The sequence below is a fragment of the Panthera leo genome, chromosome F2 (assembly GCF_018350215.1).
Source record: "Panthera leo isolate Ple1 chromosome F2, P.leo_Ple1_pat1.1, whole genome shotgun sequence".
In the NCBI taxonomy this organism is placed as follows: Eukaryota; Metazoa; Chordata; class Mammalia; order Carnivora; family Felidae; genus Panthera; species Panthera leo.
This window is the reverse complement of record NC_056695.1, coordinates 48,947,278-49,091,456: the sequence shown is the minus strand read 5'-3', so window position 1 is coordinate 49,091,456 and position 144,179 is coordinate 48,947,278. Positions and strand designations below refer to the sequence as shown.

The window sequence follows — 144,179 nt, the reverse complement described above, 5'->3', positions numbered from 1 at the left end:
ACCCTTGCCATCTCTCAAGTCTCCTCTGCCGACTCACTTCCAATAAGCCTTATGCTCCAGACATTGTAAACCACTTCAAATCAGTTTCTTGACTATGCCCTGCCTCTCTTTTACAAATGAGAGTTAAAGTCTGGGATAGAAAGACTTGGGAGTTTTCGTATTTTTGCTTGGAACATCTTCCTCTGCCCAATGAACATCTACTCATCCTTTGAGTCTCAGCCTAGGTGTCATCTCCCCCAAACTGGAGAAGATGCTCCTGTTCAATGAATATATCCATGATACACTGTGCACGTGGTCTCCCAGCACTTATCATGCAATATTGTAACTGTGGTTTATCATGTTCCTTATAGTGACTTCCTAAAGGGTTAGCTGAGAAGGGTTAAGAGTGTTTTAACACCCAGAAATAGATATCTGCATTTCATCAGGTGACTAGAGAATACGACAGTATCTGTAGTCTCTAGAATCTTTAACATCTAGGAGTAAAATTTCTACATAATTAAAAAGGATAAAATGTGTTACACCCTCAAAACAATACCAAAGAGACAGCAAACTACTCATTTGATTACTCTGACATATTTTTTACTATGGTCATGATGTTCCAAAAACACTTTTACTGTGTTTTTTCATGACACTTCACATTTCAGTGTGCTCATGTGATTATGGTTGGCCTTCAGTTGTCTGCCTCTGAAAGGAATGAATTATAGAAATTTCTATCCAAAATATTCTGTACATCACTTATCATTCAGCTCTGTTAAACACACTGGAAATATACAAACACTTTCAAACTAAAGTCGTAATTTTTAAAGCAAAATATTCTTTATATTAAAAAATAATTACAATTTCAAGACGACATATTACAATATTCTTCTGGTTTCTAATCAAAACAGATGTGCTCTTAGTCTAAAAGAAAGATGAGTCAAGGGGCGCCTGGGTGGCTCAGTTGGTTAAGCGACTGACTTCAGCTCAGGTCATGATCTCGCAGTTTGTGAGTTCAAGCCCCATGTTGAGAGTCCCTCTCTGTCTCTGCCTGCCTCTCCCCTGCTCATGTTCTGTCTCTTTCTCTTTCTCTCTCTCAAAAATAAATTAACATTAAAAAAATGTTTTTAATAAACAAATAAAAGATGAGTTGCAATCATACGCAAATACTGTAAGTTTTCTCCTAGTAAAAAATAAATAAATAAATAAATAAATAAATAAATAAATAAGCAAGCAAAATTGCACATATGTTTAAAAATTACAATTGATTTTGAAAATAAGGGCACTACTACCTAAACAAACTTTTTTCTTCTAGATCTTCAAATTTCACCTTGAAAGCAAGCACTACCTAACTGAACACAGTATTTTATTCCCCAACATTTCATTCAGTCACCCAACTAATATTTTTAAGTACTACTATGTATAAAACATTGTGTTGGGTTAGAAGCTAAGGCTGATATGGTGAACAAGACAGACATGGTGTCTGCTCTCTGGGAGTTTATAATCTAGCAGGGCAGACAGACCATAAACAAATAAAGAAATTATAAATTTTAATAAGCATAACTGGAAAATATTAAAGATGATATGAAAAAGAAGAAAGAAAAGAACCTACTTAAGAACATGGGGCAAGAAAGAGCTCTCTAAGGAGGCAAATTTGAAGCTAAGAGGCAAAGTGGAAGTCATACAAAGAGTGTGTGCATTTGAAAAGCAATGGAAAGCAGAGGAGCACTCTAAATTGATACTTCAAAATGAGATTAACCTGATAAGATTCGCTGAGTTCTCAGATATAATATGAATAAGACAAATAAATAAATACATATTTTGATTTATTAATAGAGCAAAAAATTGATCCCAGACAACTGTAAGGACAATCACAGAGTAATTTGCACAAATTAGTTCCCTCGCATTCACCCATGATAATCAGTATCTTGCCAATAACCAATAATTTGGTGTCTTATTTCTGCTGCTACACCTTAGTTTCAGACTCTCTAAAAATGTTTTTTGCTGAGGAAATTGCTGCCGATTCATCACCTTCCCTCTCCATCCCTGGGCTTCTAGATAAATAATGAAGGCACTTAAAAGTCCTTTGGGCATTTTTTTGACTTCCCAGTAGACAAGGAAGAGAATGTCTCAATTGGAAAAAAAAAAAAAAAAAAAGTTAAGATTTCATCCAAGAATGCTATGATAATATTAAGGTTCAGAAACTATTGTCTAGGGGCGCCTGCATGGAGGTTAAACGACTGACTTCGGCTCAGGTCATGATGTCACAGTTCGTGGGTTTGAGCCTCACATTGGGCTCTGTGCTAACAGTTCAGAGCCTGGAGCCTGCTCTCTGGATTCTGTGTCTCCCTCTCTGTCTGCCCCTCCCCCGCTCATGCTCTGTGCCTCTCTGTCTCTCAAAAATAAATAAATGTTAAAAAATAATAATAAACTATTGTCTATAATCAGTTAATAACGACTTTCTTTGGCACACTTATTTATGCCAGGACATTTAATCTACATTGATCATAACAATCCTTCAAGGTAGGTGTTATTATTTTGATAATACAGATGAGGAAACATGGGCTCAGAGAGTTTAACAACATAAGCAAGACCTTACAGTTATTAATTAGTAAAATAAGGTTTCAAGTCAAAATCCAGCTGGCCCCTCACACTTGCCTCCATTACCTCTGTCTTCGTCACACAGTATAATCAGTTCTTTATAAATATATACTCAATAACAATATAGTCAACAAGAAGATATTATTTAATTATCCTAGTTGCTTTAAAATACAGATTATATATAAAGAATTTATTAGGTACTTTCTCATAAATGCCAATCAATTTTTTAGAATGCATTTGCAATTCTTAAAACTGATAGATTTTTCATTCTTGACAATGGTCATGGTTATTTACATAATCATAATAATGATTTTTGTTTAAAAGTCTTCATGATTAAATTGCATTTTTATTTCACATGCCATGTTCTTAAATTTTCATTTAGCTATAAGAAGAAAATATGGTAGTCTTTTAAATATTAGAATGAGAAAGATCATTCTAAGCATATCACAAACTCAAAAGACATAAAACAAAAAGTGAAAAATTAAAATGCATTTTTTAAAAATCCTGACCAGTAAAAAAAAAAGGCATAAAAAAGGTCATAAAACAAATGACAGTAAAAAGAGCTTCTACAATTCACTAAAAATGACCAAAAGACAAACAAAAAACTAAACAAATGCAAAACGCCCTCAGCCTCACTGATAATAAGAAAATTTCAATTAAATCTACGATGGCATATCTTTCACCAAAGTATTGGCTAAGAGTATCACACGCTGAATTGGAAAGGATATGGGAGCCTCCCTAGTTTAGGTCACTTATGCATACTTATTGTATGAAAATAAATTTGGCAATATTTATTAAAATTTAAAATATACTGACCTTTTGACCCAACAATGCATTTCTAGGAATTTATTCCAGAGATATATTCAAATGTGTAAGAAATGATATATGCACAAAGATATTTATTGCAGTGTTGTTTCTAATGGCAAAATTAGAATCAACCTAAATACCCATAAATATGGTTCTAGATAAAGAAATTACAGAACATTCATAAAATGAGATATTACACAGCCATTAAAATGAATGAGGAAGCTATATATTAATGGGTGTGGAACTGATCTCCTAAAAAGTAAACTGCAGGGCACATTTATGTTTTTTATGTTTACACATATACATCCATACATCTGTGTGCACACACACACATTATAGGTGCACACAATATGTGATATATACACATATCTACTTTTACACAGAGTATTTCTGGAATAGTATACAATACAGTGGCAAAAGCAGTTGCCTCTGGCTTGGAGAAAAAGTAGCTAAGAAATTTTGTACCATAGGTATATATTATCTATTCATAAAAAAGCTTATAAATTGGCTTTGAAAAATACTCTTAAAATTGAATTATTAAAAAAATTTAGAACTGCTCATCTATGTTTTAAAAAAAGCTAAATTATTACCCTGATCTATCATGAAATCTTTACTCACTGTCTTCTTTTATTTGGGAAGCAAATAAAAGACATTCAACATTAATAAAAAATCCAAACTGAGAATACAAAGATAATTTACACAGCAAAAAACATTATTTCTAATTTGTTATAAAAAAAAAATCCTTATCTGAAAGACTATGATATGCACATAGTAGAAACTCAATAAATATTTACTGAATGAATACTTACTTTTCTATTGATTTCAGTGGTTTTGCTTATCTCATACATTTTTTTTTCTTAATACCACATCAAAAAAAAAAAAAAATCACTCGAAAATATAAACCTAATAGATTATGCCTTTCTTTCAAAAAAATTATTCTTCATTTTCCCAACAAAATTTATAAACTGCCTCATTAACATTACGAGTCATATCAACATTACTTATTAGTTACCTAATATGCGCAGGTGTTAAGTATGCTGCAAAACACAAACTCCAAAGAAGGGTACATTATTATTCTTGCCCTCAAGAAGTTTACAATCTTGAAAGACGAGGCTTAAAAACATTAATAAGTAAAAGAACACTATAGATTTTACCTATAGATTGAGTTATCAAAACTAAAACTGTATGTGGATTTCTGGTAAGGATAAAAAAAAGCAATTACTGATCTGTTGAGGGATCTACTGAGATACAGATGCTTCAAAATTTTAGTATCTCAATCAGACATAAAATAAAAGTACTTGATGGTGACAGAAGACTTCCGAAAATATGGATATTCAGCAAGGCTTTGAAGAAATTGCTAATATATATAAATAGTCCTTAATTAACCTCTTCATAAAGAGAGATTACTATAGTGGTCTCAATGTCTTTTGATCACTCACCTCTCCCATTAAAAATATCTCAGGCGTGAACTTCTAAATACCTGCATATGTATTTACAAATTATATGGGTCTTAACATTGTCAATCTATATATTAAATATCAGTAATACTTAATTTCTTTTTCAAAGAAAGAAAGAACTTGAAATATAAGTTTTAATATTCTCTTCCTGTACTCCAACATATCATCCTGTGATGTACTTCGTATGCACATCCCCCTTGGTATGAATTCTTAATAAGAAAATATTTTCATCCAATGGTTTCAATTTTGCACACATCAAACTTTAACGTAATTGTTACAAGGCAGCAGACATCAACTTGATTTTCAGTTTATTTCTCTCTGTCCATGACCTTCTCTCAAAATAAATGTTAACATGCAATTAAATGGACATCTCTAATTAAATGGACATCACTAAAGAGAAACAAAGGACAGTGTAGTCTTGACCAGATAAATGACCCCTAAAACTTAATGAGAAATAGTAATCATTGAAGAATACTAATATCACTTTTTCTTATATATAGTATTTGTAACTTAATACCCAATATTGATAATATATTACTTAATACATTATAAACTTATTTAAAACAATTTTTCTTTCATTATAATTCTATTATAAAATCTAATGTTTTCCTCATTTTCCTTGCCTAGTCTTAACTTATTTAAAAAGCCAAAAACATTTTTATAGAACATTTAAAATTAAATTTGTAATTATATTATGCTTTAACTCCAAAAAACTTCTTGTTAAAATGAATATAAAAATAATTCTGAAGCCATGTAGGCCATTTTGAGGTATAACTCCTTCCAAGACTAAGTTAAGCAGAAATGCAAATAGATATTTAAAATAAATATGAAGATTTTTCATCAATGTAATCTCTCTGACTGTATGAATGTATGTTTAGAGAATGTTTCTACCTAAACTGTGTGAATATGAATGCATGAACATTCTATGTATTTGCATAGCATACAGGCTTACACAGAAAGGTAATGTATGTAATGTAATGTACCTACCTGAAAAAGCCTTTTGCAACATTTTCCTAATGTAACCTATTGTTCAATCTGAGTAATTCTTAATTCAGTATTGAAAAATTCATTTACATCTCTATATACTAGAACAATAAGTGGATTTGGAACTACAGTGAACTAGCCAGTATATACTATGATTTAGCTTACTACAAAGAAATAAAAACACATTGTACATTTAAATATATGGGTCAAAGAAATAAAACTATGTTTTATTTGACATCACTTTGGCAACACTAATTTTATCACAATTATAGTAGAAAATATAGATTCATATACTTAAATATCAAATTCTAAGTCATCAAAAAGCTAGGCATTGTTAGTATATATAGTAAAGCAAAGTGAGTATTATGCTCAAAAAGCTTTCAAAAATAATGCTTTATTCTAGCATTAGTTAAAATAAGCTACTTAAATCTCATAACCATTTTTCATTTACCAAGCCTACTAATAAATCATATTCCCAAACAAGTCTCCAAACCCACAAATTAGCTTTGAAGAAGCAATTTTTCTTTATTCCAGTTAGTATGTCAGAAATATTTGTTCTTAGTCCTTCAATTTTTCTCAAACGTGTACAGATATTTGATATATTTTTACCATAATTTACAGTATTTTCATTAAAATATGAAAATATATATGTATAGACAGAATTATCTCTGTATAAGTCTATTAAAGAATACTGAATTCAACAACCTGTTTTTAAAATTTACATGATTAGAGGTCAGTGTATTGCATCCTTCATGGAGGAACTCTACTCTTTCAATTTTGTGTTTCTGTGGAGAATATGGGAAAAATATATTTGATAACATGCAAAAAGAACAGTCCCACCGCTGGCATATAAACTGTCCAAGTTAATCTCTTAGTGAATAATTCATTTCAAGTAAAAAGAAAAAAGTTGAGTTGGAAGAACATAAAAAGGTTAAGCATCTTCTGCACAGTCTCTTTCACACAGTATCTGAGAAATCAAATAACCATAAAACATTTAACAGCTAACCTGTAGAAACAAATCTCTTTGCTAGACTGACAAAAGGCGTCTCAAAGCTGTATCTCTGTCTGGACAGTTCCCTGGTGCTGAAGTTACACAGCGCTAAACCGCCGCCTGGGTGCTGCTTTTACTCTCTCACCCTCGGCAAAATCCCGGCTGCCTACACTATGAACACGAGTAGTAGAACTTCCCAAGGTAGGAAGCATCCCAAACTGCAGTAATGGTAGGAACTGGAGCCTCTTCAGAGTCTCTTCAGGATTAAACAGATTTACTAGTGGCAAACAGGAAGAGCAGCAGAGTGCAGGGTGTTAGAACCCGCCGAGGGGGAGGGGCTGGAAGATGGCGGCGGCCGCACACCCACCCGAGACTTGCCAGAGTTTAGGCCCCTCGCCTGCACAGCCGCCCCCCTGCCCGCAGCGACCGCGGGCAGCTCTGCTCGTCTCCGCGTCGGAGGCAGGGCCGCCCTGCGGAAGCGCGGGACGAGGGGCCCCTGCTGCGCCCGCATCCCCGGCGGCGCGCCTTCGCCCGGGTCCCGGCCAGGGAGCACCTGTGCACGGCCATATTGGATTCATTGCCCCAGTCACTGCCACCGCGCGGGGGCGGCTGGAAAGGAGAGGGGACGCGCGGAGCCTGGGTTCAGCTTCAGCCCCGTGGGGACCCTGAAGCCCAACCGGCCCGCGGGGGAAGCCGTAAGGACGCCCGGGAAAATTACAACGCCTAAAGGCTCGCCACCCTCATCTCGGCCGGCCTCGGCACCTTCCCTTCCCGACACACACCCCCGCGCTCTGACACCCAGAAAGCAGCCCCGGCGGCCGGCGCCGGCCGCAGCCCTCGTGGCCCAGGCGCCGCCGGCTGGAGGGAGGGCGGCGATCCGGGGCGCGCAGGCGGCCGCAGGGCAGCGGCCGTGGGGGCGGAGGGGAGGGAGGGAGGCGGGAAGATGGAGCCGGGTCCTTACTTGAGCACCGACTGCTCCTTCTCCTCTTCTTTCTTCTGCCGATCCATGACGGCCAGGATGATTTTCCTCTCCTCCTCCGTGAGGTGGCTGAGGTCGGGCATCTCGGGCTGCAGGGGCGGCTGAGAGGCCGCCGGGGTGGGAGCCGGGCGGCCCCGCGGCCCGACAGGAGCCGACATGTTTGGTGGAGCCTAACCACCCTAGGGAAGCAGGGAGGCAACTCCACCGGCGGCGGCGGCGGCACCCGCGCGGGCGGCTGGGGCAGCCTCCGGCGCTGGGACAAATACATACAAATCAACGGCCTTCAATCCGAGGCGACAGCCCCCCTCCCCCAAGAAAGAAAGAGCGGAGGGGGAGGGGAGGGCGAGCGCGGCGGGGAGTGAGGGCTGAGGAGTGCGCTCCGGGGAATGTTTCTTCTTCCCGGGGGCGAAGGGCTGGCAAGTGAGCGGTTTGGCAGAGAGGAGCGGGAGGCCGGGCCGGGACGCGGAGTGCGCGGAGCGGCGGGGGAGGGTGGTGGAGTAAGGTGGCGGGGACGGCTAAGGGTGGGGTGACTGGAGGGAGCGGGCGGGAGGGCGGCGCGCCGGCCGGGGCGCGAGTGTGTCCGGCGGGGGCGGGGGCGCGCGCCGCCGCCGAGGGGAAGGGGTCAGCCGCGAACCAGCCCCCTGGGGGAGTCCCGGGAACTCGCTTCGAGCGCGGGGAGGCAGCGTCCCGCCAGTCGGAGGGACGCCGGGGCGGGAGCCGAGAGGGGAGTGAGGACGCAGGGGCTAATTTCCCAGAGAAGCAGCTCAGCTGTCCCGCCGGCTGACGCGTCACTGGGCTTCCAGACGCCGCGGAGGGAGGACCCCTCCAGAAACGACCGGGGAAGGGCCGCGGGGCCGAGGGCGGCCGCCGGAGACAGCTCCGGGCTAAAGCGGAGAAGCGAAAGCTAGGAAGGGATGACTAGGGCTAGCGGCGGAGATTCCCGGGGCCACGGCCCACCGGCTGCCAACGCCCGGATCCGAGCGAGCTTCGACGCGTAGCAGGGTCGGGCGCTGGTGCTTCCTCATCACGCGCCCGCCCGCAGACCCTCAGCGGCCGCCGCCCCTTGGGTCGGTGGAGTCGGCGCCGGGGGCCCGCTCCCTACGCCGCTGCTGCCGCCGCCGCCGCTCGGTGCCGCCGCTCGGTGCCGCCGCCCGCGCCTCCTCCGCCCCTCCACCTCCCGGGCTCCTCCCGCGGGGGCCGCGTCACCTCCTGGCCGCCCAGGCCCGGGCCAGGCGAGCACCCCTCCCGAGCGCGACCTGTGGGCTGGGGACGGGCGGGAAGAGGAGGAGTAGAGAGCTAGTTTTCAAGGGGGGAGGGGGGTATAGAACGCTGGCCTGGCGGGGGGCGGGGGGGGGGGGTGCGCCCAAGGAGTCGAGAGTAGGGGACAAGAGCGTGAGCTGTGCTGGATGGGGGCGCCCTGTGGGTCAGGTCTGGAGGTAAAGGAGTGGGAGCCTGGGGGCAGGGAGGAGTGTGGGAGGAGTGTCAGGTCCGGAGATGGGCTGTGACCGGGAAGTGGGGGCGCCTAAGGTTTTGGAAAGGAAGGAACAGTGTGGAAGGAGGAGGATGCCCAGGTGTCGGGCTCAGAGGTGAAAGAGTGCGTGGAGGGGCTCCCCAGGTGTCGTGGGTGGGGTCCTTCAAGGAGGGAGAGCGTTGAGTTGGAGAGGTTCCCCAGGGTGCAAGGTGTGGGAACCCCCCGCCCCTGGCCTGGGTTACTTGAGGGGAGTGAGAGGGAGCTATGAGTGAGTGGGCAGTGCAGGTGATTTAGAGGACCTGGGACCCTATGCTGGAGGTGGAGGTTGGGGGGAGGATGAGGAAGTTCTGGAAAACTGAGGGCTGATGGCAAAGAATGCGTGGAGAGGCCCTGAGGGGACAATGTGGGAGAGCGCAGAGAGGTAGGGAGGTGAGACTGGGGGAATAAGGGTTTATCTGGGAAAGGTGTGAGGATGAAGAGGCGCCGGGAAGCTGTGAGGGTGCTAGGATCATCAGGAGAGATTCTAGGTGAGATGATCCCAGGTGAGAATGAGCTTGGGCTAAGGGCTTAGGCGGGAGCTTGGCCCTTTCCGGGGGAGCCTGGTCTAGAGAGAAGAGGCCGAGAAGTGAGGGGATCGGGTTAGCGTCTGAGTCTGGGTTTAGAGGCACACAGACGGATTCGGTACTGAAAACCAGCTGCAGGAGAATGGCTGGGGCTGCCACCGCCTTCTGTGGACCAAGCTGAGCTCGGCCCGGAGGACTGTCCGGGTGGGGGCAGAGCAGGGAGCGGGCTGGGAGGCGTAAGGGGGAGGCCAGAGTGGTCCTGGCTGGGGAGCGCCTTCTGGGCGCTCTCCGCTAGAGCGGTGGATGACCGAGTTGGGGAGTGTGTGTGAGCGCGTGTACATGTATATGTACACACCCCTGCCTCGCCTCCCACACTCATAGTGTTTGGTACCAGGCCGGATTATGGTAAGATGAGTAGTGTAAAGCCTTTGGGGTTTGTATTATATTTACCTTCTTGGTGTGTAGTAAGCTCTCTCCCCCCTCCCTCTGTTCCCCAGGTACCATATGACTAACTCCCAATTTAAGAGAGCTAGGGACAGACAAAGCAGCCCTAGAAGTCTCTTGTGATTTCTAAGCTTAAATATCTGTTTCTTTTCTCCCATGCTTTGTAATTGGGAAGAGGGACTAAGGAAAAGTTTACTTAAGTGCTGTTTGTTTGTTTTTTTAACTCACTTGCTTCAAACAAAGCTAGCATACTCCAGATAATTCCATTTTCATCTTTTTAGAGCTGAGCAAACTAGAAGAGATCATATGCATCCCAATTTATTTAATTTTGTTTTAGAGCTAGAGAATTTTTATAAATCTCTAAGCTAACCTCATCATCCTATGGGAAACTAAGGACTTAAAAATCAGCCAGCTAGTAAATGGCAGCACTACAACTAGAACCTAGATATTTTTACTCCAATTTGAAATCGTGGTGGTTTCAACCCTGGCTGCCCATTAAAAATATCTGGGTCACTTTTTAAAAATACCACCTGGGTCCAACCCTAGATCAAATGAATCAATCTCTGGGGTTAGGACCCTGGTCATGGGTACATCTTGAAAACTCCCTAATGACGAATGTACAACAAAGATTGAGAATTATACCACGAGCATTGCAAAATAGAAAATGGGAGAACTTGGGAAGGGGAAGATGAGAAGAACACTTCTTTTAATTATTTTACTTATTTTGAGTACATAATTGTGGGTGTCCAAATTAGACAATTTCCGGTACTTCCTTTACAGTAGAGCCACATTGTGGACCCTGCACTGTTTTCTACCAGTAAACATAGCATGCTGGGTGCCTGTGACTGTGTTCCCCTGCACCCCCACTGCCTGGCACCTGCCTAGAGGTAGTGCCTGTGTGTGAAACACAATGCAGATAAACTGGTATCTTTGAGACAGCTGACTTCTTACAGGATTGAAGCAGAAGTGAGGGATCTTACTGTTACTGTGTTTCATTTTTCATTCCTTTACTACAACTACACCTGTTTTTCCTATTAAAGGGAACCCTCAGGAAGTACCTTACAATCATCTTCTACCTCGATTCATACGTCTTTTCAAAATAAAAATGTGTCAGACTGTATATCATATTGATAAAATATATAGAGAATTTTAAATGGGCTAGTTTTCAAAGTAATAGACTCAATTTAATGTAAGATTGCTCTGCTCAGAACTATAGAAAGTAAAATAACCTTCAAAAGATCTCTATCTTTTGATCTTACTACAGTCTGGATCTTAGAGGCATTTTGTTTGTTCTGGTTTAGTATTTTACTTAAAATATTTATCACAGGGGTGCCTGGGTGGCTCAGTTGGTTAAGCTTCTGACTACAGCTCAGGTCATGACCCCATGGCTTGTGAGGATCAGGTAATGATCTCAAGGCTCATGAGTTCAAGTCCTGCATCAGGCTCTGTGCTGACAGCTAGGATCCTGGAACCTGCTTCAGATTCTGTGTCTCCCTCTCTCTGTGCCCCTCCCCACTTGCTCTCTGTCTGTCTCTCCTCAAAAATAAATAATAAATGTTAAAAAATTTTGAGGGGGGGGGCCTGGGTGGCTCAGTCAGTTAAGGCATCCCACTCTTGATTTCGGCTCAGGTCCTGATCTCATGGTCTGTGAGTTTGAGCCCCACATGGGGCTCTGCCCTGGCAGTGCGGAGCCTGCTTGGGATTCTCTCTTTCTCACCTTCTCTCTCTGCCCCTTCCCTGCTCTCTCTCTTTCTAAAAATAAATGAACTTAAAAAAAAATTTTTTTTAAGTTTATCCCATCTCACTGTGTCCTATCTGGCATAGGTTTTACTTGGATGTGTCCCTCAAATACATGAATTTGAGGTTAGGTTGAAACTGCATTGTTCTTCTTAACTTTAGAAGTAACTGGGCATCTTCATCATTGAATTCTCAAGGTCCTATTGATAGGCTACACACTAATTCCAAAATGCAAGTCCTTTCTTCAATTCTTATAGGGACGTGAGTTTGTAAAGCCTGTAAGTCTGTGGACTTTCATTTTTACATGTAAGAGCTACTTGTAATCTACGAAATAAGGCATAGAGGCATATCTAAACTAAAGTCATAAACTAATCACACCACTAGAATTTACGGAGCACTCAGTACTCCAGTAAGATATCTGGCTGCCTCAGATGTTTGGAGTCATTGCTGCTTTTCTTCTGCACAGAAATATACTTAGATGGTTGGCATTTCTATAGTTTCTCCTAACAGATCTCCCTACTTGCATCTTTGCATCTCTAGAGTCTTTTCCCAACACAGCACGAAGAGCAAGCCTCCTAAAACAATCAGATCGTATCATTCTCCTGGTCAAAACTTTGTGGTGACTCTCCATTTTCACTAAGTCAAAGTGAAACTCTTTAATTGGCCTACGAGTCCCACATGATCTATCTGACCTCATCCACTCCTTTCTTTCAGGCTTTCCTCTAGCTGTTCCTCTGCCTAGAACACTCTTCACTGAGATAGTCACTTGCTGACTCCCTCTGCTCCTTCAAATTTTGCTCAGTTATCCATCCTATTTAATACTCCAGCCTGCTCCCAGGTCACTCCAGTCTTCTTTACTGTACCCTATTTTTTTCTTTTTTCCATAGCACTGTCAGCTCTCTGACTACTTTTACTCCACATTCACTAATATCCCAACTTATTATTTTTATCATTAGTCACCAACTTCTACTAGGACATGCACAGAGCAGAATTTTTACTCCTGTAGCCCAAACACCTAGAGCAGTACTTAGCACATAGTAGGTGTTCCAACAAACACTCGTTGAGTGAATTTCTGGACAGGGAATCTGTCATCGTTGGTTTAAGCGGGCAGGAGAAATGGAAAAGCATTCTCCAAACAGGGAAACACGGGTGCAGAGAAGTAAAATCTAAACTTTGTCGAGGTATATAGGTTCCTTTGGGGTTCATCTCCTGCCTTTTCCCCAATCTAGTCTACCAACACATTCCCCTCTTCAGCCAAGACAACCTTCTTGCACTCCGCTGAATGTGTAGTCTCTCATTTCTGTGACTTTCTACTCCCTCTCCCATAACCTTCCTCTCAGTTGGTTTCTTCTTTGTCTTCACCATATGCTCATCCCTCCCTTTCTCCTCTTTCCAACTTTTTACCCCAGGCTCTCTTAGCACCATACAGACCTTGCTCACAGATAGCGCTTGTCACATGGCACGGTAGGCATTTATTTCCTTGCCTGTAGCCTCAACTAGACCAGGAATTCTGCAAGAGCCAGGAATATGCCTTTCACTCCAACTTCCCCACAGCCTACTAGACTGCCATATAGTGCAGGGACTCAATAAATATGTGCTCCACAATTAATGAGTGGTCACAAAGTCATGAGAAAAATCACTGTTATTGGAGTACGAAGGGAGAGAGGCAGGGAATTAGAGCAAGAGATAAAGCCGGAGAAATAAGTTGTGGGAAGATGATGCTACAACCTTATATGTTGTGAAAAATTTGAACTTGTCCTATAGTCATTAGCCAGGCAGTGAAGGTTTTGTTTAAGCACAGAACTGACATGATCAGCTTTAATTATCAGGAGAATATCCTGTCTTCAGTTCCTCATCCATATCCAAAACAGCTGCTAATAGAATTATAGAAAGGACACAGATGTGGAGTAGACACTGTAGCTTGGAAACACAGTAGAATTTTTACTCCCTGTCTTCAGAATTCATTTTTCTAGCTATTTTGCTCAGTAGCTTATAACATCATGATAATGAGGCCAAGGTCATGGTTTAAATCCCTGGGTGAGTCAGTCAGTGCGGTGGCCACAGCTGACTGTTAATGTTGCCAGTTGTCAAATGACAACATGGTATTTCTTGACCAGGAACTGTGTGGAAGAATATGACTGGTTCACCAAAAGTTAATCAGCATTATTGGGAAAGCCACACAAAGTGCTTAGCTATGGTTATGGGGCCATACAGTCATTTTAAATTAAAATAACAGTATTATATTAGTGATAACAAAAGAGCACAGCATCAGAGAAAGAATACACTGTTTGTTCCTAGAAACGAAGCTAGAGATTAGTACAGTTTAATTATTGGGATTTGAGGCCAAGAAGTAATGAAAAATTTAGTGGATGTTAGTGTAGATAAGCTTTATTAATTACTTTTTGTGTATTTAGCCATGTAGGAGGTTATTTCTTAATTATTATGTCATAAAACCCATAGAGCCATTCATATTAAAAGGATCTGGGAAAATCATATTCTAATCATCTTTCATTTATAGTATTATAAAGTTATTTCTATTTTTGTTCCCTGCTAGCAGTCAGTGAGCACATCTCTAAAGTGAAACAGGACAATGTTAGAGGTTAGGACATAGAAGCACAACTGATGTTACTGTTTCCTTAAATTATATCTTCACCTTAGTTACAACTCTGACCACTTATGGAAGTAAAAAAAAAAAAAAAAGTGAATTTTATGAGATCAGAAATAAATTAAAAACTCCTAATGAACAAATGGATATAGGCATTAAATAGCAATTAAATAGCAACAGCTGGTAACATCATAAAAGATAATCAGCCAGACATTATGTGCTTCCTGATGAAAGAACACAACACAACCTATGGAGTTTTCTTGAAAAAAAAAAAAAAAAAAAAAAAAGCCTGAATTTGAGCATCTTCTAGGTCCATCTATCAATTTGCAGGAAGCACTGAGAACAAAGAAACATATTAAACTACACCAGGGGGTTACAATATATGGAACGAAAATTCAGGTGTTTCAGCAAATATACTACAAGGGAAAAATAAAGGGCTGGAGGGAGGATCTATACTTTAATTGAAACCTGAAAGACATCATCCAAGTACAGGGATTCATGGACCTCGTTTGGACCTTGATTTTTTAAAACGACTGGAAAAAACTTTTGAGAGAACTGGAAATTTGGATAGTAACAAAGTATTTCATAATAAGAGGTAATTTTTTTAAGTTAACGGTATTGTGATGATGTTAAAAAATAAAGAATCCTTAGTGATACATACTAAAACACCTATGGATGAAATTATGTGCTATCTGAGATTTGGTTCAAAATAATATGGATGGGGGTATGAACGGAGTAAAACTGGCCGTGAAAGACAGTGAAAACCTCTTCATAATAAAAGTTTTTAGTGAGAGAATAAGAGCCTCTAACTTCCACTCTGACTGCCCTGCATTAAACTACAAAATCAACAAACTCAGTTAACCTTTTATCAAGCATTTATTATTTGATACATACTATGTTAGCTGCTTTCACATTTTTTGCCACCTTCTCATACAACCCTCTGAAGAATTGTATCATTCCATTTTACAGGTTAGAACACAACCTGAGAGATTAAGTGATTTGACCAAAGGAAGAGACTGAATTTCAAGGCAAATTTTCAAACCAGGGTCTCCTGGCTCCCTGTCCAGGATTCACGCCACTATACACAACTGCTTAATATGGTTATATGCATATTTTCTGTTTCCCTGACTAAAATATGAGTACACTTTTACTGCAATGTCTGACATATAATAAGCATCATAAAATAGTTACATTTAACCCAAACTGATCCTAAACTGCCATACTTAAAATGCAAAAAACAATTACAACAGAAACTAATGTTTACTTAAGGTGGCCATATGTTCCAGTTTCCTTGACACTAACCCAGCTTGCCCAGGACAGCCCTTGTTTAATCTGCTGATCAGGTGTGGGGCATCTGGGTGGCTCAGGTGGTTAAGCGTCCAACTTCAGCTCAGGTTATGATCTCGTGGTTCATGGGTTCGAGCCCTGTGTTGGGCTCAGTGCTGACACCTCAGAGCCTGGAGCCTGCTTCACATTTGTGTCCCCCTTTCTCTTTGCCCCTCCCCGCTCATGCTCTGTCGAAAATGAATACACATTAAAAAAATTTTTTTTAATCTGCTGATCAGGTGTAATTATTAATTGCAACTCTTTTCACTCTCAAAAGTACCTGTTTGCACATCAGATTTTATGGTCGTGCTCTATTTGGTGCAATATGTATTAGGCTCAGATGGACAATATGAAATGGGTATAGAAAAATCTATAAAATTCAAACAGTGTGTTCCAAGAATAAAGATTTATGTCAGAACCGTCCTCTACCATACTACATGCTAGACATTTAATAAATCTGATTGAAATAGTTAATGAATTCTCCATTAGAAAAGAGTAAATCCCTCTGATTAGATTATATTCTCCCTTAGGACAAGATTGTGGCCCCATCTGGAATCCAGAAATAACGAATAGGAATACCGAGAAAACTGAGCCCATCTTCTAATAAAGATTCATGGCAAAAATGGATTAAACGGCCTAGGATTTGTAAGACAAGCATAATAATGGATATAGAAGACATCAACATAGGCTAAAATACAGTGCAAGAAGATAAAACCATAACAATCTTCCCAACTGGAAGAAAAGATAATAGTTGTTTATTTGAAAACGTGTAGGAAGTGATTGCAGAAGTCTTGGCCAAAATCTAATCACTTAGGAATAGCTTGCAATCTAAGATATCCAACAAAATTGTGGCTTTCGGAGACAAAGGGTGGGTTTATCTTCTGCAACATGAACTGGCTGCTCTATACTTCAGATGTCTCCCTCTGCCTATGAGGATTGCTTTAGCCTTATCTAGATGGTGTCTGATCCAAATGCTTTCGTCCACGTCCTTTACTCTGCCAGACACTGTGAAATTCAAGAAACTGCATCCTAGATCTGATCAAAGGAGAGGCAAAGCTTACTATCAGCTGTGTACTGATGGTACAGCATCCCTAATTGCTTCGCTATCTTTCTGATTAGCGTCATATAACACGGAACTGAAAGGGAGATAAAACAGAGTCCTGTCATTTCCCACAAGGGAAAGGTGAAGAAAAGATTAGTAGAAGAGATCAAGAATAATTCAAGTTTATTAGAGTCTTTACCTTAGTCAATGATAATTTGGTTCACCCAAATACCAGAGAGAGAATAATAAATTCGTCATAATCATTGGCTGGATATTTTATGGGGTGCCTCATGTATACAGAGAGAAAATGTCACCGTGCCAATAATTTGGAGAAGTTACTCAACTTCTGGGGCTTTTGGTTTTCCTCTTATAAAATTCCTCTAATGGGTGATCAGTAAGATTCTTTCTACCTTTCAAATGTAATGATTCTATAAAATACTACCATTACCTAACACTTCTGAAATATATCACCCAAACAGCAAGAATGTATCAGGAACTACTGAGAACAACATAACTGGAGAAGAAATAACGTCTACCTCAAAACCCTCATGGTCTAGTATGAGACATAAATACCTATAACCCACTGAGGTACATGCTAAAAGGTATGTACTCTGTGGGAGTACAAAGAGGATATACTTAACTTTTATGAGAAACCATAGAAAGAAAATTTTCAAATGGGTTTTGAAAGAAAGGTTATTTAGGCAGAAAAACAAAGATGAATACCCAGCCAATTACCAGCTGAATACCAGAAAATATCCAGCCAATAATTATGACAAATTTATTATTCTCTCTCTGGTATTTGGGTGAACCAAATTATCATTGACTAAGGAATTGCGAATTATTTTGTATGACTTGGAAGTGTGGGTTTTAAGAGGTTGGGAAGGGGCAGCTGCTGAAATGAGGCTGGAAACAGAACCTGTAGGATACGGTAAGGAGTTTGGACTTCAAACTGCAGCAGTGCTCAAACTTGAACGTACATAAAAATCACCTTTGTAGGTTTCCTTAAAATGCTCATCCTGACTCAGTTAGTTTCAGGTAGAGCCTGAGATTGTGCACTTCTAGAGAGCTCCAAGTAATGCTTCTATACTGCTGATCCATGTGCCACATTTTGAGGGTGAAGTGTATCCTAAAGGAGGAAAGTGATATGGTGAGATTGTTTTTAGGAAAAGTTACTCTGTGAACAGGTAGGAAGTGAAATGGAGAGAAGCAGAGTGGTGGTAAAGAGAAAAATTAGGAAGCTATTGAAATAATAAAGGTCACATAGAACCTGAACAATGGTAATGGAGATGGAAAGGAGGGGATGTCTTTCAGATATTTTTAAGATGTAGGATGAAGAGGACTTGGTGACCAATGAGCTGGGACAGTTGAGGGAAAGAGAGGGGTCCACGCAAGAATCCAGTAGTCTCACTCACTTTGATTTAAATGTATAATATCTCATTAAATCAGTGTTGAACTACATCCCCAAAATAAGAAATGACAACAAAAGCACACTTGTTTGGCTACAGCCATCTTTTGCCACTGTTCTATTTAACCCTGTAACAGTCTCAGGTTTATCTAGAGCTGTGTTGCCCAACATGATAGCCCCTACATCTAGCCACGTGTGGCTATTTAAATTTACGTTTATATCAATTTATTGTTATATTCATTAAAATTAAATAACATTAGAAATTCAGGTTTTCAGTCACAGTAGTCACATTTTAAGTGCTCAAAAGCTGTATGCGACTGGTGGCTACATTTTGCGTAGTACTAATATAGAACATTTCCACCTTTGAAGAACTTTCTACTGCACAGCATGATAAAGCATCAGTTAGTTATCTGTATTGCAGGGAACCAATATAAAAAGCATCTCACTGTCTTTATTTTCTTATTTTTTTAAATACACATTTTGCAAGATAATTTAATATATATGTATTTTTTACCCAACAGTCAAGGAATTAAGAAATGAGAACATTTGAAAACCACACCGAAGGTAAGGAAATCTTGGCAGGCTCAACAACATCATTTTCCTTTGAGAAACAGCACCAGGGACTGGAAATCCCAGAAGACGTCTCAAGATCATAACACCCTTGAGAAAATGAGCTCGTTTGTAAGTTAAGTCCGTGAGAATGGTAACAGACACATTCCCCATATGTAAGCAATGGATAAATAAGGCTCCATTTTAAAACCGTGTGCAATTGCCATGAGTAGTTTCGTCAAGAAAGAAAAACTGAGTACAGAAGTTTAAAGATAGAGTCTATTTCAGGACTTTTCCCCATAACAACAGACAGCTTACCAAGAGAGAGAGAATGCTTTACCTCTCAGGATGCTTTCAGTTACGTATAAAGGAAAGTTCAAAACAAACTGACAAATAATAAGGACATTTTTTGGCTCACTTAACTAGAAAATTCAGAAGTAGATAAGGTTTCAGAATTGGGTAAACCAGCAATCTAGTTATGTTTTATCAGGGACTCCATTTCATTCTGAATATGTACTCCACTATCCATGGTGTTGACTTCATTTTAACAATGATTCCTTTCACTGACATATTATGGCTAATAAAAACAGGGCCTTTCCATATCTGAGTTAGTCTGCTCCCATATCCATTCAACAGAAGTTTTAAACTGTGTACTGATTGGAGCACTTCGCATTCATCCCTGTGGCCAGGGCAGGCCATGCTCTGATGACTTAGGTCTGACTACCTGAACCCATCGCTGCAGCAAGAGAATTGAATTACCTGATAGACTTGGCCCACCCAAACCACATGGTTAACACATAATGGGGGAAGAGTGAAATAGGTATTAGAGAAGCAATTTACTATGTAAGCAGAAAAAGAATGTTGATTGTTCTTTAGTTTTCATTTATATCAACTCAGTTTTTAGGTCTTTACATTTCAAGTGATTTTTGATATAGGAAAATGCACTGAAACTGAGCAAATGATGTTATTTCAGATTCAAAGATGAAAATCACATTAGAGAACGTAAGCAAGAAAATGGTGCCTTGAAGGTGGTGAATTTTACTTTCTTAGTGCAGCCACAAAAAGTAGAGGTAGACTCAAAAAGAATTGATGTTATAATTGGATTGGAATTTACCCTAAATTTTACCCTAAACTATAGGGTAAAACAGATTTTACCCTAAAACTATAGATGAGAATCTTTGATAAAATGGAAGCCATACCAAAAGTGAAAAAGAAGGACTTCGGCCACCTCACTGTTAAAATATATACACACAGGAATTAATTACCTTATAAATAGGGTTTTTAATATACACGTGTAATGAGTTGATGACCATGATAAAGTACAGCCATAAGCGTGTTATTGCTTATCATCTCTCTACCACTGATTGTAGGATTTTTATCCAAATCCAGAAGAAGAATTACAAAAGTTTTTTTTCAAAGTAGCAGAAAGTTTATTCCCCAAAAGTTTTTTCAAACAACTGAAATGATCCCAGATGAATGCAGGAGATTTAAAAAATAATAATAATGCCCTCACTTTGCTTTACTCTAACTTTATGTTTAAGGAGAAAATTATGGTTTCAACTACTATCTCAATGAAACTAATGACTAAAATTGTATCTCCAGGGGTGCCTGGCTGGCTTAATTGGTAGAGCATACGACTCTTGATCTCCAGGTGGTAAGTTCGAGCACCACGTTGGGTGTAGAGATTACTTTTTAAAAACAAGGAAAGGAGCACTTGGGTGGCTCAGACAGTTGAGCGTCAAACTTTGGTTCAGGTCATGATCTCGCTGCTTGTGGGTTCGAGCCCCGGGTCGGGCTCAGTGCTGACAGATCAGAGCCTGAGGCCTGCTTCACATGCTGCGTCACCCTTTCTCTGCCCCTCCCCCACTTGGGCTTGCGTGCGCTCTCTCTCTCTCTCAAAAATAAACATTAAAAAAATAATAAATAAATAAATAAATAAATAGAATTGTATCTCCAGTTTCAGCCCTTCACACTCAGCTGTCTGCATAGCATTTATACTTCAGGGTTCCACTACCACCTCAAACTTCATATATCTAAAAACAGAATTTATCCACCAACCCCTTCCTTAACAAAAAATAAAGTATCTTTTCTGACCTCCATTTTTCTGTCACTGGAACCATCATTTCCCCCCAAATCTTCTGGAGCAGAAATGTCAAAAATATCTGTGGTTATTCCTTATGTTTTTCTTACACCTAATCAGACCCTACACGCTATCAATTATTTCTTTTTTTTAATGAAATTCATTGTCAAATTGGTTTCCATACAACACCCAGTGCTCATATTATTTCTTTTTAATATCTCAGGAGATCCCTTAAATTCTTCTCACTGCCACCACTCTGACTTAGGTTATCATCACATCTCACTCAAATAATTACAGCATCCTAGGAATGTTGTAGAAGAAAAATCCCTGGGCTTGGAGTCTCTATACCACTAATTAGTCGTGTCATCATAGGTGTCACAATCTTTGAGTCCTAAATTCCTCTATAAAATGAGTAGAACTGGACAAGATAATCACTGTGTTCTCTTCAGTTCTAAAACTTTGTGCCAGAACTATTTTCCCTTGCTTCAGTCCATTCTACTCTTTGCTCCAAATCATTCCACACACTGCTACCAGAAAACCTTTTATTTTATTTTATTTTTTATTTTTTAAGTAGGCTTCGTGCCCAGAATGGAACCCAATATGGGGCTTACACTCATGCCCCTGAGCTCAAGACCCTCAGATTAAGGCCTGAGCTGAAATCAAGAGTCAGACATTTAATCAACTGAGCCACCCAGGTGTCCCCAGATTAACCTTTTGAAAATATCACTTTTATTATGACATGTAGCAGGCACACTAAAGCAATAGTTAAGAGTATCAGCACTAAGGTCAGAATGCAAGTATTCTAATCCTAGCTCTGCCAATTACCGCGTTACTAAGCATTTTCCTCATCTGTCAAACAAGAAAAGAGAGAGCACCTCATTAAAGATTTCAATAATTAAGTGAGGTGGGGCCCCTGGGTGGCTCAGTCGATTGAGCGTCCAACTTCAGCTCAGGTCATGATCTCACGGTTGACAAGTTCGGGCCCCGAGTCAAGCTCTGTGCTAACAGCTCAGAGCCTAGAGCCTGCTTTGGATCTGTGTCTTCCTCTCTCTCTGCCCCTCCCCGCTCATGCTCTGTCTCTCAAAAATAAACATTAAAAAAAATAATAATAATTAAAAACAAATAAGTAAGTGAGGTAATACATGTATAATACCTGGCACATTCTAAGTGCTCAATAAATGTTTGTTATTCTGACATTTCCCAATCAAACACATTAATTGACCCTGCCTACAAAACAAGTCCAAAAGCTATAGCTTGAGTGTTAAATTTTTCTACATCTGCCTCCAAACCACTTTTTTTTTTAACACTTGCCCTTACGATGACATTCTGTAGACCCTCCACCCCAAACATATTAGTCTGTTCTCTGTCTTCAAGGGGTTCCTGACTTATTTGTATCTCTTTAATATTACTTAGGCTCAGAACACCCGAGTCTCTTTACTTATCTGCAATGTAGTCCTCTAAATCAGAAGGCTTTCAGCTACATGAGACAAAAGACCAACTCAGACTAGCCTAACTAATAAGGAAGTATATTCGTCTAGTGGTAAAACAGGTTTCAGATTGGCTGGATCAAGTGGCTCTACCTTTATTTCTTTGGCAGTTCTTCCTGGCAGTGCTTTCCTCCATATATTCCCTTGGTCCTCAAGCTGACTTACAACTGGGGGGGGAAAAAATGGCTTTAGTGGTTCCAGTCTTTACATCTATGTACCTTATTGTTGGAGGAAGAGAGAGATTCTTCCAGGGATTCCAAACGAGATTCCTGAAATTCACCTTGATTGGGTCATATACTCCTCTTCCCATCCCCTACTCACAGCCCCAACTGAACAATAATGTGACCAGTGGAAATGGAATGTGCTGATGATTGGATTAAATCAACCACAACTCTTAAGGCTTGAGGTTGGATAAGCTTCCTTCAAAGTACATGAGCTTAAAGCAGAGGATATTGTCTAAGTTAAAGTCTGGTTGCTGTTTATAATGGGAAAGCAGGTAATGAATATTGATTACAGAACCAAGAATGTCCATTCCACCATCCCTGAAGTTCAATTAAAGACCATCTCTTTGATAATATCAGTTTCTATAAATACTGCCTGACTTGCCCTATAATGTATCTTTTATGCATATATGTCTTGCCTCCTTAAGTTGATTACAAATTCCTTGAAGTCGGGGAGATTATATTCCTATTCAGCACTGAGCTGCACACAGAGAGTACTCCATGAAGGATAAAACAGTTTTATGGTGGATTCTGTGATCTATACTCGGAAAAGGGAACTAGGTGGTTAAAAGAAGTGGGGTGGGTGGAAAAGAGTATCACAGCTCTCAGCACTGCCCTTGGGGGAGAGAAATAAATTAAGCACTGGATCTCTGGGTCAAAAACAAAAACGAAAACAAAACAAAGGCCGATTTCACTCCCTAAAACGGGAGCCCACAGAATGTCTGCTTTCCGAGTGAGTTTGAGGCCAACATGATTTTACAATAGCTGTGTTTGATGATTATATTTATGCCTCCACAAGTGGCTTTCTTAGTCCTGGCAATCTCAATTTAGTTTCTTATTTCCTTTGTATCTTCCAAAGTGTTCTCCCTCAAGTGGCATCTGGGAAAACATATTCATTTATTTCAGAACTGCTCTTTTGACCTCGTTATTACTTCCCTAACTATTAGAACCCAAGACGCACTTGCAAACAGGTCTTGTTGACAGTTTTCATCCTTTGCAAATGGACGTGATAACAGACCCACTACTTTGAATAAAAATATTTTGCTATTTCGATACTAAATATTTTATTAATGGAAACTACACATTATGTATTTTAAGGAAATGTTATGACTTGAAATTTCGGTAGCTAATATGTCTCTAATAATAAAGGCTTCTTAGTGCAACTGTTGCTCATAGATTTGCAGCTGGCTGGCATTTTAATTTTTAATTCACATTTTTAATTCAAACATGACTGATAGGAAATACTAAGAAAAGTTCTCCTTGAATCATTGCACTTCAAAAGAAGAAAGCAAATCCAGCTGTCTAATTATGATGCAATCTTTTATTTATATATTGAGATCGTTAGCATTCACTCAGCATTTTTTCTCTCCATTAAATGTACTCCTAATAATGGCAAATGAAGTGAAGACTCTGTAAAGTTCAACTCACCACAGCAACATAGTAAAGTATAGAGGGGAGGGTTTTTAAAGAATAAACTCATTTCTACAAACAGATTTCATAAATAATAAGTATGCAAATGACTACAGGTTCTCATTCTCAAGCCTTAAACACTGCATTCCTAGGTAACGGTTCTAATAACTGTTCTGTCTTCCCCCACTGGCCTGTGAACCCCTGAAGGTTTGTGAAATGCCTTGTTCTCACTATTATTCACCTACCCTCTAGCATAGTGCCTATTATTCCATTGATAGGCAACGTTTGACTCTAAAATCTTGACACTTGAAAGAAAAACATGTAAGCAGAGCAATATGGTTTTCTTCATATAAAATGAGGAAATCTGGGAGGCACCTGGGTGGCTCAGTTGGTTAAGCATCAGACTCTCGATTTCGGCTCAGGTCATGAATTCATGGTTCATGAGTTCAAGCCCCACCTCAGTCTCTGCACTGACAGTGCGGAGCCTGCTTGAGATTCTCTCTCTCTGTCCCTCCCCCACTTGCACTCTCTTTCTAAGTAAGTAAATAAATAAATAAATCACATGACGAAATTTTTTCCTTTTGGTTTTAGCTTTTATTGTTTACATAAATATTGGAAAATATTTTAATATATCTGGTTAGGTGAACTGATGAAACATTACTTCACACTTACAAATTCTAGCTCACCTTCATTTTAGTTTTAATTTATCTTTCAACTTAATTTTCCTTTTTTTTTTTTAGGAAAAAAGGAAAATGACTAAACTCTTTTCTAACAGAGTGTAGGAGGTCATAATTTTTTCTTCCGGGATTGCCGACACTTTTTCCTTCTTTATTCCCTCTGTGTTTCTATGAACTGCATGAGAAGACCTCGGTTTGTCTTAGACATTTAAATCAGGCTCCTAAATCTTGGTCCAAGAATGAGTCAGCATGGGGGCACCTGGGTGGCTCAGATGGTTAAGCACCAGACTTCGGCTCAGGTCATGACCTCACAATTCCTGAGTTTAAGCCCTGTGTCAGGCTCTATGCTGACAGCTCAGGGCCTGGAGCCTGCTTCAGATTCTGTGTCTCCCTCTCTCTCTCTGCTCCTCCCCCCATTGTGCTCTGTTTCTCTCTCAAAAATAAATTTAAAGAAACACTAAAAAAAAAAAAAAAAAAAAGAATGAGTCAGTATGTCAGGAAAACAGCTCTTTTGTGATGGTAAATGAGATGCCCTATCACTCAGAGGCAGGAAGATGAAAGGGAAGAAAACCATGCTTGCAAAGTAGATCTAATCTTTTAAGGTTGCTGTATGGTTATAATTTATATCTTTTATGCCTTTTTTTTTGGCTAGGTTCTTTAAATTTTTACTTATTTATTTATTTATTTTTTTAATATATGAAATTTATTGTCAAATTGGTTTCCATACAACACCCAGTGCTCATCCCAAAAGGTGCCCTCCTCAATACCCATCACCCACCCTGCCCTCCCTCCCACCCCCCATCAACCCTCAGTTTGTTCTCAGTTTTTAACAGTCTCTTATGCTTTGGCTCTCTCCCACTCTAACCTCTTTTTTTTTTTTTTTTTTTTTTTTTTTTTTTTTCCTTCCCCTCCCCCATGGGCTTCTGTTACGTTTCTCAGGATCCACATAAGAGTGAAACCATGGTTCTTTAAATTTTTAATCTTTCTTACTATTTAGTGAAGTTTGCAAAAGTGACCACCTATTTCTTCTGTCCTACGGAGAAGCAAGGAAGAATGTGTTGTTCACATTTAGACCAGAGTTTGGTACCCAGCATAATTCAAAGTAGGACAGCACAAATCTTCCCAAGGGAAGATGAAAATGGAGGTGAAAAAATTAAGGTCATTTGCTTGGCTTCTCCTTCTAGAGATTTTCCTTCCAGTATTTTCACTGAATGAACTTCAGAAGATTTTGTGTTTTAGCATTGCAGGTCACATAGCATATGATGCTTTTACAAAGTTTATAAGATCATTCTTTTTAAAAAAATCTTTTTTGAACTCCACTAAACCAGTTTTATTTCTTGACTGACTTTATTACACAGTTAAATTGATCTAATTTTCTGCCATTTACATTTTGTTTTTACTGAAAATTTTAACAAAATTAACAAAAAATTAGCATTCCCCTTAAATAGTGTCAACCGTGTCATATTTTATGATAGCTACTGCCTTCTGAATTGCCCTTGGTTGCTATTATTTCTGCCATACCTAATTCTCCTGTGTCAAATTTTGCAGATCTAAATTTCATCAAAGGTTTTCTATCACTTCTGGGTCAATAACAAATTTTGTGTGCTATTTTAGCCTCTGTCAGTTTTCAGTCTGATATTTCTACTAGTAATAGGCATCATAGGCTGGACAAAAGCCAGATTTATTTACAAGTGTGCACAGGTTTGTCAGCATGAATAAAGCATCCAGGTTTATTGTCTATCACTTCTTTCTTGCTACCTTTATCCCTATTCCAAATACCTGAAAAGGACAGTGCTTCTTCCGATGTCTCACCAAAAACATCAGAAAATACAGATCACATAATATTTTAATACTCTGATTCTACACCACAAAAGAATGAGGAACGTGTGAAGGCAGGGCTTTTATTCTATCTCTAGTGCTTAGCACAGCCCCTAGTAAATTAGAGGCTTCAAAAAGACCTCAAAATTCACATGCACAGACAAAGTAGTTACCTTAAGATGCCAGGCAAACGAGGTGCTACCAAAAACAACAGAAGATTGCCCCCACAGAGCATTCTTGGATACACTTGGAAACTTGGATAAAGTTCGCTCTCCTCTCCCCATAAAATATGGCTGTGTGTGGAAAGAAATGACTGATCCTTAAAACCCTGACCTTGTAAGTTTATGGCAGTGGTTTTGGCTTCGGCCTCTTTCTCTGCCGTGCTCAGTGACAGCACATTTCTTGTACCAAATGAACAGCAAACGAGGGATGCGCCCCGCATGCTGTCAGCGGCGGGCTGAGCTAATTTTTTTTTTATTATTATTATTTTAGAGAGAGAGAGAGAGAGAGTTAGTGAGAGAGGGGCAGATGGAGAGAGAGTGAGAGAAGGACGGAGAATCTTAAGCAGGCTCCATGCTCAACACGGAGCCCAATGCAGGGCTCAATCCCAGAAAATCAACAGTCAGATGGCTCAACCAACTGAGCCACCCAGCTGCCCCTACAAAGTCTCTAAGATCATTCATTCTTAAGTATGTCAACTCACAGTTTTTCTAAGAGAAGGAGGTAGCAAAAATAGGAAAATCTCAGCAAAAACAAAACTGAAGATGTGGGGACATCTTTAACTATTACCATCATCATCAATTTAATTATACATCCTCACAGTACCTGATGGTTACCTTGTAGTCCACATGCTGTGTTGGGCTGGTGCAAAGGTGACTCCCTAATGGCTTCAAGTATTTAGATAATAGGGAGCATGAGATTTAATGAAGTTGAAATAATACTAAGAAATAAGAAAAAAAGAGGATATAAAGATTAAGTTAGAGGAAAGCTTACCAGGAAATAGCACTGAGTTCAAGGGGAATTGCGGAAGAAATGGTTGGGGGAAACATCTTAATGTATATAGAATGTTCCTGAATTTGAAGGGAAGAGATGAAATGCAAGATGTATATAAAGAGTCGAGAATCCTGAGAAACTTAACAGGAACCCATGGGGGAGGGGAAGGAAAAAAAGAAGAAAAGAGGTTAGAGTGGGAGAGAGCCAAAGCATAAGAGACTGTTAAAAACTGAGAACAAACTGAGGGTTGATGGGGGGTGGGAGGGAGGGGAGGGTGGGTGATGGGTATTGAGGAGGGCACCTTTTGGGATGAGCACTGGGTGTTGTATGGAAACCAATTTGACAATAAATTTCATATATTGAAAAAAAAAAAAAAAGAGTCGAGAAACTTGGTTCTCATTAGTTTCCATCACCCATTAACAGTGTTGCCTAGAGCATTTTTACCAGTTCTAGGCTTGTAGGCTAGAGAAAATGAGAGCTACTTGTGACTCTCCCATAGGGCATCCCCTATATCTATACCATTACCAAATCCTTCCATTTTCATCATGGTCTCTACTTTCACCTTTTGTCTTCTCCACTGCCATTGTCCCAGTACAGTTCACCCTACTTGAGTCTATCTCATATATGGCTATCAGATTAACATGTGTAATAATTATTTTCATCACATCACTACTCATCCTCTCAGGAATCTACATGGCTTAGAGTAGTAAGGCCAAGCTTCTCATTGTGAGGAAAAGTTTCTCATTCCTGAAAAATGAGAGTCCTCCACAACCCAACTTCACCCTACTTGTATAAAATTTTTATTTCCTAACACATACTCTTATTTCAGACAGGGACATCTATCTGAGCATTTCCCCACAATGCCAGACACATTCTTGCTTCAGTGCCTGTTCAAGTGCCAGTATGCTGAAACGACCTTCCTGCTTCCCTTTCCTCTAAATTGTCTCATTTCCAAAGTTCAGTTCAAGTCCTACTGCCAGATCGAGGCCTTTTCTAGTTACTCTAGCTCCTACAACATGGATGTCCCCTATTTCTGAAATCATTCTGTCCTTAGATGTAGGGCAGAGAAGAACTTTTTTTTTTTTTAATGCTTTACTAAGAAAATTTTAAGCTACTTGAGGACATGGACCATGTTTTTAACTCCTTTTTCCCTCAAATAGTGTATAAAATAAGCTGAGCCTTCGTTTATTCTTAGTGGTTTGACTCACAGAAAAAGTGAAATTTAAATGTGAGGATAATGATTTAGGAAAAATCTTTAGGAATTTGTGCAAATTTAGAAAATTACATAGTATTTATGTGGTATAAGTTTTTGCAATTTATATTAAACAGCTTTTTAAAAATAAACTATGCTCATAGCAAAAGAAAAAAAACACTTTATTTTTTTCAAAAGTTTTCCTCTTTTTTTCAGCAGCTAACCAGGTTGAGATTTATCAGTACTAAAAACAAAATGTAACAAGTTAGGCTTAAAGTTTGCAGACTTATCTGTAGCAACACCAGAAGAGGAGCCATGTTGTTATTTTGGAATATTTACACTAAAAAGAACACATTAGTTATACCTCAGTGGTGTTAACAGTTAATGGAGGTGGGAATTAAGAAGCGTTCATGCTCACTTTGGCAGAATATATACTAAAAAAAAAGAAGTGTTCGCATTAGTGTTGGAGTGTACATAATAATCAGTTGTACAGTCAAACAAAAAAATTTAGCACCATGAAAAAAATATATATGTAAATATAAAATTATATTCATAATCTCTAAAAATATGAAAAAATAAAAGGCCAGCCACTCTATCCCTAGGTCCACTCTATGGAGGTTAGCATTATTAACAGTTTCTTCCAACATCATGCATAAATTTGCTATACATACACAGCATGTAATTAAGGCAAATGAGATAATACAATACTGTTCTGCCAATCTGCATTTTTATTTTAAAATATATCTAGGAACCCTTTCCATATGAGTATTGCAGATTTACATCTTATGTTTTGCATAGTTTTCCATTTATATCAGAGCATCATAGTTTATTTGACCAAGCCCCAATTGATACTCAATGAAGCTATTTCCAGTGTTCTTGCTATTACAAACAATGCTGCAATGAACATCTTTTTTACACTTTCTTGTGTATTCATGCAAGCATATCCTAGAAGAGAAATGTCTAGGTCAAATGGTAGATGCATGTTACATTTTTTAGTGATTGCCAAATTCTGTCCTCTAACAAAGGTTGCACAAACTCCCACTCCCACCATCTATTCAAGAGTGTTTCTTGTTTCCCTATGCCCTTACCAGTACTGGGTATTACAACTATTTTAAATCTTTGCCATTCTAATAGATGAAAAGTAATATCTTCTTACCGTTTTAATGTTAATTTATTTAATTATGAATAACAAATGTTTATTGGCCATTTATGGAGAGTGAATGAAAAATGTCTGTTCCTCTCCTTTTTTGTCTTTCTGGCACCAGTTTAGAACAATTCTTTGCATATGATGGAAACGTCTTTTGTCTGTCACATATGATGAGAATATATTTTCTAGTTCGCTTTTTTTCTTTTAAATATTTTTATGTTATATCTTTCTCATATAAATGTTTCAATGTTTCATGTTGTCAACGTTATCATCATTCTTTTGTTCTATAAAGTATGCACTTGTACCATAAGAAAGGTCTTCTGATCTCCAAAAGTATTTTTGAAAGTTTATTCATTTTCCCATTGGCATTTTCATGGTTTCATTTCTTTTTTTCAACTAAATATTTTATCTCTCTGAATTGGGTAGGGGGACACTGTAAGAAATGTAGTAGAAAGAAAGAAAGAAAGAAAGAAAGAAAGAAACAAAGAAAGAAAGAAAGAAAGAAATGGAGTACAGATACAGATTTTTTCTAAACAGCCAGTTGCCCCAAAATGATTAATTGAATAATCCATCTTTTTCTGATGTACTTAAGACACCCACGTGCATGCACATATATAAACAAACTTTGTTACTAGCTATATTACTATTGTCATGCACAAGGTAAGGTCTGACTAACAGATTTGGCAGGAAAATAAACAACAAGCCGTTTTTTAGACTCAGTTTACTACCTACATTCACAGCAAAAAGAAGAGAATCCAAAGGTACGAGCTCCCTGGGGCCACGGGGCATGGCAATACCAAAACATAAGAGGCCTGACCACCACCACACAAATAATGGGACACCCTGTTGCTGAGAAGCCAATGTCATGTTGCAGCTAAGTAGTTTTATAAGCTGCAGCTGTGCCCTAAGCAGGGACTGAGGCAAGTCCGAAAGCCTCATACCTCATCAGAACCTAGGAGGTGATGAGAAACAGCTCATGACATCCTACCTTACAGATATAGGGGCAAATGGGAATGACCATGTAGCCACAATTTATAAGCCTCCCATGCTCCCGTGTTCTGGAAAAAAATCAAGCATTCTGCCAAATCAGCCGCGGTTCAGTCTTGCTTGCTTAACATGACCTATGTGGATACATGCAAGGTCATCAAGGGCCAGCATGAAGCTGTTCCTCTACAACTGTTGAAATATATTCTTGCTGCTCTCATGTGAAACCTGAAGCCTCAATATATAGGATTAATGAACCCATAATAGTCAGCTCGAATATTTCTGAGAGAAATTTATATCATGTGGTTGAATAAGAGTATTATCTGGCCCACACAGAGGGAAGGAGTAAAAACCAAATGAATTATACTTGAAAAGTGAAATATTTCTCCAAAACTTTTTTAAAGAAAGATTGTAAATAGAAATGTTAAAACCAAATGTATAAAAGAGAAAGAGAAGTGTCTAAATGGCTTATGTTTTTCTAAAGACCAAATTGATTTATAATTTATATGAAGCAATTTTTTCATTAATAACATACCAATACATTATTATCAGTGAAGCTGAGAGTTTAATGAAAAGATTTCAAATGACTACACTAATTGTTATTGGTATGTTTCTTTCTTAGACAATATCTTCTCAGAGTAACTAATCCATTTTAAAATAATTTTTACATTAAAATGTTATTATATCCAAAACATTAGCACATTCTATATAACCATATTCATTGGAAATATAAATGTGTTGATTCCTTAGGAATCTTAAATATACTGAACTTTTTAATGCTATATTTGCATACAAAAATTTCCGGCAATATGTTTCTAAACCATTATATTTATCAAACGTCACATTAAAAATAAGCATTGGGGTGCCTGGCTGGCTCAGTTGGTAAAGTGTGTGACTCTTGATCTTGGGGCTGTGAGTTTGAGCCCCATGTTGAATGTAGAAATTATTTAAAAATAAATCTCTTTTAAAAATCTTAAAAATAAGCATTTATCCTATGAATAAATTTAACCAAGGAGGTGAAAGACATGTACTCTGAAAACTATCAAACACTGATGAAAGAAATTGAAGATAACACAAATGGAAAGATATTATATGCTTATGGATTGGGAAAACCAATATTGTCAAAATGTCCATACTACACAAAGCAACCTACAGATTTAAAGCAATCCCTAGCAAAATACCAACAGAATTTTTCAGAAAACTAGAACAAACAATCCTAAAATTTGTAGGGAACCACAAAAGATACCAAATAGTCAAAGCAATCTTGAGAAAGAAGAACAAAGGTGGTGGTATTGGAAGATTTCAAGATATACTACAAAGTTGTAGTAATCAAAACATTATGGTACTGGCATAAAAATAGACACATAGATCAATAGAACACAACAGAGAGCCCAGAAATCAACCCACATTTATATGGTCAATTAATCTACGGCAAAAGGAGGCAAGAATATGCAATAAGGAAGACAGTTTCTTCAACAAATGGTGTTGGGAAAATGGGACAGCTACATACAAAAGCATGAAACTGGACCACTTTTTTACACCATACACAAAAATAAACTTAAAATAGATTAAAGACCAAAATGTGAAATCTAAAACCACAAAACTCCTAGAAGAAAACATAGGAAGTAATTTCTTTGACATTGGCCATAGGAACATTTTTTCTAGATATGTCTAATGAGGCAAGGGAAAGAGAAGCAAAAAACTACTATTGGTACTACATCAAAATAAAAAGCTTCTGCACAGCAAAGGAAACAATCAACAAAACTGAAAGACAACCTACTGAATGGGAGAAGATATTGGCAAATGGTATATCCAATAAGAGGTTAGTATCCAAAATACATAAAAACCTTATACAACACAACACCAAAAAACCCCCCAAATAATCCAATTAAAAAATGGGCGGAATACATGAACAGATATTTCTCCAAAGAAGACAAACAGATGGCCAACAGACACATGAAAAGATGCTCCACATCACTCATCATCAGGGAAATGCAAATCAAAACCACAGTGAGGGGAGGCCTGGCTAGTTCAGTCTGAGAAGCATGCAACTCTTGATCTTGGGATCATGAGTTCAAGCCGCACATGGGGTATAAAGATTACTTAAATAAATAAAACTTCACAAACAAACAAACAAAACAAAACACAATGAGATCTCACCTCACACCTGCCAGCATGGCTAAACTCAAAAACACTAGAAACAAGTGTTGGCAAAGATGTGGAGAAAAAGGAAACCTCATGCGCTGTTGATGGGAGTGCAAACTGGTGCAGCCACTGTGGAAGACAGAATGGAGGTTTCTCAAAAAATTAAAAATGTATATACCATATGATCCAGTAATTCCATTACTGGGTATTTACCCAAAGAACACAAAAAAACACTAGTTTGAAAAGATATATGCACCTCTGTGCTTACTGTAGCATTATTTACAATAGCCAAGATAAGGAAGCAACCCAAGTGTCCATTGACAGATAAATGGATAAAGAAGAAGTGATATATTTATTACATATATATAATATGTATATAATAGAATATATATAATGGAATATTACTCAGCCATAAAAAGAATGAGATCTTGCCCTTTGCATCAACATGGATGGAGCTGGAGGGTATAATGCTAGGTGAATTAAGTCAGACAGAGAAAGAAAATGCCATACGATTTCGTTCATTTGTTGAATTAAAAAAACAAATGAGCATATTAAGAAAAAACAAACAAACAAACAACAAACCAGACTCTTAAACACAGGGAACAAACTGGTTGTCACCAGAGGGGAAGTTGGTAGGGAAATGGATGAAATAGATAAAGGAGATTAAGAATACACTTACTGTTAGGAGCACTGAGTAATATATAGAATTGTGGAATCATTATATTGTACATATGAAATTAATATAACTGTTCATTAAATTTCAATTAAAAACATGTATGTATTTTTTAAAAACAAGCATTTTTTGAAAACAAATTTATATTGTAAAATTTATTTGACCCTGTTATTCAAAAATGAAGATTCTTTAAAACATATTAAAACATCTTTTTTTCATAAGAGGATATTTCTAAGTGAAACAGGGGGATTTTTTTTAAGTTTATTTTTGAGAGAGAGTGAGTGGGGGAGGAACAAAGAGAGAGGGGGACAGAGAATCTGAAGCAGGCTCCCACTGTCAGCACAGTGAGATCATGACCCAAGCTGAAGTCAGACTCTTAACCGACTAAGCCACCCAGGCGCCCCAAAGAGGAGCATTTTTTAAATATTAGCCTGCTTGTTGCCAATTCAACATGTGAACATCTAGATTTACAGAAAAATTAGGATAATTTGTTCTGTAAAAGAAATGCCTTTCATAATAAATTCAGATTCAAGTAATATCTTTCAAATTCTTACTATACAACAATTACCTAGTATGCCTAGTATGCTTCCAGACACAATATCTCATGTGATTCTCATGAGCCTATATGAAACTGAACTTTTCTCCTATTCTTTGACATCTGTGTCTAACCATAGTGAAGTGTGGGGAAGTGGCAACAGATTTAGCAGAGTGGATTAGGTCAAAACACTAGGTGCTTGCTAGGGGTGAAGTTGGGGGTGGGGTGGGGTGGGCAGGGAGAGAGGATATTAAAGAGCATGAAGTGGAATGAACCCTAAAACCATAGAAAGGCTTCAACCTGAAGGCCCAAGATGAAGCAACTAACAGAGGTGAGGTTTGGGGCTGAAAGAATTGGTTGAAACATCTGGACAGGAAATGATTAGACTCCCTAGGTCCCTTATCACCCTCATAAAATTTGTGACTGCACATCCGCTCACACCATCCTCCACCCAACCATGTACCCAAACCCTGTCATTGAGATGCATAGATATATGGGGGCCCCAAACCAAAGAGGCTCTGGACTAAAGTTCCCAGCCTTGGGGGGGGTAGGTAAGAAGACAAAGGGCTAACATAAGAAATTAAGAAGATCTAATGGACCCTCTCTCCTACCCTGGTTCCAGGACACAGGCACCAATACCTGTTATAGTTGATTAAAAAGTGTCCTCCAAAAATTCACGTCCACCCAGAACCTTAGAATGTGACCTTATTTGAAAATAGGATCCCTGTAGATGTAATTAAAGTAAGAAGACATCATACTGGATTAGAGTGGGCTCTACATCCAATTATCAGTGTCCTTAGAAGAGGAGAGGGCACACAGAGACACACAGAGAGAAGGTCATGTGAAGACAGAGGCAGGGACTGGAGTGATGTAGCTACAAGTCAAGGATTGCTGGGAACCATCTGAAACGATCAAGGATTTCTGGGGCTGTCATATACAATAGCTAATACTTGAGCCAGTGTATTTGGGGATATCTTTGTCACAATACCTTAGCCTCTCTCCTACTAGTTCAGTACTATTTTGCTTTTTAAAATTACTCTGATAGAAATAAAAGTTTATTTTAAAAGCAAAAAGAGTCTAGGAATAGAATGAATATACGTGTGTGTGTGTGTGTGTGTGTGTATAGATATATAGATATATATAGATATAGATATAGATATAGATATAGATATAGATATAGATAGTATCTCTCTCTATATATATAGTATCTCAAAATACCAGGCAAGCAGGATTTGTAAACAGATGAGATTTAGGGGATTTATAGGTCTTACATATTCTTCCTTGGTGCATATACAGCTTATTCTTTGTTTGGAAGGGGCACAGAAAAATGTAATGTACCTTGCTAAATAACAGTAGACCATAATCATGGTTTTCTAATCCCATCTGCTTCTCAGGAGAACAAAGGTCTAGGAGGTTTCTGCCTTCTTCCTGTAAGAGACTGTCCTGAGGGCTCTACATCATCATCACAGTTTGCTTGTTTGCTACTTGGTGGAACTGGATTGAACAAACTATGCTGCTATGTAATATATTGATTAAAGCATTTCCCAAACTCATGGGCAGCAAACACTCTCTTCCTAAGGGAAAGAGAACAAAAGACAAGGGTGTCATGGTTCAGGTATTGTCCTATACCTTCCTGCTGTTCCCACCTCACTGCAACTGTTACTGAGGAAGCCACATGCCATCAGAGATTGATAGCTTGTACAACTAGCAAGAGTAACAGTAGCAGTAACAGCAGCAGCAGTAGTAACAACTGTAGTAGAGGATAATGCCATCTGAGTGTGTGTGCCAGGCACTGGGCTAAGTACTTCAAATACAGTATCCTCCTTAATTCCCACAAGAACCTCAGTGTAGGTACTATGCCTGAAGGAGGATAAAATAAAATGATTATGACTGTGGCTTTAGAGCCAGACTTGCCTGGGATTGCATCCGGCTCGACCCTTAGCTGGCCATGTAATCTCAGAATTACCTAACCTCTGCCACCTGTAGAAAGAGGATAATAGTAGTCCTTATCTCCTAGGGTGTTTTGGTGAGCAATTTATGAGTTAATACGTATGTATAAAGTTCTCAGAATAGGACTGGTCTAGAACGTGCACTGTGAAGCCAGACTGCATTTACACCCCAGCTTCACCACCTATGAGCTATGTGGCCCTGGGCAAGTTACCTAACTTACCAGGGCCTGCGTTTCCTCCACTGTGCAATGAGTGTGGAAAGAACAGTACCTACACCTCAGAGTTTTTATGAGGATTAAATGCATTGTATCTGTAAAGCGCTTAGAGCAGTGTCTGGCAAATAATAAGCTTCTCCCCATTCTCTCTCTCTTCTCCTGGGACTCCAGCTACATGTGTTAAACCGAGTCACTGTGTCCCATTTATCCCATTTACTCTCTTCTCTGTGTTTTCCATCCCATTTTGTTCCGAAATTTGAATAGTTTCTTCTAACTCTTCTTCCAGTTTGTTATATCAAAAATAAATACGGACATGTACCTTACTGTTCTAAATGAACAATTTCATGCACTCTGAAAAAAAAAAAATAAGTGAAAAATACTCTGTGCATAGCATATACTTGACATATGTTAGCTGTGACAATTAACCCCTATATAACATTAGAGGAAACCAAAACTTGGGAAGATTAATTCACTTTTCAAGGTTGCACAGCTAGGGGCGGATGCAGCCAGGATTTAAGCTCAGAGTCCATGCCTTAATTACTTTAATTATCATGCCACGCTGCTATTGCCAGAAAAGAGCTACCTTGTTCTTAAGGGTGGATACTGCCTTTGTTATCCAGCCTATGTGTGTGTGTATATTTCAAGGGCTCTTTCAGAGTGGGGTTCATTTCAACCCAATCCACCCTACCTATACCATCCTTAATTTTGCTCAAAATACCCACCTCACAAATAGAAAGCCCAATACTTATCTGTCATTCTGTATATTTAGTCAGTGGGATCTCCCCCCACCCCAGAAGAGATGATCAGTGAAACTAACAGTTCTCAAGCAAGCAGACTGTGATTCCAGAATTAACCTCATGCTGCTGCCATCCTGAGCCCTTGGGCTGAGATGTGGCTCTGGTGGAGGAAATGAATGAATCATCATTTGTTTTGTTTTGTTTTTTTATTAGTCTTTAGCTATTTGGAACAGCAGCACTTTATATAATTAAAGGAATCCAAAGGAAAAAAAAATAAAAGAAATAGTGATTTCTTTCTTTGCTGATAAAGCCAGAATGTATTGACTAGGTGAGAAAAGAGAGAGGAAAAACTTTCCGATGATTCTCTATAAACAGTTCTGCTTAACTAAAAGGCACAGATAGCAGGAAATCAGATTAAAGACTGGAATAATAGGGGCGCCTGGGTGGCTCAGTCAGTTGGATGTCCAACTCTTGATTTCGGCTCAGGTCATGATCTTGTGGTTTTGTGGGTTCGAGCCCCACATTGGGCTCTGTGCTGACAGCACACAGCCTGCATGGGATTCTCTCTCTCCCTCTCTGTGTCTCTGCCCCTCCCCCATCTCTCTCTCAGAAATAAATAAATAAATAAGCTTTAATTAAAAAAAATTGGAACGATAGACTACAAAGAAAATGTATTATTTTGTCCCACCATCCGCTTCCCATCAAACACAGACATATACACATTATCTTTTTAAATTTTTTTTAAATTAACATTTATTCATTTTATTTGTATTTTTTAAACATTAATTCATTTTAGAGAGAGCTTGAGCAGGTGGAGGGCTGAGGGAGAGGGAGACACAGAATCTGAAACAGGCTCCAGGCTCTGAGCTGTCAGTGCAGAGCCTGACATGGGGCTTGAACTCACAAGCGTGAGATTATGACCTGAGCTGAAGTCAGACACTCAACCGACTGAGCCACCTGGGGGCCCCAAACAACTTTTTTACAGTAAGTTCAATGATTTCATTCTGTGTCTCCAACCATCAGCTCTTTTTTTTCCAGTTTATTTTTCCCCTAAAATATTATATTCCATCAGCTTTGATGATCACATCTACAGATAACACCTGAATTTTCATGTCTTTTGTTTCACATTTGTTACTACTTCTTAGAAATATCTGAATACTTATCCTGCCACAAGCCCAAATTAAAAGTAAACACAATTCCAGTTCTATCGAGGATGTAGGAAGCTGGAAATAATATTGTTTGCACCCTAATAAAAGAGAAAAAAAACCAGGATAATCAACATAATCATACCTTTTCTTAAACCTGTCAAAGAGCTGATATCACAGGCAACAAAGTACACTGAAACCCAAGGAAAGACAGAAACTTCCAAGGAGAGAGAGGTTGAGAACATTGGCTCACTTGTGGCAGAGCTTAGGAGGAAGAAACTCCAGGTGTCATACAAGCGAGTAAGAAAAGAATACAACTAATGTTTCTTTAATGCCCAGTGTGGGGCTCCAACTTATGATCCCAAGATCAAGAGTCACATGCCCCACCAACTGAGCCAGCCAGACACCCTGGAATACAACTAATTTTTAAATGAATTGCTAAAGTGAGTGTGGGCCGGTGAGAGTGTTTAGAATCCCTGGAAACTGCAGACACAAAGGGAGATCACATCCACTTACGGTCTTTCTCCACGCATATCCACTGAGCGTGCATCATAGGTGCTTCATGTATGTGTAGTGGAGAGAATATGGTGTCTGAACCAGGCCATTCCACAGAGACAGGACACATTTAGAGATAAACATCAGAGACACCTTGATGGGAAAAAAGCCTCAGAGAACTACAAACAACCTGGGAAGGAAGATAGAAGGGGCAGGAGGGGGACATGAATTCTCACTTAATTTGCCTCAGAGACCAAGGGTTTTAGGCATCGACCATAGCGTGGCTCCCTTCCCACAATTTCCTTGGCGGTGGAATGATGACATGGTACTTGCTAATGCCATGATGGGAAGATGGAGAGGAAGCCATGTGAAATCAAGACTGAGAAACGGTAGAGAAGGAAGACGAAGTTTGACAGCCTCTTACGCGGCTGGTCCTTTCTCAGAAAAAGCCTTATCCATCACCCACACCACCCCACCTGCTCCCTCAGGCTTATATGTGCAAATGTCAAATTCTGCCTACATTTCTAGTGGCAAGTATATGTTGAGGAAATTCTCACCTTATTACCTGCGATAATGGATCATCTTTTTCTCCCCTTATCCAAATGCCCCCCTGAGTTTTCAGCCTACTTACTGCACTAAACAAAGAGCCCGGGGGCAGGTAGGGCACTAGACAAAGAGGCGGGATAGTATCCCCGGGTTTGTCTTATCTGGTTGACGACTGTCCCTGAGCAAGGTGCCGTCTATTACTGACACTTAACATCAGTCTCCCATTTCTGAGATAGCACAGTGTCATATGCCCTGTGTTCCCTTTGTCACTCAGACGTCCGATTCTACCACCACGTCCTTTCATTTCAGTAAACCTCCAGATCTTTTCCATATCCCCAAATCAAAATTTTGTGCTGCCTATGATATGATTATGTGCTGCCACCGGTTTCAATTAGCAGCTTTTTTTTTTTCCACATGTTTATTTATTTTGAGAGAGAGAGAGAGGGTATGTGTGAGCTGGAGGTAGGGGCAGAGAGAGAGGAGAGACAGAATCCCAAGCAGGCCCAGAGCTCAATCTCAAGAACCCTGACATCATGACCTGAGCCGAAATCAAGAGTCAGAAGCTTACCTGACTGAGCCAATCAGGCACCCCAGCAGCTTTCTTTTAAAAAGACACCATCTCACTCTTATGTGGATCCTGAGAAACTTAACAGGAACCCATGGGGGAGGGGAAGGAAAAAAAAAAAAAAGCAAGGTTAGAGTGGGAGAGAGCCAAAGCACAAGAGACTCAAAAACTGAGAACAAACTGAGGGTTGATGGGGGGTGGGAGGGAGGGGAGGGTGGGTGATGGGTATTGAGGAGGGCACCTTTTGGGATGAGCACTGGGTGTTGTATGGAAACTAATTTGACAATAAATTTCATATATTGAAAAAAAATTTTTTTAAATAAATAAATAAAAAGACACCATCACCACCACCACCACCAAGAACAAAAAACTATTTTAACACAGAATTGGTTTTTGAGGGGAGGAGCTCTAAGAAAAGTGTGTTCTCAGTTTTATCCATCCAAAACAAAAGAACTTAAAGGTAACTTGGGGCGCCTGGGTGGCTCAGTCTGTTAAGCATCTGTCTTCGGCTCAGGTCATGATCTTGCCATTTGTGAGTTAAAGCTCCACATTGGGCTCTGTGCTGACAGCTCAGAGCTTGAAGCCTGGTTCAGATCTGTGTCTCCCTCTCTCTCTGCCCCTACCCCACTTGTGCTCTGTCTCTCTCTCTCAAAAATAACTAAGCATAAATAAAAAAATTTAAGGGCGCTCTGGTGGCTCAGTCAGTTAAAGCGTCCAACTTTGGCTCAGGTCATGATTCCATGGCTCGTGAGCTTGGAGCCTGGAGCCTACTTTAGATTCTCTGTCTCCCTCTCTCAGCCCCTCCCTAGCTCGCACTCTGACACTCTCTCTCTCTCTCTCTTTCTATCTCTCTCAAAATAAATAAACATTTTAAAAAATGTTTTTTAATTTAAAAATAAAAACAAAAAACAGCTTCATGATTTTTACTCATTAAACCCAATTTTAACGGACTGTGACTCAAAATTCACTGTCAGGTTTAGTGGTCATTAAGCTCAGTTCTAGCCTTGGTCCCAGTTCTAGTCCTTGGTCCCAGCTGAAGACCACTTTCTCTCTGCACCCTCCAGATGCTGCTTGAGCAGTTGTCTTTGATTCCATCCGAACTCTCTTCATCAAATTTCTCATCTCAGGATCCCTTCGGTCTGTTCAGACAAAGTGATTTAAGCTGCTGCTTCCTCTTTCCAAGCTTTTTCTGGATATTTGTCTATATAAAGCTAATGTACTTCTCCCACTGGACTCCACTAGCATCCTTCCAACCTCCTATCCCTGTTGGTTTCCCATTTTTCTGGAAATTTCCCCAACTGTCTCGTTAAGTAACTTCTACATTTCATTTTGTCCATCTTCTTCTCTCACAGTTACACCTCCAGAGACTTCATCCTTTCCCTCTCGGAGCAACATAAACCTCACTTACATTTCAGTTATTCTTACCTCCATATGGGCAGGAACGCTACACTCTTAAGTCCACACATTCATTGGGAAAGGGTTATCTTTTTAATTTCTTTAAGATTTTATTTTTTTAAGTAATCTCTATGCCCAACGTGGGGCTCGAACTTACAACCCTGAGATCAAGGGTTGCAGCTCTACTGACTGAGCCAGCCAGGCATCTTGGGTTATCTTTTATAGTCACAACTTTTAATCAATGAAAACCCTGTTAGCAAAGATCACTTTACATCTGGGCCTGAGACCGAGACAGGAAGGCCCCGTCTCAGGTCGTAGATTAGGGCCTGGACACAGAGATGCTGAAAAATTGCATGGAAGAGTATAGTAATTCATTAAGTTTCCAAATAGGATATAGCTCCAAAATTGGGCGATGAGGTCATGGTAAAGTTAGCTTCTGGTATAAAAACTGATGGAAATTAAATTCTGCATTTGCAGAAATGACTCAATCTAAGTCATTTATAAACATGTCCCAAACAGAACCATTGTCTCTTAGTCCAGTTGAGAAAGTCACTGGATTTCTCAAAAAAGACGTATAGACTCTTCAGAGATATTGCCAAATGCCTCCGATTTTTGTTGTGCTGTCAGAACAGAAGGCGGATTGGAAATGTCCCTTAGACCGAAGGAAGAGGAAGGCAGAAGAACAAGCTGATATTCGTTTTATCCAGCCTGTGCAGATGGAAGGAGCACTTTGACTTCGGAGGGCCAATGTCAATTATTTAGTTAAAATATACCTTTAATAGAGCAGGGGCAAGCTACACTTAATTTTATAAAAATAGCCAGTAATTACATCTCACTATTTTTGTTGTCATGATTTTCACCAAGCGTTGCAGTAGGCAGAAAGAACTAGGAAGAGGAGTGGATAGGAATGTCATGGGTGAGGAGAATAATGTACATTTAGTGCCAGATAGGAAAATAAATTGCTAAATGGAAGTTTCAAGAGGAATGCAACTCAGGAGTGGGTGAAGAGAAAGGAACACTAGGAGAAAGGCAAGGCTGACTTACTGATAAGAGGAAGTTAGGATGAGGCATAATCACAAGAGTGTGTTTACAGATAAATGCCGAATCTGAATGCTTGAATGAAGAGGAAAATTGGGAGAAGACGTCCATGTAGAGCTTGCCATAGTAAGCATTTTTTTCCAAATGAAGTTGATACTTTGTAAAGTCAAACAATTGAGGGGTAAGCATTTATAACCAGTCAGAGTAGGAGAGAGGGAATAGAAGGTGATTAGTTGGATTTATTAAATCAGCTATCAAGGCATTCTGCATAAACGCTGCTAAAGTTTTGTCACTTAATGTAAGACAGATAAATTTAGTGTTTCCCAAATTTTGCTCTTTGTTTACTCACCTTCATCATCTTTGCTATATTCTCATACCACCTATACTCTTTTGTGAATTTCTTTAAAGTAGCTCACAAATTCTTTGAAACCGTTCATTACAATATTTTTCATACCTCAGCTTCACCCTAAGCAATGGTATCTATGACACCATGAGTTTGGTAGGCTAGTTAGATATTTTTCGAACACGCATTGTCGTAAATGTATAACCTTAAAAATTAAAACTCTCCATCTGGGTAACAGCTGAAGTCAACATCTGTACTACTGGTGATACACAGATCCCAATCTGAAAAATCTTAAGATATATATTGTTTGTCCACAGTAATGCTGTGGTTTGGCATGCAAGAAGGGAAGTGTTAAATGCACTTAGCTTTTTTTTTTTTTTTTTCAGGCTCCTTCTTGCTTTTTGAAAGAAAAAAAACAAGAGAAAATAAAACACCATTAAGTCCCTCCTAGTTGGGGTGACTCAAAGGCTAAGTTTGAGGTTGCTAAACTCCTGAATCACTCAAAGTGTGATTCGGCATTGGCCTCTGGGCTTTAGATTAATAGGAGAGTAAGATCTTCCCTAGTAAGAAGGAAGTGTAAGCAGAGGTATGTATATATAGATAGAGTGATGCTTCTGGATACTCTGAGCATGCTTTGTCCAGGCTGCAACCTACCATAGAGAAAAGCTGTACACAGGGATTAGCAGTGTACCCACTGAAAGACAGAACCTCTTTGGGGCTGATCACCTGATACTTATATGCAAGTACTCTCCTATGATGAGTGGAGAGGGCCAGGCGAAGATCCAAACGACCTGGAACTGTCACATGCACTTTTACTGTATTTCTACCAACATACAGTGCCAAAAATTTCTTCTCCCAAGTGGATTTACCACTAAGATAGCAAAGGTGAAGCAAAAAGCCAATGTTGGTCTCTGGGCAGATTTAATTTCTGTAAATCCTACAACTGGCACCCTAACTGATAAAGCAGCCTCTTGTGAGTTAAGTTAGAATGAAATGAATTCTGGGGCGCCTAGGTGGCTCAGTCATTTAAGCGTCCAACTCTCGATTTCAGTTCAGGTCATGATCTCAGGGTTCACGAGATTGAGCCCCACGTGGGGCTCTGCACTGACATGAGGAGACTGCTTAGAATTCTCCGTCTCCCTCTCTCTCCAACCCTCCCCAGCTCATGCTCTCTCTCTCAAAAATAAACATTAAGGGGCGCCTGGGTGGCTCAGTCGGTTGAGCGTCCGACTTCGGCTCAGGTCATGATCTCGCGGTCTGTGGGTTCGAGCCCCGCATCGGGCTCTGTGCTGACAGCTCAGAGCCTGGAGCCTGTTTCAGATTCTGTGTCTCCCTCTTTCTCTGACCCTCCCCTGTTCATGCTCTCTCTGTCTCAAAAATAAATAAAATGTTAAAAAAAAAATTAAAAAAAAATAAATAAACATTAAAAAAAAAGAATGATATGAATTCCTCCTAAGCTTGAAAAATTTTTTTTAATTTAAGTTTATTTATTTATTTTTAGAGAGAGAGAAAGAGAGCAAGCACAAGCAGGGGAGGGCCAGAGACAGAGGAAGAGAGAGAATCCCAAACAGGTTCCATGCTGTCAGCACAGACCCCGATGCAGGGCTCAAACTCACGAATCATGAAATCATGACTGGAACCTCAATCAAGAGTCAGAAACTTAATGAACTGAGCCACCAAGGCGCCCCTTAACCACTTTCTTAATACATAAAAAATAATTTCTCAACCTGTAAAGCTAAAAATCTCTGGAGACTATCCAAGAAAATCATTCACATTTGGGGCATAGGCTGGTCAGAAAGTTGTCCTACCGTCTTTGAAACCTTAGTAGGTATGATAGGTACAAATTTAATCTCAAGTCCAGTTTTCCAAAGGCTGGCCCTGCTGTTGCATAGCATTAGGAGGGCATCTTATTACTCATTTCAATGTTGTGTCTAACATCTTACTGATGACTACTCTGCCTTGATATTCAGTGAAAGTTATTTGCTAATGGAGCTGCTTGAGAACTGAAATGAATTTATGTGGTAGCTAAAATATTTTGAAACACAGCAAAGATTGGTTTGTGCTATAAGCCTTCATTTTGTAAGAAGCATGGCATCATGTCACAGAACCGTCCACCTGTCTTCCAAGGGCAGTGCTGACCTTCTTATTAAATTGTCTTTTTCTCACTTAGCTCATCAATTAACAATCTCTGTTAATTAGATGCTAAGAGGACAATGTGATGTCTAGGTAGCAGAATCCAGGACCAACTTCTAATTATATAGTACTGAAAACAAAAAGTCTTGAGTGTTAGATAAGCTACAGCAGCGCTACTCTGGAGCAGGTTAGTACATAAACTTTATTCCTTTTTACTTTTCTTTTCAGCAGTCACGCTGTGCTAACTTCACAAAAGCATTTGATGCTATAAAACTCTTAGAAGAAAACAGTGTGGTAAATCTTCATGACCTTGGATTTGGCAATGGATTCCTAGATATGGCAGTAAAAACATGAGCCAACACAAGGAAAAACAGATAAACTAGACTTCATCAAAATTAAACACTTTGGTGCATCAAAAAACTGAAAAAACAAACCAAACCACATGATTGAAAAGAATATTTGCAAATCACGTATCTAAGAGGGAACCAGTTCCCAGAATATATAAAGAACTCTTACGACTCAACAACAAAGACAAACAACCCAATTTAAAAATGGGCAAAGAACCTGTAAAGACATTTCTGCAAAGAAGATATGCAAACAGCCAACAATCCCATGAAAAGATGCTCAACGTAATTAATCTTTAGGGAAATGCGAGCCCAAACCACAATGAGATGCCACTTGATACCCACAAGGATGGCCATGACAGGCCTTTTGTAGCAACATGGATGGAACCGGAGAGTGTTATGCTAAGTGAAATAAGTCATACAGAGAAAGACAGATACCATATGTTTTCACTCTTATGTGGATCCTGAGAAACTTAACAGAAGACCATGGGTGAAGGAAAGGAAAAAAAAAAAGTTAGAGAGGGAGGGAGCCAAACCATAAGAGACTCTTAAAAACTGAGAATAAACTGAGGGTTGATGGGGGGTGGGAGGGAGGGGAAAGTGGGTGATGGGCATTGAGGAGGGCACCTGTTGGGATGAGCACTGGGTGTTGTATGGAAACCAATTTGACAATAAATTTCATATTAAAAAAAAAAAGGATGGCCATGATAAAAAAAAAAAAAAAAACAAAGGGAAAGCAACTGCCAATAAAGGTGTGAACACACTGAATCTCCTATATGTTGCTGATAGGTATATATACATAAAGTGGTACAGCTACTGTGGAAGACAGTGTGGTGCTTCCTCAAAATGCTAAACATAAACTTACCGTACGACCCAGCAATTCCACTCCCAGGTACGTAGCCAGCAGAATTTTAAACAGGTACTCAAACAAATACTTGCACATAAATTTCAATAGCAGCACTACTCCCAAGAGTCCAAAGATAGAAACAACCCAAACGTTCATCCATAAATACATGGATAAACAAAACGTGGTACATCAATACAACGGAATATTATTCAGCCATAAAAAGAAAGAAAGTACTGATGCATGCTGTGATGTAGATGAAACATTATGCTAAATGAAGAAGCCAGAGACAAAAGGTCACATATTATATGACCCCATTTATATGAAACATACAGAAGAGGTAAATCCATAAAAACAAAAAGCAGATTGGTGGTTGTCCCAGGCTGGAGAGAGAGAATGGTCAGTGAATGCTTAATGGGTATGGGATTTTCTTTTGGACTGGTAAAAATGTTTGGAACTTGATAGAGATGGTGGTTGCACAACATTGTGAATTCACTAAATGCCACTGAACTGTGCACTTAAAACTGGTTAATTTCATGGTATGTGAATTTAACCTCAATTTATAACAAAAAGCAGTTGATGATTGCTACTGAATGATCTAACATGCAAATCTGGAGCCAGAAACAACAGAATGCCACATTGCTGTTTACACCTATGACTTTTGATGACGTATATAGCCCACTGAATTGAAATAATTTTCCAAAGAATCATAAAAGGCTATCTTTTCAAGGGAATCCTTTTTATGACTGTGTATGCTCGAAGTTGAGCTGACGTCTGTTAAATAGCAGTATAAATTATTTAGCTTTGTTCCCCATAACTGGTAGAGAATTGGATCAGAACAAGTGACATTAACTTGAACATGACTATCTGAAGTGACGGGAGATCGTGGGAAACTTGATAGTGTCAAATGATGATGCGGATAGATACATGGCATTGCAGCTGGCAGCTTAGAAACTATAGAAGTACATCTGTCATTCTGGGGAGTACTAATTAGAACCAGGGGAGTAGACAGAAGAAGTGCTTCGGAAGAGCTTTACATCATTCCAACAAAAACAGATGAGTCTGCCAAGAGAGCATGTCCGATCACTGGGGATACAAAATTGGGGTAGAAAAACTAAGAATACTTACAGAGAAGATGTGCATTCTACTTTATGGAAGTCAGTTTCATTAACTTTCACAGAAAATTCCTTGATATGAGCTATCTGAACCTCTGACACAAAGAGATTAAATATTCTCCTTCTTGGTCTGTAATTGGCCTCATTTCCCAAACTCCTTAAAAGTTATCACCCTAAGGATGATTCTTGAAGTGTGTTACATACACGTCTTGATGATATGCTGTTTGCATAATACCAGACTATCCCCTTTGGAAGTGTACAGCTTACTAACTGAATTGAAAACAGCTTATAATGATTAATACAGATGAAACAATCTCACTTAAAACAGACTAGAGATAAAATGCAAAGTAGTAACATCGTTCAGGTGAGGGTGGTTCTCAGATTGAAACTCAAACCAAACCTTGTATCAGTTAGGATCTTTTCTTGGTTATAAGCATTCAGAAAATCAAACTAAAACAATGGCTTGAGTCAATAGGGATTTATTTCTCTCATTATAATTAGAAGATAGGAAATAGGAAGTTGTATCTCCTTTATGAACGACATCATCAAAGACCCTGGACTTTTCTATCTTCCTATTCCATCACCTTTAGCCTCATATCTTGGACTCATGGTCACAATATGCCACCACAATACCAGACATCACTTTTACATATAAGGCATAAAGAAGTTGGTGAGGGTGGGGGCGGGGGGGCGGGGAGATAGGGTAGCACCAACCACATCTGTCCCTTCATTAAGAAAAGTTTTCCCTGAAACCTCATAGTAAACCTCTGCTTATGCCGTATTGACCAGAACAGATTCACATGGCCGGTCCCAGCCATAGGGAGGTGGAAAGAAGATATTTAGCATTTCTAGACTCTGTAGTGGAAGACTGAAAATGGAGAAGAGGGAGGGGAATATGTTTTAGGCTAGTGAAATTTCACTGTTTGCCATGCTTTTCCTTGTACAAACATTAAAGAGATTCTTAGATGAAGAAATAAAATAACTCATTTTTGCATAATAAAGAATATGAATACTGCATGACTCCTATTTCAACTCTCTTAACCTATGAAGTATGTAATTCCTTAAGTTTTAACTTAAATTCAGGAAAAAAAAACTGATACAAAAAAGAAAACTGATATGCTACCTAAATCTACCTAATGATTTGTGGCCTTCAGGTCCCAAAACACCTTCATGCATATTGACTAATGTGGTTTTACTACACGTAAGGGAAGGACATTGGGGTTGGAGATGAGGGAAAGATAGGAAACGAGCTATGTGATCACTTACTCACCCAAATTTAGAACTTTAAGGTTCTTGATTTGAAGTTCAGGATGTTTGGCAAGATACTTTCCTCTACTATTCTTCCTCCCTTTAAATGCCCAGTTAAACACATATACTTCACACACACACACACACACACACTGATATAAATAGTTGCCACCAGCACAAAGTAAGGAAGCAATTATCTAAATGTTGGCATGAGCAAAGGAAGGTCATGACTGAATCTCCAGTGCTCAGGAAAAGAGGGAAATTATTGTTTTCCTAGGGAATACAAATCTCTTTTAAGTTATCACATCTGAAAAATGAATTTATGCAGCAATATTTCAGGGAACGGTAGTCAGATTTATGATGACATAAAATTCACTCAATTTTACAGAAAAAAAAAAATACAGCTACCTCTTTGTTATCCACAGAACCTATCTTACCCAACCAGGCAAAATAAGCTTAACCTTGACAAATTTTCTTCCTGCAGCAAACGTTTGCATCAACTGGCAGATTTTCCCGGCGGTGGATTTGTAATTACTTTCTGAATTTTGAAAAGCAGATTAAATGACTACATAAGGATCCGAATATTACCATCCGCAAATCTTTCTGCTAACTGATTACTATGAGTTATTATTAAATGAATTTTCCACGTTTCATAGGCATTTCCTGCACTGGTCTATCCTTTGCAATACTACATATCACCTCTGACAAATGATTCAAAAATAAAATATGAGCTTCAAAGAAAATAAAGCCAACTATATAATAAAATAGATTTCAAGGACGATTTTTATAATATCTTAGGAGGAAGAATTTAAAAATACATTTTCCAAGGCAAAAAGATAGCAGCTTTTAAGGTTTTGCACATAAATGTTAAAATAAGTTTTATCAAAAGAACAAAAGTCTTCATAAAGTGCAATGTTTATAGTTTAACATTTGAACTTTAATAACTTAGGTTGCAACTGTGATAGAAGTAATCTGTAAATATCACTTAGATATTAAAGAGATTCTTAATGAAGAAAAAAATAACTGATTTTTGCATAATAAAGAATCTCTTTAATCACTCTTGATCTCGGGGTTGTGAGTTCAAAACACATTCTCTTCTCCTAGGTTGAAATGGACTTTTAATCTGCTAGCCAAAGGGCATAGTTTAACTATCTCTATGGCAACCATTTTTTTCTTTTATTGCAGCATCTGAAGAAAGAACACCCTGTGTACAGCTAGGTAATGTGGTTGTCCTAGACTTTAATAAATTTGCTTTTCCGTGCTATTTACAGATTTCTATCATACCCACAATCTTAGACATTAAGTTTGAGAGATACACAGAGTCTTCATAAAGTTCTTCTACAGATATCTGGTTATATTAATCCCCTTTGGCAAACTCCTATAGTACAATGTTTTATATTTGGAAAGTACATTCTAATCATTTCTGTTTATCTTCTCAATATCCGTTATGATGGGGTAAGTTCTGGATGGGGAAAGTGTTGGCGAATATTGAAGGCTGAGGAGTCTGTCGGCCTTTCATAGAGATTTGATAAGAGCGATCAGAAGTTGAGAAGACAGAAAATTATCTTGTTGGAAATTCCTTAACAAAGTTGGGCAGAAAAGGAGGCAGAACTGAGAACCTAATGTTGGAACTCAGAGAAAGAAAGAGACCTTCTAGACCTACTAGCTTCCAAGCGTGGAGAGTAACACTGGCTCATAATTGGTGAGCTTAGTGTGCTAGGCACTGGGATAAGTATTTTGCATCACTTATTGTCACTGAAATCGCACAACAATCCTGTGAGATATTACTACCATTTTCAGATAAGGAAAGGAGGTTTGTGGAAATTGCTCAATAAAATTTAGGTTTTCTGGGGTGCCTGGTCTGGTCCAGTTGGTAGAACATGCTACTCTTGATCTCGGGGTTGTGAGTTCAAGCCCCACATTAGGGATAGAGCTTACTTAAAAAAAAAAAAGTTAGGTCCTTTCTCTGCTATTCTCCATTATGATGATGTCTAACATATGATGAGCATTCATTCAGTCATCTTTGATTTCATGCTACAAGTATTTAGTGTACAACTACTTAGTGCTAGGATAAAGTGCTAATCATTGAGAATACCAAAATAAAGAAGACCAACATAAGCCCTACCCTCACAGGGTTAACTTTGCTAGTCTAATGTTTCACAGAGTCCATGTTCAAGAAATGATAATAGCTAATATTTTCATAGAATGTATAATATCAGGTCCTGTTCTAAGTGTTTGACATATATTAATTCAATTACTTTTCGTAACAACCCTATAATGTAAGTATTACCACCACTTCACAGATGAGGAAACTCAGTCAAGACTAGAGGTTGAGTAATTTACCTAGAGTTACATTCCTTGAGATTGACAAAGTCAGGACTTGAACCCAAGTGGTCTAACTCGAGGGACCATGATCTCAGCTAATCTACTATTCTTTCTTTCTAAAATTGCTTATTGAAATAGTTTGATTGGAGCCTTCTCTCACTGATTCCCAGGCCTGCAGGATTTTAAATGAGGGATGTATTTCTCTAAGAGAGAGTTCAAAATAAGAAAAGAAAGAAATAACGCCTGCTTCTTAGGTTATTAAAAAAATTAAAAAAGGTGGGGGGGGGGTGGAGAGCTTTGGAGAATATAATAAAGCAGAGAGGAATTGCGAATACACCTAAGGATAAAACAGATATGGTCCATATCCTCTTAGAGCCCACAGTTGGCAGAGAAGTCCTCTGGGATTACATCACAAGGGACTTATCTGCCCTATGGGGACAGGAAAGCATTCTCTGAGAAAATGATGTTTGAGGTGACCTGGAGAATTTGGGACAAGCCCCCTGAGGCAGAGGGAACCATATGTGGAAGTTTGGGGCAGAAGAAAGTACCATGTAATCAAAGAATTGAGAGAAGTCCAGTTGGCTGAACACAGAGATGGAGGAGGAGTGTGGCATGAGAAAGAAATGTGATGGTGATGGAGAGAGCAGACTATACAGAACCGTGTAAGCCATCTTGAGGCTTTGGGTTTTATTCTAATGGCAAGAGTAATGGCAACTGAAAGGCTTTTTTTCCTTTGTTTAACTTGAGAGAGAGAGAGAGAATGCAAGCGGGGGAGAGGGACAAAGGGAGAGAGAGAGAATATGAAAATCCTAAGAAGCCTCCATGGTAAGCACAGAGCCTGACACAGGACTCAATCCCATGAATCCCAGATCATGACCTGAGCCAAAATCGAGAGTCAGATGCTCAACCAACTGAGCCATCCAGGTGCCCCTGAAAGGTTTTTAAACACAGGATAGTCACCATGGCAAATCTGATTTTTGAAAAGATCACTTTGCCAAAGAGTAGAGGACAAATTAAAGGGGGAAAAATTTACGTAAAAAGAGACATTAGAGGAAGAGCTAAGATGGCAGAGGACCCTAGGCCTGCCTCCTCCCTTGAAAACAACTAAATAAATATCAAATCATTCTAAATACCCAAGAAATCGATCTAAGGACTGACAGAACAAAATGTACAAGTAGAAGGAGAGAAGAGGCCACCTCATGGAAGGTAGGAGGTGTGGAGACATACTTTGGGGGAGAAAAGGATCAAGCGTGATGTGGAGGTGAGGAAGCCCTGTTTAAGAGAGAGGAGAGAGACAGAGACAGACAGAGACAGAGACAGAGAGAGTGAGAGAGAGATTGGAGCGCACAGGGGATCACACAAGGAAAACACTTCTCCAAAGACACCGACTGGGAAAATGAGAGGGGCTGATTTTTGTGAGTTTTATAACCAGTGGAGCTCAAAGACTGGAGTTTTAGAGGTCTGGGGCAGTGGGTGCTGCAGTGCTCTTGTGGAGAAGGAGTTCAGATAGCTCACTAGTAGTGGGTGTGATCTGAGGATTTCCCTGGGACACAATGGGAGAGATGGCTTCCCCTTCTTGGATGCATCTGGAAGAGGTGGCATCGTCTTTCTGGGGACAAAAGAGCCGGTGCCATTACCATCCCCTCCCCACTCAACATACATGCAGAGACACCTGCTGAGGGTGGCTAACCTGAACACTGGCTCTTTGCTAAGCTTTCCTCCAAACTCCATGCCCCTACACTTTGGTGCTACTGCCCTTCTGGGACAAACTGGCATCAGTCTCAGTGCAGCAACACTCTCCACCAGAGGTTTAGAGCTTTAAAACTCAGCCAGCCTGCCTGGGATAGAACACAGGTGCATTGCACTGCCAGGCAGACAGACAGCCTGGGCATAGATAGAGTGAAAGCAGGAATCTGAGAGACACCTGGGACACAGGAGGGGAGATTGTTCTTTCTTCTGGGAGGGCTTCCCAGACAGTGGAGGGCATGAACTTCCCTCTTCAAGGACAAGAAGAGGGAAACTTCAGTAAGCAGCACAGAGCCAACAATGGCAGCCTAAACTGCTTACACCAAGTCCCTCATCCCTGCACTCTGCAGGTGCTGCTTTTCTAGAGGAAGCATGCCTGAGAACCAGAACAGTGGGTCCCTCTCCCAGAACACCAGCACAAATCCTCCATGTGCACCATGTCTACTGACCATAGAGTTCTGCAAAGCCTCAGTTCTAGTGGAAATATATCAGACCTCTTTTAACAAGCAGACCAAAGCACACCTAGCTAAAACTCATCAAACTCTTGCCAAGGTCCAAACACTACTCTGTGCAGGCAAGGAGAAACTCTGCAGAAGACTGATTGAGGGAAAGAGCAGCCAAAACACAGCAGCAGACTACACACAGCATACACCAGAGACACTTCTTGAGGCTTCAGGCCCTGGACATTATATGACCTCTTCTTCATAAAGCCATTACTCTTAACAGCAGGAAACATAACAGGCTTTCCTAACACAGAGAAGAAGATAGATATCTAGATAAAATGCCAAGATGGAGGAATTCATCCCAAAAGGAAGAACAAGAAAAGGTCTCGGCCAGGGATCTAACTGAAAGAGATATAAGTAATATGCTTGATGCAGAATTTATTTTTTTAATATGAAATTTATTGTCAAATTGGTTTCCATACCACACCCAGTGCTCATCCCAACAGGTGCCCTCCTCAATGCCCATCACCCACTTTCCCCTCCCTCCCACCCCCCATCAACTCTCAGTTTATTCTCAGTTTTTAAGAGTCTCTTATGGTTTGGCTCCCTCCCTCTCTAACTTTTTTTTCCTTCCCCTCACCCATGGTCTTCTGTTAAGTTTCTCAGGATCCACATAAGAGTGAAAACATATGGTATCTGTCTTTCTCTGTATGACTTATTTCACTTAGCATAACACTCTCCAATTCCATCCATGTTGCTACAAAAGGCGAGATTTCATTTTTTCTCATTGCCAAGTAGTATTCCATTGTGTATATAAACCACAATTTCTTTATCCATTCATCAGTTGATGGACATTTAGGTGCTTTCCATAATTTGGCCATGTTTGATACAGAATTTAAAGCAACACTCACAAGGATACTAGCTGCGTTTGAGAAAAGCATAGAAAGCACCAGGGAGTCCCTTGACATAGGTATAAAAGACCTAAAAATTAGGCCAAAATAAAAATATAATCAAAATGTGAAAACTGGATGTAATGACCACAAGGATGGAAGAATCAGAAGAACAAATAAGTGACATAGCAGATAAAATTATTGAAAATTAATGAAGCTAAAAATAATAGGGAAAGAAAAATACTGAATCATAAATGTAGACTTAGGAGCTCAGTGACTCCATAAAGTATAATAACTTTCATATCATAGGAGGCCCAGAAGAGGAGAGGGGAAAATGGGCAGAAGGTTTATTGGAAAATATTATAGCTGAAAACTTCCCTAATCTCGGGAAGGAAACAGACATCCAAATCCAGGAGGCACAGAGAATTTCCATCAAAAACAGGCCAACACCAAGACATAAATTTGCAAAATTAAAGATAAAGAAAAAAAATCCTAAAAGCAGTAAGAGAAAAGAAATCCCTAACTTACAAGGGAAGATAAATAAGGTTAGCAGCAGATCTCTCCACAAAAATTTGGCAGGCCAAAGAGAGGGGCAAGATGTATTCAATGTGCTGAATGGAAAAAATGTGCAATCAAGAATACTCTATCCAGCAAGGCTATCACTCAGAATAGAAGGAGAGAAGAAGAGCTTCCCAGACAAAAAACTAAAGGAGTTTGTGACTACTAAACCAGTCCTGCAAGAAATATTAAAGGCGACTCTTTGAGTGGGAGAGAAAGACCAAAAGCGGCAAACACTAGAAAGGAACAGAGAAAATCTCCAGAAATGACTTAAGACATAATAGAGAGAGCTAAATTCATATTTATCAATAATCACCCCAAGTGTAAATGGACTAAATGCTCCAATAAAAAGACATAGGGTGTCAGAATGGATAAAATACAAGACCCATCTATACACTGCCTACAAATGACTCATTTTAGACCTAAAGACACCTGCAGATTTAACGTGAGGGGATGGAGAACCATTTAGGATGTTAATGGATGTCAAAAGAAAGCCAGAGAAGATATAATTCTACCAGATAAACTAGATTTTTTTAAAGTTTTATTTATTTATTTTGAGAGATAGCTGTCAGCTATTTTGAGAAATAGTTGTCAGCATGAGCCTGATGTGGGGCTCGATCTCACAAACCATGAGATCATGTCATGAACTGAAATCAAGAGCTGGTCACTTAACTGACTGAGCCACTCAGGCATTCCCAGACAAACTAGATTTTTTTTTCAGACAAACTAGATATTAAACCAAAGACTGTAACAAGAGATGAAGAGGGGCACTATATCATACTGAAGGGTTCTATCTAACAAGATATCTCTTACAATTGTAAATACTTATGCTCCCCAATTTGAAAGCACCCAAATATATAAAACAACTAACAACAAACATAAAGGAACTCATTGATAATAATACAGTTATAGTAGGGGACTTTAACACCCCATTTACATCAATGGATAGATAATCTAAGCAGAAAATCAACAAGGAAACAATAGCTTTGAATGACACACTGGGCCAGACAGACTTAACAGAGATATTCAGAGAATTTCATCCTAGAGCAGCAGAATACATATTCTTTTCAAGTGCACATGGGACATTCTCCAAACTAGATCACAAATGGGGTCACACATCAGGCCTCAATAAGTACAAATGATTCAGATGATACCATGCATATTTTCCAACCACAAGCTATGAATCTTGAAGTTAACCACAAGAAAAAAATTGGAAAGACCACAAATATGTGGAGGTAAAGAATATCCTACTAAAGAAAGAAGGGGTCAACCAGGAAATTAAAGAAGAAATTTAAAAAATACATGGAAATAACCAAAAATGAAAACATGACAGTCCAAACAAAATCTTTGGATGCAGCAAAAGTAGTCATAAGAGGGAAGTATATAGCAAGACAGACTTACCTCAAAAAGCAAGAAAAATCTCAAATAAAAAACCTGACCTTATATAGCTAGAAAAAGAATAACAAATGAAGCCTAAAAAAGCCAGCAGAAGAAAGGAAATAATAAAGATTAGAGGAGAAATAAATGATATAGAAAAAAACCCAAAAAACAGAACAGACCAATGAAACCAGGAGCTGCTTCTTTGGAAAAATTAATAAAATTGATAGACCTGTAGCCAGATTTATCAAAAAGAAAAAAGACTCAAATAAATAAAATCACAAATGAAAGAGGAGAGATCACAACCAACACCAGAGAAATACAAACAATTATAAGAGAATATTATGAAAAATTATATGCCACCAAATTGGGCAATCTGGAAGAAATGGATAAATTCCTAGAAACGTGAAGCACTTGGGTGGCTCAGTCGGTGGGGCATCTGACTCTTGATTTCTGCTTAGGTCATGATCTCACAGTTGTGAGATCAAGCCTCATGTTGGGCTCCACACTGAGCATGGAGCCTGGTTGGGATTCTCTATCTCCCTCTCTCTCTGCCCCTCATCTGCTCATGTGCACACACACACACACACACACACACACACACACACACACACACACACTCTCTCTCTCTCTCTCTCTCTCTCAATAAATAAACAAACAAATAAATAAACAAACATTTAAAAAATTCCTAGAAATATATAAACTATCAAAAGTGAAACAGGAAGAAATAGAAAACTTGAATAAAACAATAACTAGCAAAGAAATTGAATCAGAAATCAAAAATCTCCTAATAAACAAAAGTCCAAGGCCAGATAGCTTCCCAGGGGAATTCTACCAAACATTTAAAGAAGAGTTAATACCTATTTTTCTCAAACTGTTCCAAAACATAGAAATGGAAGGAAAACTTTTAAGCTTATTCTATTATGTCAGCATTACCTTGATTCCAAAGCCAGACAAAGACCCTACTAAAAAAGGTAATTAGAGGTCAATATCCCTGTTGAACATAGATGCAAAAATTCTCAACAAGATACCAGCAAATCAAATGCTAGCAAAAAGAATGATTCACCATGATCAAGTGGAATTTACTCCTGGGCTGAAAGTGTGGTTCAATATTTGCAAATCAATCAACGTTATACACCACATTAATAAAAGAAAGGATCAGAACCAGATGATCTTCTCAATAGATAAAAAGCATTTAACAAAGTATAGCATCCATTCTTGATAAAAACCATCAACAAAGTAGGGATAGAGGCAACATATATCTCAACATCATAAAGGCCATATATGAAAGACCCATAGCTAATATAATCCTCACTGTGGAAAAAAAGAGTTTTCCTTTACAGTCAGAAACAAGACAGCCGTGTCCACTCTTACCACTGTTATTTAACACAGTACTGGAAGTCCTAGCCTCAACATTCACACAACAAAGAGAAATAAAAGGCATCCAAATCAGCAAGGAAGAAGTCAAACTTTCACTATTTACATGATACTCTATGTAGAAAACCTGAAAGACTCTACTAAAAAATTGCTGTAACTTACACACAAATTCAGTAAAGTCCCAGGATACAAAAATCAATGTACAGTAATCTGTTGCATTTCTACACACCAATAATGAAGCAGCATAAAGAGAAATCAAGGAGTTAATCCCATTTACAACTGCACCAACAACCATAAGATACCTAGGAATAAACCTAACCAAAGAGGCAAAAGATCTGTACTCTGAAAGCTATAAAACACTGATGAAAGAAATTGAAGACGACACACAAAAATGGAAAAACATCCCATTCTCATGGATTGGAAGAAAATGTCTATATTACCCAAAGCAATCTACACATTTAATGTAATCCCTGTCAAAATACCAACAGCATTTTTCACAGAACTAGACCAAACAATCCAAAAATTTGTTTGGAACCATAAAAGACCCCAAATAGCCAAAGCAATATGGTATCACAGTTCCAGACTTCAAGTTGTATTACAAAACTGTAGTGATCATGACAGTATGGTACTGGCGTAAAAAAAAAGAGAAATCAATGGAACAAAATAGAAAACCCAGCAATGAAACCACAACTATATGGTCAACTAATCTTCAACAAAGCAGGAAAGACTATCTAATGGAGAAAAGACAGTCTCTTCAACAAATGGTGTTGGGCAAATGGGACAGCAACATGCAAAAGAATGAAACTGGACGACTTTCTTACACTACACACAAAAACAAATTCAAAATGGATGAAAAGACCTAATGTGAGATAGGAAACCATCAAAATCCTAGAGGAGAAAACAGGCAGCAACCTCTCCGATATCAGCCATAGCAACTTCTTACTAGATATGTCTCCAGAGGCAAGGGAAACAAAAGCAAGATAAAAAGCTTCTGCAGGGGCACCTGGGTGGCTCAGTCGATTAAGTGTCCGACTTCAACTCAGGTCATGATCTCATGGTTCATGAGTTCTAGCCCCACGTTGGGCTTTGTGCTGACAGCTTGGAGTCTGGAGTCTGCTTTGGAATCTGTGTCTCCGTCTCTCTCTGACCCTCCCACATTCATGTTTTCTCTCTCTCTCTCAAAAAAAAAAATAAATAAATAAACATTTAAGAAAAATTTAAGGGCCGCCTGGGTGGCTCAGTCGGTTAAGCGTCCGACTTTGGCTCAGGTCATGATCTCACAGTTCGTGGTTCAAGTCCTGCATTGGGCTCTGTGCTGACTGCTCTGGGCCTGGAGCCTGCTTCAGATTCTGTGTCTCCTTCTCTCTCTGCCCCTCCCCTGTTCACGCTCTGTCTTTCTCTGTCTCAAAAATAAATAAAAACATTAAAAAAGATTTTTTTAATAAAAAAATTGAAAAAAGAAAAATTTTAAAGAAAAATTTCTGCACAGCAAAGGAAACAATCAACAAAATGAAAGGACAGCCTTCAAAATGGGAGGAGATATTTGCAAATGTCGGGTTAGTATCCAAAATCTATGAAGAACTTATCATACCAATACCCAAAAAAAACAAATAATCCAGTTAAGAAATGCACAGAAGACATGAATAGACATTTTTCCAAAGAAGACATACAGATGGCTAACAGACACATGAAAAGATGCACAACATCACTCATCACCAGGGGAATACAAATCAAAACTACAATGAGATACCACCTCACACCAGTCAGAATGGCTAAAATTAACATAGGAAATGACAGGTATTGATGAGGATATGGAAAAAGGGGAACCCTCTTACACTGCAAACTGGTGCAGCTACTGTGGAAAACAGTACGGAGTTTCCTCAAAAAGTTAAGAATAGAGCTACCTGGGGCACCTGGGGCTCAGTCAGTTAAGCATCCGACTCGAGAGCCCACATCAGTCTGTGCTGACAGTGCAGAGCCTGCTTGTGATCCTCTCTCTCTCTCTCTGCCCCTCCCCTGCTCCCTCTCTCTCAAGAAATAAACACTAAAAAAAGAAAAATAGAACTAACCTACAATCCAGCAATTGCATTACTAGGTATTTACCCAAAGGATACAAAAATACTGATTCAAAGAGACATAGGCACCTCAATGTTTTTAACAGCATTATCTATAATAGCTAAATTGTGTAAAGAGCCCAAATGTTTATCAACTGATGAATGGATAAGGAATTAGTATATATACACTGTGGGTTGTTCTAGTTCTGTGAAAAATGCTGTTGCTATTTTGACAGGGATTGCCTTAAATGTGTAGATTGCTTTGGGTAATACAGACATTTTAACAGTGGAATATTACTCAGCCATAAAAAAGAATGAAATCTTGCCATTTGCAGGGGCATGGCTGGAACTAGAGTATATTATGCTAAGCAAAGTAAGTCAGTCAGAGAAAGACAAATACCAAATGATTTCAGTCATATGTGGAATTTAAGAAACAAAACAGATGAACATGAGGGAAAAAAGAGAGAGGAGCAAACCATAAAACAGACTCTTAACCACAGAGAACAGACTGAGGGTTGCTGGAGAGGAGGCGGTCGGGAGATGAATTAAATAGGTGCTAGGTATTGAGGAGGGCACTAGTTGTGATGAGCACTGAGTTAAAATCTACAAATCACTGAACTCTGCTCCTGAAACTATTATTACTCTGTATGTTAATTAACTGGAATTTAAACAAAAATTTGAAAAAAAAAAAAGCCATTAGGAGGCCATTGCTGTGATCTGAGTGAGGTTTGATGGTGGGCTAGATTAGGGTGATGACAGTGGGGATGCAGAGGACAGGGTAGATTCCAAGATAATTAGGAGGTATATAGGACTTGATGACTGATGGAAAGCAAGAAAGGAACCAAGGACATCCAGAGGTAGATGTCTAGTCTCTGGGTAATTATCATATTAATTAATAGAGCAATGCTAGCATGTTGTAGGGCAGGTAGAAGGAGCTGAGGAGTGGGATATAGGATGATGGTATGGCAGCTGGAAAACAGGCATTGATGCCTAGGATGACAGTAGGAGGAGAAATGTTAGTGGGTATGGTCAGTCTTCAAGCTGGGGAGGGTGGTTCCTGAAGCCTCTTTGGCACTTTCAAAAATAATTTCTTTTTTTACTAATTTGCTTTAGCTATCTGGTGCTTAGTTACGGCTGAAGAGAGAATTTGAGAAAACATTTTAAAATGGAGAACAGTTACTAGTCAATTCACACATTAACATCCCAGTGATATTTTATCAACTCAAATCGATCTTAAGTCATCACTGCTAACATTAGCTCTCTTCCACTAGAAAGGCAGTCTCTAACCTACCTGAAATTGTCTTATGAAAGCTTAATTGTAAGGACTCTTGTCTTATGAAAGCTTAATTGTATAGGACTCTTGCAATATAGTTTCTAGTATAACAAGTTACAAATTGTGAATAAGTTCCCAAACTAGCTCATAAGAATTTATTTGAAGGCTTAATAGAGCTAGAATAAGACTCTCTATAAATCATGTTGAAGAGATTCATCACATTTATCCAACAAACTCAGTTGAGTACCTATGATCTGATAGACTCTGTTTATGTGTTGAGAAATCAAGCAATAAACAACAGCAATAAACAGTCCCTTGCAGTCCAGTTAGAAATAAGAGGCTGAGCGTCAGAAGTAGTGATAAGAAGAAGCAGCAATTCATATGCAAGATACTCAGATCAATAGATTGTACAGGGTTTACTATTCTTTGTAGGGCTTCCACTCACCTTTTTTTTTTTTAAAGAAAAATAATTCTCAGAAAATCAAGGTTTACTTACAAAAAGCTATTCAATTAGACTCTTTTCTCATACAACTACCGAAAGGTAATTTCCTAATGAATTCGTTGGCCAAGAGCTATATACTTGTTCTTGAAAACAGACAGAAACTGACTATTGCTAGCTTCAGCAGAAACATAATTTGTTGGAAAGGTATAGGATAGATCACAGATTGGATATGAAGGCTGGAGTCCAAGGCCAGAAATTCGATAGTAGCCAGGAAGGTTGGGGAACTGGAAACAGGCCAAAGTCCCACTGCAGGAATGGTCTGTTTGGGATGTATTGATGGATACAACTGCCACTGCTGCTTTCCATTGCTGCTGGATGCACTTCCATGTGTCAGTTCAGAACTGTGCCTACATAATGGTTTCACTTACCCCAGATTCAAAGCACTGGGCAGATGCATCTAATTGGCTTTGCCCGTAAGGGAATAGGGAGAGGGAGCGTCTGGCTCCATCACTTCCAAGAATCACACAGTGCAGATTCCATCAAAGTAGATACTGGGCAACCACAAAAAGGACAAATGTCCATTGCATACTGCTTATGATAATTTACTAAAGTGTTACTTTAATGAAGGGGTAGAATTTCAGCCAAGAATTTCAGACATGTTTGTAAGGGCAGCAAAGAAAGTCTGCTCAAGGGTAACCTCCAATGGCTGATTCAAATTACAGACTCCATCTACGTCCATCCTTGACTTTGATTTTTAGGTCTTTAAGCAAGCATCTTGCTCTTTGGCTTGGGTGTGTCCTTGTCTCATTAGAAACCCTCAGCCCTGTGGAGGTGTGCATATGACAACTTTAATAGACCCATTTTCCATATGAAATGACTGAGTCTAAACAGGTAAGTGTTTGGCATATAGTCATACACTATAGGCATGATTGGTTATTATGTAATATGGATTTGGAGTAAATAATTTCTTCTACCTTATTTACTCCAATTTAAGCAAAACATGATTAGTAAAAATTATTTTAAAATATGTATTTCCTCTAGGAAATAGTTCACATTTTTTCCTCATAAAATGAATGATAGTGACTCGAAAATCCCCGATGGATGAATAGGAAATTTTGTTACAATAAAGATTGAGTTCATTAATTATAAATCGGAAAGGATAATGCTATTCAAAGGTTCCCATTTCACCTGGAAAGAATCTAATTAACAAGATTGCTTTTTATAATTTAATTTTCTGACCTATTTCCTTATTGCATTGCACCTGGACCCAAATACTTTGTTCTAGTTACTTGTTATATTTGAGCTTGAAATTTTTATATTTGGGATTCTATGTACTGTGATAACACATGTAAGTCCAAATGAATTTTTAAATTAAATTACAAATATTGAGAACAATAGCTTTGTGGAGCATGTATTACCATCATACCAAACTCAATATTTGGGTTTATATTCCCTACCAATTCTAATTGGTTAAGGGAATTTTCTCACAAATCTAATGTTGTGATGTTTTGATTAAGGAAGCTTTGGGGAAATAAGTTTCTTCATGAGGAAGTTCAAGGTGTTAAAGCCAATAAAAAGCTTCATAAAGCATGCGAGGCAAGGCTTCCTGAACGTGTTAGCAGGACAACAACACCTCTGTACATAGCCTCTATTTTATCCCTGCTAAGGTGATAAAATTCCTTTTGAGGTAATTACAAAGTCTGCAAAGTTTGTGTTCTTCTCGGGTGCAAGGCATGCTGGGATCTCGGCAGCAAGACAGAAGCTCAAGCTCTGCAAAATGGGGGCCGCAGTTGCTGGTCATGGCTGTGGTTTCGTGAGCCTGGCAGAATTCCGGGGCTCATCACTGGCTAGTCAGGGCATGGAGGGAAGGTTTCTGAGTGTGGAAGTTTAGAAGCCAAAGAACTTACCAAATTCCATTATCTCAGTAAGCAGGGCATGGGCTAGTAAGATCCAGCATGGGGAAGCCAATTTGGTAGGAGATAGTTAGGGTTCCATGGCACTACTCACCACAGAGGACTCAGGGTAGAGACACATGGAGAAAGGATGACAATTAAGATCTATATCCAGATCCAAGGAAACACTGAGGGTCTAGGGATCCTGATGAAGTTCCAAGCCCCCTTTATACTTCCCATTTCAGGAGAACAGAGGCAAGACTGAGCCTGGGAGGGTATTTGGGGTGATCATCAGGAGACCTGCTGTTGAGCAGCTAGGAAAACAGAGGAGTCAAAGTGAGTTAAGGTTGAAATCAGCCTCCTCTTTCTGTGCATTTTATCAACTCAGAGCGACCTATCCCCTACTTCAGATTCCCAAGTCCCTGTTTTCTTCACTTCCTTGCCCATATCAAAATGCTGAGAGAATACTGCTATTTATTTTGATGATTAATTGAAATGTACTGAACAATTAGTGGCTTAGTACCCACAGCTCATTTTGAAAACTCCCACCTCTAGCTCACGCTATGCAAGTAGTCAAGAGCAGACCTGTTAACCTGGGCCTCCAAGTGCCTCTGACACAAAGGACTCTGCCCTCAAACAGCTGATCCCAAATAAGAAGGGGTTTTTTCTCTCTGGGAAATGGAAATTGAAAGACACAGAGGTAAGTAGCCAAATGAGAGAGCACTGGAACTGAAAAGTCATGTCCAGTCAGGCTGGGGCAGTTGTTTGGGGACAGAAAGAGCTGACATTATAGAAGAATAGAAATTATGAGCAAGGAAAAGAAGCCAGTGGGTAGAGAACCCACAGAGCAGATGCAGAAGGAGTCTCATTTCCTTGTGATCTTCCAATGCCCAGCTCTAGAGCCCTGAATATCTGGCTCAGAGGTACTGGGGTTCTTGTCCCTGGGTTTCTGAGACTCTTCCCCATATATTTCTTTAACCGCCCTGAGGAAAATATTCCTTGCAACAAAATGATCCCCAATCTACAACAAAGCTATACTGTGTTTAAATCAATGTATTAACCCAACCAATCATTACATATTAATCTTTGTGTTTAGTTGCAGTAAAGAGAGATTTTATTTAGTGGGGGCAGGAGAGAGGGAATCACAAAATCATTCAGGACTAGCTTTAAAGCTGGCCCTAAAATATATATATAATTTCCTCCTTTGGTTGGGTGAACTTGGGAGTAAAGATCAGAGGAGATGTCTTCCCTTTTTGCTGGTGTCATCTTTTCTTCTGCTCCTTCGCGCTTACATAGGCACATGCGTGTGCACTTGCTGGCAGTTTATTTTGTTGCTGGTGGCTGATCTTGTCATGGGCCTGTCCACCCAGATCTCTAGCACACCCTGCTCTGCCTCAGTGCCTCCAATTCTCACACCAACCTTCATCTTTTTTCTTTTGTTTTTGTTTTGAGAGAAAGAGAGCACACAAGTGGGGAAGAGGGGCAGAGGGAGAGAGAGAGAGAGAATCTTTTCTTTTAATAACTTTTTTTAACATTTACTTTTGACAGAGACAGAGAGAGATAGAGCACAAGTGAGGGAGGAAAGAAAGAGGAAGTCAGTCATAGACTCCGAAGCAGGCTCCAGGCTCCAAGCTATCAGCACAGAGCCCAATGCAGGGCTCGAACCCACGAACTGTGAGATCATGACCTGAGCCGAAATCAAGAGTCAGATGCTCAACCGACTGAGCCACTCAGGCACCCCACCAACTTTCATCTTTCCTAACAGTCACTCTTTCTGTCCTGTGCCCTAGACTCCTAAAAATGTTTTTTGTTCTTTCGGAACCATTCATCCTTAGTACCTAATAAGATTTCTATAATTCTTTTATCTCTCTGGAGAATAGAAGCCCAAACTTTATGTATTATTTGTCCTAGGGTAATCAAGTTCTGATAATATAGCATTCCTGCAACAGTTTCTTTCATTAATAGTGACATATCTGAATGAGGGATCACAGATTTATTTTGAAAACAGCCCTGCTATATTTCTGCTCACCCATGCAATATACCAGAACTAGCTGGCATTTGATAAACATCATTCACCTCCGGAGGGCTTCTTCCTTTCCCAGCAGGAAGATAGGGTTTTCCGCATGGCTGCTGCTATGGTGTCCTGCTAAGGCATCACAATGGATTGCGATTACTTGTTTTCATGTCTAACTCCTCGGAGACTGAGATCCTTGCAGAAGCTTTTACAGATTCAACGCAGAGTACAGAGACTAAATATGGATTATAATAGGGCCTATAAAGGTTCTATTATAATAGAACCTTTGGGGTTCTTAAGAGAATTAAATCAGCTTAAATTAAGCACATGTAAAGCATTTGCAGTATTATGAGTGTTCAATAAACATGAGCAGCCATTGTTATTATTACTATTATTAATAATAAAATTTGCCTCCTTATACCCAGGTTTCTGTCTGGGTATCTTTGTGGGTGATGTGCCATTCAGAAATAGGTAATGTACAGGAGATGAAATCTGGGAGTTGGAGCAAAATAATGAGTTCATTTTTGGACATTACCTTCACTGCCTGTGAAGAAACCAGGCATACAGCTGACTTAAGACACACACCCATAGCTGAGACTCAAATGTCAACTAAATGAAAAAAAGTTCATTCAATAAATCATTCATTCATTCACTCATCCATTCAATCAGTGAAAGAGTTCTTGTACCTGACTTAACCCTAGCTATTTAATAACTTTGAAGAAAGGGATCAAAACAAACTTAATGTTTACTTTAAAACGTATGTCCCATTGGGGCGCCTGGGTGGCTCAGTCAGCGAAGCATTGACTTCAGCTCAGGTCATGATCTTGCGGTTTATGAATTTGAGTTCCGTGTCGGGCTCTGTGCTGACAGCTCAGAGACTGGAGCCTGCTTCGGATTCTGTGTCTCCCTCTCTCTCTGCCCCTCCCCTGTTTGCACTCTGTTTCTCTCTCTCTCTCAAAAATAAATAAACATTAAAATATATAAATAAATAAATAAATAAATAAATAATAAAATGTATGCACCGTTGGCACCATTATGTGTCATAATACTAAACACCTGGAAAACACTGATCCATTATGTTTTAAAACTTCCTTCACTATGGGGCACCTGGGTGGTTCAGTCCGTTAAGTGTTGGACTTTGGCTCAGGTCATGATCTCACTGTTTTAGGGTTCAAGCCCCACATCGGGCTCTGTGTTGGCAGCTCAGAGCCTAGAGCCTGCTTCAGATTCTATGTCTCCCTCTCTCTCTCTGCCTCTCCCCCATTCGCACTCTGTCTCTGTCAAAATTAAATAAACATTAAAAAAAAACTTTTTTTTTAACTTCTTTCACCAAATAATCGAATGCTTATTTAGTTCCTTCTATTCTGGGGCCTTAAGGCCCTGTATAAATCACCAATGTTCAGGGGCGCCTGGGTGGCTCAGTCGGTTAAGCGGCCGACTGGCTCAGGTCATGATCTCACGGTCCGTGAGTTTGAGCCCCGCGTCGGGCTCTGTGCTGACAGCTCGGAGCCTGGAGCCTGTTTGGGATTCTGTGTCTCCCTCTCTCTGACCCTCCCCCATTCATGCTCTGTCTCTCTCTGTCTCAAAAATAAATTGCGGCGCCTGGGTGGCTCAGTTGGTTGAGCGGCCGACTTTGGCTCAGGTCATGATCTCACGGTCCGTGAGTTCAAGCCCCGCGTCGGGCTCTGTGCTGACAGCTCGGAGCCTGGAGCCTGTTTGGGATTCTGTGTCTCCCTCTCTCTGACCCTCCCCCGTTCATGCTCTGTCTCTCTCTGTCTCAAAAATAAACGTTAAAAAATAAATAAATAAATAAACGTTAAAAAAAAATCACCAGTGTTCACTGGGTTGCTAATTTTGGATTCACTGCTCAAACATCCAAGCTAACCATGAATGTCCTCTAAAGACTTAAGGTGCCTGATTTCCTTTTTTCCTATGACACAGTCCTTAAGTCTCTCTAGTATTGAGATGTCATACCAACTTTAAAAAAATCTCCCTAATCTATTCGGGAATTGTAAAAATATAAAAGATAATGAAGGTGGAGGAGATGGAGGAGGAAGGAATGAAAGAAGAAAACAAAGGGCAGAGGGACAAAGGAAGGAAGGGAGGTAGGAAGGAAAGAAGGAAGACAGGACAGAAAGACTGTTCTACATCCACATCACTAAATGGGTAGCAAGTAGGGGGAAATCACTTGCTCTTTCCCTTCCTTTTTACTTTAAAAAAATTATTTTTATTTTAATTCTACTATAGTTAACATACAGTGTTATATTAGTTTCAGGTGTATTCTCCTTTTTTCTTTTTTAAGATTTTTATTTTAAAGTAATCTCTAGGGGCGCCTGGGTGGCTCAGTCGGTTGAACGGCCGACTTCGGCTCAGGTCATGACCTTGCGGTCCGTGAGTTCGAGCCCCGCATCGGGCTCTGTGCTGATAGCTGGGAGCCTGGAGCCTGCTTCTGGTTCTGTGTCTCCCTCTCTCTCTGCCTCTCCCCCATTCGTGCTCTGTCTCTCTCTGCCTTTCAAAAATGAATAAATGTTAAAAAAAATAAAAAATAAATAAAGTAATCACTACACCCAACAGGGGGCTCGAACTCACAACCCTGAGATTAAGAGTCTCATGCTATACCAACTGACCCAGCCGGGCACCCCCTTCCTCTTTTTTTAAAATAAGATGATGAATGGGGATTATAAAAAAAAAAAAAAAAGGTTGAATAACAATCTGCTTTCTCTGGTTCCATCAAAGATAAGGGCTGTAGCAGTGACCAAATGGCAAGACTTAATTACAAGGCATTTGATGCAACTTTTCTTTCCTGAAGGTTACTATCAGTCTTTTGTATTCACTAGCATTTCTCTAACTCCTTAACCAACTCATTCACATCACCTCTATCCATGTTTCATTCCTCAGGGTTTACCCTAACAACCTCATTTCTTAAAACATATCTTTGCGTTTTATTTGAAAAAATCACTTTACATTTCAAAGTGATCAAAATCATGTTCCCATGTCCAGATTAATAAAAAGCTTGAATTACGAGTTAATCGCTCATGTCTTTAACCAGTCAGGTTCTGTTGACTGCAATTCACTGAGACATCACTATGGAAACCACAGTAGTACCAGTGACTCAGCAGGTGTTACTTCCTCTCAAGTCAATAGTACCCAATGCCCTGACAAGATGCCAGGCAAACACCATACTCTGGCTGTTTCATTTTTTACACGGTATATACATTGACGTTCCCTGGGCTAAGGTGCAAATCAGACTTCAGGTCAGCCAAAACATGAGCAGGAAAAACAGCGAGAGAAAGATCAGTCAAATGATGGAAGAGAAAGAAAAACAGAAGTAAACTTCCATTCTACTCAACTTTGTAAATCAGTGAATGCTGGCCTCAGTGACTGGAACTAATTACTCAGAGGAGGCTGCAAGGGACGGATGTCCTTTCCTGTTAGCCTCGTTCTTATTGCCTATAAGTGTAAGATGTTACTAGATAATGACACAGTTTTCCTAACCTGTTTTCTTTCTTTTCTTAATGAAGTATAAACTGCTTAAAATTTACAGTTTTGAATTTTGTTTTTAAAAAAAGAGGAGGATTCCTGTTATTATTTCTCTATCGGCTTGGCTAAATTTGACCAAAGCAAGATTTCCCAACAATGGCACTATTAACATTTTGTACCAGATCCTTCTTCATGGTCGGGGTGCTGCCCTCTGCACTGTAGGACGTTTAGCAGCAGCCCTCCCTGGCTTCTACCCACTAGATGCCAGTAACAACCTTTTCCCCACTGGGTATAATAATTTTTAAAAAAAATCTTCCAGACATTGTCAAATGCCCCCAAAGGGACAAAACTGGCCCCAGTTGAGACCACAGGGCTAAAAGTAAAAAAGCCCTGCTCTGAGGTAACTGGGAGCTCAGAATCCAGACTCTTCTTAAACATTTTTAAGAAAAAAAAAAAAAAGGTTTTTAATTAAACTCTTAAACTTCAATTCTAGAGCATTAAGATTCATTTGAGAAGTGGGTCCCGTCCCTGAATATTTGCAATATGTGCCAAGTGTTTGGGTTTTTTTTAAATACTATTTTTTTAAAAAGCCTAGATGACATGATATTACTAGGAACTCCACCAAAAAACTATTAAAATAAATTCAGTAAAGCTGCAGGATACAAAATCAACATTAAAAAATCTGTTATGTTTCCATATACTAATAATGAACTTTCAGAAAGAGAAATTAAGAAAACAATCTCATTTACAATTAAATCAAAAAGAATAAAGTACCTAGGAATAAATTTAACCATGGAGGTGAAAGACCTGTACATTGAAAGCTATAAAACATTGATGAAAGAAACTGAAGATGACACAAATGAATGGAAAGATACGCTATGCCTATGGATTGGAAGTACAAATATTGTTAAAATGTCCATACTGCTCAGAGCAATCTATAGATTCATTGCAATCTCCATCAACCTCCAAAGGCATTTTTCACAAAACTAGAACAAATAATTCTCAAATTTGTATGGAATCAGAAAAAACTCTAAATAGCCAAAGTAATCTTTAGAAAGAAGGACAAAGCCAGAGGGATCATGTTTCCTGATTTTCAACTATATTACAGAGCTATAGTAATTAAAACAGTGTGGCATTGGCATAAAAGCAGACACACAGATGAATGAAACAGAAGAGAGAACTCAGAAATAACCCACACTTATGGAGTCAAGTAGTGATGACAAAAGAACCCAGAAAATACAACAGAGAAAGAACCGTCTCTTCAATAAATGGTGTTGGGAAGACTGGACACACACATGCAAAAAACTGAAAATAAACCACTATCTTAAATCATACCCAATGATGAACTAAAAATGGGTTAAAGACTTGAATGTAAGACCTGAAACCATAAAACTCCTGGAAGAAAAACAGGCAGTAAACTCATTGACATTGGTCTTGGTGATGACTTTTTGGATCTGACACCAAAAGCAAAAACAAACAAGTGCGACTACACCAAATGACTACACTGCAAAGGCAACCATCAACAAAACAAAAAAGCAACCTGCCAAATGGGAGAAAATATTAGCAAATCATATATCTGATAAGGGGTTAATATCCAAAATATATAAAGAACCCATGCAACTCAATAGCAAAAAAACAAACATTCCAATTAAAAAATGGGCAGAGGATCTGAATACACATTTTTCCAAAGAAGACAAAGATGGCCAACAGGTGTGTGAAAAGGCACTCAAATCACTAATCATTAGAGAAATGCAAATAAAAACCACAATGAGGGGCACCTGGGTGTCTCAGTTGGTTGAGTGTCTGACTTTGGCTCAGGTCATGGTCTTGCAGTTTGTGAATTCAGGCTCCACGTCGGGCTCTGTGCTGACGGCTCAGAGCCTGGAGCCTGCTTCACATTCTGTCTCCCCTTCTCTCTGTCCCTCCCATGCTCATGCTCTGTCTCTCTCTGTTTCTCAATAATAAATAAATGTTAAAAAAAAAAAATTAAAAAAAAAACACAATGAGATATCACTACACACCTTTTAGCATGGCTATTATTATTACTATTTTTTAATGTTTATTTATTTTGAGAGACAAAGTCAGAGAGTGTAAGTGGGGGAAGGGCAGAGAGAAGGAGAAAGAGAATCCCAAGCAGACTCTACACTGTCTGTGCAGAGCCTGACGTGAGGCTCAATCTCAAGAACGATGAGATTATGACCTAAGCCAAAATCAAGAGTTGATCACTTAACCAACTGAGCCACCAAGGCACCCCAAGAAAGGCTATTACTTAAAAAAACAAACAAACAACAACAACAACAACAACAACAACAACAACAAAACCAGAAAGAAAACAAGTGCTGACAAGGATGTGGAGTAAAAGGAACCCTTGTACACCTTTGGTGGGTATTTAAATTGGCAAGGACAATATGGAAACTTTATGGAACTGTATGGAGTTTCCTTAAAAGATTAAAAATAGAACTACCATATGATCCGGCAATCCCACTTCTGGATATATGTTTAAAAGCATTAAAATCAGGATCTCAAAGAGATACCTGCACTCTCTTGCTCACTGCAGCATTATTCACAATAGCCAAGACATGAAGGCAACTTTACTGTCTATCAACAGATAAAAGGATTAAAAAAAAACCCACATACACACACAATGAAGGAAATCTTGCCATCTGTGACAAAATGGATGCGCTTTGAGGGCATGTGTGCCAATCTCAGCTTATCAATAATCAATGTTGTAGCTAAGCCAGCCCGTGTGGTTCTTATTATGATTGCAAGACGCCCTCAGCAATAACTATAAGGAAATTTTGAAAGAAACAAGGTTAATTACTTATAGGACCATCTGTGGCTACATAGAGAAATTTTACAGAGAAAAAGAGAGAAGGCATGTATGGGCCTAGGGTTCTGCTTTTTAATAGGGTCGAGGATGAAGGCCTAGCATTCAGGCTCACTCTTTATTGGTGAATTTAAAGCAGAAGAGAGGAAATTTAAAGTGTGGAAAGAGAAACAAACAAGTGGCCCAAGCAGTCAATTCTCAAAATCAACCAAGATCTCTAAAATAAAGACAACTGATAGGGGAGGGGCGTTATGGCCTCTTTATCAAGTCCTATGGTGGGCAAGGGCTTTATTCAAGATAGCCACCTTTGAAGTAGATGCCCCAGCAATCAAAGCTGGCACTTGCACTACAAAAAGTAAAGCCAAAGGTCAGGGCTTTGGGGCGCCTGGGTGGCTCAGTCAGTTAAGCATCTGACTCTTGACTTCAGCTCAGGTCATAATCTCAGGGTTCCTGGGCTCCAGCCTAGCATTGGGCTATGCAGCCCGAAGACTGCTTGGGATTCTCTCTCTCTCTGCTCTTCCTCCATTCATGTGCATGCTCTCTTTCTCTCTCTCAAAATAAATAAATAAACATTAAAAAAACAAAACCCAAAGATCAGGGCTTATACTACAGGGAATTATGCTAAGTGAAATAAGTCAGACAGAAAAAGACAAATATCATATGATCTCACTTATATGTAGAATCTAAAATAAAACAAAAACAGGGGTGCCTGGGTACCTCAGTCGGTTAAGCACCCGACTTCGGTTCGGGTCATGATCTCACAGTTTGTGGGTTCGAGCCCCATGTCGGGCTCTGTGCTGACAGATCGGAGCCTGGAGCCTGCTTTGGATTCTGTCTCTGCCCCTTCCCTGCTCACACTCTCTCGCTCTCTCAAAAATAAATAAACATTTAAAAAAAATAATAAAAAAATAAAACAAAAACAAGCAAAAAACTAAACTCATAGACACAGACAACAGATTGTTGGTTGCCAGAGGCAGGGTTGGGGGGAGTGGCAGGTAAGCGATATGGGTGAAGGAGGTCAAAAGGTAGAAACTTTCAGTTATAAAGTAATAAGTCCTGGGGATGTAATGTACAACATGGTTACTATAGTTAATAATTCTGTGCTGTGTGTTTTAAAGCTGCTAAAAGACTAGATCTTAAAACTTCTCATTACAAGAAAAAAGACTGTAATTATGTATGATGATCATTTCACAGAATACACAAATATTGAACCATATGTTGTACATCTGAAACTGTTACATGTCAATTATATGTCAAAAAAATTTTAACCTATACATTCATTTCATCAACATCTTTATCTGAGTTGATAACTCAGTGGTCATAAGTGATAATGAGCTCTGTGATCTTTCACCTTCCATCACTCCCCTCTGTATTCCCTCCAAGTAAAAATGGAAAAAGATAAGGGTGAATATCTAAACTTTCTTTTTTTTTTAAATTTTTTTTTAACGTTTATTTATTTTTGAGACAGAGAGAGACAGAGCATGAATGGGGGAGGGGCAGAGAGAGAGGGAGACACAGAATCCGAAACGGGCTCCAGGCTCTGAGCTGTCAGCACAGAGCCTGACACGGGGCTCGAACTCACGGGCCGTGAGATCATGACCTGAGCCGAAGTCGGACGCTTAACCGACTGAGCCACCCAGGAGCCCCTGAATATCTAAACTTTCAAAAGTGGTCAGATGGTTTGTGGATAGGCCAGAACCATGAAATGGTATCTTTTTCACCACTGAAAACTCTTGTCTATCCCCTTCAATAAGTAGAAAAATCTGTGTTCTTTTTGTGTTTTATAAAATTGAAGAAGAAACATATCACAGTTAAAAAGAAATCAAGCAACAGGAAAAACTGAGGCTTTGTTTCTTAATAGCATGATTTGATATATGTGCACTCATCCCCATTCCTTTTTTTGAAACTTTTTTTTTTTAGTTTATTTATTTATTTTGAGACAGAGGGTGAGCGGGTGTGAGCAGGGGAGGGGCAGAGAGAGGGGAAGAGAGAGAATCCCAAGATCCAGGGCTCAAACTCACAAACTGCAAGATCATGAACTGAGCAGAAAACAAGAGTTGAACCCTTAACTGATTGGGCCACCCACTGTCCCCTTTCCCCATGCCTTAAGAATCATGGTTGGGACCTGCTTGGTTATACTGATTACTTTTCAATGAAACAATAAAATCAGAAAGGGATTTTATATTATCTATTTGCCCTAACTTTAAATATTTGACTGTATTTCTGTGTATGCACATAAATTCATGATTTGAATCAATTATTTCAATTAACTGATTCAAACTGAGGTGTGGTATGAATGACAAAAATAGCTTGCATATTTTCATAAAGGTGAACTTAAGCAGTTATGTCATAAAGTGCCATGGCATGAATTTAATCAATTTTTTATTTTATCAAATAAATTTTTTGATGTCAACACCATCAAAAATTGAGTTACATGTTTTTGTTCATGCACATGAACAATACACTTTTTAATATTTCAGGACAAAATATGTTTTAAAGAGGCACTTGTAAATAGAGACATTCTGCATTCTCAGGCATATGGAAGACAAAGGAATTAGGAGAAAAGTGTTAAGTTATGAAAATATGTAACTAAAATCATCAGCAAACGTTCTACCAAGACCCCAAGTCTGGTTCTTATTTCATGTCAACAAACATTTAATGAGCACCCACTATGCATCAAGTGCTAAATGTTGAGCTTGGCTTCTTTCTCTGCCATGGTCACTTCCAATTCCGTGACAGTTCATATCACTTAAGACCAATATTTAAATAGCACTTTGCAACGAATTGCACTTTCACTCACATTAAGTTCAAGGTAAGTAAAAAATTACTGTGTACTTATTAAATGATCTGAGACTTCCCCTGCAGAAATATCAACAGACACTAAATAAGAATGACAATGGGTATGAGAGCCGGTAGCTGGGGCAGCCATGGAACTGGGCCACTCAGGTCTCCTTCAAGAGGACTAGCAGTGGGGAACGTGGTTGACCAAGAAGCCAGCTGCAGCCCCAGATCCACCTCAAGGCTAGGCTTTCCTCATCTGTTCCCAGCCAAGACTGAGCACGTAGCGGGTCTTAGTCTTGGCCCATTCCCGAGGGATTAAGGAATGCTTTAATAGGCAACTTTGGCTCAAGGACTCCCCAGTGGCTCCGCTAAAGCTTTCTTAGAACTGCACTGCCCCCGCCGGGGGCTCTCCTGTCACAGGTGTCAAGCGTAGAGCCCAAGACAGAAGGTTCTCCCTGTGTACTTCTGCTCCTGCCTTCTAACCTTCACAGATACTTCCTTCCAATAAATCTTTGGCTTGTCTAACCCTGTCTTGGCATCTGTTTGTCAGAGAACCTGAACGGAACCTGGTAGTAGGAGGGGTGCTAGAAAATAAGAGGTCAGATGGAGTTTGGAGATAGGCTCACTCACTGCCTGGCTGATAAAATGGCCCAACTGAGTGGCCCAACTGCTGAAGATTTCAGGGTGAAGACCTAGGAAAACGTCCAGATGGGAAGAACTACCCTTGCAGGTATGACGATACCAGCATTTTTGTTTAAGTTTATTTATTTATTTGGGGGGGGGGGGGAGAGAGACAGAGAGAGAGAGAGAATGAACAAGGGAGGGGCAGACAGAGAGAGAGAGAATCCCAAGTAGGCTTCAAGCTGACAGCTGACAGAACAGAGCCCAACTTGGGGCTCGATCCCTCGAACCGTGACATCATGACCTGAGCCGAAATTAAGAGCTGGACACTCAACTGACTGAGCCACCCAGGCACCCCGATAATTCAAGCATTTGAAAGTGACGAGGGCACAATATCTCCAAGGACAACAGAGTTGCTACTTATTAAAGTGGTACTGGTGCCCGGCCAAAGAATAATGAGAAACTGAGGGCCATCAGTTAAAGGCCAAATGTGAGAACCAGAGTCTGGACTCTGCTAGTTTACAAAGCAGCCCTTACCTCCTGCAGTGAAGGTGTGGACAAAGCTGGGGAGCAGACATAGGACTTGACAGTGGGAGTCGCAGAGCTCCTGAGACATTTAAATCCTCAGCCAATGAAGGTCTGTTTTGCTAAAGAAAGGGCTCTGGTAGGGAAAACACAGAACACTGAAACATGAGGTGGGAGAACTCCAGGGATATTCCGATGATTTGGGTGATGCAAACCTCCCTGAACCCCTAGAGCTTGGAGAGGTGGTCCAGCCCTTCTCTGTAACAGCTAGCACTTCTCCTGTACGGGATGATACCACAGAGGCATCTTCCCCGCAAGGCAACGGTACGGAGCACTCCCTGTCTACACTCTGGACTGCTAGGCCAATAACTGGAGATAAATTCCAGCACTTCTTGGTTAGGGATATGTTGAGCCTGACAAGAAAAGAAATAGATTACACACCAAAGGAGCTGCAAGAACTAGCATCTACTGGCGGGAGCCAAGGGAGTACTGCTGGGATTGAATTTCAAGGGGGCGGGAGTTTAATACTGAAAGAGGATGAATCATTCCTTTTGCCATGGGATTTAGCACCTTGGCAAGGACCCTAGGGAAAGGGGGACACTCACTGTTAGGATGGCTCCTAGAAGCCTGGAGAAAGTGCTGGCCAATGTTGAGCCAAGTGGAAACACTGTGCTGCCCTGGTAGCCTGTGGAGGAAGAAATAAAGAGCTGAGGGAAGTTGGCATGATGGATGGATATATTATGTAAGGCCAGAGACGACCGGATTATGTTCATGGGAAAGCCTAAAAGACACACCAGGTGTGGACACACAAAGTCCCCAGGAATGTGCTGGTGAGAGGAACACTAACATCACCAAATAGTTCAGTGCTGGTTCTCCTCTGCAGCCCAGAGCTGATGGTAGGAAGAGTCCTCAGGGCAGTGAGCTCATTAAAATCCATCACGATCATGTCCTTGCGCCCCAAACACACCAGTATGAGAGGTCAAGTGGTGGTGCTTAACCATTAAAAGCTAGGAGGCAGTAATGACCAGCAAGGGTAGAGGGGCAGCCAAATAGCCTTAATCTGCAGGGAGGTTGGGAAATCATTAAAGTATGGTGTCCTTGAGGCAAACAGACGGATATTCATTAATGGTACTCTTTGACATCTACAGCCAGAAGAAGGCAAGAATGGAGGAGACTGAGTGTCATCACACAAAAAAAGGTCCAATCTCTTGCTCAGTTACCAGACTCGAGCTGGAACCGCTGATCCGAAGAGGTAGCTGGGTCCCTAAGGGGAGGGACCTTGCAAAACCACAAGTATATGCTATAATGGTTTCTCAAAAGGACCTACAGTCATTTACTTATTGTAACTGTGCACTGGAGAAAGGGGAATACCACGATATGGCAAGGATGATTGGAGCCAGGGTCTAACATTTTGTTCTCAAAGACCTGAGGGTCATCATCACCCTGTTAGAATGACAAGTTCTGGGGAATCTTATAAATGGAAAAGTCTAACTTATAGTAGGTCTACGGAGTCCACGGACTTACCCAGTTGTCATTTCCTCAGTTCACCAGTGTATAATTAGAAATGATATAGTCGGCGGGGGGGGGGGGGGGGGGAATGTGTGGCTCGGTCAGTTAAGTATCTGACTTTGGCTCAGGTCATGGTCTTGCAGTTCGTGAGTTTGAGCCCTGTGTCCGGCTCTGCACTGACAGCATGGAGCCTGCTTGGGATTCTCTGTCTCCTTCTCTTCCTGCCCCTCCCCAACTTGCACTATCTCTGCCTACCTCAAAAAAACGTTAAAAAAATGATATACCTGTAGATGGAATAACTACCCTATTGGGTCCTTGACCATAGGATAAGAGCTGTGAAAAGAAAAACAAGTAAAAAGAGCCTTAAATGCCACCTCATCCCCCCCAACAAAGACAGTATATCGAAAGCAGTATTTATTTACACTGGGGGTGGGTGGACAGGCAAGGAGCTAGTATGGTCTCGTCATATCTCCATTTAATTTGCCAGTCTGACCTCTGCACAAACCAGATGGGATGTGGGGAACACTGTAATGTGCACCACTGCAATCAGTCAAAAATTATAGTGCTGATCCCAATTGGAATTTGTTGGTAGGCCTCAGGTACACGGTATGCAGCTGTCAATTTGGCAAATGTGTTTTCTATTCCAGTTAGAAAAAATGATCAAAGTTCACACTCACATGGAATAAGCAATATTCACTTAATTTTGTCCTAGGGTTTTTAACTGTCCTGTGCTCTCTCATGGTCCAACAAGATCGAGGCTGACTGGACATCCCACAGAGCATTTATACATTGCATTGATGACTTCCTGCTGACCGGACAGGACAAGCAGGAGATGGCTGACATGCTAGAAGTGTTGGTAAGGTACATGTCGTCAGAAGGATGAGAAATTAATCCTATCAAGGTTCAGCACCTGCCGCGTTAGTGACCTTTTAGGGGTCCAGTGATCAGGGGCGTGCCACAGTTTCTCTTCCAAAATGTAACTGCTGCATTGAAAGGAAGCACTGTGCCTAGTAGATACATCTGAGTTCTGCAGGCAACACATTTCACACCTAGGAATACTTACTGCTTTGGCTCATCTGCTGGGTAATACAGAAGGCTACAGGTCTAGGCTATGGTACAGGCAGCCCTGAAGTACAGGATCGGAAGCATCACTGGTGTAAAAAGATGTAGTGTGAAGTTTATGGTAAGCCCCAGTGGGAGAATCAGAAGACCTTAGGATTCCAGAGCAAGGCCATGCTATCTGCAGTGCAAAATTATGCATTTTGGGAAGTAGCTCCTGGCACGTTTATTGAGCTCTGATAGACACAGGATGCTTGACGATGAACACCAAATACACCATTTGTTCACAACTGCCCATTTTTGAGCTGAATTTAGTCAGAACCACCAAAACATAAAATTATATGAAGTCAGAGGCAGTCCATCAAAAGACTAGAATGCTACATCTGAGAGGACCAAGCAGGACCACAGGGCACAAGGAAGCCATATGAGCAGGTAGCATAGACCTCCATCCGCATCACCGCCACAGTCGCATCAGGGTCATTCCCCGCATTCGTACCGACAGCCATGGGGGTTAAACCAGCTGAAGGAGGTGGATAATGACCGAGTTAACTGATAGGTTGGCTTGGCTCAGTATGTGGGCACAAGGCACAAATGGACCATGGCTACGCTAAAGGCACATGAAGGGATGGCCTTGAAAAACAGTGGGAAGACCTTCCCAATGGGTAGATCTATAAGCAATGTACCTGGTTATCATTTTATGCAGAAGTGGCCTTAGGTGAGATTCCTGGGCAGTGGTCAATGACTGGTCAGGGTGTGGAAGGAAGAGGGCCAGGAGATCTGATAAGGAGGTCTGGAGTAGAGGTATATATGGATGAACAAGAGGGAGTCAAAAGTAGATATTTTGTATAACCCATTAATGCCCATCAAAAAAATCCACAATGGAAGAGGCTCTGAACCACCAAGTAGACAAAATAACTGTTAGTTGGTATTAGCCAGCCTGGAAGAGGCACAAGGGGCATATGGATGGAATGACTTGTGGCAGAGATAGAGGCTCTGAATGAGCGCAACAGATGAATTCCCACTCACCAAAGCTGATCTAGCTATTGTGTCTCCGACTGTCCAAACTGTGCCAGAGACCAGTATTGTGCTGATATGGCACTATTTATTCCTTGAGAATAACAAACAACCATTGGGTGTCAACAAGACTACCAAGACTACAGTGGATCCCTTTGATCCTAGAAGGGCCACCAAGTCAACTTCACAGAGACACCTATGCCGGCATCCCCAGATATCAGTCATAAAGCGTCAGTCAGCACCACAATCTGAGCATTAACAGAATGCCTAATTCACAGGCATGAGTCCCACTCACACGGTATTCATCCAGGAAATCTACTTCAAAGCAAAGCAGGTAAAAGACTGGGCCCAACCAAAGGACCCCACTGGTCAAGTAACACACACAGTAGAGAAATACGCAATCTCGGGGCGCCTGGGTGGCTCAGTCAGTTGAGTGTCTGACTTCGGCTAAGGTCATGATCTCAGTTTGTGAGTTCAAGCCCCGCATCAGGCTCTGTGCTGACAGCTCAGCCTGGAGCCTGCTTCGGATTCTGTCTCCCTCTCTCTCTGACCCTCCCTGTCCCGTGCTCTCTCTCAAAAATAAATAAACATTAAAAAAAATTTTTTTTAAATGCAATCTCATAGATCAGTGGAATGGCCTACTAATGACATAATGTAAGCACCAGCTCAGATACAATATAGTTGTAGTACCACCTTCTGAACGCAGTAAACCCATCAAATCACAAACCTTTACATGTATCTGAGGACCAAGGGAGAAAAGGAACAGCTCCATCATTCCTGGTGACCTAGTGCTTACCATTCCTAAAACTCTGGCTCTGCAGGGTTAGAAGAACTGCTTATCAAAGGGGTACACACTCTTGCTACGGAACACAGCAAAACTCCCACTGAACTCTTAAGTTATGACTATCATCAAAGTATTTTGGACTTCCATCCAGCAGGCTAGAAGAGTGGTCAGCCTGCTGGAAGAAATAATTGACTTTGACCAGAGGCAGCTGGGGGGAGAGAGAAGAAATATATGCGGAACGCAGGCAACCCCTTTGGTGCCTGCTGGTATTCCCTTGATTCACAGCAGCTGTTAATGGATATGTGCAGCAACCCCAGTCTGAGAAGGATACGATTACCAAAGGTTCAGGCTCCTCAGGAATAAAGGTTTACGTCACACTATTAGATTAGCCACCAAAACTTGCCAAGGTGATATCGCTGTGAATGAGGACATTTTAAAACGGATGACAGAAGACGGAGAAGATGAATACTAGTCATGGCTCTTCAGAGGCAGGGGTTACTCACCATTCAACCAGACTCCTTCTTCTAAAAGAGGTGCATGGAAATCACAGAGGAGTTCCTCCCCAAACCTGTAAGAACTGGGTCTGTGTGGCACAAGAGGTGCAGCAATAGAAATGCTCTGCTCACAACTCCTTCAAGAGCCGGCTGCAGGAAGTATGGCTGCCACCACTGCATTTGCTGTTAAGGTCATGCTTCCCCACGGCCGCTCCCTGCCACTGACTGAGCACAGTGAGGGTACTAGTGCTGGCCCATTCTTGAATACAGGACTCCTCTGACAAGCAACTTTGGTTCCAGGACCACCCATTCAGCCTGGTGCGACCTTTCTTAGAACCATTCGGCAGCCTGAGGCTCCTCCCACCCAGGCCTCCTTTCTTCCTCCTCCTCTGTCACAGGTGTCAAGCCTACAGTCCAGACACAAGGCTCTCCCTGTGTACTGCTCCCTCCTTTTTATCCTTTACAGACAGTCCCCGCCCATAAATCTCTTGCACATTTCATTCCATTTAGGCATCTGCTTCTTGAACTACTTCAAACTAACCACGGCTCGTGTTTTTGGATCAGTATTTGCATATTTCTTTGAAACTAACACCTGAACTAATAGCAGTGTAGGTGCACAAGATAACTTGGTTCATCTGAAAATCAAGTCATTAAGGCCTACAACAGATCATACGGATTAAAAGGTAGATAGTTGATCTCTTCTCAGCTTTAAGAAAAATATAGTAAAATATTCAAGATATCCAAGAAAGCATTAAAAAATAGAATGAGCACACAACTTAAGAGATGACCTCAGTAAAAGGGCTGAAGTCCCCTGTGTATCTCACCCTGACTGTGTCCTCCTCCCACGCTCGGATATTGATCTTTACCATCCCCGTGCGTTTACATTTTTACTACAAATGTATGCATTCTTTTTTTTTTTTTTTTTTTAAGTTTGTTTTGAGAGGCAGAGAGAGCAGGAGCAGGAGAAGGGCAGAGAGAGAGGGAGAGAGAAAGAATCCCCAGCAGGCTCTGTGCTGTCAGCACAGAGCCCAACGTGGGGTTCAAAGTCACCAACTGTGAGATCAGAACCTGAGCCAAAACCAACAGTCGTACACTTAACCGGCTAAGCCACCCAGGCCCCCCCATATATATGCATTCTTGAACGTATATTTTTGTGTTTTTATTTTTTAAATTTTTTTCTTATTTTAGAGAGCGAGAAAGAGCGAGCATGAGGAGGGGGAGGCAGAGGGACAGAGAAAGAATCCCAAGCAGGCTCCATGCTCAGCATGGAGCCAGACATGGGGCTTGCTCTCACGACTGTGAGATCATGACCTAGACCAAAATCAAGAGCCAGACACTCAACCAAATGAGCCACGCAAGTGTCCCTATTTTTGTGTATTTAAAATAAATCTCTACTTAAAATTTCCTAAAATTGAGGTGATATATATTCATAATAGAGTTTATTAAACTACAATTTTTAAAAAAACAACATATGGCACAAAGAACTATTTATGATTTAGTAAGATTGAAGAGAAATCATTTAGCAGAAGTGGATCAAAGTTATAATGCTGAGATAAAGGATGTTTCATTATCTTGACCATAAACTGTAATTATTATTTAAAAAGTTATATAAATTCAAGCTGATCATCTTTAAGGTCTCAAAAAGCCAAATACAAATAAAACACAGAAAATTAATTGAACTGAAAAAAGTTCTGACATAATTCTTCCCCATGTTATGTGTAATCATAGGAAGAATCATTGCACTAATTATCCAAAGTAATATTAAAGGTAACCAAAGAGATGTCTGGTCTTGAATGTAAATTCAAACATAGAGTATATCTATAATAATAGGTCAAAGTGAAAGTATATCCGCATTTTCTTTTTTTTTTTTTTTTTTTAATGTTTTTATTTATTTTTGAGACAGAGAGAGACAGAGCATGAGCAGGGGAGGGGCAGAGAAAGAGAGGGAGACACAGAATCTGAAGCAGGCTCCAGGCTCCGAGCTGTCAGCACAGAGCCTGACGCGGGGCTCGAACTCACGAACTGTGAGATCATGACCTGAGCTGAAGTCGGACGCTCAACCGACTGAGCCCCCCAGGCGCCCCTATATCCGCATTTTCTAAAAGGAATAAGTTAGTTTGCAAATACTGTATTCTTCAATGACATAAGAAAGAAGATCAAGAATAAAATGTCGGACAGTCTTATCAACAAGGCCACCTTTCAGGACAGTTTTTACTTCCTCTACACATGTAACTGAACTGTTCGTTATTATTCTAGAGCCAGTATTTTTATTTACATTTGCAAATCAAAGTGTAACAAATCATCATGTATCAGGAACGGTAGGAATACCAAGTGTTATTTCACAACTGCCACTATGTGTTTCTTCTTCTCCGACACAATCGATACAGATCCAGGCTTGCTATGTTTGAGACGATTCACTTCCCTAGAAATAAACAAAATATACATATGTAAGCAAGCTTATGAGAAATCACCTTAACCAAAAAAAACTGTCTCAGAAAAATCAGTCTTTTCTTTCACTAAAAAAATCCCTGCTGAAAAAAAATGTTTTCACAATCAGACTGGGTAAAAATTACCTAGATATCAACTTCTGTTAACTTATTTAATTGCTTCTCTTATTATATAACAGTGTCCTTTATATAATTCTACGAGGAAATTGGCGGTGGGAGCTCTGCTTTAGATCCACAATTCTATAATGAAGCATATTAGAAAATTTTTATTTAAGAAATGGTGCTATGAGTTCTCTGCATTCTTTAACTTGGAAAATATATAATACCTCTTAATTACAGCTTCATTAGAAATCATTTTTTAAAACGTGATTTACAAGTGTCTCTAGTATGAGCAGAAATGCTTTCTTATTTTGATGGAATTCAGTTTTACTGGTTGCCCTCTCAACATAATTTCAGAACTAGGTAATGAAAATTCTCTGATAATCATTGCTTCTTCCTTCTACCAGGAAAAAGAAAAAAAATAAAATAAAAGCTCAGGGAAGTGTTCAAAAACATCTCTAATGCATAACATCAACTATTCCCTCGAAAGGCAGGGTTTGGTTTATTTTCGGTGAGACGAGAGGGGGAAGTTAGAAAAGGGTACTGAATTAGAATCAAATGCCCCAAATCATACTTTCGTCGACGAGCTTCTTTCATGATGCGCTGTTCCTGAATCTGACTGTAGATGGATTTTGGTAGATGTCGGTGACGAGCAATGCGTTTTATATGAGGATGATGTTGAAATTTCTCTTTCAATTTCTGGTTATAATCTTTGGCTGCTTTTTCTCGTGATGTAAGCTGGAAAAATGTATTTTGATAATTCAATGAATGCCGTGTTTTTCTTCAAATAACAAAGCTAGGAAGCACCCTTTCCTACAAAAATTAAACTTCTAGGACATGCAACCGAAATTGCCAATGTAATTCTACCCTTTACGAGGTCAGGTTAGAAATATCATCTCTGCTAACACTGAATTTCCTTTTGGGCAGTATGTACAATGTAGACAGATGCCACCAAGTGACAACATCAGTGTTGAGGAAATAGGGCTGTGTGGACCACTGACTTGGACCTTCTCTAGACATAAATAACATAGAAAAAGCACCTAAGTTAATCCCTCAACATTCTGGGGGGTGAAAATAACTTCTGAACACAGGAAAAAAAAACATTCAATTCTATAATAATAAGGCTTCATTTAACAATGTTAAGGATGATATGATTTAAAGGAACTTACAATGAATTGAAAACTAGGCATAGTATAATACTTCCCAATCATTAAACCTAAAATAAAATTGTCTTTAAGAGCCGTTTATCATATCGTGATTTTCCTATTGGAGCTAAGGAGAAAATAACTCACGCTTAAACTTTCCTTTTTAAACTCAGTATTTGTTGCTGATATAAACACTCTGAATGTTTCTAATATTAAACATGAAACATTTAGAAAAACATCAAAAACAAAACAAAAGCCAACCATAACCCCATAACCCAGAGACAGCTAGCTAATGATAATATTTGTTATTGCTTCTTTCAATCTTTTTTTTTATAGTCTGAAGCTTTCTGTATTTTTTTTGAAGTTAGCATTTCACTGTCTTTGATATTAAAAGACCTCACAGGGACTTGAAGCGTTTGATGCGCCTGATTACTATTCCTTTAACAGAATAGGCATTCTCAGTTCTAATCTTCTAGTCTCTACACCTTCTCTCCTTATCTCAAGGAAAAAACAAAGAATCAAGAAGGCTCAAATATTACCAAACATTTGAATTAACAAAGGTCTTTGAGGTGCCTGTAACATGAAAAAAGTAAATCTCAATGCAGCCTTGTCTGTTTTGTTGCTAACATTTTTTATCACAACTATGCCAGTTTGATCAAAATAAAGTACTTCAAATAAATTCTCCTTACAATATAATCATACCCACTAAATTAGAAACTAGCTTTACGACAGTGAAAGAAAATGGGATCTCTTACCACACCCAACTTTTCGGAAGCATTAGCTTTCCACAGACGAATGTTCATTTCATCAGATCCACACATAATATATTTGCTGTCAGAAGTCCATTTTACACAGATAACATGTTGCATTCTCTTTGTGTGATAGACTTCCCTACAGAAGAGGAATTAAGGTAAAATTAGGATTTTGATACAGAGTTTCTTTAACCACTGCCCATCAAGTATCTGGGTAGCATTTTTGAGTCTGAAGAGAATATAAAAGGGAAATTCAAATTAATTTTTATGTACCTTTATTGAACTAATATAACAAGGTTCTGTGCTAAGGAGTTAGAAAAAAAATTCTTGTCCTCAGAGAAATGACAATCCAATAAGAAAAATAAATATAAACTAAGCAAAACTAGATGCCCGGAGAAGTTCACAAAATTGCTGAAGACTGATAACACAAGTAAAATATGCTGAGCTACAGTTTTTTAAAAATAAGAAATCAGGGGCGCCTGCATGGCTCAGTTGGTTAAGCGTCCGACTTCACCTCAGGTCATGATCTCGCGGTTGGTGAGTTCAAGCCCCGCATCAGGCTCTGTGCTGACAGCTCGGAGCCTGGAGCCTGCTTCAGATTCTGTGTCTCCCTCTCTCTCTGGCCCTCCCCCTCTCGAGCTCTGTATCTCTCTCTCTCTCTCTCTCTCAAAAACAAACATTAAAAAAAAATTTTTTTTTTAAATAAGAAATCAATTATCTCCCTCCTTCCAAATCAATGCGGGTAAACAATCACTCCCCCCCCCCCCCATTTTACTGGAAAATAAAATAAATGCAATGGCATTCAAAGAGCACATCCTTATACGCTGAGCCTAATGTCTGATTTCTGTTTTGGTTAAATTGTTTAAAAACCTCACTTAAATGAAGTAAGAGTAGATGATTTCCATGTGTGAACAGAAAGGGAGGGTTACAGAAGTGTCTGATGAGTAAAGAATCATTTAATAAATGGAGATGTAAAATATCATACCTATCTGGAAAGGCTGTGAAACACGCTAAGTGAATTCACAGATGACACTATATTGGGAAGTGTTGAGAGAGCATTAAAAAACAAGTAAAAGACAAGGTCAGGAAAAATAGAGGCTTTTGGAGAAATGAATTTTCCACATCTGGGTTAGATGATTCAAAACGCAGATGAGTGAGAAAGGAAACAAACTCAGCATATTCTGCACAGAAAAAGAATACTCATACATGATGACCAGACTAAACAGAATCCAGATTTATAAAAAATATCTGAAATACACTCACAAAACTAGTTTTTTACACTGTTTCTAACGGAAATGTTTTAAGCACTTGAGTGAACATATACAGAAACCCTAAGAAATCTATTTCTGAAAGGGGAAGGACGGTTAGAAAGAATATCCTATGAAAATGAAAACTAGAGGAGATAGACTTTTTCTTCTCCTTCCAATGCTCTGCTTTTATAAGATTCAGTTCTCATAATCTCACCTATTTAAGAGGCTCCTTTTTTCATTAGCAATATAATGAATTTAAACGATAGAAAATTCAATCAGGCTTCAGTAACCATTAAAAATAATCTCTTCATGTATTAGACCAGTCAAATCTAGTGATTAATTACTTAATCAAAATAGATCCTCTTTAATGGTAAACTATGCAGAGCTTTTCTAGATTTGTTTATGCATGTTTACGAAGCTCACTAAATGTGATACTGTTAGGAGATAAATACATTTTAAAAACTTATATTCTTTAGTATACAGTCAAATTATGCCATGTGAGGGGTGCCTGGGTGGCTCAGTCAGTTAAGCATCCAACTTCAGCTCAGGTCATGATCTCACAGTTTGTGAGTTCAAGCACCGCATGCTGATAAAAGCAGATCCTGGAGCCTGCTTCAAGTTCTGCGTCTCCCTCTCTCCCTCTCTCAAAAAAAAAAAAAAAAAAAAAAAATTAAAAAAAAAAATTAATCCATGTGAATGCCAGTCATTTACTTGTTTGCTTAGTAAATATTGAATGAAATCCCAACAGAAGCCTAATTTTAGGGCACCTGGGTGGCTCAGTCAGTTAAGCATCCGACTCTCGGTTTGGGCCCAGGTTATGATCTCACAGTTCATGAGATCAAGCCCCAAGTCCCATGTTGGGCTCTGTGCCAACGGCACGGAGCCTGTTTGGGATTCTCTCTCTCCTTCTCTCTCTGCCCCTCCCCTACTTGCTCTCTCTCTCAAAATAAGTAAAATAAACTTTGGGGGGGGAAAAAGCCTGATTTCAAATACTGACTTACCTGTAGCTTTTAATAATCTATTAAAAGTTTACTTTAAAAATACACTTTAACCATTTTAAGGTCTTTCAAAGAAAAACATTTTAAAAATAAAGATTCTTCAAAGCACTAGCTATGTTATTTGAGGGTTTGTAATGAACCAGATAGAGCAGACCGCAGAATTAACTCAAACTAGCTTTTAAGCAGATGAAGGCAAAGGTCAGAGGAAATACCATTTACATCTAAATCCAACAAGTAGCATATACTACCACTGTGATTACAAAATCTCCAAACGACATCAGCAGACAGACAATTCCCTGGAAATGGGGCATAATTCCTTACTCCATACAAGTTTGGAATTACTTGAGCTTTTTAGATAGATCTATATTTGGCTGCCCATAGTGGCTTTGCAATAATTCAGCTTGAACTCAGCTGCAAGGGCCTTGAGATCATAGGTGTCCAAACATCCTAAATGCTCTTTGTCTTTCTTGTTCTTTTCCCATTCTTTGTGCCTGCTTATTCATCATGTTAGAAAAGTATTGTCCTACCACCTTTGGAGGTTCTGATGCAAAGAAAATAATGGAAGGCCACATTCCCTTGCTTCTTGGTATCTTCTAGGGATGTAAGAATAGAAACTATCGGCCCTGCCTTGGGCCTGACTGAATAATCCCAACAAACCATTCACGACAGTCTGCAGAATACCAAGTTGTAAACGAGGCAACAGCCATACGGAAACCAACACCAGGAGTTCTACAGTGGAGAGGATGGAGTGAAGATCAAAATCATCACAACACTCTAGTCGATATGCTTTTGATTCAGGCATCTTTTTTTAATTTTTTTTTTTTATTTTAAAGGGAGAGAGAGAGAGAGAGAGAGCGAGCAGGCAAACAGGGAAGAGGGGCAGAGGTGGGGAGAGAGAATCCTAAGCAGGCTCCACACCTCAGCGCTGAGCCCGGCGCCGGGCTGCACGATCCTGGGGGATCATGACCTAAGCCAAAATCGAGAATCTGACACTCAACCAACTGAGCCACCCAGGCACCCCCAAGCACCTTTTTAATCAGATACACACTGATGATGACAATGATACGCTGGTAATCAACGATACCAAAAGGGTGAGGAATCAGTATGGACCCCACAAATTACAGGGTAGAAAGATGCAACTATCGCAAGTAAAAACACCAAAGAGTTAAACAAAGCAGGCTGGCTATCACCGAAAAAGGTGTGGATGAGTTGCTGGACTGTCAGGAGGCGCTATCTGAAAGATCTTTTGTTTCGGAAACAAGGCTGGGACTAAGGTGAAGCAGGTGCAGTACAGATGCAGGGCTGGCACCTGCACACCCCTAACAACCAGTACCTCCTTGAATTCTGCACCGAGGCACCTCACTCAGATGTGTCCTAGTGCTGACCCTGCTGGAACAGAACAACGGTGAATCAGGAGAAGGACACAACATGCCTCTGAAAATGAACGTCATTCTTTCAAAAGACTCCAAAAGCTTCAGCACTGTAGAAGCTAGGCTAGTTATCAGCGGAAGTAGTGATCAAAATTCTCATCACTGCACTAAAATGGTGAGACTTCTCCAGACTGTGTCATTACAACACCAAAGTGAATAATCTCTAGATTTTTTTTTTAAGTAAAGGAAGGATCCCCGAACAACTCTGCTACCATCAATCTTTATGAAGCTGGGTAAACTGCTCTACCAGCTCCACGTTGCTGTCCTCTGGCACAAATCATCAGCTCCCACCCTCATTACACACGTTCTGTCTTCTTTCCTCTCCCAGATTCCATCACTCCTCTCCTTTCCTTTCCTACCTCCAATCACTCTGTTATCTTTCAGCAAGTCCATCTTCTCCCTACTGAGCTTGAATTCCACTAAGCAAGAGTAGGATACTCAAGTATACGTATAGATGTCTATGTATGCATGTGCTGTATATATATATTTATATGCTATTTTAGAACGTTCACTTGGATTAATTTTAAATCTTAGTATCAATCTTAGTTAATAAATCTTAGTACAATATTATTATTGTATCAAAATGCAGACAGTCATATCTTCACATGTGAGCAACACCACTATACTACTTTATCATTTTTTTACAACTTTATTTTAGAGAGCATGCATGTGTGTGTGAGTGGGGGAGGGGGGTGAGAGAGAAAGAGAGAGAGACGGAGGGAGGGAGGGAGGGGGATAGAATCCCAAGCAGGCTCCGTGCAGTCATTGTGCGGCCTGATGCGGGGCTCGATCCCATGAACCATGGGAACATGACCTAAGCCAAGATCAAGAGCAGGACACTGACTGAGCTACCTAGGTGCATCTTAATTATCATTTAAAACAAAACAATTTTTAAGTAATCTCTATGCCCAACATGAGGCTCAAACTCATGACCCTGAGATCATGAGTTGCGTGGAGCCAGCTAGGCTCCCTAATTACCATTTTTTATGGGGAAATTTCCTCCAGCTTAATTGGGTTTTGCTTTGCATATGCTTCCCCAACACATATAAAGCATTACCAAAGAACAAGAATATGCATGAAAGTGCTTTGTAAACCACAGCACACTATACAAGAGGCTATTATCTTACACAGGAAATTAGGTTTTCTATTCCATGAAAGAAATTGCCCAGTAGGCTTTTTGCCCATAGATGACACAGTGCAAGCTGGTATCCCAAGTCACAATATCTGGGTTGAATTCTACCCTGTACACATAACCAAATAACCTTTCAAAAAAGATAAAGGACTGATGATAAAGACAAGAAAAAAATCAAACAAATGGTTTATTGGTAGTCACATACCTGCTTCTACTTTTGTCCACAGGAAAGATTCGAATAGATTTATCAAAACTAGCAGACACAAACTCCTTCCCAGTGGGAGAATAATCCACATCAAGCACCGCAGATACATGATCCATATGTACCATTACAGGAGTGTCCAGTGCACGCATATCGAAAGTATATAAGCTGTAAAAGAATTTTTAAATTATTTCATACAAATGTCTATAAAGAAGCATATGTGGTACTAATGAAACTAAGACCATTAGCCAAGTTACACACATCTAAATATACAGCCTCTTTACATGGAAGCTAAGGGATTGGGAAAAATACTACCAGTTTTTCTTATTCCTTAAGATTACACTTAAACACTTTTATCTTCATAAACATAAATCTCATTGTAGAAAATGTGAAACTTTCAAAAAAGTACAGAGTACAAAACCTACCTTTAATTCTACCGCCCAGAGAATATCAGTTAGTGCCATGTAATTACGTCTAAGCTTTTCACCATGCTAATATTTAAACACATACTTTTAACAAAATTGATAATATTGTATAAAGCTCTGTAGTCTCATATTTCATGTAGAATATTATAAGCACTTATGGTCACATATTATTTAAATAAGTTAAAAGAACATAATTATTTAAAAATTTATTTAAATACATTTGCTTATAATTTGTTAATAAAAAATTTCCAACTTTCAATTTTAAATAATATTTCAATGAAATGCCAGTATTTGAATTTTTGAAATTCAATCTTTGAGTGGAACAGACTTAATTAAATCTGGACAAATTCCTATAAGTAAATTACTAAATCCAAAAGCAAGAGCACTTTTAAGATTTTTAAGTTGACAAAACATTTCCAATAAAGTTCCGCTTTTATTAGTGATATGTAAGAGTGACCATGGCTTTTCCAAAGGGCATACTAAAAATTAGAAAACTATATGCACGGTTGGTTAAAAAAAAAAAAAAATCATGATTTTCAAGATTTAAACACCCTTAATCAATAGCTAAAAGAATAATGCTTCAAATGAGCCAACATGCACAACGGACAATAATAAAAGAGCATTACTGTAGTCAAGTTCCAAATATCAAAACACTTCAAGATGCTAAGATTACTGAGCAAAAGTATGAGGAGAAACAGGATATCTACATAATTTCAAAGTATCTCCCCAAAGATAAATGTGAATTACAAAAGGAAAAACATAGTAACTTTACAATGCAGAAACTTGGCAGATACCACCCTAAGTGATCAAGATCAACACCACCGGTAATTAGAGTGACATCATGTACCCCAAAGTGATGAACCAAGAAGGTCACATCAGTTTTGTGGTATTCTTGTAAAACATGCAAAATCTCAATCTAAATAATGAGAAAACATCAGTCAGCCCAAATTAAGGACAGTCTACAAGATAATTGACAAGTAAATCCTTTTCGAAAGTACTAAGGTCATAAAAGATTGGGGGGATTCAGAACAGTCACAAACTGAGCAAAGGAGACATGACAATCAAATGCAGTGTGGGATCCTGCACTGGATCCTAGAATGGACAAAGAATATTAATGGAATGACTAGTGATGGAATAAAGTCTGTAGTTTATAGTATTGTACCAATATTAATTTCTTGGTTTTCCTAATTCCATTATGGTTACGTAAGATGTTAACATTAAGGGAAGCTGGCTACCACACACCATTTTTGCAACTTTTAAATAAGCCCAATATCATATCAAAATGTTTAAAAAATTGATGTCACACTTCAAAAAGAATATTTTTTTAACACAATTGTTGCAAGAAGTCACTCATGCTACTGACAAAATATCCCCAATAACATAGAATTCTCAAGAGACAAGTCATTGTTCTTTTTTAAATCTCTCAACCATAGTGCCAGGTGGCTCAGTCGGTTTAATGTCCTACTCTTGAGTTCAGCTCAGGTCATGATCTCACAGGTCTAGCTCTGCATTGGGCTCCACGCTGTCAGCCTAGAAGCCTACTTGGGATATTCTTTCTCTCTCTCTCTCTCTCTCTCTCTGTCTCTCTGTCTCTCTGTCTCTCTGTCTCTCTCTCTCCCTCTCTCTCTCTCTCTCTCTCTCCCCCTCTCTCTCAAAATAAATAAACTTTAAATACCCCAACATACCACAGGATTGTCAGCCAATGCCATACTGATCTCTGAGGTTACATTTCTGAGTTGACAACTGCTTTATTTTCCTTCTCTAGAGCAGTGGTTGTCAACCAGCTTTGCTTTGTTTCAGCATATTCTGTTTTTTTAGTAAATTCTGTTTTAATCTCTACCCAAGAAAAATGTTAAGAACTTATTCAAAATCTAAGCAAATGAATCCATTTGGATAGACAATGTTTACATACACAAAGTTTGGTGTTATAGGATTCTTTAGGGATCATCTATTTCAACTCTATTATCTTATAGATGATGAGACTATGGCACAAGTTAGTTTACATGCCTACTCCAAATTTCTACAGCAGTTACTGGTTGGGTCTAGACTTCAACTTGCGTTTCGAGTTCAGAATTATTAGACTATTTAGCAGGCAATAAAAGAAAGAAAATATAAAAAATATATACTATGGCAAGATCACTTTCAAGTAAGAGCAATTATAGTAGTCAAACAGTCACCCCTTATAAGCGATGTGCTCTTTGTTTCAGGTGCCATATGAAATTCTTTCCAAGGCAAGAATGGAGAAAGACCAGGGGTCTGTAAAAAAGGTATCTTGCCGGGGCGCCTGAGTGGCTCAGTCGGTTAAGCGTCCGACTTCAGCTCAGGTCGCGATCTCGCGGTCCGCGAGTTCGAGCCCCGCGTCGGGCTCTGGGCTGATGGCTCAGAGCCTGGAGCTTGCTTCCGATTCTGTGTCTCCCTCTCTCTCTCTGCCCTTCCCCCATTCATGCTGTGTCTCTCTCTGTCTCAAAAATAAATAAACATTAAAAAAAATTTTTAAAAAGGTATCTTGCCAAAATAGCTAATTAGAACAAACTTCAGAAACCTTAATAAGGCTGGTCAGCAAAATATTATATTATTTCTTTTAACTGGAATAAGGCCATTTAATTTCAAAACGTTGATAAAGACTAAAAGAGCTTCAATTAATTTGGTTTGATATTCCTTGCTAATGAGAATTCAACTGAGTTTGAGTACAGAAAACCATAATAGATGTTTTTAGTTGGTACCACTAAAACTTCGTGTAATAAATCCTATTTCTGAGCTAATTTATGTTTTCACAAATAATAATAGTGGAAAGAAAAAGAACTTAAATACAGAAGATCTAAAGTTCAATCCAATGAGAAACTTCCAACTTCTCAAAAAAACATGTGTTAAGAATCTACCACAAGCATTACACTACAACACACGCTTTGGATTTAAAAAAAGAAAGAAAGAAAGAAAGAAAGAAAAGAAAAGACACTTTTTCCTCCCTAAGATTAAACTCCCAGCTTTAACATCTTCATCTCTAAAAAGGGGATAACATACATGTCCTACCTCCCTTATAGGGATACTGAAAAGATAACATAAGACAGCCAATGTGAAATGCCTTGACAAGTTTTAAGGCGAAACATAGGGATCATAAAATTCCATCTAGGTCAAAAACGTAAGGCTAAGTCACCTTTACGTGGAGTCATAGAATAACGTATCTGTAAATGTTACGGTAAAAATTGAAACTGTATTTTTCCTTTTGTCTTGCTGAAGTAATAGTGATGCTGATAACATGACTACATGAGCATCAGCTTTGTGAAGAGCTACAGATTTTGTAGGTAAATATTTTTTTTAATGTTTATTTTGAGAAAAAGAGAGAAACAGAAAGAGGGAGGAAGAGCAGGGGAGGGACAGAGAGAGAGAGAGAGAGAGAGAGAGAGAGACAGACAGACAGACAGACAGACAGAGAGAATCCGAAGCAGGTTCTATGCTGTCATCTCAGAGCTTGATGTGGGGCTGGATCCCACAAACCATGACCTGAGCTGAAACCAAGAGTCAAATGCTTATTAACCAACGGAATCACCCAGGTACCCCTGTAGGCAAATATTTTTAGTTTCTATTAAAACATGTATGGTTCAGTCATTATTTGTATGGTGTAAAGCAGAAAGCAGCCAATTTTTTCTAGAAAGGGCCAGATTATACATATTTTCAACTTTGTGAGCCACATGGCTGCTTCTGCAACCACTCAACTAAGGCACTATGGCACAAAAGGACCCATATTCAATACATAAATGAACACAGTTATATTCCAATAAAAGTATTTACGAAAACAGGCAGCAGACAGGATTTGGTCTTCAGATCAGTTTTCTGTTCCTGGTCTGTATCATTTTGAAAACTCAATTTTTTTTTCTAACAAGTTCTTCCCCAATTTGGGAAATATATATACTTTTGAGCGAAACAAATGACCATTTTCTACCTTGTATACCAAGAACTACTACCTATGAAAACATATTTCATTAGTATGATTTATCCAATTGAGCCATTTCTGATAGAAATAAGCAAGTTATAAAAAGAAGAAAACTTACTTATAATCTTCATTTGCTGCAGTAAAAATGAAAGCTTCCATAGGGTTCCAACAAATTGTGTTTGTTCTCATATCTAAGATGACCTGGAAGGGCAGAATACAGTAACCCATTACCATGAAATCAATTCCCTCTCAAATGGATAAATCTCCCACTTCATTTCTTTTCCTTCTTTTTCACTGATTTAAGCACATATTTAGCAAACACCCATCATGTGCACAGTACTCAGCTCCATGCAATAGGAAAGGAAATCAATCAATAATTGTTTCCTGAGTACACAGAGTAGTAGATACTGAAAAATATAAAACTACTTAATGGTCCCTCAACCTCAAATAACTTATTGAGTTTAGTCAGGAAAAGGAGATATACATAAGATATACTAAAATATTAACAAAGAAACAGTAAATGATCAAGTATCAAATTGGGGGCAAAATTAATGACTTTAGGGTTTAAGAGGAGAAGAAAGGTTTCAAAAGAGAAGCACGACTTGAGCTGACCTGTGAAGGAGCAGTATATTAGTGCTTCTCAACAAGAACACTGCTAGCATTCTGAACAGGATGATCGTGTGTTGTGTGTAACTGTCCACTGTAGATGTTTAGCCTCTCAGGCACCTGTCCACTAAATGCCAGTCTCTATAATGCCTCTCCCACATTTTTAAAAAGACACCCCTGGTTGAGATCTAGTACATTGAGGAGAGGAAAAAAATAGAAGAAACAATGATAGTCTAGTATACAGAACAAAGAATAAAAAATAGCATCTCTGCATCCATCAAGGTGACCTGCCTATGACAACCCCTATTTAAATGTTCTCTTACTGACTGAAACAAACAAATAAATAGAATGCAAATAGGGACCAGATTTGGAAGGCCTTGAAAACCAGGCTATAGTTCTTTTCTTCAACCTAAAGTTATGGAACACCATTAAAAAACAGAGAATGAAGGGCAGAGGAGGCAGAAACTACTACTTATCACACTAGATTTCATCTTAGCATTCTGCTAAATGTTTAAAATACCATGTCTTATTTTCACCAATGTGCTGGAAAGTAATTATTAATATCATCATTTTATAGGAGAAACAAAGATTAAGCTACCTGCTCAAGGTCTAAAGGTCTCAAAGTTCACGTGAGATGTGCCCACTAGATCATCATGAAGGAGTGAAATGATTAAAGCGGTAATTTGGAAAGATGATCATATTTATATAGTTGAAACTTTAAGGAATGTACTCCACTTCTAATATTTTGGAATTTATTACATGTTGTGAAAATGGTTTAGGAACAACAAAAATATTAAAAGCATTTCTTTTCCATGTGGATTATCACAATGGCCTCATGGCACATGAATGGTGTCTAGGCCCTTCTGCACCCTCAGATTTGGAGCACCTGAAATCAACTTCATACGTACTTACAATGGCACTCTTCTCTTTACTGACAATACATTTCTCTGTCGATAGTCAGCTTAAGGTTGTATTAGCTTTGATATCTAAGTCCTAGAATGACTGCTGGGAAATCTGCCACCTTGGACAAGATATTATTTATCTAAATAAAACAGCATGTAATTAAACAAATAAAGCTGGTTATGTGAGTCAGTTGCAAAATGTTCTGGAACAGAATACTATACGTATCATATGATAATCATGGTGTGCGAAGTAATGGGATGCAACACTTAAAAAGTTTGAACTCAGTGGGGCACCTGAGTGGCTGAATCAGTTAAGCATCCAACTCAGGTCATGATCTCGCAGTTTGTGAGTTCGAGCCCAGCATCAGGCTCTGTGCTGACAGATCAGGGCCTGGAGCCTGCTTTGGATTCTGTGCCTCCCTCTCTCTGCCTCTCCCCCACTCACGCTCTGGCTCTGTCTCTCAAAAATGAATGAACACTAAAAAAAATTTTTTTAAAAAGAACTTTGAACTCCGTTAAGTCTGAATTAGATACCTAAAACTTCCCGGCATTAAAGAAAATACAAAGATAACTAGGATACAATACCTAGTGAAAATGTAAGGGTCTCTAAAAAGGAACAGGCGCCTGAGAGAATGCCATTATGATCACTTTGGCTTCTAAAAACATATGAAAAAAAATTTAATTAAGAGAAAAACATTTGTTCCATATTTTTTGTTACTCACTCCATAGAAGAACACATTAACAATTGTAAAAGCAGAAAAGAAACTGAAACTCACCTTTTTCAGGGGAGTAGCTTGCCTCATGTCATATAGTACTATATTCCTATCAGAAGCACAACTTCCCAAGAGAAATGTCTGAAAAATAAGTACAACCATCTCCAGTTAAAAGCCAAGCTTGGCAGCAAACCATGTCCATTCAATGAACAAATGATTCAATTACCCTTAATGTTTAAGATACAAATTTATAACATTAAAGTCCATTTTAAGAGAGTACAATGAATCACTCAATCTCAGCAACCTTAGTTAAGTATCTTCTTTTTATTTATTTTAGTTTTGAGAAAGAGAGAGTGTGAGTTGGGGGAGAGGGGAAGACAGAGAGGGAGACATGGAATCCGAAGCAGGCTCCAGGCTCTGAGCTATCGGTACAGAGCCCAAAGCGGGACTCAAACTCATGAATCATGTGATCATGACCTTAGCCGAAGTTGGTTGCTTAACCGACTTGAGCCACCCAGGCACCCCAAGTCAAGTATTTTCACTGCTAAATGCCCCTGTGTATATTTTACAAGGTAGTGTTGCAGTGTACAGATAAATCTGTGTTCTTTTTACAACTGAACACATTTTATTTATCCATTCTTCAACTTAGACCTATTTCCTATTTTTCAGTATTACCAATAACACTTCAGATAACATTTTCATAAACGCCAATTCTTCTTTTTATAAGGTTAAAATTTCAGTAGTGGATTACTGAATCAAAAAGTATTGGGGTGCCTGGGTGGCTCAGTCAGTTGAGTGTCCGACTGGCTCAGGTCACGATCTCACCGTGAGTTTGAGCCCTACGCTGGGCTCTGTGCTGACAGCTCAGAGCTTGGAGCCTGCTTCTGATTCTGTCTCTGTCTTTCTCTGCTCCTCCCCCACTCACACTCCCTCTCTCAAAAATAAATAAACCTTAAAAAAAAAAAAAAAGTATGAACAGGGGTGCCTGGGTGGCTCAGTTGGTTAAACATCCGACTCTTGATCTTGGGTCAGGTCATGGTATCAAGGTTTCTGAGTCTGAGCCTTGCATCAGGCTCTGTACTGACAGTGTGGAGAATTCCTGGGTTTCTCTCTCTCTTCCTCTCTCACTGCCCCCCCCCCCCCACTTGCTTACCTGTTCTCTCTCTCTCAAAAAATAAATAAATATAGGGCACCTGGGTGGTTCAGTGGGTTAAATGTCCTACTTCAACTCAGGTCATGATCTTCTGGTTTGGAGTTTGATCCCCACACTGGGCTCTCTGCTGTCAGTGCAGAGCCTGCTTTGGATTCTCTACCCACCCCTCTCTCTCTGTCCCTCCCCTGCTCATTTTCTCTCTCTCTCAAAAATAAAATAAAATATAAATAAATAAATACACCTAAAAAAATTTTTAAACAAAAGCATGAATAATTTTATGGCTTTTGATGTTTAGGACTAATTGTTTTCCAAAGAGCTGTATCAATATACACTGCAGTGTGGAAATATGTCCATTTCACTGCAACTGGAAGCATTAAGTAGTGGCATTTAGAAGTTCATTTCTGTATGGCAATATTTCCTAATTATATAGACTAGTGCTTTTCAGTAAACATTTCCTCATGTTCATTAACTTTGTATAAACTAGGCCTATTCTTTGTCCAATTGTTTCAAGATGTTTCAAACGTTTATAAGTCAGTCATAGTAGTATTGAAGGTGCTGATATAACTGACCCTTGGCATTATATGAAATCAAGCCCCCCACCTACCAGCAGGGCCTGAGTCCCACCAGGCCTCCTTACTCATGGTTCCTGACATAACTCTTGGCTTCTGCCTATCACTTCCTACTATAAGTGTAGGAGGAACAAGAAGAGTTATTTACTGCACAGTTGCATGACCAGCTAACTCCTACTCTGTGTGTGTACACAGCTCAAATAAAACATCGTAAAGCTAATGCTACAACCATGAACTCAGTCCTTTCCAAAACCTTCCTTTTTTAAATCACTTCCTCAGAGACTTTCCCCTAGTTAGTGACTCCTTTCAACTTTTCTTGGTTTCTCAAGAAACCAAGGTCTGACTAGGTTCCATTTCTAAAAGTTTATGAGACCTTAATCTGAGCAAAGCAAAAAATTCTACCTAGACTGAAAGTCGACTTTTACACTATAAAATGTGGTAATACTCAGCATAAAATTTTTGGCTTTATCAAAATGCTAGGCTTCAATATTTTAACAGGATATTAATTATTAATGATTAGAGGAGACAAATATACTCCATTTGTTTACAGCCACATCCCCTTCCCATTAAGTTTAGTATAGGATGAGAGACAAGCATACCATTTGTTTCTACCACTAAGTCAGTTCATAAGGGTAATTTAAAGAAAAAATAAATAAAACCACATGGCTGAACAAATATAGCTGTTATACAGGCAAGTTTGAAAAACATGGTCACTATGTCATCACTAATAACTAATTATGATTTTGGAATTAATCATCAGCTCTTCTGACACAGGTGTTCACCAAAATAGACAAGCAAGATACTGTTTATCCCTCGCAGAAGTAGAAATCAATATCTCTGTTCTGTTTATTTTTTTAATAGTAGTAACATCATCTTAAATTTGGGTAGCATCTTTAAAAAATATTCACATTTTTATCACGTTTTACCCTCATGACAAACCTATAATATATACTGAAAGATCTAATTAATCTCATTTCAAAAATAAAGAAACAAATATAGAGAAGGAGTGTGACTTGTATAAGGTCAATGCCAAGGTACACCAGCACCAAATACATTTCCAGTTTAGCTCCACACCAAGTAGGACACAAAATGTTCCTAAAAATGGCTTGTGTTTGTCGCCACCTGCTTCTGTCTATTGTCACCTTGGCCTGGCTCTGCAAAGCTGACTTGCACTTCAGGCCATATCTCACTTCTACAACCAAAAGACGATGGAGTGAAAAAGATATAGTACTGATAAATACTCTGGACTAACGATCAGCAAACGTTTTCTGTAAAGGACCAGACAGCAAATACTTTAGACCTCACGGGTCATTCTGCTGTCATAGCAGAAAGGCAGCTACAAGCAATATGTAAACAAAAGGGTATGGCTGTGTTCTAACAAAACTTGATTTATAAAAAGAGACAGTGGGCTCACGAACCATAGTTTGCCAACCCCTGCTCTACTCAGAAGTGTGCAGAAAGGTATATGCTCAGGGCAGGAAGGGTGTCCTCTGACGGTATGACTTCTCAGCAGCACCACAAGGCCAAACTCTCATCAAACTACAGCATCTCACGTTCCAATACTTCATACAAACAATTTTATACCCTGCTACTTTGACTTAACCTTTCTTCCACTTTACCAGCTCGGGTGTCTGAGAGTATAAAACTTACATATCAGGTTATTTATTCTTTAATACCATCTAACATACCATCTAATGTGCTAATTTCCTACTAACTTCTAAGATTAGCTATACATGAAGCAATTTCCTTTTTTTTCTGCGGGGGAAAAGGCATCTTTACTGAGTCTTCTGGACAATGAGTTTACCTATTGTTATGTATTCAGAAATAGCTCATGGAAAGGTCTGAAGTCCAAAGGCTAGATTAATCTAGGCTTTAGGGCAGCCTCCTTTCCTAAATTCAGACCTGAATAACCAATAAGTAGTGGTTAATCTCCAACTCTTTCCTTAGACCTGGAAGGACTTAGGAATCATCATATTAGACTTCTGAGCAAAGAAAAATGAACTATCATCATGCAGGATAGTAATCATTACTATAAACCATTAGTGCCCTCGTCACTTACAAGAGAAAACAATGCCAAATGCTTCTTCTGACCTTGAAGAGAATTAAGAAATGAACATTTTCCCAAAGGTACAATGATGTAATCTGTGGAACATGAGTTTTGAAGGCATGAGTAAAACTGAAGTTTCACCAGAACTTGCTTATGAGCACATGCACACACCCTCCTGTAACGGAGTATAACACTGGTGTAATGGTGTATAAAGTGGGCAAACACGTCAAGATCTGACCAAAGGTATCAGAACTCAGGTACAATCTGGAGAACTAACCAAATGCCAGAAGCCCATTAAGATTAAAAAAAAAAAAAAAAAAAAAAAATTCTTATAACACACACTCAAAAGTTTCCTAAACAGAGCTAAAATTATTAAATAAAGAAAGAGTAAGCAGAACATATTTCAAAAAGAAGCATTACCTCAATCGGGTTAAATTTAACACTACTTATACTGTCGAATCCCCAGGTCATTGAACATATAGGACTTGTTCTTTGTTCATCCCAAATGTCTACTTGCTGTCCACATGTGGCAAAAACAGCTTCCTTCCAGTGATGATCAATCCCTGTATATACTGTCTTTAAAAGCAAAGATGTTGTTATAAATGGATTTATCATTAACATTTCAAATCTACATAATATTTTAAATAATACTCTCATTTTTTTTTTTTTAAGAAAAAGTCCCTATTTACAAAGAAACTTCTTCGAAGACTTTCCTTAAAGGAGGAAACAGTACCATAAAAGGTGAGGATTCTTATCACACTTTCTGGAAAAAACATTAACAGGGGATGTATTTAAATTTAAATACTTATCACCGAAGTAATCCTTAAATCATCATTGGGTATTTGAAGGACCTTGGTTGGAACCAATTAATGAAATGCAAAGTAAGGTCTAAAACACTTAGTTCCACATTTAACATGTGAAGTACTGATTCCCAGGCAGAAAAACAGAAACCAACAACTGGATTAAAATTTAGGGGGAGGAATAAAGCTGGCAAGGGTGGATGCTAATATTGTTAAAATCAATAAAATGTCATAAATTTTGATATCCACTTAAAAGATCTATTCAGGGCCAGATTAAAATTTGTCTTTGTACTATGTGGTAAAAAAATGTTTGCAAAGCAAATAAGAGGGAAATATTTAGCCAATACTTTAGGCTTTTAAGAACTCTTAGCAGCATCTGCAGGCTTCCAATTGTTATTTATGAAGGCAAGTGTGACAAACTTTTCCATAGTAAGATTTAATCCCCACTACCACAAATATAGAGGTTAAGATGAAATATTTCAAAAATATTTGGAACTCCTGGAGAAAAGACATTTTACAAGAGGGAAACCAATTTTGTTTTAGGAATTACTGATTTGCCAATTATTTCCATCGTATACTCATGTCCCACCTCTACGTGCCTTTAAAAACAATCTGAAGAGCAGAACTTAAATATATACCAACAGGATACTGAAATGGCAAACTGATTTTTAAAATGCATATATTTCAAGATTAAATCGAACTTTAGAAGTTTGCTTAGTATCAAAATGTAAACATTATAAAACACAGGTAGGCCATATGATCTGAATTACACTTAAGCTATAACTAAACCATATCGCCTGATTTGCAGAATAATGTTGTAAGAAATATCAATGAAATTTATACGAAAAGCATCGCATTATAATACCTCTTCACTGCCTAAGGGGTTCTTTCAAGTAAGACATTCTGAGTTTTGTGTAAGATCTATAATATAAATCAGAGAGAATCTGAAGCATTATTTTTCGTACAGATTTTCTCCCATGGACTTGCCACAGAAAATGTTTCACTGCATCCTTTAGCTAAACACAGAAGCTGAACCCAATACAATGAACACCAAAGAACCATTCAAATTCTTCAGCTGCAAAGGACCTTAAACTGCATTAAACATTGCTTAAAATAGGTCAATTATTGCAGGCTCAAGTCTCATTTACATCTTTTTTTCAAATTAAAATTCTGAAATAATTTTAGTAAAAGAGAAGAATTTTAATAAGCAAATATAAGTCAATTTTTTTTTTGTACCTTTCCTAATATTGTATGCAACGGTTCCTCCTCTTCTCCATAGCCTGGTCCATCCATTTTCCACTGCTTCACAGTTTTGTCATCACCAACCTAGAAACATTTATTATTAAGATGATAATGGACAACTGTTATAAACTGTAAACATGCTAACATATACATCAAATGATAAACATCTCTATTTTAAAAAATGCACATCCCGTATACTTCCAGTATTGTATTTACTGATACGTTAATATCCCAAAATGTTATAGTAAAGATTTGTGACAAATACATACAGTACATAAAATTAAAATAAGACAGTGTGAGTAGAGCAGAAGGAGAGCACGAACAAAGGTCATAAGTTTGGCAAAAAAAAAAGCACACTGTAAAAAAGATGGCATTTCAAATTAGGAAGAAAAATGAATTATAATAAAATGGTATTTTGATATCGTGTTACTCATTAAAAAGTTTGAACCAATCTGATACGTGACATAAACATAAAATTCCAGGGGTGCCTGGGTGGCTCAGTTGGTTAAGTTTCTGATTCATGATTTCAGTTCAGATCATGATCTCACGGTTCATGAGTTCGACCCTGCATCAGGTTCTGTGCTGACAGCGCTTGGGATTCTCTCTCTCCCTCTCTCTCTGCCCCTCCCCTGCTTGTTCACACTCACGAGCGTGCGTGTGCGCTCTCTCTCTCTAAAACCATTTTAAAAAAAGTTTTAAAAAGCCTTAAAGAAATAAAAATAAAATTCCACATAATTTTAAATGTAAAAAATTAAATACAAAATATAAAGATACTAAAGAGAAGTCATTTTTTTAACCTTGGCATGGGTAAAGTACTTCTTTGCATGACATAAGATTCCAAAAACCATCAACTCACTGGTTTTCAAGCCATGAAATGCAGACCTCTGAAGGAGCTTGAGAATTTTTCAGGGGTCCACAAGGTCAAAACTATTTTCATGATATTGTAAAGACATCGTTTGCCTTTTCACTGAACTGACAGTTACGCAGATGGTGAAAAAGCCATGAGGAGTAGGGCGTTGGTGTCTTAGCCCAATCACAGCAAGGTAACAATGGTAACTTAGACTTGGGTATGTGGTAGATATATTCAAGATATTAAGTAAAAACTAAGCTGCAAAACTGAATGCACAATATAACTTAATTTGAGATTAAAAACATAAGATAATCATACGTAGGGTATAAACAATTGTATATATACACCAAACCACTAGTTTTCCCGAAAAGCAGAAATACAGGATACGTTAACTTTCTCATTTTTTACGTTTATGTTATATGCAATCTACATCTACTTCTTAAATAAAAATATTAACAAAAATATGTATTTATGTATGAGAGAGTATAAATTTAGCTCTTTCCTTACAGCAAATTCAAAAGGGAAACCCTTCCTGCAAAACAATTCATAGTGCCCATGATATCAGAATAGAAGGGTAATTAGGAGAGAAGTTTTGGTACTAAGGTCAAATAGGAATTTCTTTTGTTGAGGATGCTAACAGAATCCTTAACATCCTTATAATAGAAAAAAGTATTTAATAAGGCAGTATCTTATTTAACAACCTGAATCTGAGCTACTGGCATCAGACCAAAACCTTAATTCTGGAAAGCCAATTCTACCGAGAGCTAGTAAGATGTAATTTAGGCACCGGGGTCTTGGCTAATCTGGCTTGACCCAATGGAATATTAGTATTTATGGAAGACAAGATAAACTGTTATTGAGAATTCCCACTCTAAAAACTGTTTCTTTCAACAAAGCTTCTCACAGCGTCCACAAGCTCAAGACCGAACTTCCTTGTAATTGACTAAGCTACTCTATACAATCTATTGAGTACAAGTCTTAGCAAATCATCAATCCTGAGAAAGGTTTAATAACATTTTGTAGAAATGAGGAGCCAAACAATATGTGCCTGGCCAGAATATCTTATCTCAAGGCTGAGTAAGCTAAAGAAAGACCTATTGGTGCTACAAATTGGGGTATAGTAGATATTATGAAATTTAGGTAATAAAGATTTACCTTTTGCAACATAAACATTTTTTGAAACACTAAGTGCTGAAATTCTGCCAGCAAGCAGTTTTCACAGGTCTTATCCCTAAGCAAACGTGACTTTAAGATATCTGAAGAAAGGGAGTAAATAATGAATCTGAAACATCTTTCACCCTTTACTCATTTTAGGCACTCAAAAAAAAAAAAAAAAACAAAACACAAAAAAAACCCAGCCAGTAAATCCTCTGGGATATTAAACTAATCGATATATTCAGAAGAATAACTAACTGGATGGTAGCTGTGGTCAGTTTGCTCCAACTTCCCATGCAATTCCTTCTACAACATATGGTATACAGGGTCATAAAGCTTGTGTAAAGCCCTTTAGTGAAAAGCACCTGAATTTCCTGCGAAGTAGCTTATTTTGGTTTTTGACAGCAAGTAAGTTTCTCCCTACACCAAAACCAAAACTTTTAACATTAACACCTATTCTTAATGCTGCTACATAGAACAACACAAAGTCCACTTCTTCTTTCACACAACACTTTCAAATATTTAAAGCTTTCCCAGAAGTCATCTCTTCCCTTCACTACTCCTTTCCATCTGGCCCTGGCAGCCAGCTGGTTAGTGTGTATGTATACATCAAGTGCCATACATATACATATACACATGTCAGAACTTCTGAAAGCATAGACACCAAATTGCCGACAGCGTGAAAACTGAAAGATTAGAATTACGGGACCTTTAACTATTTTTTATAGGTTCATGTTTCTAAAATATTTCTTTGTCTTCATCCTCATCATTCTTTGTAGTAGTTCACACAACCAACGACCCTTTCCTCCTGGGACATTAAGCTCATTTCCAGGCTCTTCTAGCTTTCTGGCTACTCCCAGAGTTCTCCCACTTCCTAGAGGCAGGCTTTCCCCAAGGCTATTTCTCTGACATTTCTGTATGTCTGTATTTTCCCTGCCACTTTTCCCTAATAATACCATTCCATGGCCTTAATCACTATTCCTGTATTGATGAGACCAAGTTTAGTTCTGACTTCCCTCCTGAACTCCAGACCTTTATCTAGAAGGGTCTGACAGACCTCTTCACTCAAATAGGCCATTGCAGTCCAGTTCATCCATCATACCATATCCTTCCCATTCCCACTCTCCTCCTCTAAAGTTTCTGACACTCCTGACTTCTCCATTTCTGGAAGGAAGAGCAATCTTCCTAAGCACCCCTCAGTTGTCAAGTCTGTCAAACCTCCAAAATGTTTTTAAACCTAACAACTACTTTCTATGATTTTCCCTCCCCAGCATGGAGTCCTTATTGCTTACTCAAATTATTAAAACAGCCTGTAAACTGATCACTTACTGCTGTCAAATTATCTCAAAGCACAGCTTAGATTCTGTCATTCCTACTATAAAACTTTCAGTGAAATTGAGCAGATATTTGTAGGCCAATGTTTATAGTATCATTATTCATAAAAGCCAAAAGGCAGAGACAGCCTAAATGTCCACTGATAGATGGATAAACAAAATGTGGTATATATGTATAATAGAATGTTATTCCATCTTAAAAAAAGAAAGAAATTCTGATACCTGCTACAACATGGATGAAGACATTATGGTAAGTGAAATAAGCCAGACACAAAAGGGCAGCTATTATTTAATTCCACTTATGTGAGGTACTTAGAATAGTCATAGAGACAGAAAGTATGATAGTGGTTACCAAAGGCTGGAGGCAGAGGGGAATAAGGAGTTACTGCTTCGTAAGTACAGAGTTTCAGTTTTCGGAAGATGAAAAAGTGGTGACGGTTGCTTAGTAATGTGAATGTACTTAATGCCACTGAAATGTACACTTAAAAATGATTAGAATATAAACTGTACCTCATGTGTATCTTAACCACACGCACAAATCCTTCAATAATTTACTATCTGGCAAAATAGAAATTACTGATTCCCAACCCTGAAAATCTTCCAGAGAAAACCAAACTATATTTCCAGCCTCACCTTACATTAATCCCACTTCTCAATGTTCTATGGAATGTTAGTTAAATAACATGTTAAGTAATCATTTATTAAAAAGATCAAAAACTTTGGAGAAGACTGGAGTATACATAAAGAAAAGAGGACTTTTCAAAGTTTTAAAATTTATTTTGGGCTGTGAAACTTCAAACGCCTCATGGAATAAAGGAACTCAGGAAACATTAAATCAGTCTTACACGTGTTGAAAAGAGTTAATGACTTAACTGCATCATACTTACAGTAAAGAAAGAAGTCCCACAAAAGCGAGTACATATTCCTCGTACAAAACCCTCATGGGCTTGTATCGTACGGATACATTTTCGTTTAGTCAAGTTCCAAATTCTAACCTATGATAGAGCAAACCAGGAAATTTCCGTGAACTATAAACATAAAATGTTCAGGCAGAGGCATACTACATTCCAAGAAAAATAAATTCAACACTGAAAAAGCTATGACTCACCCCACCAGACTGCTAAAAACAAAATCCTCCAGTTTAAAATACTGCAGTGCATATGGATAAGTATATCAACAAGCAGAAAATTCAATCTGTTAAGTACTCTTGTTGATTCTAATTTAAAGTGTTTCAAAGCTCTCTCTTCTTGCCAAAGTGGAAATAAGTGTTGAATCATTAATAACATCCTCTGTGAGAAAAAAAAAACAACCCTCACAAAACATTTACTACTGTAAACATGCTTTATTGTTCACTGTCAAACTGAGCATTCGGCTGCTACATTTCTAATTTCTGAGGTTTAGATGAGAAACCACTGTAGTAATTCAAACACAATTCATTCTTGAGAATTAACAGAAAATAGGACAAAAAAATGAAATCGAACCAATTAAAATCCACCATAACACGAAACTGAAGAACATCTGTAACGTAACTACTTTTAATTTAAAATATCAGTGTTTGAAATGACACTTGCCTCTCCATCACATGCCCCAGAAAGGACAGTAGCCAGGCTCTTTGGGTGCTTTGCCAAGCAATTGACTCCATCTCGGTGACCATCCAGGGAAGCAAGGAATGGTTTTGCAAATACCCGTTCCAATTTGGTAGCATTTAAAGCTCTTACATACTCTCGCGGGACTTCAAAAGGATGTAAGGTAGGATCATAGTTTCTTGGAACTGAAATAAAAATGACTCCTCTTAATAAAACAGTTCACTTTTAGTATTTCCTATGGCCTTCCTCAAGTAATCATTCAATTTGCTATTCAATAAGCCTTTGTTAGGAACACTGTTCTATACCTAGCACTGTGAAAAATACAAAAATAGATGACCTTTCACTCAGAAACCTTTCAGTAAAAAACTACGGGAAAAACATGGAAGGCATACATCTTGCAGAATAATTAGACCCTATAGATACCCTCAGCTTTTCCTTTTACAAGTCTTACTACATTCTTTAACTGCGTCGTAAACCTTTCATGGACAGGGATTCCACTACATTCCTCACTTTACTCCTTATGTGTTGCATAGTGCCTGGCACAAAACAAACGCATGATAAATGTTTGCCCAACTGAGCTCTACGTTCCTTTTGAGGCAGGAAACACAACTCATCTCCAGTGCTAATCACTCTGATAGGCACACAGTGTTATGATTATGATTGTAGTTACTATTTACTGAACACTTCCCACATGTGTTTACTTACTTAAAAAACAGTTTACAATGTACAAGGCACAGTTCCAAATACTGTATATTAACTCACTTAATATCCAGACCCTATGGGTTAAGTCCTATTACTATTTCTTATTTTACTGATGGAGAAATTGAGGCATAGAGAAGTAACTTGCCTATGAAATGATGAAGCCAGGATTCAAACCAAAGCAGGCTGATTTCAGAATTGGTGTTCTTAACTATTATGCTATGCTGCCAAACAGGTTCTCAGTTAATAATTGTGCTTAGGAAATAATTCTAAGCCCACATGTCTAAAAAACGCTTAATGTTTAAAAGTAAGTGCATCTTTGGGGCACCTGGGCGGCTCAGTGGGTTAAGAGTCCGGCTTTGGCTCAGGTCATGATCTCGCAGTTTGTGAGTTCGAGTCCCGCGTCGGGCTCTGCGCTGACAGCTCAGAGCCTGGAGCCTGCTTCAGATTCTGTGCCTCCCTCTCTCTCTGCCCCTCCCATGTTCATGCTCTGTCTCTCAATAATAAACATTAAAAAAATAATAAAAAATAAAAAAAGTAAATGCATCTTCTTACCCCACAACTTCACCTTTTCATTTTTTTCTGACTCTCTGTTAATGGTACTATATCTAACATTCAGTCAAAATTTACAAGGAAATAACACCTAAATAAGAATGAAAGAATAAAAAAAAGGTAACAAACGTCTTCCTTGATTTATGTTTCACAAAGCTCCAATACTTCTATTTTTCCATTTTGCTATTAAAACTTCCATCAGAAACTATAAAGAAATAGGAAGATACTATAGAAAGTAAGACGCTTAATAACATCAGACGACTAAAAATCTCCTCATGTGGAGAGTCTATGACCAGCCAATCACTTACTCATTCCTCCATTTATAAACTTACAAAGCAACCACTATGTGCCAGGTGCTGTCTAGGCACAGTGGGTATAGAAACAAATCGGATTCTTCCCTTCTATGCAAACTCAGTGTGATGAAAAAGATAACCAAAATAATCATCATGAGACAATGTGATACGTACACACTCTGATGTCAGCACGAAAATATGTGATAAAAAGCACAGAAGGGTGCTTTAAATGGAAGGGGCTACCACGGGAGATAAATATGGAAAGACTGTTGTTCAGAGAAAGGAGCTAGTGTAGACCGAGAAAGCGTGTGTGCCACAGGAAGCCTGAAAGAGAAATGTCAGAAATGCACTCAGATCTGCAAGAGTAAATGTAAGCTACTTGCAAGAAAAGTAGTGACTAGTGAAAGGAAGATGGAACCAGACGTTCAAGGAATAGGGATGATGTCTTGTCCAGGTGACATAACCTAATTTGCATTTTAGAAATATTACTACCTTGATACTTAACCCATAAACATCTTGTGAGAAGAGACCACATACTCCCCTCTCAGCATTATTCATATATATGTTGGATAATCTCTACTATTCAATCAAAATAACAAAGTATCGTCCCAGCCTCATCTTCTATGGTTTATCCCCCTTACTCAAACTGATGACACGGCCCTTCTCGTATGCTTTATCTTTATTCCCGCCTGAAGACCTTTGCACCTGGTATTCTCTTTACACATGGTTGGTCCCTTGTCATTTAGATACGATCCGCTATAATTCAGAATGTTAATGGGGGAACAGACCAGTAAATAAGATCAATAAAGAAGCCTTATTAATTTCATTTTAGCCATTCACGCATCAAACGTCTTCACAAGCATTAAGAAAACTTGATGGCTTTAAGTTTCACCTTTGTCTCTTCCACATTTAGAAGTATGTAATTTTGACGAAAGAGATTTAAAGAAGCCTATCAAACCCTTGAATCTACGAGTTTGGCTTTCAAGTTCCACTTCTCAACAACTGGAGCCAGAAACATCGGAGAGCAGCCGCTGGAAGGGGGAAGGCGGAAGTATTCCAGACATAACCAACTTTCCCACGTACCACTAGAAAAAGTTCTTCAAAAAGAGCCTTGAGGAGAAATTATCTGCTACCCAGTCCCGCAACGGCCTTATCTGCACTAAGTTTGCCTTGGCAAAAGGGAACAGGGAAAGAGACTGGAGCGTCAGTCTTCACCCAGCTTTACTCGGTGGAAGCCGAGTCCAGACTGAAGGCTGGTGACTCCCTAACTTGTCTCACCTCTTTGTAAGTCCAGCTTGGTTTCGCGGACATAGTTGTCCGGGTTCCGGCTCAGCATCTTCACCTTCATTTTGGCTGCTAGGTGTGCCCGACTCCGATCCTGTCCTCCAAGTTTGGGCTACCCCCGCCTCCTCCGGCACATGCTACTTCCGCTTCTTCTAGACTACTTCCTGTCATGTGACTTCCACGGAGTGGAAGCCAGCCCCCTCCGCAGCACCCTGCGGCGCGCCGTAGTTTTGCTGACAAAGGTTGGTCCGAGGCGGTTTCTCTGCCGTACTCTCGCGTCCGCGTCCCTCGGCCAGAATCGGCAGCGGACGGGGGCGGGGCGGGGACTTGGCGGAGGACGGCGCCCCGCCTCCTTCGCTCTCTCCGCTGGCGTGACGTGCTGCCCTGCCCCTCTCACGCTAGCTCTGCGTTGGGGTCTCTCCGCTTAGTTACCACGTACTTGCGCCCGTCCCGGAAGTGGGCTGGCCTCCCCCTGAGGTTTCTGCTCCTAAGGGGTGACCGTCGCCAAGGTGGCGGTCACTGCATCCCGGCCCACCTCCGCGGCCCTGGGCGTGGTATCAGCGAGCCCTGGGACTATGACGGGTCAGGGCCAGTCGGGATCAGGGTCGTCGGTGGGGAGCACGATATTCCGCCACGTCCGGTACGAGAATCTGGTAGCGGGCGTGAGCGGCGGGGTTCTGTCCAACCTCGCGCTGCACCCGCTCGACCTCGTGAAGATCCGCTTCGCCGGTAAGAGGCCACTCAGACCCCGGGCTCCTTATCCTTGCTGGTATCCCGAACTGGGTGATAAAAGCGCAAAAGGAAGCCTTGCTCCCCCCTGCCTCCTTCATACTACCAAGCGAGCGTTAAAGAAAATGCTGTTCTGGCTCACCTGGAACTAGGTTTGAGGAAGGGGAGCGTGGGAAAGGGATCGGGCCGCCGTCGTCCCGCTTCCCGAATCTAAGGGATGGAGAGCAGGGGTAGAAAAGCCTGAGACAAGTTCATTTTGGGTACGATGCGGGACTCAACGCCTGATTTGTAAAATAAGAAAAAGATTGTCACGTTTTAGGGCTTAGCCCTCACACGTGCAAATCATTCACCCTTGGAGGTACTTTGAAATCTTAAGGTAGCCACGTGTTTGGCAGTTGCGGAACCGTTGCTTAGAGTAGGGCGTAATCTTCAGCAGGTGCTTAGGAATAGATTTGGGATAGGATTCTCTTGAAGGTTTTTGGTGTTTTATAGTGTGGTACAAGATCCTATGAAGGAATAGTTAGCTCGAATCCAAATACTGTGTTTTAAATTTACGTTTCTTGAATTAAGTGCATTGAGTTAAGTGAATCTGAGTTTTTGCAAAGTACTTTAGAAGTTAAACTCAACAGTAAATTCTGGAGGAGATAGTTTCAGAGAAGGTCTTGATAACTACTGGGAAACTGTTTTCTGACGTTTGGTTTTCTTACTACCACAAGTTCTGCCTTGAGAATTAGGTCTGCAGAAGTGGTCCATCTTCAAGAGTCAGAACAATAATACGTATTGTTCTCAATATTTGTCGACCGCTGTATGGAATACAAAGTACTTAAAGTTCTTGTCCTCAGGGAACTTACAGTGTAAATTATAGGCTTGAGTCTTAGTCACATAAAAGATAATTCTAGACAACATGAAATCAAGAGCAAAATGGAATAAATCCAAATACGAGTAGACTATCAAGAAAATTATAGATTGCTGATGACCATCTGTATGGGTCCCATTAGATCTTGAAGTTCCACGTAGAAAGACTGATAATTTGATAGTTGGAAAGAAGACAAGCCATTCTATGAAGGACAGTCCGTGAAAATTATGGAGTATACTCCCTAGAAGAAAACCCAGAAAGGCATGTAACTTCCGTGGAGTTTGTGAAGTGTGCACAAATAAAAATTATAACAAGTAACATTCATTGAGCATTTACTAAGAGCAAGGCAATGAACTTAAAGTTTTTAGTAAATTCTCTGATTTACTACTCTGAACAACCCTGTGAATTTATTATCCCTGTTATACAAATGAAAATAATAGAAGTTGACTAACTTGCTGAAGTCACAAGTTTATAATGGTAGCTGTGGGATTTGAGCCCAGCCAGTCTAATTCTAGAACCCTTTGACTCTTAACCATTCACCATTCTACCTCTAAGAATTCCAAGTAGACAGTGGCTTGAACATGAAGAGAAGAATTTTGGACATGGCTGTAGGCTTGTATGACTCGGTGTCTCTAGGGTTTTGTCTAGGAGAAGAGGTGACAGTTGAAATGATCATGGAGGAATAGTGTTGGCTTGGTGAGTTTAAGATTGTGCTATGAAGAAGATTGTGCATGAAGAAAGGGGATTCATGGTGTCTGAAAAGATCGGTAACCTTCCCATTTTGGGGAAAGTCTTAGGAGACCAGTGTGGCCAAGATTGGCAGGTAAGATAATTGAGATTAGATGGGAAGACAAAATTAAAGATCTAGGAGTCAAAGGACTTTGTCATAATAAAGTGTAAGTGGTGATAGAAAAGGAAAATTTAGGAAGATGAATCAAAATAGTTGATTTGCCTATGTATATATAGTATTGCAAGACCCAGTGGCTTAAACTAATACTTCCTGAATGTTTGCTAGGCATGATTTTAATGGCTTTATATTTATTAACCCATTGTAATTTTTAGAGTTAGGTTCTGTTATTTCTCCCATTTTGTGGATGAGCTAACTCAGCCACAGAGGAATCAAGTAACTGACTCAGGGTCACAGCGTTAAGTGTTGCAGTGGAAGGGGGCTGCAAAGGAAATTTGGTGGCCCGAGAAAAAAGAGGAAAATCAGGAGAGTGTGGTGTAAAAGTAGCCCACAAAAGTATGTTTAGGAGGTAGACAGTCGTAGGTGCTACTAAATGGTTGGTGAGAAAGAGAGGACTCCCAAAGTGCTCTTTGGGGTCTTTGGGGCACTTGCAGTAGTGGGGTGGAGACCCAAATCAGATTTCAGTGGATTGGGAGGGACACAGTTCAGACTGTAACAGGTTCTTGCCCTATTTCCAGCCAAATTTCCTACCATCCCTGTATACTGTAGCTATACCAAGTCCCTAATGTTCTCCCGAACAGTGCCAGGCACTGCGGTGCTTCCTTGGATTTACACCAGCTCTTGAGCTTGTCTAGAGATAAACCTTTCTCTCCTTTCCCCAAAGACAAGTTTCTCATCAATCTTCAAGGCTCTATGCTAACGTCTTCTCTCTCATTTTCCCCGTCACTCGACTGCATGTCCCCAGTTCCTTCTGTACAGAACATTTATTTGTGTTTCTTCTGTAATCCTGTAGCACTTCATTTACCATAGTGCTCATAACTTTGCCGTGTTGTTGCTGCTCTGTTTTGTCTTGAAGACTGTATCTGACCTCACGGTCAGGATTTGTGTCCTACTTAAGTTTATATTGCCCCTTTGCCTGGCAATATAAGGAGTCAATAAATAGTTTTTTTTAAATAAAATAATATGCATACAAATGAATGTTTTTCATGTTTAAAGATTTGTCCCTAACTAGGGTAGATAAGATTATAGTATCGGGGTAAGTATAAGGTACAGAATAGTGTTGCCTATTACTGAGTCTAAAAAGTCTTACAAATTAAGTGACTTGTCAAAATAATGAAGAAATCAGTGGTTCATACCTATGAAAAGGCAAAGATGGTTTTTTTATGGTTTTGTTTTTTACCTCAAGAGAGAGATTATGTTGTGACTTTATTATTTAAAGGAAATGGAAAGGTACTTAGGAAAAAAATTATCAGAAGACTAAAAGAAGTGAAATTCAAGAGAAGCATCAGAAAGATTATGACATACACAGCCAAACATTTCCTGAGAGCTAGTCCCTCTGTTACTTGCTTTTAAATTTGTATAAACTTCCCAACAACCTGTGAGTTAGGGGATATTTATCCCCATTTTTTTTTTTTTTTTTTTTAATGAGGATGCTATAACTCAGAAAGATTAAAATCGTGTAGCTAATTAGGGAAGTTAGATCTCAAACCCAGGTCTCCTGACAAAGCCTCATGTACTTTAATCTCATTTCATGGTGTAACATTATCAGGTTAATGATGAAAGAAATTGGCTTTTCTCCCTTTCCCTGGTAATGGTAAACAGTGATTCTCAGCCAGACTCCATTATGCACAATGAAGTAGCAGCAAAGGGGACGGTGAACTGGGCATACTTTTACATGGCTAGAGGACTGTTATTTGTATAAGCTTTCTAGAGGGCAGTTTCAGTATGTATGTATAACCTTTGACCCATATTAATGCCCATTCTAATAGTTAATTCTAAGGATATAGCAATTTGTATGAAATGTTATACAGCATATTCACTAGAGACCTCTTAATAGTAAAAAAGTGAGAACAGCTTTCAGGTCAACTAGGAGAATGATTAACCAAATGATAGGGTATCTATGAGAGGGAAAACCATCATATCATTTTTAAAAATCTTTTGGAGGCCTATTTAATAACAGGAACTCTCACAATATAGTCTTGAGTGAAGAAAAAAGTATGCAAAACTATATATAGTAAAATATCAGTTTTATAAAAATATTACCTAGATTATAAATTTGACATTCTCTTTCATTCCATTTCCATGTAGGAAACAGAAGGCACATTCAAAATAAGATAATTCTGGGGCATGGGGGGTGCTTGAAAAGACTATTTACAAAGATATGAGATTATAGCAGAACCACTGGGAATACTGCAATATTCTGGAGCTAGAAAGAGCTTGGGCTCTTGCCACCTGAAGGGCCAAAGGTCAAAGGGAGAAAGTCATTGAGAGAGGGCCACCTTGAGAGGAGCCGTGACTGTCAGTAGAGAAGTTCAGTCCAGGGGTGCCTGGGTGGCTCAGTTGGTTATGCGTCTTGAATTTGACTCTTGATTTTGTCCTAGGTCATGATCTCACAGTTTGGGAGGTCGAGCCCCTCATGGGGCTCTGCGCTGAGAACGCAGAGCCTGCTTGGGATTCTCTCCTGCCCCCTCTCTCTAAATAAATAAATAAACGTTAAAAAGAGTTTTCTTCTGAATTTACCTCCTTAATATGACTGTGTGATGTCTATGTTTATATGTGATTCGGGGCTAGAACTTTCCTCTCACCTAATTTTGTGCCTTTACTGCAGTGAGTGATGGATTGGAACTGAGACCAAAATATAAAGGAATTGTGCATTGCTTGACTACCATTTGGAAACTTGATGGACTACGGGGACTTTACCAAGGAGTAACCCCAAATGTGTGGGGTGCAGGTTTATCCTGGGGACTCTACTTTTTCTTGTGAGTAGATCTGGAAGATTTTACAGTATTAAAAAGAAACTTTGTTTTTAGTGATTTCACATTTCAGTTGATGAAGCAAGATGAGTCCTTTAATCAGTTTCTTTGAATGGGAAGGGTCAGAAAGAGCACAGTGTTTATGTCATTCTCTGTCAGCTATTATCAGAGGCATTTGGTCTGGAAGAAAGTTCTTAATAGGAAGAAGGTGAAAGGGTGAGATGGAGAAATGCTCTTACCTACAGAAGCCACTTCTGTGAGTTGAGTTCAGGAAGATGCCTTACCAAAATACTTCGGATTCCTGATGAAGTAAGAAAGCCGAGGAGGACAGGCCTCGGAGGAGGACAGGCCTCGGGGTCCCCATAAGAACACATACCAAGGGAGCTCCCTCTTGGGAACAGAAAGTAAAAAGCCAGTGCCTGGCTAAAAGAGTTTGAGGCACATCCCATCTTGCCTCTTAACTTGACCTGCACCGTCATCTTCCCTCCTTCATCATTTCCTTCCTCCCTCACCTGTCAGGTCTCCTCACCGTCCTCATGTCCATTGCAGAAGCCACTGAAAGCACCTGTGACAGGTACATTGAGCTTAGTGAGTGTGCCCGAGTGTGGGCATTCCACAGATGCCTCTAATAATTTGAAACTGAATCCAGGAATGGAGAGGCTTTTCTTTGTTTTAATACATGGCATTTTTAAGAGAACATCAATACCTGGTCTATCGGCCTTTTTCTCTTTTGTGTTACATATTCGACTTGCCCTCCAATACTTTTATGGCAGTATGCAAACCACAACCTGAAGATATTTTTAAGTGAATGCAAAGTAACATTTAACCTTCGTATGGTTAAAAAATGTATTTTTCTGCAGTTCTAAGACAAACCTAGATGTGAAACTATACATATAAAATTTCTTCTTTTATGAATTTGGAGTTGTGTAGGCTCTCCAAAGAGAGTTTCTAAGGACAAGCCCTATGAACGCAAGGTGTGTGTAATGAGAATTTCTTATAAAAGTATGCTTGTTTCATGTTAGAATGGTATTGGTAGAGTTTGGAAGGCTTTTTGTAGCTGAAGTCTTCTTCCCAGAGGAAAATGGAAATTGGAGCTAGAGAGAATAGGCTGATTCGACTTCTCTGCTGAGAAACATTGGGTGGCCTCTCGATTTTCTGCCAAGTAAAGCCCAAATGTCAGTGTGCCACTCAAGTGTGATTCAATTTTCCATCTTCTCCCTCCACCCTTATTACAGCCTTTGCTCATGTTCATCTGTTTCCCTGTTGAAACTACCCGTCTCCGTGCCCGGCCAGTGCCGCCTCCTACACAAGCCTTCTGTGATCTCAGCCGTAGTTTCTCAATCTCTTATGACACCGTCTGTATTGTCTTTATTATGATTACTTGTGTGCTGCTTATGGTCCTTGTAGTCTGCTCCATAGTCCCTGAACATATCGTTTTGTCTTGTGTGCCCAATTGCCTCACCACTGCTACAGCCTTCCCCCTCCCAGTTTTCCTATTGTTTTTCTTAAGTGATGAGTACGTGATGAAAATATTTTGCATGTGTAGTGCTACCCATATACATTTGCAGGAAGGGGTGGCAAACTCTTACGGTAAACCATTTCCAGCAAATCCACTCTTGAAACTGTGCTTGCCTTGGGCATGGACGTTTACTTTTGGGGTACTGCTGTTAAATTACACACATTTTCAAACAGACTTTACTGCTTTGTGATACCTATTCAAATATTTATCAAACTGCTCATGTTTAATTCTTTTAGTTACAATGCCATCAAATCATACAAGACAGAAGGAAGAGCTGATCGTTTAGAGGCAACAGAATACCTCGTCTCGGCTGCTGAAGCTGGTAAGGCAGTGTGTGAAATATAAAACATCAACTTTTTTATTTTTGAGAGAGAGAGTGCATGCAGAGGACAGGCAGAGAGAGAGGGAGACACAGAATCCGAAGCAGGCTCCGCTCTCCGAGCTGTCAGTACAGAGCCCGATGTAGGGCTCACACCCACAAACTGCAAGATCATGACCTGAGCCAAAGTCAGACTCTTAACCAACTGAGCCACCCAGGTGCCCCTAAAACATTAACTTCTAACTTGATTTTCACTTTGGGTTTTTGTTTTATTTGCCTTTTCCCCCCTTTGAACGGTAGAGTTTAATTATGCTTATCTATCTGATCAGTTATCACATGGAATATCTTAGAAAGCAACTGTTCTTATTGGTTACTCTGGACAGATTGCAAGAATTTTAGTTATCACAAAGGAAGTAAAATTTAGAAAAGTTACAACTTCCTGATAGTTTAAGATAATTTGGTATATTTTCTTCAATTAAGGTATAATTTCAGTTTTTAAATTAGACAGTTTAGTACCCTTGTTTAACTGCCTCATGGATGTGTAATATTTCAAAGAGAGAAGCAAAGTAGGACTCATGTCTTTATAACTCATACTTTGACACCTTATTTACTGATAGCTCTCGTCCGAACAAAATCTCATTTTGAATACCTAGCTGCTAGCACAGACCTGAATTACCATGGGACTTAATAAATGTTTGAGGAATAACGGACTATTGAGGAAACTCAGCAAATGGAAAACTTAACATATACAAAATTGTCACTTTCTGTAAAGAATGTAAAATTTATTTTATAGTTCTCTAATTTTTGAGATGCGTAGCTACTTTGAATGGATTTGAGGAGGGCTGTGGGAAAGTCGGGGTGGATATGCGTGCACATGCAGAGATTATTGAGGTGTTGGATTCCTGGTCCTTTTCCCCTGATCATCAGCCCATCTGGGTCATACCATATCCTTCTCCTAAATGTTTATATCTGCTGTCAGAGTCTGCTTCCCAGGACTTTCATTGTTTCTCTACTCCAGGCTGTATTGGTTAAGAGCCAGGATGTCTCTGCTGTCCTCAACACCTCAAAAGGAAAGCATTTCACATTTCCAGCTCCCTTTTAATCTACTTCCCACTAACTGAGGAACTTTTTCTGACCACCAAAACTATGGCTACGCTTTAACCCTAAGACTGTGCCTCAGAGACTTGCTCTCACTGTTGTAGGTACAGCCCCTGGGCAACCCCATTGTTTATATTACTGGACTGTCATTAATCTGGATTGTCACAAGTGGCAAATTACCTGTATGCTGAGTAATCTTATTTAAATTTGGTTTTAGGAGCCATGACCCTCTGCATTACAAACCCATTATGGGTAACAAAAACTCGCCTTATGTTACAGTACAATGGTGTTGTTAACTCCTCACAACGACAGTATAAAGGAATGTTTGATACACTTCTGAAAATATATAAGTATGAAGGTGTGCGAGGATTGTATAAGGTAATGACTTATCAATATATTTTGGAAAATCGAACACTGTAACTTCCCTTGGCTCTATTGTCTGAGTTCTGAAAAACCTGTAGTCAGTCCCGAAAAGAGACCAGACTCAGGCAAGAAGCAATTGAATGAAAACTGAAATTCTGGTTTATATAATATGGAAATTGTACTTTCATCTGTTTATCCTCCTTACCGTAAGGTATGTCATCATGACCCTGGTGGGTGCGAGAAGGCCTGTCTAAAATTTGGACAGTAACCATTCACTAAGTCACACATCACAGTCACTCATTCCTTACTACCCTCCCTAGAAACTGTGGTCCCTTGGGAACTTGCTTGGTGCTTAGTTGTTGTGTGTGTGTGTGTGTGTGTGTGTGTGTGTGTGTGTGTGTGTTTATTGTTCCCTGATGAAGTCTTGGGATGATGGGGAGGTTCATGGGGTCCGGAGCTGATGGCCAAGAAAGAATTCTTCAAGAAGTCTTTGGTGCAAAAAGGTGATTTTATTAAAGTGTGGGGACAGGACCCATGGGCAGGAAGAGCTGCATTGGGGTTGTGGGGGGTGACCATTTTATGGAGTTCAGGGAGATAAAGTCAAGAGGGAGTTTCCAAAGAGACTTTCACATGTTGAAGACTTGTCTAGCTAAGGTTATATTTCCCTCCAGCAAGGCATTAACATTAAGACAGTAGGGAGTTCTTGGACTTTAGGCTTTTGATGCGATTGCCTTTTTCTGGTAAACTGGTGGAGATTCTTACCAGTTTAACCATTTGTTGTTTGTCCTTTCTTGTTGGGAAGCCTGGAGTGTCCAAGGAATATCACACATGTCCCACCTGAAACGGGGGATGGGGGGTGGGGCGGGTACTAACTTGTACTTTGCCCTCAGCTTGCCTCATACTCCTTCATCATTCCCTTTAGGGATTTATTCCTGGGCTGTTTGGAACATCACATGGTGCCCTTCAATTTATGGCATATGAATTGTTGAAGTTGAAATACAACCAGCATATCAATAGATTACCAGAAGCCCAGTTGGTAAGATGGTTCTTTAAAAAAAAGGATATCATTGGGGCGTCTGGGTGGCTCAGTCGGTTAATCATCTGACTTCAGCTCAGATCGTGATCTCATGGTTTGTGAGTTCGAGCCCCACGTCAGCCTCTGTGCTGACAGCTCAGAGCCCGGAACCTGCTTTGGATTCTGTGTCTCCCTCTCTCTCTGCCCTTCCCCCGCTAACGCTCTCTCTCTCAAAATGAAAAACGTTAGAAAAAAATGTAAAAAAAAAAGATATCATTTACTTTTGTGGGCATTTAATAGATGCAATTTTATCACGTTTACTTTGGTAATGTTGCTATGATGATGACTACCACTAATTTAATTTATAGTTAAATATTTTATAGGCAAATGACACACAAATATTAATAATAAAACCCCTTATTTGCACAGAGCTTGTGTTAAGGGGGGAAACCATATTTTTCACTTAAAGATCCATTTACATGTTTTCCTATATAATTTTTATTTCTGTATTTTTAAAGAAATCCTGTTTTAAGGAAAAACAAATGTTTTGTGTTGTCATTTTAGAGCACAGTAGAATATATATCTGTTGCAGCACTATCGAAAATATTTGCCGTAGCGGCAACATACCCATATCAAGTTGTGAGAGCTCGTCTTCAGGATCAACACATGTTTTACAAGGGCGTGTTGGATGTAATCGCAAAGACATGGAGGTGAGAGTATGCGGTATATCAGAATGGCTCTTAGGAGGTACCTTGCATATCTCAGAATGTCTTGTTGCCATTAGTTTTATAGTAAAGGCCGGCGTGCTGTGGTGAAAACACGGCTGGTGGCCCCTGCTTTTCCATTTCCCATTTACTACATAAAAAAAGACAGACTTAATCTCTCTGAGGCTTGATTTCTTCGTTTGTAAATTTAGAATATCTAGGCTGACAGGGTTGCTATAAGAACCAAATGAGATCTGTACGACAAATTAATAAAATTTAGTGGTTATAAAATACTTGAATGGCATTGAATGAATATAGGAAGTCATAAAAAAACGTAGTTGAATGCAGTTAAGCTGCTACTTGCACAATAACTTGCAAATACTTGTCTCTGTGTATTAAGGAGGTTCTTGTTCTTCAGCATGTAGATAAACGTTTATAGGTAGATATCCCCATGTTTCTCTTTAAAAGGCCAGAGCAGAATATTTAGAATGTTTAAATTTAGTTCACTGAATATTTATCGAGAACCCAAGTGACAAGTTCCTACTCTAGGCATTAAGGAAATAAAGTTTTATTTTATGGGTGCTATATTTAGTGTTGTCTGCCATTTATCTAAGCTGTAAGATTGTTAATGCCTATATTAGATCAGTTAATACTCTTGCATGTTTATACATTTAGAGACATTTGAAAGATTATCATTAAAGCACTACTCAGTTTTGAAGTGTCCCTACCCTCTCTTCCCGAGTCAGTCCACGGAAGGAATGTAAAATGGCTCATAAACTACCTTGCTTCAGGATATTGAAAACATGGACTACAGTCACAAGGAGGTTTGACTGCTGGTTCCATGCCATATGTCATTTAAGCGTTTGTGTCTTCAGGCCAGCTATGTAGGAAATTAAGCATTTATCTATGTTTCCTTTTAAAGGAAAGAAGGCATCGGTGGATTTTACAAAGGAATTGCCCCCAATTTGATTAGAGTGACCCCAGCCTGCTGTATTACTTTTGTGGTATATGAAAATGTCTCACATTTTCTACTTGACCTCAGAGAGGAAAAAAAAGTAAGCTAGAAGAAGATCATCTCAATTCGTCTGCTTAACGCGGCAGTTGCTCCTTTGTGTTTGAGGTATAAACCTCAGAAGAATGCTGCACAGCAACATGGTTCATAATGGAAATTAGTGTATAATCATTAGAAGTCAAAGAACTGCTAAGACTTTGCAATGTTGTTTTGCTCTTTGCCTTCCCCATATGTTTGGGACTTGGCTACCTCTGCCAGAAATGGCTCCCATCCACATGACAGTAAAACTGACGTCAAGTGGAGAATTTCACAAATTTCTCTATTTTAGTGTTCAAGTAGAAGCTGATCACAGCATTTGCTAAATGGATTAGATGAATGTGCTTCTTTTTGTGAACTCATTTGCCTGGATCGGCTTTAAAATCAGTCTGTGTGCAATAGCAAGAAAATGGCTTCTGAAAAGAATTGTCGTTGTTTCAAGAGTAAATTAAACTTGAAGGATTTGCTGGAAAAATTGTTGCTTAAATCCAGACCATTTTTGAATTGGGAAATTTTGGTGAGGGGAAAAAAAAACAACAACACCGTAAATGTGCGTTAGTTTAAATTCAGTTGGAATGTGCTAACTAGGGAAATTTGAGACGTATATACTTCTATTCATTTGAGAAATATATTTGTTGTCATTCTGTCATTAATTTTTTCCCTGGGGGCTCTTCCATAACTTAAAATGTAATTGTGGATCCAGTTATTATATTTTTTGACAATGGTACTTGCTGTTTCTTAAACTTAACAAAATCTGAACTCAGATGCAGCTGTGTCTGCCCTTATTTAGAATATTTGGCTGTAAGTCACTAATTGGCTATTAATCACTAATAGATCACCTCACACACATACTGGAATGATTGGGATCTGTATGTTGAGAAACTGTGTGGAAATGGGAAACTTTAACTTCTTATTTCAACTATGAGATGTATGGGTCCAGATCCCAAATAAACGATTAGTCTAGGTTAGTTGCTCATATTCAGGTTTAAATACAGGTTACACTAATGGCCGTTATTGATTTAACTTTTATGAGTCATTATAAATATCTATAAAAGCCTGTCCCCAAAGGATGCCAGAATAATATTTTTATTTATCATAAACTTCTATGAATGCTGTTGCACTTCCATCTAGTTGTAAATAAAACATTGTGGTTTTCAAAGCCATATTTAAATGGTTCTTCGAAGATAGGTCTATTTTTTATATTTTGAAAATGGCATTGTTCTAAAAATGTGGAACAGTAAGTAATTGTATTTACTATAATCTCTTGTAACATGCACAGAAATACTTTATAAATTAAATGTGATGTATTTTTTCATCCTTCTGGGTTTACTACTATAATTCATCTGAATCCCTGACGTTAGTCCCTATACAAAATACTGGCTGCAGTTGCTGTTTGGAATTTTAGAGGTAGTGCCATTATTTGAATGCTTCTTGTGTACCCCCAAATTAATAAAACATAATTTCTGTCTTCTAAGAGCATATAAGTTTGCAGAATAAATAAATAAATAAGTGTTAAATAACTCCAACCCTAGATGAACGGGCAAGAAGATTTCTACAAGGCCCTCTAAGGGTTCTGAGAAAAGAGAACTCATTCAACAACAAATCGTAACTGAGTTCTTGCTCTGTGCCAGGTATGTTACCAAGCACTGAAGATACAGCAGGGAATAACCCAGACAACATTCCTGCCCTCAAGGAATTTTCATTTTAGTGTGAGTGACAGAAAACAAATATATGCATAGTACAGTTTCAGATATTAAATGCTATAAATAGAACTAAAACAGTTGGGAATAGTGTTGCTATCTTAGGATGGTTAGAGTAAGGAAAGATCTCTTTTGAAGGGGTAGTGTTTGAAACATTTTGAAAGAAGTGAGGAAAGCAAACCACTATGGGATAGAGGAAACACAGTCTTCTAGGCAGAGAAAATAGGAAATACAGAGGCCCTGAGGCAGGAATTAATTTGGCTAGAGGGAAGGAGTGAGGTTAGGGTGGCCCATACTGTGTGGTGGAAAAGAAATGCAGGATTGGCTTCAAATTTCAGCTTTCCCCTTTGCTGTTTGGCCTCAGGCCAATAGTTCACCTCTCTGTCTCAAGTTTTCTCATATGTAAAATGGTGATTTGATTTGTTCTTTGTGGATAAGGAGGATATGAGGATGCTTGGGCTAGTGATTTATTGAGGGAGTGCTCTTAGGAGACTCTAGAAGATAAGGAAGAAGTTTATCATCACCCTGACCCTATGGGACAATGCACTATGTGTTGGACCACAGAGGTTGTCCTGCCCTGAGGTGAGAGCCTGGGCTATTATGTTCTTACATCAGGCAGAAGAGGGAAGGTTAGGTCCCTTTCCTCAGTCGAGAGCAATCCTCCAAAATAAGGTGAAGGGGAGGAGACAGCTGTTAACAGCTGGGATATGGGTGCACCAACCCTGTAAAAGGAATTTGGTGGGTCAACAGCATCTACAAATGAGGCTATTAAAAGTATGTAGCTCATAGGATTATTGATCAGATTAAATGGATTAATCCATGTAAAGTGTTTAGCAGTGTCCCTGGGCCAAAAAACATTAGCATGGGCCAGATCTTCTAGCCCATGGTCAGGGGTTTAGATTGTGGGGGAGATCATTCTAGTGATTGTATGAAGAAACAATTAGGAGGGGTGCCTGGGTGGCTCAGTCGGTTGAGCATCCGACTTCAGCTCAGGTCATCTCACAGCTCATGGGTTCGAGCCCCGCGTCAGGCTCTGTGCTGACAGCTCAGATCCTGCTTCAGATTCTCTCTCTCTCTCTCTCTCTCTCTCTCTCTCTCTCCCTCCCTCCCTCCCCCTCCCCCGCTGGTGCACGCGCGCTCTCTCTCTCTCTCTCTCTCTCTCTCTCTGCCCCTCCCCCGCTGGTGCACGCGCTCTCTCTCTCTCTCTCTCTCTCTCTCTCTCAAAAATAAACATTAAAAAAATTTTTTTTTAAAGAAACTATTAGGAGACAGACAAGAAACAGGGTTACTAACTAGTTAGGAAGCTTTCACAAATACCTAGTCAAGACCTGTTGGGTAGCGTGGACCTGGTTGATGGGAGTTGGAGGTAGTTTATAGCTTGGGGGTGGTGGGGGGGGGGAGACTAGAACAGGCTTCATGGAAGGGAAAACTTGAAGCTTGGCCTTGAAGGTAGAGATTTCAAAGGGAACCACGGGGGAAAAAAGAAAGCATAGGTGACCTGTCTTGAGCAGTGTGTTGTCAATGTGGTAATAAAAGGAAGAAATGGAAGAGACAGCTGAAAGATTGGGACCAGAACATGAGAACTTTCAGAGTCTCGCTAAATGTGTTTGGGTTTTATGTGATGGATAAAAGAGAAGTGAGTCTCAGAACAGAGAGACCCGGCTACATCTTAGGGGTGACAGAAGACCAATCAGATAAGAGGAGCAAACTCTGAGGGAAGGGGTTATCAACGGTGTAAATATTCTAGTGGGTTGAAGATGAGTGTCACTGATAACTTTCAGCAGATTCAAATTGTAGAGGCTGAAGACAGATTGCAAGCAGCTAATCTGGGTGGGGCAGATTGCAAGTATCCATTTCACTCTAGGCTCGCTCTTGGATTTCAGCAGATAAAGGAAAGGTAGAGAACTTTAGCTTGAAAGAAAGTGCTGGGAGTCTAGGAAGGGGTGCAGGTGGGGGGGTGGGGGAGGTTGGCCAAGGGAAAACCAGAACATGATTGTAAGAATGCTTGAAGATTAAGATACGGACCAAAAGAAAGCTTGTCGGAGCTCTGCATCAGAGAACGAACATATGGTAGAATGTGAACCCAAGATTGTGTTGGGTGCCATGCCTTGTGAAAAGGTTATATTATGTTTCCTTATGTGCTTTTGTAATATGGCAATTTTAGAAAGTCATGTTTTTTAAACACCATACTAGAAAAAGGGTACCGACTAAAAAATATGTTCGAGTTCATGAGGCACCAGAGCAAGGTTTGTCTTTTGAATGTGGACACGTCACCGAATGTAAAATCCTCCAGGTAGAGTATGATTACCCCTTCAATAGCAAGGCCTCTTTGGTGATTATAAAATTGCTTACGGAAATAAAATACCGTGAAATGATTTATTTAACCTTTGTCTTTTGTAAAAATGTGTTATTTAACATGCAGAAAATGTGAGGTTTTGGGTTACTTTGGGTTGAGTCTTGAATTTCTTTTCAAATGAGTGAATAAGAAACAGACTGTGAAAGTACCTGTCATGAATACCTCTTATTGGCTGCTTGGCATCTGTTTTTCTTCCTTCTGAGACTAGTAGCTGGAATTTCTTGTCAGAACCTCCCCACTCCCTCCGTTCTCACCTTTGAGATTTAGACGGAATTGGCCTCACCTGCCCCAGAAGATGGCCCTGATGAGCAGAGCCAATCTGAATGTGCAATCTCTGTTCATAATGAATGTTTGGAATTGACACAATTACCTAAACTGGTCCAGTCAGAGTCACTCTTAAAAGCTATTTTTTTTTTTTCTGTGTATAGTGACAAAGATTCTCTCTCTGCTGTTTCACAACTTAGGATTTGTGTAATTCACAGCCCTCCTCAAAGCCAATTTAAGATCATGAGTTGGGGAAAGGAAGTTTGTCCAAAATGGAGCCAACACCAAAGAGAGGACAATAAGAATTGAAAGAAAAGAAACTAGGTCATAAGTCATGTTATAGGAGATTCTAGATCCGTTCCGACCCCTAGCTACATGTACCTCTATAGTTTCCCATTGAGTGAACCAATAAATTTCCTTTATTTTTTAAGCCACTCTAAGGTCTGTTACTCACTGCAACTGAAAACTTCCCCGATGACACAGAATCTGTGATCCAGTCCCTGAAGTCTATAGGTCATTTGCCCATCAGCTATCATGATGTTGAAATCTTGTTTCTATGGAAATTGATGTCACCTTTAGGAAAAAGCACTTTGTGATCCTTCCATATGTTGTATAGGTTCTTGAAAATGTTTATATCTTTAATAGAAAACATTGTTACTTAATATTTATAAAAAAAAGTATTCAACTCACTCTGAAAAGCATAAAAGAGGAAGACTGACCAGGAGACTTAGATAAAATCTGCTTACAGTAGAAGGCCCAACTGTACAAAAGATAGATGATTTGAAAGTTGTCCCCAGTATATTTTCTGACATCAGATATTACAAGATTTTGTGTTTATATTGAGTTTCACTATATGTTAATTGTGATGTTAGGCTTGTTCTATTCAAGGCTAGAAAATAATAATACTAATTCACACCCGGCATGTCAAAAAAGCAACAAGATGCTTTTGTTAAAGTGATTCACATTAACCTCTTTCCCACCCAGGTTTTAAACTAATTCATAAATATACAAGGTAAGCGGAGCATGAAATATTATCCTTAGTAGTAGTAAGGCTGAAATTAGAGAATGAGACTTCTGTGTCTGTGGGAAAGAGGCCTTCCTTAAACCAAACCTCAGAGGCATACAGATATACCTATCCAGCCACAGACAGCACTGAACCAAGACTCTTCTTACAGCCTGTCCTTGTACAACACAGCAAGGAGAAAGGGGGCTGAAGTCATGCTCTCTGTGAGCAGCTTGTCCCCCAAGAGGAGAGAAAGCACCACTCATGCTCCCTTCCTTGTCCCCAACTCCAACCAGGTAAGTCACACCTGTCAAGTCTAAGTCCAACCCGGAGACAGAACAGACAGCAAATTTAACCAGGAGAAGATTAGGTAACTGCATTATGGGAACTCTAAACAGTACCCGAAGGCCGAGAGAGAGTAGCCAAGGAAGGACAAGCTTGGAAGAGGGTCCCCTCTGACATTCAGACTTCTTGAAGAAGGTGCGCTTGCAAAGCACTGGATGATGAGAAACTCTGCTGGGTTTCCTGGGCCTGAGCTGGTTTAGAATTACCTGACAAACAGGAAATGATCCCCAAGGACACAAGCAAGCCAAGGCTAGTGAGCAGGTTGCCAGGGAAGTTGGGACATTTTTGCAGGTGCAAAACCAGGGCAGACTTTGCTCACATTGGAAAGGCTACAGGAACAACTCTGTAGGGGCAAGCAAGCCAAGACTTATGGATGGGCGCACTGGGGAGTCAGGGGCGCTGCCACAGCAGAAGCCAGGACTCTGTGGTGACCCTCTCAACAGCAGCAAGATAATTAGGCCTCTTGGGGTGGGGCTGCAAGGTAGTTAAAGGACTGCATTCTGGATATGCAACTGGAGCAAGGCACCACCAGATAGACACACACCCTACTGACACGAGCAAGAAAATGCAAATGGCAGCACTCTGAAACCAGGAAGACCAGCTTCCTTCTTCTGCGATGTTCCTCTAGTATGCTCTACTTAACGGGGTTATTCTTTTTTTTTTTTCTTTTCTTTTTTGAGAGTGCAAGCAGGGGAGAAGGAGAGAGAGAGAGAGAGAGAGAGAGAGAGAGATTCCCAACCTGGCTCCACACTCAGCGCAGAGCCCAACATAGGACTCGATCCCACAACCCTGGGATCACAACCTGAGCCGAAATCAAGGGTTGGATGTTCAACTGACTGAGCACCCAGGTGCCCCATTGATAGGCTCATTCTAAAGGAGAAAGAGAGTCCAGTCCATTGTCACAGAGTAGGTACTGAAGAATGAATTTAGAGCTCCGAAGTAATAAATGGATAAGTAGCTTAATTGACCCTTTTGAGTATTTGGCTTCCATTTGCACCCTTTTACACACAATCTAATTCCTGCCCAACAACAAAGCAACTAACTCTGTATTTTAGCCTAGCATGTAGAGCTATCCTGATAGGTGAAGTGCTTGCTCTTCCCCCAAATGAGAAAACACAAAGCACAACAGTCAGTGAATCCATTGCTGGATATATTAATTCCTCCTCAAATTCAGTCATGGTCCCACTGAATATTTTCTTAACTGAAGATTACATTGTAAAGTTGACCTCCACCAACTTTTATATAAAATAAAAATGGGAAGGGGAGAAAGGGAGAAAAGGATTAGCCCCTATAAATAAACATGCATAGAACAAAGAGAAAATATCCAAAGTTACCACAGTCTTGGTTTCTGTCATTGTTCACAAGGTCATAGTTGAGATCTATAGCTTCTGCCTTTACCCATTCCACATTTTCCTTGACCACAGCCAGAGCTCACAGTTCTGGGTTCTTTACCTGGTGAAGTAGATCCAAATCCTCCTTCCCAAAAGGTCTGGGTCCTCAATCACTCTGACTTTTTTGGTTCCTGTAGCTTTCCATTAATCGTGGGCATGGAGGAGAACCTGGGAAAGTCTCCTGCGTTCCAAACATAGTCCTTGCTTCCACCAAAGCAGCAAACAATTTCCCTTGGTAATTGGGAGCCGTCAGTAAAGTCAATAGATTAACCTGTTTTTCACCTGTTGGTTCAGTGGTCTAAAGAGTGCAAAATGGTCAGGTGGCAGTCTGTGTATACGTAGGCTTCTAACACGGACTCCATGATCCCTGCCCCCTGATGTAAACAACCTATTTCTGCTTATGTATCTTTGGGACCAGTAAATATATCTGGATATAAACTCCCATGACTATGTTATATGGCAAAAGGAATTTTATAAGTGTAATTAGGGTCTGTAATCAGTTGGCTGTAATCCAAAAGGAGATTATTCTGGGTGGGTCCAACCTACTTAATAGGCAACCCTTAAAAGCAGAAGCACTCTCTTGCTGGTCTGGAAGAAAAACAGCCATGTTGTAAGAGGAGGGGCCACATATCCAGCACCTGGGAGGGACCTTTAGGAGATGAAAGGAGTCCTCAGCTGACAGCAAGAAAACAAGGTTTTCTTAACAACACGACTGCAGGGAATCAGATTCTGCTAACAATCACATAGCTGAGAAGAGGATCCTGAGCCTCAGATGAGATGACTGAGCCAACACTTTCATTTCAGCCTGGTGACACTGTGAGCAGAGGACTCAACTAATCTGTACCTCGACCCTTGACCCACAGAAACCATGAGACAGATAAATTTGTGTTGTTTCAATCTACTACATTAGTTGTGCAGCCAACAGAAAACTAGTACAGTCTCATCTTCCAATTCAGTGGAACTATTGTTGTGTCCCCGGCTGGAATTCCCCGCAGGGAGAATAAGATCTCCAAACCGGCAGAGTTCAACATTGTCAGCAAGGGAAGCAAAAAATCTGCAAATGAGTTATTAGGTATAATAGTGTGAGAAGCTATTCTCATTTCGAGTGCTTGCATTCTGGCTACAGGAGAGAGAACAGCACGTAATGATTTCTGGTCCAAGCATGTACTGCAACTTGTAAGACAGAGCCCCATCCTTTTAGGATATTGTCTGCCAACTGGTACCATGATGAGTCCTCAGTCAGCCATTTCACCTTTCATTTAGACTAGCCTGATAGTCTAATGTATGAGCTATGTGGTAATGCCAGTTAATTCCATGGGGTGAGCCCGATTGTTGCACTTCTCTGTTGTAAAATGCGGTTTCTGGATCCGAAGCAGTGCTGGGTAGAACGTCATGAGAGTGGTTAAGGCATTCTGTGAGTCCATGAATGGTATCAGGGGCACAGAGAGCAATCTATATCCTCAATATATGTCTATTTCCATGAGAATGAATCTCTCCCCTCCAGGGTAGAAGAGGTCCACTAAGTGGCTCACTTGTCCCCTCAGGGAATGGTGCCAGTGTTACATACTCAATGCTAGTCTCTACTCAGCAGTAACACTAGCCAGTCCAGCATTTTTTTTTTTTTTTTTTTAAGAGAGAGAGAGAGAGAGAGTGCTCAAGTGCATGAGAGTGTGGGGAAGGGGCAGAGAGAGAGGGAAAGAGAATCCTTAACAGGCCCCTCGAGAAACATGGAGCCCAACATGGAGGCTGGCGAGGGGTCCGATCCCACGACCTTGAGATCACGACCTGAGCCGAAATCAGGAGTCAGACGCTCAACCGACTAAACCACCCAGGTACTCCATCAGGCTAGCCTTTAAGATTCTGTGTTGTTGAACATAGCCTCCATCTTTGCCACCATGGCTTCTTTGTTCGTGGGTCCATTGAACCAGCACTGGAGTGGCTGGGGAAAGAAGCTGACACTGACAGTGTGTTATTTTGTCCGTCTCAGTATTAAGAGCCTCCTCTGCAATGGACATCCTTTGATAGGCATTCACATGGGACATAAATATCTTCACAACCTTTGCCAATTCAAAGACGTCTGAACTAATGTTCTTGTCCCCACCCAAAATGTCCTTAATCCCAGTCCCATTTCTCAAAATTTTTACCCATCTTGGTTAACTTCTGTCTTCAACATTATTTTATCGAGATTCCTTCTCACCCTCTTTTCCTTTCCAGATTATTCTGAAGCAAATTCCAGACATCATATCACTTTACCTTAAATATTCCAGTATTATTATCTTTAAAAGATAAGCACTATTTAAAAATAACCACAATATGGGGCACCTGGTGGGCTCAGTCAGTGGAGCATGGGACTCTTGATCTCAGCGTTGTGAGTTCGAGCCCCACCTTGGGCATAGAAATTACTTTAAAATAAAATAAAAGAAAAAAAGAATTTAAAGGGGCACCTGGGTGGCTTAATCGGTTGGGTGTCCTATCTCAGCTCAGGTTCGTGAGTTCAAGACCCACATTAGGTTCTCTGCTGTCAGTGCAGAGCCTGCTTCAGATCCTCTGTTCTGACCCCCTCTCTGCCCCTCCACCACTCATGCTCTTTCTCTCAAAAATGAATAAACATTTTAAAAAAGAAGTTAAAAAATAGCCACAATACTTTTATCACACCTAAAAAATATGTAATTATTTGATATCAAATATCCAGTTAGTGTTCAAATGTCTTCAACTATCTCAAGCATCCAAATAAAGTAAAAACATCTAAATGGATTGAGATGATAGTAAATCTCTTTTAATACGTTTTTTCTTTCTCTTTTCTTGCAGTTTATTTGTTGAAGAAACCAGGTTGTCTTTCAAGTTTCCCATAGTCTAGATTTGCTATGATTCTGTCATGTCAATTAGCATGTTCTTCTATCCCTTGTATTTCCTAAAATCTAACGGCTATATCTGGAGACTAAATCAATCCAAGTTTGATTGTTTCTTGGCAAAACTACTCCTTGAGTGGTGTTACGTATTTTCATTAAGAGATACATAGTCTGGTGCCTCACTTTTTGGAATGTTATCAGTCATTGATGATCGTTGCCAGATCTCTTAATACATGAGGGGTTGAAAATTTGATATTCTAATTCTATCACTCTTCATTTGTTACCTATGCCAATACACCCTATAAAATACTATAAAACACACACACACACTTTTATAAGGGGAAATGTCCCTTCATCAACAGTTTGGTTACCCAGAAATACAGTTCATATAGAGAAAGCAGAATAAATGCTTGGTTTTTTCCTATTTACCAATTTTCACAGTGACAAGTTGGTTTCCTGGCATCCTCCAGGTTGACCAATGAATTTTATGTTCATCTCATTATGAACTCCTGCATTAAAACACATTTGACGTGTTGCAAACCATTGTCATTATTTTTTTTTATTTAAAAAAAACCCTTTTTTTAATGTTTATTTATTTTTGAGAGAGGGAGAGACAGAGTGCAAGCTGGGGAGGGGCAGAGACAGAGAGGGAGACAGAATCTGAAGCGGGCTCCAGGCTCCAAGTTGTCCGCACAGACCCCAACGCAGGGCTCGAGCTCACGAACCGTGAGATCATGACCTGAGTGGAAGTCGGACGTTCAATCGACTGAGCCACCCAGGCGCCCCAAACCATTGCCATTATTATCTTTACTGATCCTTAAATTGTATTATCTTTGCCAGTGGGAATCAATTCAATTGGCTCCTTTTCAGTTATCTTTCATAGTTGCCTTGTTTTCCACTATGCCAAGATGTTCCAGACTCATACTGCACACTTCCTGCCCCAGAGCTGAAATCACCCATTTCTCCAAGCAGCCTTAGTTCCTTTTAGTAGGAAATGGAATGTGTTACTAGACTGGTCATCATTTCTAGGTCATTGTTTGCAGGCCAAAAACTAGGAGACTTTGTTATTGTTTTTTGTTTGTTTTGTTTTTTTGGTTTTTGTTTTTAAGAGAGAGAGAGCACGTGCGTGTGCACATAGGTGAGGGAGGGGCAGAAAATCTTAAGCAGGCTCCATGCTCAGTGTGGAGCCCAACTCAGGGCTCGATCTCACAACCATGAGATCATGACCTGAGCCCAAATCAAAAGTCGAGTGGTTAACCAATTGAGCCGTCCGGGTGCCCCTGTTGTTATTGTTTTATAGCCTTATTTAAGATAAAGTACTTTAGTGAACCAGGATTCACTTAATTTTATCAGTCTGATACCTGTACTTCCTTCATCATGAATTCTTTCTGATGACCTCAGCCACAGGTAATACAACATCCTTTGAATTATGCCAACCCCTTCAACAACTTTTATGACAATCAACATATTGATCTTTGATTTAATGTTAATTGTGTATATATTTTATCCTCCCTATCAATTGGAAGTAAGCAGTTGGGAGGGCAGAATTCACATCTTTTTATTCTTTGTTAGAGATAAAATTCCTAAAGTACTCGTTAATGTATTTCCTGACACGTAAATACCCCCCTTTCCTTTATACGCCTCAAAATATGAAGCAGTACATGTACTAAAATTTAATATATTTATGATTATTAATTGAACCCAACTTTTCAGATATAAAGTACTAAGGACTCTAACTTTAGTAGCAATTAGGTTAAAGATATTAAAATAGTCTGAAACAAGTTTTATTTCACAGATATAAAACAGTTCTGAACATTTACAACTTATACAAAAACTGGTAGCCTTCTGTTTTAAAAGGTGCTATCCTAAGACAATAGGAAAAGTTCAACACCGCAATGACGTCCCAAATTACGGGTTCAGGGAATGGGGAATACGAAGAAAGTATTCTAATCAACTACAAAATCCTGAAACCAGTTTTGATTGAAGGAAAATGAATAATACTGGATTTTCAAACAGTGTGAAATCACACTTTGGTCTGTAAACACATTTAGCTTTGTTTTTTATTCAGATGTATACATTAAACATTATATAAAACGCCACTAAAATGAACCCTTCAAAGGTTTAATAAAAAAGAGGTAGGGAATGAAAATTAAAGAATCTATTTTGGTAGTTCTTCAATAATAATGCGAGACACTGAATTCCATCCAGTAGAGGCATCTCCTTTCGGGTAATCCGAACAAGTCCCAACCCAGATAGCAACATCCACTAGTCCGGCACCAATTCCTTCACAAAGTCCTTCCACTGCAGAACAGAGATGAAAGGTACATCTTTCTTTAGAACGAAAAGCAAAAATCTTCATCTAAATTTTAGTGCTTTAGCAAGCTGGATAACGAATCTATTTAATGTACGATGAATTAAAAATTCTAACACTTAATCAGGACTTCATAGAGATAAGTTCTCTTTTTCTTACCAAGTAAATATTTTTAAGGGATGTATTCCTATCCATTCGATGATATAAGCTTAACAGATAGTTTTCTTACAGGTTTTGACCATAAAAGCAGAGTCTGTTTAGTTCCTGAAAGTTACTGTTTAGGTGACTGAAAACAAAAAAAGCAATTTATTTGACTAAACAAAGGAAGCCTACACTTTTGAAAGCCAAGAGTTTTATTTGATATGCAGGTCTTTTTTAAAGGAAGTCTTTTCCAACACTTACCTATACACTTGATGGCATTCAAGGAGAAGAAAGGACTTTTAAAACATTAAAAGAAATTCTAGCATAATCATTATACCAGTCCTCCAACCTGGAAATCCCATTTTTCATAGAATTTCCTCACGGTGAAAAAACAAGCAGCCTTGTTTTTCCTCTGTGTTCTTCTGCTTTATAAATATACACATTTTCTCAGGGTCTCTGGACTTTCACATGCTAATATACAACTTGCATTCCATCTTACCATGGTTCTTCTATATTAAAAAAAAAAAAAATCCCCAAGGTCATTTTAACAGACAAAAAGATATGTGTCTGTGTAAGGAGGAAAAGGCACCAAAGGTTGCCAGATTCTTTAAGAAAATGGGTCCCGATATATGAGTAGTGGAGGGATGCCATCATGCGACTGGTCAGATTTCCCATTTGGTAGGTTAGTACAATCCAGCTGAGCCTCAGTAATGTAGATCTGAAGCTATCTCCTTCTTTTAGCGGACACATCAGTGAATCTAAGGTAAGTCCCTCAGAATCCAGTGATACGACTGTGGTTCAGGCCCCTTTCAAAGCGGGGAGAACTAAGCAGTGTGGCCACAATTCCATTTAACCTAGGGCCACATTTGGTGAAAATGCCCAGAAATAATACTCGTGTGCTCCCAAGTTCTGCAGATCCACGGCCTAGAAGCTTGCTCACCTCACACTGCATGATGTAATAAGACAAGTTGGGGTCTAGCATCAGTCTTGCATGAGGAGTCAAAGGGTCACTTCATGGTCTTTAACATATAACATAATGTTTTTTGAATGAATGAACATTTTTGCAATGATAATATACTATTGCAATTTATTAAGCATCTAAAATATGTTGGAATTGGGAGTTCTAGACCTATTTTCCTCCTAGACCCAGGTAACAAAGTAGCATTCAAATGTTTTCAAACTCCCATGGATATATCCAAGACTTTCAGTCAACCTCAATGTGCTAAGTAGGTCTCCTTTCTCTCAAGAAAGAGTAACAGTGTGAGAGGGAAAGTGACTTCATTATAGGGGTAACCTTCCATAACCTTAACACAGAAACTGTTATGAGTAACAAATTACTTCTGACATTCCACCCAACGGATCACACCAAATGAGTTTCCACAACATGGTTGGGAAATGCTATATTAAATAATTTATAAGGCATATGCACGTATAGGTCACAGTTCATGGGCCTGAGGGCCCATATCATAGCAAGATATCAGCTCAAACACCTTAAAGGTAATACAATAGAAAGTAAGTTACTCATTCCAACTACTATTTAACACATATCACTTCCTAATCAAATCTTAATTTTATATCCAGATTTTTCTTATTTTAGAGACTGCTTCTCAAGATGCAAAACATATCATCCTTTCCAGCACATGTATCTAAGGACTTAGTGATGAAGCTTTTTAACCGGACCAAAGAGCGGGTTGGGGAGACAAGAGGGCAGGCAAGGAGCTGGTTTCTGCTTTCCTGGACACTGACTCTACTGTCCTGGGTAACACACTTTATTTCCCTGGACCTTCTCTATGTGCAAAAAGAGGGGATTAAAATATCTTCTTTATATCTGAAAGATATGGCGGGGATCTGAGGAAGAATGTGGAAGGGACGCCCTTAATTTCTTAGGAATAAGAAATGTGAGATACTGGTTTCTGGGTTCAGTATCTGACTTGAATCCCCAAAGCATGCTGAAATATAATTTCCTCTGGTTTACAGTGGAGGGATCTCTTCTCTTCCCTCTGCCATTTTTAAGTGCAAGATTAGTGAGAAATCCTTGCAAGAAATCAGGGAAATGGAGCTGGTGATATATACATCTTGTGATTCTCCCAGCATGGGCGGTCATGCTGTGCGATCCCACTGCAACTCAAGAAACCAAATATTGATAGTGGTACGTCTGGGTGATGGCTTTAATCGGCAGCCCCCCAGTTCTATTTCTTGGTATCGTCCAAATTTTCGTGAATGAGCCTTAAGACAGAACAAACCAACCAAGTTTTTTCCCTTACAGTTTAAGCAAACACTGGTTGAAATGAATGTCATTCTTTCACAGAAACAGAGAATGCAATATGGCCATGTTCTCTTTTGCAAGTTCAGCAGACCGTATCCATCCTTTTAAGGGACAAGGCAGAGAAGTAATCTCCTTATCAGTCTATGCTAGTGGATCTCATGAGCATTAAAATAACTGGAAGAGATTCTGCAATCCATTCCCTCAGCAGCCTCCATACCCGTTAAGTCAGACCCCCTGGAGAGGTGGTACTCAGGTACAGGGATTTTTTTAAAGTGCCCCAGTTGAGCCGAATACGTAGCCATGGTTGAAAACCACTGCTCTATGGCATTAGAGACTGTTTTGCCATTTCATCTAACTCAGTAATTTTCAACCTTGGGGATCTTTTAAAAAGTACAGTCTGATCCACAGAGATTCTGACTCAGTTGGTCAGAGGTGGGACCCAGGCATCTGCATGTTTTTTTTTAAAGATCCATTTCAGGGAATTCTGAAATGCAACCAGGATGAAGAATCATGTGCTGAAAACCTGCTATAGGTCTCCTTCTCAGAGGCTAGTGAGCCAACATGCCAGCGGATTCAAAACCAGTTTTGGTCTCTAAAGACGTAAGGCACATCATGCAGTCACTATTCTACATACCAGAAGAAGTGCGATGAATATTAATTGTTGAATTGAGTTCAGGGCTTCCTTGGTCCAAATAAATTATGGCTTCAATGGGAAGAGGTCCTGAACATTCAGCTCCGTTGAACGTGAAATACCAACGCTGACAGCATGCACTTCGGCATTTTAACCGAAGTGAGCCGCTGAACAAAACTCGTAAAGCACTGTTGGAGCGCATCTTTGTAAACGTACACTCCTGTCACAAACACAGAAACAAGGTTTTATTAGCGTTTTCAACTTTCATTAAAATTATGCTTTCAGGGCTGCCTGGGTGGCTCAGTCGGTTAAGCGTCTCCCTTCGGCTCAGGTCACGATCTCACAGTTCATGAGTTCGACTCCCGTGTCGGGCTCTGTGCTGACGGCTCAGAGCCTGGAGCCTGTTTTGGATTCTGTGTCTCCCTCTCTCTCTGCCCCTCCCCTGCTCACACTCTGTCTCTCTCCTTCAAAGATAAATAAACATTTTAAAAAATTTTTAAATTATGCTTTCAAATTGCACTGTGAATTTTATTTAACTTTCCTCTTCTTCAAACTACATTATTGTTTTTATTTTTTATTTATTCAATTTTTAATTTATTTTTAAAGTTTATTTATTTTATTTTTGAGAGAGAGAGAGAGAGAGACAGTACGAGTCGGGAGGGGCAGAGAGGGGGAGAGAGAGGATCCCAAGCAGGCTCTGCATTGCCAGCACAGAGCCCCATATGGGGCTCAAACCCACAAAACCGTGACATCATGACCTGAGCCGAAACCAAGAGTTGGACGCTTAACTGAATGAGCCACCCAGGTGCCCCTCAAATTACATTTTAAAAAGCTTAACTTTTACAGAAGGAGAGAGGTTCTCTGCAAGATAGATAAACGTCTGATATGAGGTACTCTCAGAAAATCAAATTACAGCATTCTTAAAATTATTCACGCCATTGAAGGTATCTTTTGGTTTTACTCAAAACAGCTAGTCTTCCGTATTTTAAACCAAACCAATCTATATATTGACTTTTTTTTTCCATTCCAAAAAATATCTCCTGAGCCCTTTATGCTGGATGTTACAGTCACAGCAGTAAATGAAACAGAATCTCTGCCCTCGTGGACTTTATATTCTAGACCAGACCTGTCCATATTCTAGACTAGCCCTGTCTCTATATACTTATTCTTGACCAGTTTCTTTTTTTGAGCAACAGCAAACAGTACCAGGGGTGAAGCACAGGTGGGGGTTTTAGTCTTTACCTATCTGACACAATTAGAAAGCCCGGGTCTCTTTCTCTCATTGCTCTTTGCAAAATTTGTCTCCCCACTGGCTCACGGTCTACTATCTTTCACTTGCAGAAAACTCCCAAACCCATTCTGACCGCTCCTAAGAAACTTAAAAACATATTAAATATGTAGAGTCCACATGGATAGTTGTAGAACTCAGCGATTTTTGATGAACTGTAAGTAACCAGTCCGTCCGAACAGACAGTCTCGAACGGTTTGCAATCGAGCAGGCGTGAAAAAGCTGCGGCGAGGAGCATCTCAGAGTGTTCCGAAAGTAAAATCTCTTCTATTTGCATTGGCTGATGGTACGAGTAGTTACTATCAAGGGATAATACATTGTACATACAGAACCAGGTACGGCACTGGGCAACAAAAGAAGAAAGAGGCTTAGAAATAGCACCAAGCTTCTTCAGCTCTGTGCCATCCTGATCGTCTTGCCAGTTGCTTTTGAAGCAAACACTAATTAAAGTGACTAGAATCGTGAATCAAAATGCTCTGCCACACAGGCTCTTTTGAGTACTTTTCCCCTACCTCACCGTTACAGACAATTTTTTTTTTTAATTTAAGTTCATTTGTTTGTTTGTTTGTTTATGTATGTATGTATTTATTTATTTATTGAGACAGCAAGCAGAGGAGAGGCAGAAAGACAGGGAGAGAGAAGCCCAAACAGGCTCCACGCTGTCAGTGCAGAGCCCAAGCTCACAAACTGTGAGATCATGACCTGAGCTGAAATCAAGAGTCAGATGCTTAGCTGACTGAGCCACCCCAGGAGCCTCACAAATTTTTTTTAAAAATTTTGTTAATGTTTATTTATTTTTGAGAGAGGGAGACAGAGTGCAAGCTGGGGAGGAGCAGAGAGAAAGGGAGACACAGAATCTGAACCAGGCTGTCAACACAGAGCCCGACGCGGGACTCGAACTCATGAACTGTGAGTTCATGGCCTGAACCAGTCTGACGCTTAACCGACTGAGCCACCCAGGTGCCCTCACAGACAAACTTTAAATGCTCACTGTAGTATATCTCTGGTCCATTCCACCTCCCATAAGCTTAGCAATTTTAAGCCACACCTGCTACCCAGAATAAGGACAAACACCAATAGACTTCCCACTTCGAGATAATTCCTATCACAGGGTAGTTTCTTGGAAATTTTTTCCCACTCTTTCGTGGTCTGGAGCCACAGCAGAATTTCTTACACTAATTTAAATTTAAATTCACTTTAGGACAAGACTGGAAGGTTGCTTACCATCCAACACAGACACTCACACTCTCCCTTTTTGTTTGCATTTAAAAAGGGGAGAGTAAGTTATGTTAGATATTATCCGGGCTAAAATAACATGGTGATTTGTCTTAGAAATACCTTTATAAAATCAACTTTGAAAGGTTAGCTTTTTTTTTTTTCATTAATCCTAACTTAAAAGCTACAGGGTCCCTACTCCTTAATTTTGTAAAAAGTCTTTTAGTAAAAATAAAATAAAATCTCATCCAAAATTCACACTCAACTATGAAAACTCTTAAGTTTTGCTTCAACTTTAAAATAATTCAGACTTCACTTACCGCAATTTTGCCAAGATCAATGCCGTAATTCAGTGAACTCCACGAGCACTGTTTGTAGTTAGGTGTCCAGGACTCCTCAAAGGTTTCCCTCAGGCATTCTCCCTTTTCTCCTTTGAATCCATCCCGACCGGGGATCCCAGGGGTCCCAGGAATGCCATTGGCCCCAGGGCTTCCGTCTCGCCCAGGCACCCCTGCAGGTCCTTGTAAGCACATTCCATTATACTAGAGCAGAAAAAGGAAATAGGGACAAACTCTCACCACTTCCGATTCCAAGACTCATTCTGATTAGAATTGCATTTATTTTTGAGCACCTGGAGTGCAGAATCTCTTCATACTACTGGTTCATGTTCTAAATGAGTTATTATATGGAACTGATTTTAAAACGATTTCTAAAATGTTAAGATTTCTTTCCTGTTCTTTTCATTGCACAGACTGTAGGCACGCATGCACACACACAAGTCAAAGATGACACAATGTTTTCATTTGCCTGCTTTTTTCTACTGCTTATTAAAAGTATACACAATTTTTAAATAGCTGTACTTCAGCGTGAACATAATTGAATACACTGCCATTTTCTTCTGACCTTATATGCTGTAAAGGGACTTGGATTTCAGAATGATACTTTAAAAAATTTTTATGCAACCATTGCATTATTTGGGGATACTTAGGCTGTTCCTATGTTGTCTGTCATTAATATTGTAATGAAAATCTTCATACATAGAGCTTTCTTCATCTTTTGAATTATCTCCCTAAGATATATTCCTAGTGATAAAATTATTTAAAAAGCTTAGTTAATAATTATCTTAAATGGGCGAAACCTTTGAAATGGATCGCACATCTCCTGCTTCTATTTTTATGTGAAGGGAGTGTCACTAGGTTAACACGTCTGGCCTCCAACCTCACTCCTTCTTAGGAGTGAATGACATGGTTACAGGTGACCGCTGGTTTTCATTAGGGTGGCAGGAATCTATCCAACCTCTTAAGTGCTATGATTATTTCTCGGTGTCAGGTAGAAGTTAAGAGCATGAGTTCTTGCACCAGATTCTCTGGATTTTAATCCTGGCTCAACCACATATTAGCTCTGTGAGATAAGGCAACTGACTCAACGTTTCAGTGCCCGTTTCCTTACCTGTAAAATGAAGAAAATAGTAAAGATTCTTACCTTGTAGGGTTCGTATGAGATTGAAGTGAGATAATATATAAAATGTGCTTAGAGCAGTGCGGGCCACAGTAAGCAGTGTATGTCAGCCATAAGGATTCTTATTATTCCCTCAAGACCATGTAAGGCAGTGATACTGGGCAAGTATGTCTACTCCCTCGGGTGGACCTTGCCAGGGTCTAGAGCTGGGAAAGGCAACATTAGCAAACCTGCCAGCCAGCACACATAAGCCACTCATACCAATGTAGCTGGATAAGTGGTAAGGGTGATATTTTATCTCCGTCTAATTCCCATGTCTATTCCTGAATTCGTCCACTTATTAGGGCCCTCCAAACCACAAATGCGATCCACTTAAATTTTTACTTTAACATTCCCCTATTTGTGTAAAGTATACTGTCATTCTATATAAAGATCCTGTCCAGTGAGAACAACAACAACAACAACAAAACCCCAAGATTCCTTATAGATTAAAATAACTTCAAAACTTATCTTTCAATTTCGCCATCTGGGATTAGACATGGTCATATTATAAAATCCAGTAATGACATTGCCTAGGAAGGATCCTCATGTATATAATGTTTCCCAATCAATTTCTTTTCCCATCGCCAGCTTTAGGTTTGTTTTTTTACAATTTATTTTAGAAAGAGAGAGAGAGAGAGAGTGCATGAGAGCAGGGGAGAAGGGCAGAGGGGTATAGAGAGAGGAGAGAGAGAATCTTAAGCAGGCTCCATGCTGATGGGGGGGAGGGGAGGCTGGATTCCATGACCTTGGGATTATGACCTGAGGCAAAATCAAAAGTCAGATCCTCAAGTGCCAGAGCCACTCAGGGGCCCCTCATCTTTGTTTCAATTTTTTTTTTTTTTTTTTTTTTTTTTTAGCGTTTATTTCTGAGACAGAGAGAGACAGAGCATGAGTGGGAGAGGAACAGAGAGAGAGGGAGACACAGAATCCGAAGCAGGCTCCAGGCTCTGAGCTGTCAGCACAGAGCCCAAAGCACAGCTTGAACCCACGGACCACAAGATCATGACCTGAGCCAAAGTCGGATGCCCAACCGACTGAGCCACCCAGGTGCCCTATGTTTTGATAAATGATTTATGTCATGACTTTGGCCACTGCCATTTTCCTGATGTAAGAAAAAAAAAGCACTATTTATTTATTGCCAAGGAAATAGTAAGAAAAGTATTTAATAAAATTTCGAAAGTATTTGAAGACACGCTAAAATACAAAATATTCTAAAACAGGGGTCCCTGGATGGCTCAGTTGATTAAGCATCCAACTCTTGATTTTGGCTCAGGTCATGATCTTACTGTGGTAAGATCAAACCCCAAGTTGGACACCATGCTGAGTGAGCTTGCTTAAGATTCTCTCTCTCTGCCCATCTTCCACTCGTGTGCTCTCTCTCTCTCAAAAAAATAAAAAATAAAGAAATAATCTGCATTTCAGTGACCACATAATTATATTGAATTTGGTTCCACAGGTATTACATCTGTCTTCTCACTTTAAAATGCTAACCCTTGGGGTGCCTGGGTGGCTCTGTTGGTTAAGTGGCCAACTTCAGCTCAGGTCATGATCTCTCAATTGGTGGGTTCAAGCCCAGCACAGGGCTCTGTCCTTACAGCTCAGAGCCTGGAGCCTGCAGCCTGCTTCTGATTCTGTGTCTCCCTCTCTCTCTGCCCCTCCCCCACTCACACTCTCTCTCTCACTTTCTCTTAAAAATAAATTTTTAAAAGTTAAAAAAATAAAATAAAATAAAATGCTATCCCAGCACATGCTTAGTACTAGGCAGGGGTTCTAGAAATGTCGGTAGAATGAGCCCCTATTTCTCTCCATGGCCACCAGGGGGCAGAGCTTGCTGGAAGCTTGAAAGGAACGCTTTGACAGATTCTGTACAAAGAAGTTGCTTTATAGAATCTGTTGAAACCTTCTTAATGACCACATGAACATTTTTTTCTCTAGCAAAACCAAATCCAATCTACAGGATGCACCTGAGCTTGGCTGCACAATAAGCTTTTCCAAGCAGGGCGAGATTTGTGGGAAACCGCAGGTACTGAAAATCCATGGAGGAAAAGAAAAAATTGCTAGCTTTATGGAGAAAAGGGGTATTTTGTGTATCATAATTGCAAATTCATAAATGCAAACTGCAGATGAACCACAACCATTTGGTACAGTTTTAAACAACTTAGACACTTAAAATAGAACTGTAGCCCTGAACACATTGTCTGCTTTGTGGAACAAAATTACATAGCACATCACCAAAAAGTGCAGTGTGCAATGGCAGGAATTTTTTTCCAGAGCCTTTGAATCTGGCATAGAACTAGCTGCCAGGGAGTTTGGTTTATTAGCTCAGTTTATAATGGCAACTTAACAAATTCAAAACGGTTTTTATCAAAACAATGCCCCCACTTTATGCCCTGCAATGCCTGTAAACCGTATTTGTCTGCAAATAAGATTGGCTTAAGGACTTAAGTTTATTATGTGCCAAGGAATATGGTAGCTTGTGAAAGGACAGCTCTAGACACAGGGCTAGGTTTGTTGATTTTCGGAGGGAAAGAGCTTTAAGCAAACAGACCTTCCCATAGATTAGCCCTTCAGAAAGCACTTGGGCTATTTGCTGTCCTGGAAACTGTCTTCTCCCTTAGCTCCACTGTGATGCTCCAGCTTGGTGGCCACAGGCTGGGGACTGAGGGTATCTGGAAGAACTGACTACCTGTCTGTCTAAACAGAACAATGAAATGGGTCCTTGGAGGGTTAGTGCGGGGTCCCTTCATTTTCCCCTTCTGGCCTTAATCCCTCTGAACCATTCCGGTCCTGAACTGTGGTCGTCCAGCAAAGTAAATTGCAGCCCATACTTCCTAGGAAGATGACCCACATGACTCATAGTATTCAAGTTACAAAGAGTTGGACGGATGCTTTGTAAGGGTTGTTATTCTCTCCTGCAGGCAGACGTGGCCACCAGCCCCAACACAGGACACGTCACAGGGCTCTGGGCCAGGCCCACCCAAGGGATCAGCGAGTCTAGGGTCTCCCAGGCAGCTCCCAGGCCCACCTTCCAACCTACCTAAGCTCCTCCTCCTACTCTCATTGCCGCCCTAACCCTCTCCATCTTCCTGGGGTGTGGAGGGCCCTCAGAGACCAGAAATTATTGGGCGTCTCCCTGTATTTTGGGGCGTCCCACCCGACCCACGTCGCATCTCCGTTCCACGATGGCCCTGCCATTAGGGTCTCCCGTGCGAGTGCCACGACCTCACCGCACGCCTAGCGCAGGTCCTACCTTACACGTGGACGCAGACAAAGCGGGACACCCAGTCGCACGCACGACCCACCTACACAGCTGTACAGACCACCCCGCCCCCAACAGCTGGACGCACGTCCTCCCGGTGCGGCCCGCGGCTCTGTCCCCGCCGCCGCACTCACCAGGTCCACCACCTCCCTCTGCCGGAGCAGCGCCTTTTGCTTCCCCTTGGGGGTCTCGGAGGCGCTCGACGGCGCCCGCAGCTGCAGCAGCAACAGCAGCAGGAGGCCGAGGAGCCGCTGCGGAGAGGCCGCGGCGGGGCCGTGAGGGCGCATGGCGCGCAGCGGCCCGGGGAGGCGCGGAGCAGGAGGAGGAGGAGGAGGAGGAGAAGGAGGAGGAGACGCGGAGCCGGGACCTGATCAGAGTCTGGCCCCGCCGTGCTCCCAGGCCGCCGCAGGCTGCATCAATGCCCCTTTCACCCGCGCGCCTCCCTCCGACTCCCTCTCCCTCCCGCCCCTCTGGACACCCGAGTTTCCATCCTGTAATAGGCCAGAGCCCCTACCCCGAGCCCGACACGGGGCGGGCCGAGAGCCGAGCCCGCCCCCTCCGGCGCCGCCGCTCGGCCCGCCCGGACCCTCGCGGAGAAGCCGCCTGCCGAGTCCGGGCCGGTGGCGGCGTTCCGGCGGCCACAGGTGGAAGCTTGAAGGGCGGGAGTGGAGACGGCACCGCCTAAGTGACCCCTGAGAGGCAAGTGCCCTAACCTGGGTCCACGAACCACCTTCAGGGGTTGTCAAACTGGCACTGCGGGCAAGCTCTTTTTAGGAGGTGACATTGGGAGGCGCAGAACCATAGGTATCATCAGGTTCGCCCAGGGGTCCATGACCCAAATGACTAAGATTCAGTGT

The 144,179-nt window shown here is 39.8% G+C and overlaps 4 protein-coding genes and 1 long non-coding RNA gene across 8 annotated transcripts in view; 1 reads left to right on the top strand and 4 right to left on the bottom strand.

The window, feature by feature from the left end:
• Window positions 1-7,963, bottom strand: part of RIMS2 (regulating synaptic membrane exocytosis 2) — a 600,294-nt gene extending 592,331 nt beyond the window's left edge. For both annotated transcript variants that reach the window (XM_042923146.1, XM_042923145.1), the window contains exon 1: window positions 7,778-7,963. In XM_042923146.1, the coding sequence (XP_042779080.1) occupies window positions 7,778-7,953 (176 nt within the window). In that variant the 5' untranslated portion in view covers window positions 7,954-7,963. The remainder of the gene's footprint in view (window positions 1-7,777) is intronic.
• A 67,085-nt stretch (window positions 7,964-75,048) lies between these two features.
• Window positions 75,049-76,564, bottom strand: LOC122210468. Its single transcript, XR_006198075.1, has 2 exons — window positions 75,642-76,564; window positions 75,049-75,172 (listed from the first exon to the last, which is right to left on the bottom strand). It is a non-coding gene; the product is annotated as an uncharacterized LOC122210468 (long non-coding RNA).
• A 5,576-nt stretch (window positions 76,565-82,140) lies between these two features.
• DCAF13 (DDB1 and CUL4 associated factor 13) lies at window positions 82,141-109,803 on the bottom strand. The gene is made up of 11 exons (XM_042923335.1): window positions 109,487-109,803; window positions 106,650-106,849; window positions 105,966-106,073; window positions 101,734-101,823; window positions 100,118-100,273; window positions 95,992-96,069; window positions 93,826-93,908; window positions 89,355-89,519; window positions 84,343-84,478; window positions 83,017-83,180; window positions 82,141-82,318 (listed from the first exon to the last, which is right to left on the bottom strand). The coding sequence occupies exons 1-11, from the start codon at window positions 109,554-109,556 to the stop codon at window positions 82,231-82,233; spliced, it is 1,338 nt and encodes a 445-aa protein (XP_042779269.1). The 5' UTR covers window positions 109,557-109,803; the 3' UTR covers window positions 82,141-82,230.
• A 264-nt stretch (window positions 109,804-110,067) lies between these two features.
• On the top strand, window positions 110,068-130,805 carry SLC25A32 (solute carrier family 25 member 32). 3 transcript variants are annotated; one of them, XM_042923337.1, is made up of 7 exons: window positions 110,068-110,221; window positions 114,593-114,743; window positions 116,493-116,578; window positions 117,891-118,051; window positions 118,959-119,072; window positions 119,616-119,761; window positions 130,671-130,805. In XM_042923337.1, exons 1-7 carry the CDS (start codon window positions 110,068-110,070, stop codon window positions 130,717-130,719), a joined length of 861 nt encoding a protein of 286 aa, XP_042779271.1. In that variant the 3' UTR covers window positions 130,720-130,805. The 3 variants fall into 3 exon arrangements, with proteins under 3 accessions (XP_042779271.1, XP_042779270.1, XP_042779272.1); XM_042923336.1 differs by lacking the exon at window positions 130,671-130,805 and adding an exon at window positions 120,678-122,277; XM_042923338.1 differs by lacking the exons at window positions 110,068-110,221; window positions 130,671-130,805 and adding exons at window positions 111,543-111,689; window positions 120,678-122,277.
• Window positions 130,806-132,479: 1,674 nt separating this feature from the next.
• Window positions 132,480-143,723, bottom strand: CTHRC1 (collagen triple helix repeat containing 1). Its single transcript, XM_042923721.1, has 4 exons — window positions 143,457-143,723; window positions 138,884-139,105; window positions 136,064-136,280; window positions 132,480-133,012 (listed from the first exon to the last, which is right to left on the bottom strand). Exons 1-4 carry the CDS (start codon window positions 143,607-143,609, stop codon window positions 132,870-132,872), a joined length of 735 nt encoding a protein of 244 aa, XP_042779655.1. The 5' UTR covers window positions 143,610-143,723; the 3' UTR covers window positions 132,480-132,869.
• Between the last annotated feature and the right edge of the window lie 456 nt (window positions 143,724-144,179).

Bases quoted from the DNA above. Each gene is read 5' to 3' on its own strand.
- CTHRC1 (XM_042923721.1), bottom strand. From the start codon at position 143,609: ATGCGCCCTCACGGCCCCGCCGCGGCCTCTCCGCAGCGGCTCCTCGGC. The intron at 139,106-143,456 runs GTGAGTGCGGCG...TTTCTGCTCTAG, and splicing joins AGAGGGAGGTGGTGGACCTG to TATAATGGAATGTGCTTACA. The intron at 133,013-136,063 runs GTATGTAGAATA...TCTGTTCTGCAG, and splicing joins TATTCATCGCACTTCTTCTG to TGGAAGGACTTTGTGAAGGA.
- SLC25A32 (XM_042923336.1), top strand. From the start codon at position 110,068: ATGACGGGTCAGGGCCAGTCGGGATCAGGGTCGTCGGTGGGGAGCACG. The intron at 116,579-117,890 runs GTAAGGCAGTGT...ATTTGGTTTTAG, and splicing joins CGTCTCGGCTGCTGAAGCTG to GAGCCATGACCCTCTGCATT. The intron at 119,762-120,677 runs GTGAGAGTATGC...TTCCTTTTAAAG, and splicing joins GTAATCGCAAAGACATGGAG to GAAAGAAGGCATCGGTGGAT.
- DCAF13 (XM_042923335.1), bottom strand. From the start codon at position 109,556: ATGAAGGTGAAGATGCTGAGCCGGAACCCGGACAACTATGTCCGCGAA. The intron at 96,070-100,117 runs GTAATGCTTCTT...CTTATTTTTCAG, and splicing joins TTAAATTTAACCCGATTGAG to ACATTTCTCTTGGGAAGTTG. The intron at 82,319-83,016 runs GTATGATTTGGG...GTTTATTTCTAG, and splicing joins AAAGAAGCTCGTCGACGAAA to GGAAGTGAATCGTCTCAAAC.